A 144179-nucleotide genomic window follows, 5' to 3' on the forward strand; every position below is an offset into this window, starting at 1 on the left:
CAATAAAATCCAAAGCTATCAGACTGGAAATGGCTACAGTGTCTCAGGTTACATTTTTTAAACTTTTTTCTTCACAGGAACTCACATTATAAAAGGGATCTGGTGTTCAGGTAAAGACCTAGTGCTAAACTAAAGATTTAGGATTTGGAGATTTGGAGACCTCCGATTTTTAGCATTTTCCAGAAAACAGGTGCTCAGCACTTTAAAGTTGAGCTCCTTGGGGTATCTCAAGCTGCCCACTCAGAATCAACTTTAGAAAGTGTTTCCTTAAGTCATTTGGTTCTGTTAGGACTTCATTTTATACCTTGTCAGGGACACCTACTCATTTAGATGTTTGGTAGGATTTCCCTGTGAATGAATCAGCAATTTAAAATAATCAGATTAATGTATTTCTGATGTCCTGGGTTTGACACTCAGCATGGATGTCTCTTCCAGTAACACTTTTGTTTAATTAAGACCAGTGCAGTTTTTTATCTGGAAAGTCTAATTTAGTAAGTGACTCTGAAAGAGAGACAACAAAAATCTTGTGAGCTAGAACTGCATTTCCTCTGATAGCTTCATATCATTGAGTTTGTGTTCTTTATGACCTTACTTATCTACAGACTCCAGAAATTCCTGCCATTTCATGCATTAAACTTTTACACTGGAATGTTCTCCATTCTTCTGTAAAGAATGCACATAGGGCTTGGAGTTCTAAGATGGCACAAAGAAGGAACCTCAGAAACTATGTCTGCAGTCAGACAGTACAGCAGAATGCACTTCAAACACTGCACCTCCACTACTGTGGAAATGCCCAGTAACTCCTGTGATTCTGTGTGGGTTTTATGTCAAATTTGTGTAAAAATACTAGGTAAGATTTGAATATTGTAGCATCTATTAGGCTATCTGTTCAAACATAATTAATAGTTTGCTTCTGTTTACTGCTACATATTATATTTTACTGTAAACTCCCAAATTACTCACGTAGTTAATTAGTAAAATTGAAGTATTTTTATAATTTGTTTTGAAACTACTGAAGGGCATAGGGGGTAAAGAAATAACATGGAGAAAGATACCTGGTCATATTCCATGGACAATCAGTCTGAAATGTAATGCCAGGGCCTTCTACAGAAATTATTCATAACCAGCTCCCCATGGGGGTGTACCATTACCTCCTGGTCTCTCTCACAGCCACAGGAAATCTGTTTTGTTACCAGCAGTCTGCTTTGGTTGTTATAGAAATGCCTTTAACTGTGTTGTCCAGTTCCTTCTGGTCTCAGGGTTAAACTAATTCAAAAGACTCCCTGCCAGGAGCCAGGTCTGGGCTTGTGTCAACACATCTTTAGAAATGCATTAACAAGTTGCTCCACATGTATAATTAATGGGGATGAAGGAACCTTAGACTTCCACAAAGCCTGTACTGCATCCCAGTACATCTCTGACACTTCTTGGCACTGCCTTTTTGTTGTCATTTCTAGAGCACTGATGTATTTTGCTGTGTGATACATCAATCTGATAAAAGCAATAATGTTGTAAGAAAACTGTTTTGCCTCTCCATGCATCTTTTATACTGTAAGCTCAAAGGGTTTTAACAGAGATTGATTAAAAATTAAGCCTCTGTACAGCTGTGTCAGGCAGGTAAGTAGTGTCACACCCATTTTACAGATGGTTAACTGCCTTGTGCATGGCTGCTCACTAAGTTACCTGCACCATAGGAGTGACAACCCAGACCTGAATAAATCATCAATTGCTTGATTTGGTAGCTTAAGCACAAATCAGACAAAAGGCATTTTCAGTGTCACTCAAAAACTTCTTCTAATAGCTCTTTCAACCAAGTGAGATACAGCCATAAATTTAGTTTCTGTCAACTAAGAAATTTAGTGTAATCTCAAAGGAGAGATAATACTGAGCTCTTTTGCTAAACTTTTTATAAGTTTAGGCCAAAGTCAAGAAGAAATCTGACATTTTAAAGCCATTTTTCAGTTGTTTTCTGAGATGGCTCCACTGGAAAGAATTTGTTTTACCAGTGAAACCAATTTTGACAGGTGAACTGGGCTGGTACCTGGAACTACTTCGAATGATAGTGCTGGCTTAGAAGTCAGCAGTGACAACTTCTTTTTCTTCAGTAAATAAAAGAAATTTATTTGACATAGTTAATATTCAATGCCATACTGAACACAGAAGTTCCTTCTTTCTGAAAAGCAGCACTATGACCAGCAAGCTCAGAAGAGAAAACTTCTGCCACCAGAAAATACTTATAAAACTTATGCCACTAGAATGCATCCCTCTGTTAGACATATACTGTGGTTTTCATGACAGGGCAGAAGGTAGAGAAAAACAAGTGGAGTGCTGTGGAATGTGGGATTTGGCTGAGTGATTAAGTCTACTGTCCAGCTGGTGGATGCAACAGATGTTACTGTTACAGGCCTGATTGCATTTAATTTATTTTAAAACCCAATTTTAAAGCTTTAATAGCCCATCCATTTTAAATCACTTCATCTGAAGGTGGCAGCAGGGAGGATCATCTAGTAAAGAACATGGGAGAAAGACAGACATGTCTTACCTGTCTCTTTATGAGACAAAGCTTCTTATACTTTTCTATTTAATATTGAATGTCCCTGATTTTCTAGTGCTGCAATAGATAGAACAGACCAAAATCCTGGAGACTTGACAAAAGTTCAGTTTTTCAAACAGTAGGCAGGTGGAGAGCAGTTTTATATCCCCAAAGTTATTTCCATTATTGGAGTGAGTGCCCTCACTAGCACTTTCCCTTTCTGAGCTATCTCATTAAATAGACAAATGGACAGTTGCCAAAAAGGGTCAAGAATAAAGTTTCAAGAAACTGTGGTGAAACAGGCAAGGACAGAATTTCATCAGGAGCTGCAAAGGAAGGCTTGGAGGGGTTGAACAAGCCCTGGGTTTGCCTGTAGCCATGGGCAAGGGTCTTCACCTTGCTGCCAAAGGGGTCTGTGACAGAGACTTGTAGGAGTAAGTGTATCTTGGTGCCAGTGAAACCTCAGTTCCTGCATCTAAGAACGGATGGACTTCAGGATGGGCAAATGGGCAACTAAATAGCAAGCCTGCCTTAAATCAACACCTAGACCTTGGAAGAATCCAAAGGCACTTTGCTTGATAAAAGCCTATGCAGCAGGGGGTCAGTGGGGAGTCCTATTCAGTAGCCATGGGATTTAGATCAGTTTCTGTAGGATTCAAAGTGGTAAAACAGCAGGTAAATTAGAAATCAGATCATCAGTCCTTTGTGCAAGAAAATTTCCCCCTTCATAAACAACAGAAGTTAAATATTCCCCTACCTGGCACACCCCTCAAGAGGTTGGTCTTGTTTCTCTGGGATTCAGCTGAGAGGTGATAATGCTGAGGTTTGGTGCCCATGCTCAGTAACACAGAGCTCTGAAGCCTGCAGTAAGAAGGATGCAACAAAATAGGAAACATCTGTCTGATTTCTCTGCATTTTGAGAAGCCTCAATGAAAAACATCTGCCTGCCTCTCCACAGCTGTACCACCAAGGAGTTTCTACAAATGACCCCTCACAAGCCTGGTTCATGGAATCACAACTCCAGCCCCCTTTACAGCCCCTGCTGAGGACATGTGTATGGCTACACCACTTGTTCTGACTGAGCCTTTCTTTTCCTCAGGGAAAAAGTTATTGTATGTGGCTGTGGTGCCCTCTGCAACCTGTCTGTCCTTCTGGGCATTACACAGAGCTAGGCTACAATCCTGCTTTAGTCTGGTGGGAGGAGATGATTCACTGCTTGTTCTGTAAGACTCCAAGGAGACACCTTGAAGCAAAAAATGGCTTTGGAGTGCCAGCTTGCTTCCCAGAGCAGATGGCTGGGCTAGGCTGAGGTTAAAGACATTCATTATAAATCCATCATCAAACTAGGACATAGATGTACAGTGATTATCAGATTGAGGGAATGTGCTCAGAATGACAACTTCTACGTTGCTGCTCAGCTACACAAGACTGCAGTCAAGTTTTGGGAAGCAGGGTCAGATCCTCCTTTTAGAGAGCAGAGAGCAATACCACTGAATCCAGAAAGAGCCTGGAAAACCTGTATGGCCTTTTTACAGAATGTCTGCAACTTCCAAATCATGCCAGCAATCACCCTTCAGTGCAGCAGCCACAAACTCAGGTTATTGACATCCATACAGACCACCACTACAAAAGCCTACACTGAGTTATTTTCTTTCTTTCTGTATGAAAACAGAGAGAATAAGTATACACACACAGACACCTGCAGGGATTCTGCTGCCTAGGCATATTACAATTAAATCAGCATATTACAGTAGCAAAGTTATCTTTTACAAGATAAGGATTGGATCCCAAATAATTCAGTAGTGAAGTCAGAATCAAGGACAACAAATAACTACAGTTTTTTTAATCAAAACATATTCAGGTTAAACAGAAAGCAATTGTTTCCTTTGATGTACTCACAGGGTCTCAAAAAACAATATTACTCAGCAATGAATAATCTGTATTTTATGCACTGATATTGAAGAAGTCAGTCTGCATTAAATACGTCTGAAAACAAAACAAATTTTGTAGCCTAAAGAATTCTCTTCCCTCAAGGAATAATTTAAGTGAGACTACATTAAAACTACAGTCACTTTCCTGCCATATAGTGTAATGTTGTTGAGCTCATGGTTAGAAGACTTTCTGTTTTCATTTAAAATCCTGCATGGCAGGGTTAATTTAATTTGGTTGTTAAAAAAAGCAATTCTAGACTGATTAATCTCTAAAGCAGCTTTTTGTTCCAATTTTTGTTTGAAAGACTTCTTTGAAGCTGTGGACAGTACATTTAACTTTGCACTCACAACATTATACCAGTCTTGGAAACTTGATGTGCCACTGGATTTTGAGATTCCCACTTCACTCTGCTCTATAATAAAGTATTTCTAGAATATATTTATATATCACACCCTCACCACTTTTTACCAAACTCTTATCTGAGGCCAGTACATACAATGACATTTAGGACTTGACCCAGGAAGAAAGCAGTGAATCCACATCCAGAACATTTCCTTTTTCCATCTATTGAAGATGCAAACCAATTTTCAGGCTTGTGGGTTTGTTTTTTTTTAATTAGTACAATCAGAGGGCAATTCTGAATAAAGCAAGGCAGTGCAATCAGCACTGAAAGGCACTTGTTTCAGGTTATGAGTTAGGACACTGAAGCTCTAAGGACATAACTAGTACTAATTTATAGCCAAGATGCCACAATTCCCTGCCAGTACATAGGCCTGAACATTACTATGTTCAAGTTAAGGTAAGCACTCAGCAAAGTAACTCACTCAGAAATAGTGGTCACCTATGAAAATACTACTCCTTAATCTAATAATGCCTCAGTTTCCTTTATAATGATATTTATATGTTTCATCTCTCTGGTTAGCTTTGTATTTGTAAAGGCATCAAACCTCATATTTCTATATAGTCCTTTGGAGGTCAGAGAAGTAATTTCCCATCAAGTCTACAGCTCATACTGTTAATAAGGGCAACTCAACACACTTGCCCAACTACCCAAGATGTCCCTAAGGGATTTATTCTGGTTATTTCCTCCTGTGACCCAAATTCACACTCAAGCCAGATCTTCAAAGGATAAAGAGTAATACTTTAACCCACTGCAGATTGCAAACCTAATCTACTCTTAAGAGAGTCGTGGTTTCCCAATTTGAGAAAATTTGGTGGGCAAAAATAGACTGGAATTGCTTGTCAAATATTTTCACAGTTACATCATTCCTTGTTAAATACCATAAAGACCAAACATTATTTCTTCTGCAAAGTCTTTCAACACTTGCCCTAATTAAAAGCAACTCCATTAAAAGCAATGTCCTGGGATGTCAGTTAGCTGGATTATATCACATTTAGATTTTTAGAAAGAACCACTGGAAAGCTGGGCTTCCTTCTCTGTTTACTTTTTTGTGGATTCTTCCTTAGCTATTAGAGAATAGCATGACTGGGGATGGGGGAGAGTCAAAATCTGATTGCTTTTATTCCAGTGATGCCAGCACAGAGGAACGACCTCACACATACTGAAACAACTGAAGCATGTTTGCTAGAACCACTGGATAGATGCTTTTGACTTTTCTCAGTTCCAAGCTGACATTTTTGTACAGCCTAATGTGACACATCACATTTCAGATTCAGATGAAAGCTTTTAAATAGGCAAGTGGTGCTATGGTTGGGAGCAGTAAAATTTAGGCATTCAACTGACATAAGTTTCTGCTAGAAATAGACTATATTAATTCATACCTCAGTGTGAACTTGCTAACCTTTAGACCACTGCTAATAGCAATTGGTCAAAAAGCAGCTCTAAGATCAAAACAATGCTTCTTTGAAGCAAACTGGACCCTACTGAACAGCTCTGGCCCAAGCTGTTCCTCTCCTTATTTGCTGCTCACCTCCTTGCAAACTTTTCACTTCCCACAAAACTAACAGTAGAAGCCTGCTCTGAAGTGTTTACTCCTATGTCTTTTGCCAACTCTCCAAAAGGCACATTATGTGCTGCTAACCCAATGTTACAGTTTCACATGGCTTCTGACAGCTCTGGGTGGGGTGTGAGAGCTGAAGGGAACTGGAGACACACATCATAATTCAGGCATTCTGCTGTGCAATCAAAGTCTCCTGTTGCTCTGTCAGCTTAAAATCCAGGATTTTTTTCCTCCTAAGACTTCATAGTTATAGATGGATGGTTGGTCAGCACAAGCAAAACTGTGTTTTTCCTAATCTGCTGGTTGGTTATTGCTGCTGGGGATTTGTCTTGCTGTACCAGGCAGAGACAGCACCAAACTGGGATTCTGTGCTAGACAGACTCAAGATAGGACAATGCAGACACCAAGACAAAACGAGGAAGGGGATAAGGGGATAAGGGGAATCTGATTAGAAAGCCCAAGTATTATAAAGCATCAGCTACCATTTGATAATGTATCTGAAGTTGTTCCACAGCTATTTTTGGCAAATCTATCACAAAGTTTTATTGCTCCAACATTAACAGAGGATATGAAATGTTTCTGGTGGCTGAGGCATTTTACAGGCTGCTTGGCACTCAAGATTCCATGTCAGATCTTACTCTTCAAGAAACTGATCTCCCAGTGTGTATTTCTGGTTTCTTTTTGGAAAAAGTAGACATAGACTCAGTATCTCAATATCCCCTTCACCACCAGGAATCACAACGACTTACCTCTACCCAGAAGAATCTCAGTTGTTCAGGTTTATGCCATAAACAAGAATATAATTCCCCAAGAGGCATGGTCAGATTTGGAAGCTATCAAAAACTCTGCTCCCTTCTCTGGGGGAATTTAGAAATGTGCCAGCTAGCAGGCCTGGAAACTAAAGTCATTTACTCACGTGGCAGGTAGGCAGCAAGTGCACAATCATTAAAAGGTCCTGCACAGGGTTGTTCCCGTAGGTTTGAAGCCAGAAGAGAGGAATTTCTGCTAGGGGAGAAGGAGTGACTCAGGCTCAGCTGCCCCACTGGGGCTGTCTGAAGGGGTGATAGTTACAGCAAGCTCTGGTACTGATAATACACACACCTTCTCCCTAACCACACCAGTCTGTACACTATTGGCATATAGAGGTGGTTGCAGACAGATCTTCCCTTAACCAAAAGACCATTTTTGGTCACTTCTAAGTATGCCAGGCTAAAATTTAGCTGTCAGTGTACTGTGGTTCATTCTCTACTAAATATCTGAGGTAGGTGAGCAGTATGCTCAGCTGTAAGCTTCCAGCCCATTCCTTCAAGGTACTTTCCCAATGCATTTTGATGCTGCTCTAAAAAATGAGTCATTAATATTCACATCTGAGTAAGTCACAGCAGGATTGAAGCTGCCTCAGGAAGTCACTGAGTGACTGAGGATGAACTGCTAGGTTTGGGCAGTTGCTCCAGGTGTTCTTTATTTTAATATTCTGTGGATTAGGTTTTTATACCAATACACACGCTTATAAAAAGTCAGACTATCTCAATCACACCGTGCAGATTTGCTTTCCCACACATTTTTTGGATCCTCACGCACCAGCATTTCATCAAGGAGACATATCTGCAGGCAATGTGACAGCTGCTTCCTGGCTCTTTGAGCCTGCAACGTTTTATTTGGGTCATGCATGGTATCTTTCCTTCCCCTTGAAGCAGGTAAAATGTCTGCTCCTTTCTGACAGTGAGAGATACCACCACTGAAGCAAGCCCATTTTAGAAGGGAAAACTAAATGAGGACAAACTTGCTACTGCACATTTATAATCACCTACGGGCAGTGCTTCTGGAACCACTGATGTATTGCACGGGGAGCTAAATTCAGCTCTTACACTTGGCACCACTGTAACTTCACTGATTTTGACAGGGTTACAGCAGTCTGAGAAGGGAGTGCAGACTCAGGAGATCCCACCCACAGCAACATCCTCACAGGGGAGGACTTCCCATGTCCACACAGCTAGAGCTGGCATTACCTCCATCTGACTTCTTCTGTGGAGGCAAAACTGCAATAGTGATGAAGTCTTCAGGCTGCTCTCCCTCCCTGGCAAAATTTGCTTTCAGAGTTTTGCAGGGGCTCATTATGGTGGGCACTAGCTCTGGCAATGCTCCATCACTTTGCTCTGAAGATTACATAAAATCAGAAACATCCCAGTAAGCACTAAATCCATACTATGTCTCATTTAAGAGTGATCAGAATTACACAAAATCAATATTAATAATAGGTAACTGCTGGTGCTAACCATGAATAAATGTTACTAACTGGGTGAGTTCAATACTTTTGAATTCTGCATTACTTAATAGGGAAAAAGATCATTAAAGTTTCTGATCCATAAAAAAAACAGACTTTGCAAAATCACTTTGCTGTGATGGGGTATCCAGAATGGCAGCTTCATAAATAAAGTCTTACTAAGCCTTGCTCTCCAGCTTGCACTCGATTATGTGGGTGTCAGCTAGGACTGTTCCTTGCTGTTCTGGGGGGTGCTAAGTTCCAAATACAATCAGGGCTTTATGTTGGACTGAATAAAAAGCTAGAACCTATAAACAAATCTACATCTTTTTTAGGAGGCACCACTGTAGGATGAAGCTGCAAGGAAGAGCAGAACCCAGTCACAATAGTTGAGTTTGTGATGTGACCTCTGAGCCTCACGGGACAATGAAATAAAACCCTTACCAAAGGAAGGGCAGGCATTTGCTTTAACATTCACTGATGTCTCACTGAAAAGTTTGGTAGGACAAATCATTTTGTTAACAGGTTGTAAGTTTTGAATCTGTAATAAAACTTGCAGACAAAAAAGTGTGACCCAGTTTCTTGTTCCACGAGTGAACCATTTGCCCAGCTCTAAATATAAAACTGCTGGTAACTTATCCGTATTTGTTGCCCAGGGATTGTACCTCATGAGCTGCACCAGTCAACAAGTTGTACGTTTCCAAATGATGAGAGAATCAGGCACAGTTTTTCTCTTTTCATACCCACATACAAATAAACATGAAAACCCAAGCTGAAATAATAAATATATTTGTGTTATTTATAATCATGGCACTACACAGTGAAAATCATGTCATTTCATTTTTCTTGAAGCCACCAGAATAGAATAAGACAGTATTGATACAGAATATCCTCCCACTGTCCTACTTAATGCTGTTTCAGTGTGTTTCCAAAAATCAGAATCTTAACAATGGGAGCCTTACGTCGCATTGAATAAGCTGTAGAGCTAACAGAAATAAACACTCTTGTCCTGGTTTTGACCTCACCATGGTAGAAACTACTGCAAACTCTGCTAGTCAATGGAATAACTCCACTGATGTCAGTGAATTCATACTGACATCAGATCAGATTAGACCCACTGCATGACATCTGCTTCAGCCTAACACTGTGGTCACCATACAGAACCCCAGGATAGTGTCCCCCCTTACATATCTCAGAGCACTTGAAAGAGATAAAGTTATCATGGTCTTCATCTTATATGGAGTGAAACTGAGGCACAGACAGGTAATGATTTCCTGAAGGTCTTCCAGCTGACCGCTGTTAGATGGGGACAACACCCAGGAGTGCTGAGCCCTGATCTTGTACCCTGTCTACTGGTCCATATTACCCCATAACACACACCCCATGCCTCACTCCTGTCTGCCTGAACAATTAGCACAACAGACACAAAGATTTGCAACTAACTGTCCATAAAAGACCATTCCTATTAACTGAGCAAGGCAATATTTTAACCAGAGTATTTTTAAAGAAATTATAGCATTTACAGTAGTTAAATTGATGCTGCTTTTTATCAGCTCTAATTCTTTTATAATAGCATACAGTCAGATGGTTTATCACTATGTTATCCCTTACTTTAAGCCCTCACAGCTACTCTAGATAATACTTTAAATACAGAGCTTTAAAAAAATATTTCCATTACAAATATTTTAAAAATATACTTATCCTAAAAAGCTGTCCAGCACTATTCAAAAAATCTCTTGTAATAAATGTCTTTAATTTTAACAAAAATATCTACTGTTATATCGAAGAGCTCAAGTTTTGACAAATCTATAGTACAGTCAGAAATATCTTGGGCCAGATTCCACTCTTGTTTATACAGTTGCCAGTTTGGATCGTGGTATTAATTTCAGTTGTGTTACTCTGGTATAATCAGGAGCAGAATATAGCCCTTAGTGTTTTAAAATAACTACATGGACTGGATACTGCAACAGTTACTTGTGCCTAGCATTACAGGGAAGGGAAATCCTTTACTTCATTGCATCTAAAAATGCAAAAAAATGTTATATTTAGGATTTGTGCCATGACCAAAAAGGTGCCAGGCAACTGCAGCAGGGATGACTCAGATCTAGAAGCATATTTGCTTTTAGAAAAAAAAAAAAACTTTTTTGGCTGAATGATGCCTGCAACTGCTGTCATTAAGTGGAGGATGAATGTTTATAGAGAACATTGGTAGAGAGAAAATGCCAACCTTCCTATAATGCTTTCTACAGGTCTAGGAATAATTTAAATGGTATTTTGTTACTTAGAAAGTTGTGTGAGATTAATTGAATCTCTTACTACTTAGATCTAGGAAGGACACCATGTTAAATAGAGTATTTTCCAGCAGAAATGTCTCCAATCCAGTCCTTTTTGAAGTGCATTTAGAACAAGCCATTAAGCCTTTACAGGAATCTGCATTTCATCCGAAAGCCAATTTGTGAGTTAGTCTTTTAAAACACTCTAACTTCTTTTTTGCTTTTCCCCCTTTTTCCTCCAATCTTCAAATTTCAATTTAGTGTTTAATGATCAGAGAAATTAACCTGGTCTCATTGCATCAGGTTACATATGTAAGCAAAGCTAACAGCCTCAGATGTAAACTGCAAGCCCTACATGTGACCATCATGAGATTAAAATGGATCCTTACACATTGTGATTTCATTTAATTCATTTTTTAAAACTTTTACTCTACTCGATTTCTTTCTAGACTTTGGCTGATGATCTAGTAACTTATAAAGCAAGGAAACTGAAGCACAGGGACTAAGTTCAGTCCTCACTGTCGTCTTCATCATCATCGTCATCTTTACTGGGAGCACATCTTTGGAAGCAGTGCACAAGAGTTGCTAGGAAGAAGCTTGACAGAATAGCAGCAATGGAGACTGCAACTCCAGAGAAGATGATGATAAAAAGGTCCGTCAGTGACAAACTAAATTTGCATTCACTAAAGCTGACCTCAGATAATTCATTCAGAAAGATTCTTCTATTTTCTACAGGCAGGGAACACTGGATTTCATGGAGACCTGCAAAGAAGAGGAAAGGGAAACAAATCAGCAGAATAATGGTGAAATCTTCTGTTGCTGCAGTCAAAAAATTGAATGGCCGGAGAAAAGTTCTGCAGTCAATTTTAGGTTTACAAATTTGTGTAAAATTCAGAAAAAAATTGAACAAATCCATCACTATCCAAAACCCATTACATCATCCCCTTGAATGGCTCCTGGTAATTAAGCTCCTTCACCTTCAGTCTTCCAGGAGGTGGGGTATGAACTGGGACCACGACTTGGATGATTTAAAATAGTGCATGTTGAACACTGGATGCGTCTAGATCTGGAGTTTTTAGCCACCTAGCTTGTTTCTACTTGTGTACCACCTACTTGTTTCTAGCTTGTATACAAGCTGACAGACTGGAGCACTCGAGAGCACATCTGAGATGTGGATGACTAGAGGAAGTACATGCAATTGCAACTCCAGAGCTTGGGATAGAGCTCTTGGTACAAACCTTTCTCCTGAAAAAAGTGAGAATTGTTCACCCAGTTCGTATTTGCTTTTCATCAAGGCTTAGAAATAGCAACTTGAGGGGTTAGTGGGAGCAACAAGCAAAAAGGGACACAAATGGACAACCTTCCCTATTCAAAACATGAGAAATAAGGGAGGAGGGAAAAGCCATAGGCTAGAATTTCAAGACTTGTGTCTCTTTAGGCAGATCTTAAAAAGAAAAGAGTTTTCAGAGAATCAACATTTTTGTTGTGTAAAAACAGCGAGCAAAGGAATGTAAGATACCACAAATTCATTTGAAGAGGAAGTTCTTTGCTAACAGGGAAAGATCACTGCCATATTTTGGTAGAAAAGCCTGGTCCAAGCACACATGGCATCTAAACAAAACCCATTTTTCTTGTAGCAAGAACAAGAAAAGATAAGTTTCTATACAACTGTGTTTCTGCAAAACAAACCACTTCTAAGAGCTGTGAGACTTCATGGGAAGTGCTGTTTTCATTGCAGCTGAGCCATGCTCACTGTATCTACAGAAAGAATGCACAGGTGACCACAAATAACTTGACTTTTTCTATTTCTGACCTTCTGAAAAAGAAGTTGTCCAGTCCTCACCTGCCAGCTTTTAAAATCACCTCTGTGCTGGAGTGGCTGTGATGAGCTGGCAGGATCAGACCTGAGCTTCCACAAGGAAGGAAGCAGAAAAGGAATACATCAAAAAGAAAGAGATAGTGAAAAAAAAAGACTCCAAAACAAAACTAATGTTTCTTAGCAGTTCTACATAGTGCAGCTCTTGCCTCCAGCAATAACTTAGTATGGTAGCATTTGCACAGGATCCTAGAGATGAAAAAATAAGAGCCCACCTACTCTTGACCATTATCCACAGCAGTTTTGCCATGGATCAAAGCTCTGTTCCTATTTCTCAAATGCTTTCACCTAACACTACAACACACAGAACACAAACAGAAAAGAATCTGCAATGTACCAAGTTACTTAGAGGGTATTTCTTATGAGAATCAGTGTACTGTAAAGATTCTGAGTATGATTATGCAATAATGAGAAATAAAAAGGCTCCTCTCCATGTAGCCATGGGTACTGGAATCTAGGTCATGTTCTCAAACCAAATAGATTATATGGGAATTTTACACTTCCTTTATTCTGTGACACTCCAATGTGCTAGTTTTGCCTCAAGTTTTTACAGAATTCTTAGTCACTGAGAACAGAATGCCAGTAAGGAAACCAGAGCATCATAAACCAGGGGCTAGTACAGGAGGCCTTGCAAGCTCCCAGATAGAGTTTCAGCCATGCTGTGTATACACCAACTTTTCAACAAGACAGGAGTGAACTGATCTCTCCTCTCCACAGATAAGACAGTCTGTTAAAAACATGCTGGAAGCAACTTAGGAGGACTGCTGAGCTCAGTGGAAGCACATGCCAGTGACTGAGGGGGAGAGGAACATTTATTAGTCCATTCTGTTCAGTGAATATTTTTCCTTTGCTGTGTCGTGACACTATTGCAAAAACCCCAGAAGCTTTCCTTTCAACCCCAAAGAGGATTTGGAACAGACTGTTCATTTATACCAGACTTACAGCTAGATTTCTGGTGCCACAAGGAATTTCTCCTCCCAAAGCTAATGCAGTGGTTGTTGCACCAAAGCTTCTGCTTACCTCAAAACATCATAATCTGAAGGTCACATGAATATCTGCTTAAGATGACACATAAATGATACCATTTTGTCTGCTTCCACAGCAGATTGTTACTTCCTTTACATTAGATAAATGCAGGTTGTCCTTATGACATGAGAATCCAGCAGGTGTGGAGAACCAATGCTCTGTACTCCACCTCTCTTACTACGTTCATGTCCAGCAATAGATCCAATTCTGTTCTTTGCTTAGGCAGAAAGTAATCCCAGGTCATGCACCCTCTGCATGAACAATAAACAAAAGAACAGTTTATATAAAGTGATCAGTATTAATTATAAAGTATGGGATTATTTTCCTCTGGGTGATTCTGTTGCATATAGACTGACTCAATGAAATTACCTGTCCCCACATACAGGACTCCCAAGGGACAGGAGTGCCACTTAACCTTTACAAGAAGCTTGACTGATTTATTTTATCAAACCTGTTTAATTTATTCTTTAGAAACAAATAATAAACTATAAAAAAATAACATTGAAGTGGTTAAAGGGTGTGAGAGTAGAGCACAAAGGTTATCTCAAAACAATATGAATATTTAGTGCTTTGGCTGCAGCAAGAAAACCTTTGATGATGGTTATATATATCTCTCATTGCTCCCACGGCATGTTCAAAGAGTTGCTTCTTCATACCAAACAAATCTCTAAATGAAATAACAAGTGTGAGTGTGTTATAAATACATAGCTTATGTTATTTTGGTCGGGGCCATCACATTATCTGCAACAACTCCAGCTGCTCCAAGGACAATGTCACACACTGAGTCTTTCTGCTAAGTCATCTGAAGAAACAGATGTATTACACTGGCAAACTGTAATGTCTTGTTTTCTTTTAAAAAGGGAATGTTTGAAGTCCCAATCAAGGGGCAGGTACTTGATGCCTTAGAGCCTTGTCTCAACACTGAAAAAATAAGATGAAACTATGGGTCTGCACCCCAAGGAACAGATCTTCTAAGTAACATGTGAAGTGTGAAAGTGCTGGAATTTAGGCATTAAAAGGAGAGGCATATTTTTGAGAAGAAAAAAGATACATGTACTTATAAAGAAGTGATGCAGAAGAGTTTCAGGCAGAGTTTATTTCAATGAAATCTCCTAAGAGGCTTTCAAATAATTATTTTGAAGGATGAATTTAAAAAAGAAAAAACAGCAGAAGAAAAAGAAGGCCTCGATTCTGTTTTGGTCATTGTAGAGTTCACAAAAAACAGGTTGTAAGAGGAACAATTTCCTAATATCCAGCAATGTACAATAATATAGAAGAAAGAAAATAGCCCAGTATGCATAAAAAATACATGCAGAAAAAACAAAGTGAGCTTAATGCATGTGTTCATGACTACCTATGCAATACATGTAAGAGCACTGTAATATGCTATTTCAATATCATTTGTTTTTGAAGTAAAATTGCTATTTGTTCTTTTGGGGGAAATTAAGCTGTTCTTTCACGTTGCTGAGTGTAGTTAACACAGACTTGAAAAATGTATATGTGGCATTTTCTTTCTTGTATGGTATTTTGCCTCCAGCTGTAGTTCTCCTCAGTCTACTTAACCACTGCCACTAATGTATGAGATGTTTTAAGAAGCAGTGAGAGAGGCATTGCCTCCAAAGAGACACAAAATTCCATTGGTAATAGCCTCAAGCAATCAGAACAGCAGGACTTAAAAAACCTGAAACCTAGATTTAGATCCCTAAATAAAGCTTTTTATGGCCAAGTTCCCCAGAGTCTCACAGATCAACATTAGAGAGTACTTAACAATTTGTCTTGATGCCTACATAGAAGGTTTAGCATTAGGTGTTCACATCTGCAAATGCTTTCTTCACATCTTCAAATCCATGAAAAGTGTAAGTACTCCAAAAAGCCTAGAGATGGAAGAAACAGTGTGAAAAGCCAGTGGCAGTCAGATCATTTTACTGAAAGTGACTGGGATATCAAATTATGTATTTATATATGTGTATATATATAGAAACAGATTTGATGTATTTGTCTGGGGAATCTAATTTCTGTTAGGAGTTTCTGCTTGAACACAATAAAAGCTGCTGAACATGTGAAATGTCTTAGGGCTTTTCTTCCCTTTCCCCAAAACCAGATATTATGTTCTGTACTACTGATGTGCATGATACTCAGGGAAGAACTGAATGGCTGCAATGGACAGAACACTCTGTCCTTTTTAGCTGAAGCTTGCTCTGCTTCTATATTAGTACATGAAATTAAAGAAGTCTTCTCTCCAGCAGATGAATAAACATGTACTGATAAAGAATGAGAAGTCAAGAGGACTTAGCAAATGCTCAGTTGCTTCACTGGCCTCTAGTTAGCTTAGAAGGTCAAATGAAGCCCATATTCTCATGGAATTATGATGCTGTGTTTTGAAGACAATGTTTAACATTTTCAGTGAGCTTGGGGCTACTATAAAGGCTTGGATCTCTGCAGACAGGTGTTCTTTTATTTACAGAGTAAGTTTAGTAATAGATCTTAGATTGGAACTGTGTAATTGGAAGAGTCGACGTAGCAAGAGACGATCACCTCTTGATCATGCTTTCTTTAGTAATGAATTAAGGCTGAGTTCCCTGTTCCAGAAGGCTGCTTACAGTCTCTGCCACCTGCTCTTGTTTTTTTCCTACCTCCTCTCACTGCCAACCTTTCCTTTGGCATACAGTCTTTATCTGGGAACACACAACTTCACCAGAATTTACCTATCCATGCCTGCTGAGGAGGTATGAGCTACAGAAGTCTTCAGAGCAGCTGGACAGCATCTGTATCACTACTGGCATTAAAATCCCTTTGAGTATCTTAAAAATTCATACTCTTGAGCACACAACTTTCCAAAGTGAGAACGTCTGACCAAGCGAGGAAGAAAACACAGTCCTAGTCCTAGAAGAAAAGACACCTAGCCCTGGTGCTGTGACATGGGATTTGCTGCCAGTCATGACCTTTCTTCCAGTCAAGTTCAGAGGATACCTTAGTGTAAGAAACAATTCTGCCCAGTTCTGTCTTCTTCAGGCTTCTTTTACCAGTTCTGCTTCTAGTGCCGTGAAAGTAAACGTTGGCATTCAGGAGGATGCTGCAGGGACACTGCACCAGCTAATCCTGTCTCTAACAGGAGCAGCAAATCCTGAGCACCAGTCCTCACTTAAACTTGTGCTACTTTAATTTCAACAATTCAGAACATCTGTTTCCTTTATTTATTGCACAGGCAGCACAAATCTATTTGGAATTCTGTTGCTGCCCTGTTCTGAATTGAAGTCTTTCCCTACATAGCAGTGCATCCAGACTATCCATGAAAACCTCAGCCTAAACCTTCCCAGCAAATATCCCAAAGTCTAATACTGTTATAACAGAGAGCAGCAAAATTTTTCTTGCAACGGATAGTGAGGAACATTAAACAGAGTATGTACTAAACAAAAAAGGTTGATAAAACACCAGTGCATCTAGCAGGTAAAGCACAGATACTCCCTACAGCAATCCCAGAAACACTACACAGCTTCCTTAAGAGGATTCTCCAAAGATACTGAGAATAAAAAAAGCAAAATGAGGGCAAGATGATGGAAAGGAGACACTGCAGTCACACACCAAGGAATACTGAAACTCTAATTAAAAGTAATGTAAAAAATGCATTAGTCATTAGCAAACAAGGTCAGAGCACAGCTGCCCAAAGCATGTTCACAGAAAATAAAAATCAGCAGCAGAGACCTCTACAAAGCACTTGAACGTGGCCAGTACAGACTACTTGTATTTCTCTCAGATGCATTTCAGCTGAGTCCAATTCTTTCATTGAGATGAGAAGCTCAGAGAGGTTCAGGAAATGTCTTTTGCAGAGCTACAACTCATTTTTAAGCAGCACGCTTAAAAAAAAAAATTCCAAAACCATTTGTACAGAAATTCAAATGCAAGTGTTCACAAACCTCAGTTCTGTAGGCCATGGGCAACAGTGACAATATTTTGCTGCATAGCCCTGAGTTTCAAACAGTGTGACTAAAAAAAAGTAGGTTAAAAGTTGAGGTAACAATGGAAAAGTGCATTTTTAGCCAAGATAGAATGTGATACAAAAGATGCTCTGAAAGCAGAAGAAAGAAATGACAAATTCAGGTGTATTCAGTAGGATTTCCAGCTCCCACTGAAGCAGAAAATGCAGAAGTCTCCAAGGTGACTCTTCAGCTTAAAAAAAAAAAAAAAAAAAAAAGAAAAAGAAAAAGAAAAAAAAAAGAAAAGAAAAGAAAAAAAAGCAAATTTTCCTTAGACTTGACCGAATTAAACATTTTGAAGCCCTATGCCCCAAAATTATTTAACTCAACCTGTCTTTCCTTTTATTCAGTAACTGTCTTATATTTTCCCTAACTTCTATCATGTTAGAGAATTTCAGTCTTGTCAATCATCCTTTGTAAAATTCAAGATGTTCAAATATAGGCAAGCAGAGGATGGGAAAGAACAGCACATACCTCAGATATAATATTTCCATGAATTATTTGAACAGTGCATTAAAGACCAGCTTAGACCTTTGTCCTCTCAATATATTTTTTGTTCTGAGAGCTGTCATGTCCCTCATGGAGTAAAACCTTCCATGAAGGATTTTACACTGCTCTTTGAATGGACTGAAATTTTACATCAACTTTTCTGTTTTTCAAAAACCAACCCAATATTCTTATTCTCTATGCTCCTCCTAATGGGAAGCCTTTAATATGAATCATTGGCCACAACGCTGCCAATCAGGCTTAACAGATGTCTATAAAATCAGATATCCTTCTACAGAAAATCTTCATGAGCTTAATATAACTTGACCTTTTTGACCCATAGTGAACACAATCTTCTCTAGGAAGAACTGATGAAGAATTTATACATATTCTCCATTTATTACTGCTCTTCAAAGTTCCTTTGTCTGCTTTGCACTACACACATTTGGTTTAATCAGTTAATAACCAAATGAGAGGGGGAAAAAAGTGGTTTGGGATATGATGGAAATGCTGGCTTTAATATCTTTTTAGAAATATAAAAATATTTCCTGTTTTAAAGGGCTGTGTTTAACTAGAAAACTTGTAGTGCAGTTTCTTTAATAATTCTGCCTGCAAATCTGACATGTGAGAGTATTCACTTAGTGCCAATTAAGCCTTTAGTTAGAAATTCAGGTTAGATGAATAAATGCTGGGATCTGTAAAATGATTCACATCCCAGCTGGTCATGTGAAGTGACAAGTTGGATGTACAAAGGCAGCTCAGCTGGGAAGAGGCTTTACAGTCAGCTAGTCAGACAGGTCAGCATAAGTTATAACTTCACAAGCTATTTCTGGTAGCATGCCAGAAAGAAATGGACCTGGCTTTTGCAAAACTAATGAGTTAAAGTAAGGCTTTTGCTCAGATCACCAAATCCTCCAGAGGCCTTTACTAGAGTGAGGGCTTTAAAATCAATTATTGATATTTCAAATCATATTTACAAGACTCCATTTTTTCAATCAACTTGGTATTCCTTTTGTAATAAACAAGGGTGACTTTTTCTGACATCTTACTGCAGTGCTAAAATTAAAAGGTGGAGAAGTGGCTGGGCTTAGTAAACAGTTAACAGCCAGAGTGATTCCTCTCAGACATGCAGACAGCACAGATTAAACTGTTTCCAGTGTCATTCAAAGCAAGGAATCAAAATGAATGCCCAGGATGTCAGTGTTATTTCTCCCAGCCATTTACCTCCTGTTTCTTGTTACCTGTTCCAAATCTCCAGGGACTGCCATGCTACTTGACACTGGCAAACAGCTGCCCTGGATCCTAGTTCATCCACAGACTCCAGCTTTGGTTTGTCCTGCCTTGTTTTACTATCACAAACAACAATGTACAAAGCCTTTGGTTTCTCTGAAGGGCTTTATCCTTTTCACTAAAGGTCTGGGGACCACTGATGTAAGTTTGTTGCCATTCCCCTTCTGCACTTTCCCTTCTCAGTAAACCCAGGCTACAGTTTGCCACTTAAAGGCTGGGGAACTTCAGCCTGTCGTGGAGCTCTTCTGTACTGCTAATCAAGAGTTTATTCTTAAAGAAAACCAAGAGCATAAAAGCACCAGCCAAATATTTTCCTTTCTGTCCTTTCCCATTTGTACAGGGCATGCATGCAAATGCTTGGGCTGCTGCAGAATTACAAAGGAAAATGTTGCAGCCAGAATAACAAAGATCTTTTCTTCAGCCCTGCAAATGCATTCCTGTCTTTTTCTTTTGCAGAAATGTCCAGACATCACGTCTGCTGCCCTACTTAGCCTGATGTCTTTGCTGCAGCAATACCTCTGTCTCCAGCCTCACAGAAGTATCAGGAGGAAGCCAGGGAGTCCAAATGCTGAATCTTTCAGTGAGTTGCTCTTCCCACCCGTGCAAGGAAAGGCCAGGAAAATGTAGCCTTGGACAAGTATCACCAGACAAGTAACACTAATCTGATTAGTTCCTAATGGGTATAATGTTGTGACATGAAAAACTGAGAACTGGAAATAAAATGCAACCAAATCATAAGTCTAAGAAATCGTTTTACCCTGACTGTTCAAAAGTTGTTTTGGAAGGCACTCAAGTAATGGCCACTTGGTTTTAAAAAGTCATTGAAAATCTTTCCTTTTAGGGTTTAGTTTTACCCTCACCTTGGTGAATAATGTTTTGCCACTTTATTAAAGGGGACAGCCAGGATTTGTGTGGCAGCAGCTCAGAGGCAGTGAGAGCAGGGGACTTGCTCCTGGGAACAATTGCAAATCATTTGCTTAGGCCATGCAGGGGCACAGCTCTAATAAAAGCAACATTTGAATATTTGCTCCTTCCCTTCCTCTCTTCCCACATCAAATCTAATGGAACTTTTGGAAGATCTGGGCGAGTAATTTTCCAGCTATTTGGCTAAAACACAACAGTGGATAATAGAGAACTTCGTGAGAAAGCATCTCTAAGCTCACAAAACACTGGGAACACTGGCAACACGGTATCAAACTTTCGCTAAAGCAGCAGGGAAAGGAGGAGAACTGTCCCCAAAAGAATCAAGATGTCACTGAGGCAGACAGGAAAAAACCCAATGCTTTTTCCTTAAATGACTTCTTCCTTAAAACTGCTGTCTGGCAGAGTATTTAGGGCAACCTAGATGAGTATATTAAAAAATGCTAGCCAAGGTCATGAGCATGAGAAAACTGGCACAAGTGAGCACAGACTGATGAGTGAGAAAGGAGAGAAGAGACCTCTGAAATCTGGTCTGTGTGTTTCTTTTTGGCCGAATTCCAGGTAACAGTTACTTGGCCTCAACCTGTTCCCCTGAGCAGTTCTCCCCCAGCCTTTCAGCTCTCACCATCTTCTGCACAGACCTCCCCACTCAGACAGCTGGAATTTTCTGGTGGGTAGCACCTCCATTCCCTCTGTAGACCTCCCAAAGTTTTTATGCTCCGAGCAGTTTCCCTTCTGCAAGCAGCCAGGCAGCTCAATGACAGGAGTTGATGCTCTGCTGTTGTTGGGAAGCATGAGCTGTGAGATGATCTCTTGCTAAAGCTGGATTAAGAGAGGCTTTGAGGTCGTGTAGGAAACAGAGCAGGAGCCTGGATTCCCCATACACGGCAGTCCTAATTCGTATTTTTCCCCTCCATGCTTTTCTGAAAATTATTAGCCCAAATACCAGAATTATATGTCCTGTGTTTTGAGGTATTCTACAGCCTGTTCTGATTTCTGCCTACTAGTGGAAGCAGTACTATTTTAATGAAAAGAGACAAAATAAAGAGTTTCAAACACAGGGTATCACAACAAAATACTTCCAGGAAAGGACTGACAACTACAGTTGCATAAAATGGTGATTTAACTCTACTGTAGCAGCTTTATAGTTGATCAGTAAAATGAGAGAAAAAAAATCCATTTCCCTAAGGGGCTGGCACAGAGTGTTTAGCTGCTCAAAGGGCTTATTGTAGACAGAAAACGAAGTCTGGAACAGAACCAGCTCTGGGCTGAATGAATTCAAAAAGGCTCTTTTACTGCCCATGTAAGTTCAGTGTATAAATCAAAATTATTAGAGCTAAATTTTTAAATTTTATGTCTTAACTGGAAGGAGGACCTGCTGCTGGGAAGCACCCAGGATCATTTTAATGGACTCATTTGTTCAGAGCATGCAATGATCTTTTGACCAAAATGCAGTTTGGGTCACTGCAGGCAGCAGACAGACAATTTGACCAAGAACCCTCCCTTCCCTCCAAGATACACAAACAGAGAAATGTACACACTGCACTGTAAGTCACCAAGCTTTACCTTTCTGGAGCTTAGATGCATTGTCCTGTATCCAGCTGAAAAGATTGGCAAAGTCACAGTCACAGACCCAGGGGTTGCCCTCTAAGCGTATCGCCCGCAGGGAGGGAAGAGCTTCCAGGGCTGCCACGTTGAGGCTTTGTAAGTTATTGTCATTCAGTTCTAACACTTGGAGCTGTTCCAGGTTCTCAAAAGCAGCCTCGTCCACATCCACCAGGTTATTGTTTCCAAGGCTCAGTTTGATCAGTTTTTCTGCTGATCTGAACGTCCCAGCATCAAGCTGTGTTAAATTATTGTAGCTTAAGTCTAAATACACCAGTTTGGTAGAACTGCTGAAAGTGCCCTCTTCTAAAGAGGTAAGGGAGTTATTCCTGAAGTCCAAATAGACTAGATCTCCATAAAATATAAAGAAATCAGGTGGTATTGCCTGGATGTTGTTATCAGCTATAAGAAGTTTCCGTACATCCAATGGAAATGGATTAGGAACACTTGGGAGTCCTTGATCCCGGCAATCTATGGTGTGATAGTCCATACAGCTACAGACAGCAGGGCAAAAATCACCCCCAGGTAAGAAAAGCAGGCAGGCAAGGACAGCAAAAGGCAGAAGGCAGAAAGGGAAGCATGGCAACATCGTCAAGGATTCGAATGCTGTGATGAGCACCACTCCTAAGAGAAAGACATTTTGCTCAGCTGAGCAGCAGTGCCTGGTGCTGGTGTGTGTGGTTGTATCCAGGAGATCACATATCATCACAGATCCGATAGCAGCAGGCTTGGGAGGGGGAGGGAGAGTGACTGGAGGAGAGGGAGGGAGACAAATGTGAGGATTTACACTGTCAGAATATTACAACGCTGTACAGTGTGATTGGGTGAACCGTGGAGCTTTCAAAGGGCTCCTTGGCTTTTGTCAGCTAAAAAAAGCCTGTTTGCATATCTGCTGTGTATTCCAGCAAACGGGAAAACACACACACACCTGATCCTGTGATTCCGACAGCAACAGCTTATGTGTTAAAAAGCCTCTGGGCAATAAACCCTGATGAAATCTATTGTTTGGTTTCTTCCCATATGCTTACATCAAAGTGACCAATACCCTCTAGAAATGGCAGTGAGGGTCAGGGAAGTGTCCTGGTTAACTGCTAAGGACCTTTTCTCTTTCGTTTGTAAAACAGGGATCAGAAGAACAGCAAGGGGCAGCCCAAAAACACTGGGCTGTTTCTGGATGCCCACTCAGCTTTCAGAGCAACCACGTTCACAGTATATAAATATGATGCAGTACCTCTTAACCAAGAAGTACAACCTACTACAGCAACAAGCAGCAGAGTCACAAAACTGGGATTTTCTTTTTTTTCCCATCTTGTTTTAATGGCCAGCTGCTTTCTAATCTGGCACAGGTAGTATCTGTTGGGCCACACAGAAGTACAAGTTGTGGATCAAATCTTCAGGTAGTGAAAACTGAACAGATTTTCTTCAGTTTCAGAAGGCTGGGATATTTGACAATCAATCTGCCTGACTCCCATGGGACAGCAAAGCAGATTTTGCAACAAGGCATCTATCTCTGTTTTTCTGACATCCCCAAATCCACACTCAGAAAGGCAACTCCTCTGCCAGGTGCAAGCTTATCTTTTAACTCCATCCTTCCCTCTTCATGCACATTGTGTAAGCAGACAGAAATGGGATTCTACTGCTTGGGCCAGGACTATGTGCAATGAGACAAGATTCCATCTGGGTGCCTCTGTCCTGAAGATGGGAGCACAAACACCTCTGGAAAGCTCACTCCTAGGTCAACGAGAGGCTGATGATCTTCATTTAAGTGTTTCGTAACTGAATTCAGAGTGTCTTTGGACAGAATTTCCTTCCAAGATAGCCTGTCCTCCCAAGATACACTTGAACACAGAAAGCAGCAACAATCTCTACTTCATTAAGTGTATAGAGGATGGGGGGAAAGGAAGAGGGAGCCCAGACTGCTCCCAGTAGCACCCACTGACAGAAAAAGAGGCTGTGGGCACAGATTAAAAACCATCTGAAAACAAAACACTTATTTTTTACCGTGAGGGTTGTCAGACACTGGAACAGGTTGCCCAGAAAAAGGCTGTGGAGTCTCCATCTGTGGAGATATTAAAAATCTAACTGACTGGACTAGATGACTTTCAGAGGTCCTTCCCAATCTCAATTCTGTCAATTCCTGCTAGCAAATTAATGTCAGGAATTATATACCTTTGACCACCTCTCATTTAGCAACACAGTTGTTTCTAATTCATAGGTCTTTTGGCTGAGCTACTGTGAGCCAGCCCCTGGATCCGTCCCATAAACACACATCCTGCTTCAGGTGTCTTTCATGTGTTGAATTACTTCTAAAACATCACCCAGAAAGAAACAGGCATAGCTGCCTCTGTGAATCAGCAAGACAAAGCCCAGCTAAATTGTTGATATGATGATTTAAAACATTTACCTTTAAAGTACAGAGGAAGTGGAAGTTTAATAGGCTACCTCTCAGTAAAAACCAAACAACCATGTGGTCAGGATTCAAGAAATCAGCATCAACAAATAGCTGCAGCTTTTTGCAGTATTTTTCATGCAGAACTGATGCTTTTTAGATTTGCAAGTCCATGTCTTGCAAACACTTGCTTGTGCTGTAATTGACTGTTTTTTCTTCCCCTAATTCAATTAAGGCTTTAGGTCAGAGATAACACTGTTCCTAAACAGGGAAGCAGAACTGACTCAGTATCCTGTAGTAATGATAACTTTCTATAGGAAGATGCAGCTGTCTGGCAAGGTCACCAATACACAGGACTTAGGGTCCCCATGGCTCCTCCCATGCAGACCTACCCTTTTTCTATCAAATGTACCAAACCAGACTCTGACATTTTCTTTTCGAAGATGCCTCAGCATTATTATGCCTGGTTCACAGATGGCAGACTAGAAACAATAAGGCACAGCCTGTGAAAGATCCAAGAACATGTTAGTGGCAGGGGTAGGAACAGGACTCAGCTTCCCTAAAAATTCCACCAGCCCTTGCTCAAACTACCACTGCTTGCTTTCTGAAAGGCTCAGACCTTCCTTTTGCACAGCTACTCACATCTATTCTTTACATATTACCTCCTGCAAGGGAAGCACTGTAAGCAACATGATCTTCACAGCTTATTCTGCACACTCATATGCAGTTTGCAATTTCTTCACAGAATCCGTGGAGCTTTCCTGTTTGAGATGTTTGTGAAGGGGCTGGCAGGCAAGTTGGGATTACTGTCAGGCTCTGGATATTTTGGGATAGGTATCCTGTGGTTTGTCAAACATCGGCCCTGCTCCCACAGCATCCAGGCAAACAGTTTCAGTGCTGCCAGAATGTCACAGCACTGATCTGCAGCTACACCAGAGCAGCCCCAGTGCCATCCCAGGCTGCCTGCCATGGTCTCACACCTTTCTCTTGCTGTCTCTGATTTCACAGAGTTGCTTCCTGACTTCTCATTCTCTCTAGAACATTTCCTTTTGTCTGATCAGCTTTATTCATTCCTCAGCTGCTGCTACACCCCTCAGCATAGGAATTCTCTTCAATCTTTTTCAAGCTTAATTCACTTGCCAGGCAGTTTTGGATAGGAGAAAGGAGGATCCTGCAGAGCCTTCCATCTCATCAGATATTAAAACTTTACTTCTTTAATCTTTTATATGCACACTAAACTGCACTAGTAAATGATGGGCTTTTGCTTGCTATCTAGGTGCACAGCACCCTCTTGTGCCCTGCAGGACAGTGATCCCACAACCACTGGGCTCTGCCCATCAGCTATTACCAAGTTTCACTGTGCTCTGAGCATCACTTCTTCCAGTGCTCTGTTCAAGAGACCCCAATCACTTCATGCAAGACACCAAAAGACACAGCCCAGGTGGTGCTCTTGGGTGCTATTTTCAGAGAGGCACCCAGTAATTCAGCAGAGGTGTCACAGCATGACACAGAGACCTGACAAGGGAAGCAAACACAAGGATTAAAGCAAGCTTCTAATTCCCTGATTGCACTAATTTAGAGGAGCCAAATTACAAACCATTTGCATTTAATTCTACCAGCACAGCCTATTGTGTGTATCCATTGGCTGTTTGGTACAGTAGTAGGGGCAACTGTAGATTGCCAATCCCCTATTAGATCTGGATTTTTTGTGTTTGTTTGGAGTAAATTTTATCTGCATCACAACAGATAATGCATGCCAGGACTCTGGCTTCAACTACTGTGGTAAAATACAAAAATACTCCAGTGAGCAGGCTTAGAAATTCAGATCTGTTTATAATAACCAATAGCAAAGCCCTCAGTTTTCTCACATGCTACCCAAAACCACTTAAGAGTACCAAATTTTATTTCACATATTTTTGAAAAAGCACAAACTTCCCTTTCAGAAACTGATACCAAACAAAATCCAAATCTCCATTCAGATGGGGTTCTATATAGATCAGATCTCAGCTATCATCTCATTTATCTACAACCCTGGCTTCCAAAGTCCCCAAAGGCAAAAGGGACAGAAAGGGACTGAAAGACATGTTTTTTTCATAAACAAAGAACTAAGAATCGAGGAGTTTGTGTCAAATCCTTTTATGGAAAATGTGGAAGCAAAACCCCTTTACCTCCAAATCTCCCACACACAGTTGCACAACAATAGGCAAGATTTGGACTAAAACAACAAAGATCTAGCTTTGCTGTCTTTTAATTTTCTATACAGGATACTACAAAAAGAAACCTCTAAAATAAAACAGGGAGAGAAGCCACACAGGCATGCATCTTTAGGGTACTCACAGTACTATAACAAGAGTACTATATACATGGCAAACAGTAGGAAACTAACAGAAAAGCCATTCAGTTCCTTGCCCAGTGATGTAAGAAATAGTTCTGTGGAAAAATGACAGACCTTTCAACTTTCCCTTAGAAATTTCCAGCTCTCCCCTTAAAAGTGCTCAAAACTTCCCAAAATAATTTGAGTAATGGAAGCAAAAGGAAAGAAAAATCATAGTACAAACGCATATGAAGGATTCAGATCTCAGCCAATAAATCCTTCCTTACAGACTGAAACTGAAAACTGCCCATCCTCATACTTCTCTGCAGATAATGGAGCATATTTTTCCATGAAGCAAGTTATTATTCCAGGCTTATGCTTCATTGAGTCAAGGTACATGTCATGGCCAAAGCTGCTGTACCAGGTGCACATAATGAGCACAAAAAGTTTTGCTCTTCATTATCATACATTAGCAATGTGTCACAGGAACCAATGTTCAAACCTGAGTGACTCACAGAATGTTAACCAATTCATCAAACTCTGAAATCAAGTGCTAAAGAAGCTGCTGAACAGAAGTCTCATTTTTATTGCAATATTTATCATCTTGGCTTTTGTGTTTTTTCCTTTTGACAAGAATCTTCCCCTGCTATGATCAGGCATGTGTTTATGAACACAGATAAGGAATACTTCAGGACAGTTTTCCCTCTGATCTTACAGCTAAGATAAATGGAAAAAGCAAGAGAAAAAAAAGTATATTCCTTTGTACAATTTCTCAAATGATAGGAACTGTGAAGTGAACTGAAGCTTATATTACACCTGCCAAGTCCTTTGCTGCTGCTGCCATGCCACGGGGAGGCAGATTACATCAAAGTTAATCAACATGGCAGCAGCAATGATTGAATTTGAAAACTTGAGACACTGCAGTTCAGCAGCCAAATGAGACCAGCCTAAACCCATCAAAATATTTCCATCATCTGCTCTAGAAAACATGGCTTAGACACATGGTCACTATCTTACAGTAGACCATTTACAATTAAAAGCATTAAGGAGAGATGGAACAGTGTAAAGTATATTTAAATTTTCCCCCTGGAAGGAGTTTGTATCCAGCCACTCCACTGCAGTCAACTGCTAGGCCTCTAGATCTTCATATACTGGTCCAGTTTTTACATTATATTATTATTATACCTGTTACATTTTATCATAGAAACACTTCATGAAAGAAGTTAATTCTGAACAACTGCCTTTCTGCAAAATAACTATGAAACTGCACCATCTCTGCCCTAGGACCATATAGCCCTAAGTAATACAAAGGGACAAACAATAGATGAGGACTTGAGGCAAGACAAGGAACACTCTCATCTTGCACTTCATTCAAAGTAACTAAACTGACAGAATAGGGGTGTGCAAAAGTATTTTTGTGTGTATGGGTATTCAAATGAATACTTTATCTGTAGAGCTCTTTCTATGGACAGATCTGACACCCTTTTCAATCCTAGGTTAAATTAATCAAAATCTCTATTAAGTCAAGAAATAGCTAGTTCTTTTGTACACCAAAAACAAAACCAAAGAATATGGTGACAAAGATCCTTAAACCAACGGGTGAAATTCCTTGATGCAAAGGACTTGGTTTTACCTTTGAAGTATAAAGGCTGAAGAGGCCCATACACTTCACCATGCAAAAAATGTTTGCAAGATTGCAAAAACCTCATTGCAGCTCCCAGTCTCTCAGTGTAACTGAAGTATCTGCAGTCCTGTTCATGGTAGGTGATCCTGGTCTTCACTTGTCTTCACTCCAAAGCAATCTTTATCTTCTTACAAGTTTCCCTGGCTATACAGCACTATGGTGCCCCTTAGGGAACACAGTATATTGATTTAATGCCTTCTGACATTTCACTCGCCTTGTTAATAAGATGAGTGAAATGTCAGGTGAAATTACATCAACCAGTGCAACAATCCTCAAAATGGAGATGTTTGGAACCTTGTGCTACTGCCTCTGGATTTGCTTTTAAGCCACCTTGATAACCAATGCTAATTCTTACAATAAGTGTAGCTTCCAGAGTTCCACCAGAACTTACTTACCTCCCTGACAACAAACTGGGGGCACTTCTCTGGTACCAGGTGATACTGGACATAAACTGCAGTATTTTATTGCAGTCAGACTTTGAGTGGTGCATTAGTAATCACTGGCACAGCTGCTCTCTTTAACACAACTTCCATCAGCCTCCATGCTGATACTTGAGTGTTATGTAGTAGTTTTAAATACTAGAACATGAGCAGGACACTTAGTTTTGGGAGGTGGGGTATCCAAATACTTGCTTGAACATTTCCAGCATCCAGTTCCTACATCTGCTTAAACAGCCTTCTATAATTTGGGAGAGCTGCCTCGTTACAGAGATATTAAAGCAAAGAACCATCACCAAAAGAAGGTAAAATGCAGCATTTCCTCCCGGGGGAAATGTTAATGAAGTTAATGGACATTAGTGCTGGCAGGGTGCAGAGTGTAGTTCTCAGTTATCACAATCACTGGGATGGTTCTGCATTTTTTTCTCCAGCAACTTAAAAACTTAAATCAATCTCACAAAAATGAAGACTCTTAAATCTCACACTTGAAGATCCAGAAGAAAAAGTAACACTTGCTTCAGGCTCTTATAAGTTTTTCAGGAAGTTAATGGGACAAAAGATGAAGACAGTAAAAATATCATTCATGTGGTAATACATGGAATGTACAATTCTGTACAGTTTCTCAGGCTGTGCTATAAGCAAAAAGATATTTTTACAGATCATGGAATGTCTGCATGCTAAAAACAGAGAAGCCAAAAATGTCTAAACACTTTCAACAAAAAACTAAAATTGAAAACTTAATTTTAACAGCTAATTTCAGTGTTCTTTTTACAAAATATTTTCAGTCTTCAATTAGTGACTTGGTTTGTTAATTCTTACATTTTCCCTATGGTATTCCTCAGTAGGATATACTCTTCTGAACTTTCCAAGAAGTCATCTCCTATAACTTATGGTCAGAAATGTCTTACCTAAGAATATGACGAAAGCCTTTGATTTATTTCTTGACATAGACACTTACACAAACTACTTAGTTCCTTCTACTGAAGCAAAATCTACCAGGCAAATACATGCTAAAATTATACATGTTTTCTTCCAATTATACATGTTTTCTTCCAATACAGATTTTACATTACAAGCACTTTATTTGCTTTTCCTGCAAATACAAGGGTAGCTTCCTGCTTTTCCTTTGCCAAGGTTTTACTTGTTTTAAGAAAGATGGTTTGAACTTCTTCACCGGTGCATGAGCTGTGCAATTATTCAAAGCTGGTATAGTCCTGTTTGAGGCTGAGCATTTTTGTGGCTATTCTGGACACAGGGATGGAATAGCTGTTAAGGCACTGATATGGAATCTGTGCAGTCCACCTTAAAAGTTACCCACCAAGAAACAAGTTTGGGGTGTTTGGAGACACTAACAATGAAAAATTTTGATGGTGGTGAGAGGATCAATGAGGCTTCAATTCCTTTGCTATATTGCTGTTGCTGGGTCCCTAAAACTAGGACCAGCATGACATTAGTCACATGTTATCCAGAAAAGCATCTCCTCTGGTTATTATTTCCCAGCCAGGTACTGCATGCTGTTCAGCTGGATGGCCAAAGGACAACAGTTACAAGTTGTACCACTGGGAAGTGTTTTAATGACTAGTTTGAGTGAGACGAATCATTCCATGTGCATTTTTGATGTGAAGAAATGTCATCCAATAAAGGATTAGTTAATGCAAGTGTTCAAAAAGCCCTAATGATTTTGTTTGCTTTTAAAGTTGTGACTTTTCAGAAAATACAGTATACTGAAATACTGTAATTGATGGCATAGCTACTGGCATCACTCAGTGCAGCAGATACCTTATCATTACTTCCAGGTACTGCCTGCTGCTTTGTGGCATTATCATAATGACAGAGGGCAAAAGGAGGATGCTGGCTCTTAAATGCTGAGCCAAAAATAAAGTTCCATAATTCCTGAGTGTGCTTTCTGGAAGATTTATGTGCACAGAGCATAAATATTCTACAGGTTAATAAAGTAGAAGTCAAACACCCTGGATAAAGAAAAAATCCATCTAAAACCCAGCAGTTTGTTTTTACTCACACTTGGTGTAATACCTCTGGGCCTCTGTTTCCCCATTTCAAACAGAGGAAGGGATAAATCTGCTGTAAGACAGGATATGAAGTGTATAAGATATCTGGATCTAAATCCCTTCTTTTAGGATTTATCTTCTTTGCTATGAAAGATGCTGCATTATCAGTAGTGCCTGCAGGCAATTAAAGTAGTTAATATTCTTTGTATTGTACTTGGTGTACAGCTGCCTACGCCTACAAATACATGAATCATTATCCCCTAATTAAGTTTCTTGCAGTGCAACCAAGATATTAACATTCCAATAAAGAAAGAAACCTCTGAACTCACTTCTTATATTTAATGAATTTATAGAGACAGTGTTGGCCCTGGGGGGAGACTCTGCTATACTTATTTCCACCCTCAAATGCTCACTGCCTCAGTTTCCCCACTAGTTCATAGGGAAATAACAACAGAATGGAGCTTTAAAGTTGGATGATATTCACCTCAAAAGCCTTCAGCATTTCCATTTTAAAAGGCATGGGCTTTTTAAATATTTATATTTTAACAATACAATAGTGTCTTGATCTACAGACATGTGTAGATGGCTTGGGGTTTCTAAAGTGGTGAGCAGGCCTCCAAGAAAGCAACTCTCATTCTCCTTTGTGTCCTGGAATTAGTTTATGCACGACAGGTCTTGCAAATACAGAGCAAAGCATAAAACATTAATTTCCTAATCTAAAGCAGGAATTCATTTACCTCTTAGGAAAATCCTGCATCTGAACTGCTTTGCCTTCTTTCCCTCTGGTTGTTACTGACATCACAAAGTGATCTCATGTGATGGTTTGAGTAATGCAAAGGTTTGTATTGTCAATTCCCCTTTAATCTTATTCATCCAAATCCACTTTCTACACTCAGACTAGGACTTCACCCCCTACACATTCTTAAGGCATCATTTCATTCCATCCAGACATAAATGATTTATAGGGTAGTTCAGAGGATAATCAAGCCCTTGCTCTAATAATTGTTTTAAGTAAGATGAACATTTTTGTGTCCTGTGTTTGTTTCCCTTGCAATGAGACTTTATTTTTCAGGAAAACAATTCAATAGTGTAAACATTTGGCAAAACTATTTGTAAGGCCATGCTACTAGTCTAGTATTTCTCCTAGACAAAGCATTAGCAGTTGGAGCTAAAACCCTTTATTAAATTTACTAGTGTATTATTTAATTTTAAGGGATTACAGTACATGATTCAACTACTAGTCAATGGGATAATATATGGATTAATCCAGATTTTGCAAACTAGCTGAAACATCCATGATCCCTCATTGATTTCAGAACATGGTTTCATTTTCATTTGATGTATATTTTGCCCCTTAATAAAATTCTTCAAATTGCTGCCATATGTTAAATCTGGTTCCCAGTGAGATGGGATCACCACAACAGCTTAAGTCATTTTAAGAAAACCCATGGCTTCCACTGTTGAAAGATCACTTTTTTCTCTCACCAAACTCGTTACTGAGGTATGTATTTTCACACTCGTTTGGATATGTAGCCAGAGTGGAGGAATATGCTGCTGCTTGAAGATGGGTCAAAAAAAAATTTGCAGCCCAAGCCTCCCTTGTCTGGATCAGGGATTAGGGAAGTGGTGGAATTCAGCCCTGCAGTGAGTGCATTTTAAAGACAACAGTACCTGTGAACAAGTCACTCCCTCTAGTGGCTACAGAATACCACGGAGATGGTCTCCTTTTTATTCACTTTATCTCCAGATAAATCCCATCTATAAGAAATGTGCCAAAGTCAGGAAAGGCAGCAGCAGAACATCACTCTGCTCATTCCTTCCCCATATTCACAGGAAATCCCTCTCCACAATTAGCCTACTTCTCCACCCCACCTGCCCACCTCCCATTTGAAACACAACTATTTTTTCCATCAGCACTTGTTCATCTTTGCACCTCCTTCATGAAGCCACTTATTCTTGGGAACATGCTTTCTATACAGAAAGGAAAAGAAACCACATTCTTTTGCGTGCAATTCTTTCCTAAAATCAGAGTTGAGATGCTATTTTGTCACAGAATTTAATGGGGGTAGTGGCTCTCATTTATTCCTTCCTCCATGTTCATTTTAATTTATTCTAAAAAACAAAGAATTTACAGAAAAACTGGCTGCACCCCTGTCCTGCTCCCATCCACACCCTCACTCTGTCCATCTCCTCATTGACCCAGGAAATCCTGCCCAGGCAGCTGACAGCCTGGCTGCCAGGACACAAAGTGGCTTCACACAGTGCAGGGACTGTGCTGGGTTCTGCTCAGATTCCAAGAAGGTGGAATCTCAGGCACATTGTCAGGATTACAACATTTCTGGGTTTATTTTTCACACACTAATACAAAATGTACTTAAAACTAGGACATATTGCTAATGACAGGCATTAGCTTAATCTGTAGAAACTCACTATAAAACCAGGGAAAGTCTTTTAGAGTATTAAGAAAAAACTACAACCTTTCTGTAATAAATGAGACTGAGTACACAGCCTGTGTGTTTTCCCCTTCTTTGGGCTCCATTGCTGCATTGCTTTCCTTATATAACTGTTCCAGTTAAAAGAACACTCCTGACCTAAGAAAACCTACGTCAACCTTATAATTTTTTGTTAAATACACTGTGGTCATCCACAGGTTTAAAAGTAGTAAAGAGTGGGCATTCCATATTTAACTGTGAGTCACTCTCCTGTAGGTCACGTAGAGACAACTGATGGCAGACTCTGGAAAGGCTTTTTCTGGAGTTTTCCATATTAACTAACAGAAAACCCAGCTCCAGTGTGTCCTCAGGAGCATGCCCACCCCCTGCACTCTGCTCAGGAACCTTCGTGTAACCTGATGCATTCAGTGAAATCTGTTTTCAGGACTGTGCCCCAAGAAAACTTCACTCTCTCAGGGGTCCGTAAAACAGCCAACCTACCCATCCCTCTTGAGAAAGGCCACCAGTGTGGACTGTCTACCAAATAAATATGTCCTACCCCCTCCAGACCAGTGTTTTGCTTCAGGTAGGTAACAGTGTTACTCTTCATTTAAAAGGATTAAAATTCATTCTTCTGTGTTAAATGGCTCAAATTCAGCTGCTTCTAATTAAAAGCCTTACAGTATGAACAAAAGCAATTTCAATTTTGATATGATAAAACCAGGTAATAAAGTCTCTTCAGCATCAAACCACAGACTTTGAAACAGAGAAATCTTGACATTTCACACAGATAATTCTCTCTTACATAAAACTAAAGTCAAGCCCTCTACCTTTTCCCTCTTCCAGTCCATCCTGATCAAGTCTTCTCCAGACTGACTGAAATGGCATCATGGAGAAAAGCATTGTACAAATGGCTTGTACAAAGAACAATTGCCCATAAATCTAAAATGAACTACTGGAAGTCTAGATCCTTACTTTTCCCTTAAATACCAATTTCTTTTGAGAGTCAACTCAGTAAGTCTGGATTTCCTGGCTATGATGGCCCCTAGCTGCTTCTGAACTGCTCTCACCAGCCTGCTGTACAGCCCAGAGGCACTGGCTCAGTGGGTGCCCATTTATCACAAAATATTTTAGGTTGCCTCTACACCCTATGGATTGTGAACACTGGTATAGATTGATTTTGGTGAAACTAAGTTATACCAGCTGAAAATCTAACCCCATCTTTAAAACTGACCAATAAATCAGTTCTATTCCAGCTTAAGATCAAATTCAAAAATTATTGCAGTTTTCCGATTTAATAATCTTATTTCCTTTTCTTCTATTTCACTAAAAATACACTCAAAAACTGTGAATCAAGCATTCAGTGTGATGACATCCTTTGTAACTAAAGGGATACTGTCTCTGTTGCCATATTTCCTGTTTCTGGACCCCTAGGGCAGCTGTGGGCCCTGCAATATTTGGTCAGAAGCATAAAAACTGATTACTGCAAGCTTTATTAATTTTCAAGCCATTTCCTGTTTTCCCTTTGCAGCCAAACCCACCCCCTTTGGCAGGTACTGAGATATAAAAACACCCAATTCAGTCTGAGGAAGTGTTCTAGTACTTGAAAGAGGAGTCTCAGAAAGTTAACTACAATTTTTCAATTACCTGTTTTCAACAAGGTAACTTTGCTTTCCTGTGAAGTTATCTCTCAGCAAATCCCATGTAGAGAATTGCCCATCTGAATTTTTCAATCTTTTACATAACAGATTCAGTCTTATAAAACATTGTGAAAGTCACGAGAACGTTTGCCAAACAAATCCTGGAAGTGGAAATAGAAAGCAAATTCAATTCATGAGTTGCTTTTCTCATACCTAATGTTTGGCTTCTTTTGATATGTAACTCAAAACTGCAGAAACTATCTTCTCTCCAGTCTGAGAGATGAGAGCCTCAGTTTGCAGAAGGGACAAATGTACACAGGCTCATATGATTTAGAGGAGCTCTGCATCCTTGGCAATCCTGAACATCAGTCCTACAAGGCACAGGTGTCTTCAAAGAGTTTCTTAAATAATGAAAGATTTAAAAAATCAAATATCAATTTCATTAATGTGCCCCTTGCACCTTGAGATACATATATATAAAATTTTGTAATTTTTCTTCTCTCTAAAACAGAGATAGTGGAAACAGAAAAATGTTTGAGATACTTCAGGAAAATGGTAATTTTGTTGTCATCTGAGATTAAGTACAATTAACTTGCATATAGACTCCAATTGACTTCAGCCCCCCTGGGTTCACATTGCAACACTGACTGATCCAGGGGGAAACACATCATCCCACACCACCTCTGCCACTGGTGCATAACACTTTGCAGGATACAGTCACTATTTTTCTACTCCTCAGCTACGTTTCATTCTTAGCACTTATTGAACTAGAGACAGCTGAAGCCTCTCACCAGGCTGAATGACTGCAATGGTCAGGTGGAAAGAACAGATTATGAAATAAAAACATAAGGGCTGCTTGTACTCTAGACCCTTTCCACCTCCTCCCTTAAAACAGTGTAATTAAAAAAACAGAGCTGCCTGACAAAAAAAAGTGACCCATGCACTCATATCCTGGCAATTTGTGGGAATTGTCATAACACATCCAGAAAAAAAAACAAAACCAAAAACAAAACCCAAATGACAACACCCCTGTGGGGACTTAAATTTAATTTCATTAGATCATTTGAGCACATCCATGAATCCACTGCCAGTCAGCAGACACACATATAGTTATGTCCTTACTTTGTTTTGAAACAGACCACGTAATTAAGTGCTGCTTTAAAGGCAGATAGTTAAATCAGAACTTCAGGATAACTCCCTTATTTTCACAAAACCTATTGGCTCAACACAATTATAATACAGTGAACTACAGTTTCATTAAAAACAACTTAGTAGTGGTCAGAAGAAAGCTGCTCCCTTATCTCTTTCTGGCTCTCTACACTCTTCCAATAGTATATTGAGAATTCTGAAAGAATTTTGTTGATATTTTAAATCAGGGGGCTCAGCAATGCTTCCCAGCCTTAATCTACTTACTCAGCAAAATGCTTTCTCACTAGAAGGCAAGTTCCTGTCATGGTTGTCTTTAAGGATCAATTTCATCCCGTGATGACAAGTAGAAAGATGTTCCTAGCTTTTTCACTAACTTGTTTTTTATCTCTAGGCAAATTTCATTTCCTTTGCTACACTTTGATTCTGTGATAGAAGCTGATTACATCAAATTCTTTATAGTTTGATAAATTTAGCAAATGTTTTTAAAGAAGAGGCCAGAGCAGGAGAAAAAGTATGGTATAGGAGAACCTATTCATTATTTGTAAGAATAATAAAAATGTCCAAGTGTTGAAGTAGCCACTGGAACCCTCACATCTCCAACTCCTGGAAGCTCAAGAGCTCCAGTTCTACACCCAGAACACAGTACAGTTTAAAGGAAGAAATTCAGCAAATAGCTTATCTTCCTTTAGAAAGGCTTATTTCTAAACACAAGTTTGTTTATATGAATAAACACAAAAATGAAAGGCCTTCAGAGTAACTTTACAGAAAATTAATTCTAGAAATACCTTCTTTTTGTTCCTGGTGAGAGTTTGTTAACATTATAAAGTCCTTGTTTGCTCCAGTTTGTCTTTCATAGTGTACTACAGTAATTTTTCTCTGCTGAAAATCGAGAACTCATTCCAATAAGGTAAGGAATTGTTTCACTTTTTCAAAGTTTCATTAAAGCAGACACACTCCCCAAGCAAATGTCAGTTTCACAAGTGGCATTTCCCAATAAGAAAACACTGGTTTAAAATAAGTTTGACATAGCATTATTGAGGAATAACTAATAACAGATTTTTAGATTCCAGACATGCTGAAAGTCAGTGTCTGGAATATCTATTTTACTGGTTTTCTAAAGACAATAAGCCAATGCTGTCTGTCGTTTCTTTGCACTAGCATTAACTGTTTTCATCCTACTCTCCTACTGGTCTTTAATACAAAATCCACAAATACAGCAGCATAATTTGTATCTAGAGCTTTTAAATTCCTTTGGCATCTATCACTTTCAAAAGCAAAGCCCTCTGGCAGGTGTTGCATTCCTTATCTGCAGCCTTCTTCCCATCAGAGTATGTCTGCTTCCATATAGACTCACTTTGCTTCTTTATAAGAGTGTTGTGGGGTCTTAATGAGGGCTCTGACTCATTCACTGAGCAAAATACTCGAGTCACACTGGCCTTTTTTTAAAAAAAAAAAAAAAAAAAAGATAAAACCAGAGGGTATCTGTTACAGATGCTGGTAGATGGTAAGCTGGTCTTGCAAACAGATAGAAAAGAAACTAGTCTTGTGCAGTGTTGTACAGCTGTACTACTAATAGTTGCTTATGAAAAATCCTGTCTCTGTAGGGCAGTATTAGCACTCTGATGCCAGCAAGCCTGTGGGCAGAGATAAATGTTAAAAGCTAGGGTGTCACTTGAGGACACAAGCTGAGGGACTTGGACATGCAGAAAAATTCAGACACTATTTACAGCAGAATTAAATAACCTATCCTAAAACTATTTCAGTATCCTTAAATGCACACTGACTACCACACTTGCTCAGATAAACATGGGGGCTCACTTAGAAATTAAAAAAACATCAGTTCACTGCTAGAAATAACAAGAAAAATGTCCTTTGTGTTGTTCCTTAAATATTTTTAAGGGCAGTTTGCAGAAGGGAGGGAACTCCCTGAACACCTCACCTAATACCCATTCCCCCTTTGCTAAATAAAAGTCTTCTGGAAGCCACAACAGCTCCTGTAACTTTAAACCTGGGCTGAGATCATAATTTTACCACTGACCAAACAGAGTGCAGAGGGCGGGCCTGCCTCTTCTTTGAGGACCACCTAAGGCATGCTCCCACCCCTTGGCTAAAGAAAATAATTCCAATCAGTCTTCTTTAGCTGTACAGTTATCTGTGAAAACCTTCCCCCTTCAGACTGCAGCAGTTAAAGGAATATTTGGAATACCACAGTATTTTTTGCAGGGATTTCTTCTTGTGATCTCAATTCTCCCCTGCCTCTAAAAAGAATTGATCTATCTCGTCTCAGGACTGGGAAGCTGTTCTCTAAGCAGAACGAAGATGTTTATTAAAGTTCAATTCTTCATCTTCATTCTAGGGAGCATGCCTTTCATAACACTTGCTGAAGAAGGTAAGAAACTTTAGTTAGAGTTATTTCCAGTTATTTCCTGTAGTTTAAGAGTTTGTGTGTTTAATAATGGGCAACAGAGCTGCTCTGTCCTGCTTATAAAACTCCGTTGAATTCCTAAGCTACTACTCAGCCTTTACTATGGCTTTAATCAGGAAAGAGACAAAATTTTCAGGTGGGTTGAGCTCTGCTCTATTAGAAAAGACTTTTCACTGTGTCTGTGTAAGAGAAGAACAGTACAAGCAGTCAGGGAAGACATTTCTTCAGCAGCCCTTGGAAATGTTTCACACATAGATGCAAAGGAGACTGCAAGCAATAATTTAGCTGTAACTGACATTTAGGTGGTAAAACTATGAAAGTAACTTTTAAATCTTAGCATTCAGCAGTTTAGCTTCTGTTCTTACAGTCATTGCAACAGGTTAGAATTTGAGCTTTATTTTTTGTTAATACTAACTTAGCCCTAAGCAATGCAGGCAAGTGAGGGAAGTTAAGCAGGAAGAGCTATTACCCAAGTCAAATTTGAAAACCTTTCTGTATCTACTCAGGAAAAGTTTATTTGGCAATTTATTTCTTCTTAATTTTATAATAAAAACCCCACAAAATTAACTTTTAAGTAAAACAAGTATAAATTTTTTTACCACTAAAGAAGAGTGATAAATTAACACCCAGTCCCTGAGCAGAAATTTTCAGAAACTTCATAATCAAATTCAGACTTTGTGTACTATTTCACTCGTTATGAATGACTTGGCCACCAGGCAGTGTGTCTGAAGCATAAGGTATGCACAAAGCATGCCTGTGATGGTGAAATACAGCTACTGTTACTACAAAACAAGCTCCAAGCACAAAGCTCTGAAAAAAAACCTAAAATTCAACCCACTGGTCTTCCAGAACATAAATCTGCTTGTCTGATTGGATCTTGGGACTGTAACTGGAGGGTCTGACCTGGTTTTTTTGCCTGGTGACAACCAGTATCGTTCAGCTGGCTGTAACAGAGCTGCCATACACAGTATGTGCAGATGTTGGCTTGAAATTTCTTACTGGAATTCCTGAGGTTCTGAATGTCAGAATATGAGACTGCAAGTTTGAAGTTATGCTTCAAACTAACAAAGTCTAACCTCAGCAGACAATAGGCAAATGCTAAATTTTGCTTTCTAAGCTTTCTGTTGGACAAGCCTTTATGGCTCATCCAGATAGCTTATCCTTAAAAAGCATCAATATTAAAAGTACCAAAGTTTAAAGACATTAAAAATGGGGTAAACCCACCACAGTTCTATAGAATTACCTACAGCAGTTTCTGGGATATTAGAATGGCAGGAAAAAGCACCTTTCATCTTAAGGTTTTTGGGTGAATTGAAGCAAATCTCTTGAAAAGAGTCCAGCAACAATCAGGTTGAAACCCTATGGGCCAGAAAAATGCCAACTATTTCCTGCTTGCAAGATTCTACCTGTTTTATTATTATAGTCTGCACTGAACTCCACAGCTGGATCTAGAACATAGTTTACAGTATTTAAGGCTTTTTGTTCTGATCATTTAGGACATCTTCCAAAGGATATACCAGGAAATAAACTCCATATACAAGATAAGAAAGTCCCAAATATTTAGCATGTGTATCACTGCTATTTGCTGATAACAGTCAGCAATTGCAACTTAGAACAGACTTAAAATGATAATGCTACCTTCAGCAATCTGTGACTGCACTGAGTGAAGATGGAGAATTAACTTCATTCACTTCACTATTCATATGTGAGCTTCCAAATAAAAAAGTGCAGAAATTAGCAAAAATACAGGAAGGAAGCCTAGTAACAAATCTTGCATCACTGTACTTAAAACACATTCACTCATGCTCTGTGTTATCCAAATCCTGACAGAAACAACCAAATATTTTGTCTTGCAACCAAGGACAGTCCTGAGCACTACAAAAGCTGATGAATTTTTAGACTAAAGAATTTCCTACTGAATGATTAGCAGCTACATTTTTGTCCTTTTGTAATGCTGTTCAGCATATAAAAACTCAGGCAAACCTTTGCACCAAGGATCAGACCAAATGAGTCCAAATGGAAGTTAGTCTAAATTTTTGGGGGGCACAGCATTAAACAACTAAAAGCACAAGCATTCAAATGAGTGCCTTGAAGAAGCAACACAGCTCCTAATTTGAAAGCTTTCTCATGGTACAAGTACCATTGCAGAGAAGGATTTTACTCTGTGGGCTGTCACATAACATGAACAAAAATTAACATGACTGTTAAACAAGTTACCACACCTCACTTGAGCTGTATCACCAAGAGGCAAATGCTAGATTATAACTCCTTATGCAAGTCTCCAAATTAAACAGGTTTTTATTAGGTCATATTACCTCACAGTTGTTTCGAGCTGAAACTAAACACACGGACAACATAATTCAGATGAAAATTGCTGATATGTAGTAGAGGAAATTGAAGTTTACAGTCAATCACAAAGAAAAAGTCTCCAGTATTTTTCAAAAACACAAAACCCAAAATTGACAAAATGACAATAAAATACTTCTTCAGATGTCTCATGGTTTACCCAACCTCTGCTGCCAGTTCAGTGGCAAAAGTAAAAATTAAAATCAGGCACCTCTAAACTCATCTGAAAATCAAATTCTGTAACTGCTGGTAGCAAATAAAAAGAGTCACATGGCACTCCAAAAGGGAGCCAGTTTTCTGAAAATAAGCATGACAAAACCTTTTACTCTGCATCTGGCTTCATCATGAGTGCACTTGCACATATATATGCCTCTTTTGTAAACTCTATTAACATGATATGCATCTAGCTCTACCTGTCCAATACCTGAGACTTAATTATCACAAAAATGGAGAAGAATAACTTACTGGATCTCAGTTAGTGGGTCTGAAATTAGCAGTCTTTATTTTGTAGTGTCTTAGTAAAAGACCAGCAGAGAACAGATAGTATTTGCTTTCTCCTCTTCATAGAGAAAGCAGGATTTGCCCGTATGTATCCCAAAAGTTAGTTATCAAATCTGAGTAAGCAAAGGAAATAGTTGTGTTTAAAAGCTCTCAGGTGGACCTTTCTTTACCTTGGGCTGCATGCTGAAAACTGCGAACCGGGAGGGCAGGGGCTCCTGTAACTCAACAGTTTCCACTGAGCCCAGGAATTTACCCTTGACCTAGTATCTGTAAATCATCTGCAAAAATAAGCAGCTGAGAACCTAGAGAAATCAAAGAGCACCTTAATAGATCTTAAGAAAAACCAGTAAAAGAAGGCTAGCCCACAGCTGTTGGGCTCTGACAGAAGCATGCAGTGTTTCCTCCTTGTCATTTGAGGCAAGCCATGCATACATGTGTACCACAGAAATGACTACTGTTTGCCCAGCTCTGACATATGCTCTCTCTCAATTGCATGTTTGTTTTGTTGGTTTGTTTGCTTTTTTCTGGATGCAGCCAGGGACTGGAGGATGGAACCCAAATGGTGCCCAGGTCCTCCTATTCCCTGCATCCCAGATCCATGCTGCAGACAGAGAGCCTCTGCAAGGGCCTCCTCTGATTTGTGCCTGCACACACCATACTCTCACTTTGAAATAATGCAGCAGCAAAGCTCGTAAAGCTGTGTGCTGCACAAATTGCTACAGAAAAATATAAAGAATTGGGAGTATAGGTATTTTGGGATGTTTTAAAGAGAAGCAAATGAAAAAAATAAGATAAATTTCCCATTTATTTCCAACACAGTCTCAGAAGCCCGGCCAGAGTCTCTTGAAAGATAAAAACTGATGCTGTGCATATTCTCATGTGCTTTATGACTTCCTCATGTTTTTCCATCTGTGTTGATTACAAACACTACAACATCTAGCATAAATTGCAACAGAATAAACCCTTATGAGTGTACAGTTTCTGTGTGCACACCATTTCAGGCAGACACATGCTCTTAGGATGGCTTAAATATGAGCTGCTGCTAAATCTTTGGAAGGGACAAACTTAACTCCAAATGTATATTGAAATGATTTTATGAGCATGAAACCCACCCGAATATTAGCTAGTATGTTATTAGCATGAAATTCAGACTAAACATACTTGAATGGATCTTGCTTGCTGTGTAGCAATATAAGGCAGCAAGCCAAAAGCTATTGTGTGAACAAAACTGAAGCCTAACCAGTTTCCTGGTGGTGTTTAGCATGCATTATTTTAAAGGCATGAGTTAAAAAATGATCATGCACACAGTTCTGCTGGCAGATACAAGGGGTCAGTAACCTCCATCAAAGCAGCTGTGAAAGGGCACATTGCTACAGCCACAGAGTGTTGGGGAGGAAGTGATTCAGGGAAAAGATTCGTTTATTACTGAATTAGAGGTCATTTGTTAATTCCTTTTGTCTGCATTTACATATCCCAGTTATACACAGATTGTCTGCTTTCTACTGCACATCCCATAAAATCTTCTAATTCGGTTCATTAGATTTTGTACTGTTCTCCTTGTCTGAGCTCCAGTGCTCATTCCTTGTCAGCCATGGAGTGATAAACACTGTCATGCTGCACTTTTAGGTGCCACTTACAGAATGATGGAAAAGACACTTATACCTTCATCACAACTCCAATCCTGTTGCCCCAGTCAAATAAGTTTCTCAGAGCAAGCAAGGAATTTCTAGGAAGATTGCAAAGAGCTGCCACAGTGCCATGGGGCAGGAAACATCATCAATAAGAAAATGGATTTATCCCACACTCATGGGAGAACAACTCTGAGGAGAGTGTACTTACCAGACATGAAATCAGACATTGGCACAGCAACATTATTAAAAGCATAAACCTCAGAAGACTGATCTCTAGCTCTGCAAGGAATATCCCATAATGGAGTGAAATGCTTCCTTCCTAATGTCCACAGCTCTGTGGCTGATTTTATTATGCAGAAAAAAAAAGCTTAGTGAAGTTACTACCTTTTTCCTCTTGTGGCTTTGTTTCATAAAGTTGGTTCTGGGTCATATGCACATAGCAAGGACTTGAAGAAGTTAGTTTTCTGCCTAGTGAAAATATACTTTGTTTTGCTATTCTGTGGGAATCCTATATATGGGCAATGTAGAATATCATAACACTTGGAAGACATGTGATTTACTTTAGAAACAGCCAAGTGATTCTTTGCCACTTGGCACTGTAGATTTAAACCCTGGCTTTGTTCCTTTAGCGAAGCCAGCAGCAGCAATAGAAACCATCTGTAGTAGGGTGTGGTGACCAGAGGAAGTGTTTCTGACAATTCAGTGAAACATTCTCATCAGGAGCTACATGGAATACCTGGACGAAGCCACTCAAACTCTAAAATATGTCTGAGCTAAATCCTTCCTTGTGCATCACAACCATTTTTTAAACAGGCAGATGCTTTCCAAAGTTCAGTGTTTTGTCATCCAGCTTCCTTCATTATATAAAGCAAAGCCATATAATAAAACTGGACTAAGCACTGATGAGTAAAATGCAGACAAAGCAGGATGGCAAACACAGACACACACAGTCCTTCAAACACCCCACTTGGTTTGTAACAGCCCAGGAAGCAGATTCTGCAGTCAACCCCCAGACTGGTAGCTCAGTAATATCTTATGCAGAAGAGTGGTATCTCCTAAATGATCTCTCACCCTGAATTCTCTCCCTTGTTTTTCAAGGAGAGCATCTCACAAAGCATCGAGCACAGCTGGATAGGATAAAATATGATTTTGAACAATACAGAAAAATCAACGTGCATTTTAAAAGAAAAACTTTGCTCAACAGTTAACCAGCTAGTTAAATTTTTTTAGCTGTTACAAATAACTGAAGCTCTTTTTTCAAATAGTAGAGGGGCAATGAGCAATAAAGATTATTTTAGCTCTTGCTAAAAGGAATAATTTAGGGTTAGCAATTTACACCTACTGGTCTCTTATCAGAGATGGAAACTCATTCCATTTTGAGTGCTTCCTGTTTCAAGGACTAAGCTACAATATAGGCTTGCCATTGCTTTTGCCCACTCATGTCTGGGTTTATTCAGGTTGCTGGGAAGGAAACAAGACCCTACTGCATTTTTCATCTTCAGAAGTATCTTTGTTTGGTTTCGAGATACCTGAAAGAAATGCTAACAGACAACAGTTTTACAACTGGCTCTCCTTTCCAACAGAACCACTGTGCTTTGAAAGCAGGGCTGAGAGGCTTCTCTAGTAAACTGTCACTCCATGCATGAGAATGAGTTGTGAGTTATCTTCCCCTGAGTGGGGCACGGGATGCTTAACCATGGGATGTTTCCACAGCAGTATTAAATTTTTAAAGACATCATATTTTCTCCTGGTGTGAGAAGCTGCAGCCTGATAGCAGCTGGGGACTTTGAACTTGAAGCACACCCAGCTGGAACTTTGGCAGAAAGAGATGCAATGATTAATTCACATCTGCAGCAACCTATAGCTGCAAGCAGAAGAGGCCACAGTGCTACTTGGAGACAATCACAGCACTGTGAGGCACTGTTTTTATTTACAGTCTCCTCTAAGATAATATTAAGAACATATGCAGAAACACTGCTTAACCTGATGGCTTTTGCAACATTTGGCCCAGATCAGATGAAACCAACAAATGACTAAAGCACATACCCCTGACATCCCAGCTACATTCTCTTTGATGTCAGTGGTCTGTATGCCTTGTATTGGGCACAGGGAAAGAAGTTTCAAGTCCTGCAGTTTCTCTCAATTTAAATCAAAATTTTTTTAAAACTTTATTATAACTTTCTCTGAAAAAGGTTCTCTAGCACCAAATAATCCTTCCCACCAAAGCAATGCCTCCCAGTCTCCTGGTGACAGCTCAGTAGTGTCTGTTTAACTACTGCTCAGCCCAGTTCCAGTGACTGTCCAAAAAAACAAACCATGAAGCACAGCACAGGGACTATTCCCCAGCAAATCCAGGAGCTCAGCTGGAATGCAGTGTTATGCAGACTGGGCAGGGCTGGAACAAGACCTTTACATTTACAGAAATCAGTTCAATCCTTGAGCTTTAGAAGCTATTAGGAGAGCCAATAGTTTTCCTTTACAGGCAAGGAAAGGCAGCACTACCAGGATGACCCAAATCTCAGGTGAGTTGAATTACCTTCTAGAGCTATTAAGTCAGATGATAAAAGAAGATAAGGGCAAGCAGACACCTTATTTAGGCATCTTTATTTAGAACCTAAAATTAGTCAAGATTAATCTGGGCCACCTTCTTTTGTCAATCAGTGTACACAGAGGGCAAATGCACTGAAATAGATTTTCCGTAAGTTACTCGTTGCCAAGAATCTGCAATAAGTTTATCATACAAAGAATAATTATTTCATGTTCCTTTGTGTTATTCACTCACTCTACATTTTTGTTCTATGACACTCTTTCCTGCCTTCACTCTCAGGTAATTCTTCAGGGCTGAAAGCTACTGCCATGCCAAGAGTATAATAAGCAGCTTTTCTGAATAAGCTGCTTGTTGTTAAGATACAACACTTATTTCACTTTCTACTTGGGGTTTTTCCTCTGGTTAACTGGCTTTCTTCACCTCTGCTTATTTTGCAAATACTGAATAAAGGATGTTCTTTCAGTTCTGAGTGGGGTTACAAGGTAAACCAATCCATACACAACAATCTCTGAAGAGATTTGTGTAGGAATATCTTCTAAACTATAGCTACACCCATAAACAGGAATGATCATTCTAAAAATAAAGGTTGAAGCTGGGACTGAGCTGAAAAATGGGAGAAAGCTTTCACTATTTTAGAAAACAGAAGATGCTTGAAGTAATTTAACCAAATAAGTTAATGTTTAGCTTGAAATCTTGAGTAGACATATCCTCCCAGGACAGGGTCAGGGTGGGCACAGAATCTTTTCTTAAAAAATTTTTTATTGGACAAAGCATTTGGTAACCAATACATTTCAAGATTTTACCAGAGTTAAGTCATGTGTGCTTAAGCTCTTTGTCCTACAGCTTTGTACAGAAGTATAGCAGAATTAAACCAAAGACTTTTGCAAACATAAGTGTGCATAAGGGGGAAGGAAGATTTAACACTACAATATCTACATTTTGTTAAACATGGTATCTAAGTTGCACAAGCATATGGCTATGAAATAAAAGCAAAAGCCTAACTAATTTTCTAATATTGTATTCAGCGAGCTCAGTTCTAGAAGGAGAAGAAAGTGCAACGATTGATTTCAGAGAAAGAAACGACACAGAATTTGAAGAATCACCAACCCTGGTGAGTATCATCCTAAATAAAGGTTCCTTTAGGTTACCCTGATTTCATATTCCTGGTATTGTGGCATAGGTTTTGAATAATCATTATAAATTATACAAAATAACCTTGAGATCCAACAAAAACAATCTAATCACAACGCTCTTGCTTTGCAAGCAATCAGACTGAAGGTGACAAAGTTGAAAATATATTTTGCAGTTTTTCTGTGCTGCAAAGAGTGTTCATAACCTGCTTAATCACTGCCATTTGCCTCTTGTAAGTCAGTATCTCCCCATCAGCCTCAGTGAAACCAAACTGACAAGGCAGTGTAAAAACAGAGAAAAGCAGGTGTGACTATTCTGCACTCCCCTCCTACACCTTTTGTAGTCCTACTGAGAAGTCATCCAATCTAGAAAGCTTCTAGCCAGGAAGACAAATCAGCTTACTTTGGTTATTTTGGTCCTTGTACACAGGACAGGTCAAAGATGACAGGTGATACCTCAAAAACCATCCACAGGGCACCTGATAGAACAGAAAGTTTAAATGCTTATTTCATACACACAGATGGAATGTACTGAGGTTCTCTTTTCCCTCTTTTCCCACTCAATTCCTGTAGTTGCCTACAAGACTACACAATGTAACAAATCTCTTGCAGTTTGGACAACTGATGACCACAGAAAGTGCATTTGATCCACTTGAAGACAGTGCAAATTCTACTGGTTACGAAGCTAACACAGAAAATGCTGATGGTAAAAAAAAAATGTTCTGCTTTATATATGTAGTGTAGTTCCTATCCTCTTTTGTCTGTCTGAGTACAGAAAAATACATGAGCTCCAATAAATGGACACATGATTTATAAGGCTTTTGGATCAGGATTGTTCTTGGTTCACTCTTGTGCATGCCAGCAAGCACCATACTTTTGCTCTGATATTCCAGTTCTGTCAGTATAGATGACTGGTTGTAACTTTAATGAGTAACACTGTAAAGATGATGAGCCATTATGAGAAAAGAGGACTTTTTGTTTCCAGACCAGCTTTTCAATACCCAAATGAAGATTTAGCACTGTGTCTAAATAAATGAAGAACCTCAACAATCAGTATTCCATTCACAAAACTACTTAAGGAACTTTTAAACTGACAGAAAGCCTTAAAAAAAAAAAAAATTCAGCAAATAAACTGACAGGCAAAAGTTTATCAGCATTAATCAGTTTCAAGCAATTAAAATGTCTGCCTTAAATATTTTTACCAGGTGTATCCTTATGGATCTTTATGGCATCACACCTAACTTTCACTAATAGGTATCATCACAATTAGTTCCTTAAGCTTTTAGTTTCTATTATTTCAGAGAACTCTGCATTAATTCTCTTAAGCTTTTCATTTGCTCTTTTCATATCAAAAAAGCAAACTATTACACAATCTTCAAACCATTATGATATACCTGGTAAGTTTTCCTTGGATATAGCATTATAAATTGGAATGCAAAGCTACACAACGCAGAGTAATCAAGTAATTCTTCTCTTTCTGGATTTACAGGTGGACTGAATGGGGAACCAGAGAAAACAGAAAAAGGTATTGAATGTAAAAATTTCCTGGGGAGAACTTAACTGCCAGGTGATGTCCCTTCTAGAAGCCACTAGCCAGGCCCATGATATTCTTAAATAAAAGGTTTGGGAGGAGCCATGACCTGGTTCCTGATCTTGTTCCTATTTCACCTGATTTCTCTCTCCAAAGCCACCTCTGTATGGAGCCCTCCAGCCCTCAGGGTTGCAGGGTACCAACAAGCCTGCTGAACTTACCAAACCTAGGTCCCAAGATAAGGACATTTTCCCCAAGGAGTGGGATGCAGCAGCACAACATCAGTTCTATCAGTAATCTCTCATTAGTGGTCTCCATGAGGAACAGGCTAACATTGCTGATTTCCTCTTTCAGGTGGTCTGGAAACAGTTGCACTGGTTGGAATAATTATTGGAATCATAGTTGCAGTTGGAATCCTTGTAGGAATAATCATTGCTGTTGTAAGGAAGATGTCAGGCAGGTACTCGTAAGTAAATTGCTAATTAGGTTTTTCAAATCAGCATCATCCTTACAGCAGGGTCACAAGATTCACTTTGGAAATTGCTAATGCATCTGTTTTGGCAAAATAACCTATTTTTATGTTATATAGTGCTTACTGATTCAAAAAGAGCTGCCAGTGTGATCTGGGTTAACAGTAATTTGTCTGTGTGCTTTTACAGGCCCTGAAAGCAGCTGAAACAAGCAACCATGCCATTCTATACCAGAAAAAACAAGTGCTTCTTATTTTATAAACTAAAGACTATTCCTATATTGGTGTGAGAAGATGATCCATGGAAATTAAGGTTGAAGAATTCCAGATCTGTGGGGATCCCACACAACTTTAAGGACTCCTCTCTCTTTCCCCTCCCTTCTCTTACAGAATATGGAGTTTTTCATAACATTTTTTACTAACCAGGAGTTTACTAGAAGAAAGGAAAAGATTATGCAGTAAGAAAAAAAAAACCAAACAGCAGCAATGACATTTGAAGGTAATATATGATAGCTTAATTTTTAAATGCTACCATAGGTTATTTCACATTACATTTTATGCATTTCTTTAAAAAACATATCCAAAATCATTCAAGTGGTTTGGGCTGGTTAAGTGCTTGTGGGGTATTTATCTACCAAATGATGTCTCAAAAAGGAGGAATTAGCTTCTGAGAGAAGGAGTTATTTACAGTTTTAAAAATTACTAGATACTGGAAGCTCAAGTATTTCACTATTGACACAGATTTTCTGCTCTTGATATTTAACATTATTATGTGGCAAAATTTGGTAGGACCAGCTGGACCTGACCTACCAACTGAAAGCTTGCTCCTCTAACTATTGCAGCAGGAATGTCCTGTCTTCTTGCAGAAACATGCAGGGATTGAAATACACATCCTGAATCAAAGGGTGCTTGGAAAATACCCAGTTTTGGTGGGTCACTTTAACCAGTTACTCAGCACACTTTAGGGCTGACATGTAGAAGCCTTTGAATTAGCAAATACAATTTTTTTTTATGTGTCTAATTTTCTACCTGTATAGTTGGGTTTTTTGATGACATGAGCAAAATTAGATCAGAATATGTTAATGATATGTAAAACATGCCTGGAGTCTGGGGCTTTTCTGTGGTGTATTTAGTGCAGCAATACCTGAATGCATAGAGTGCAGGGCAAAGGCTCTGTATGTGAAGAGGCTGCAATGCATCACATTTTCTAGGTTTTAAGACACTTATGTGTTTTGTGTAAAATGGTCAGTAATTGCTAAACATCTCAACTTCTGGATTTGCTTTCCTGTTTTTCATGTGCCATGAACTGTCATATCAATACAAGCTTTGGAAATAAAAAATATACTGCAAAATGTCTTATTTTACTAAAACTCCTTAAAACTTCAAGTGCCTAAACTTCCCTCAGTTTTTAAAAATTATTTTGCTGCTTTGTATTGCCAGTGCTGAGTCTACAACCACCTAGGATGGGTCTGGTTGACATATAGGGCCCTCAGTTCCCCTCAGAAGGGAGCCACAACTACAACTACTCTTCTTTTCTTCTTTGTAGCTGGAGTTGTAACCCGTCTGGTGGACGGGGGGTGAACAGGAGACCTTCCAGACAGATCTTCCTCTTGTCTGTCCTCTGCCTGATTCTCTGAGTCCAAGGCCTCATCTCTGTTCTCGAAGGGCATGCAGGGGGATTGTGGGGTTGGCAGGGGATTCTTTTGCCTCTCCAATGAGGGACCTGTTTCCATTCCCTCCCATCCACCTGGTTTGCTCAAACTGCCTGATGGCAGGACGGGCAGGGCTTCACCGTCTCCTTCAGGACTTCTTTTGGGTTAGAAAGGGTGTGACTCCACCAGTCAATTTCCCTTTCACTGTCCCTAATACTTCTTAGACTCTCTACCTCCTCCCTGAGCTCTGCCACAAGCACAGCAAGTCCTTCACCTGCTGGCATCACACACACACCCCACTCACACTGTCCTCAGGTGCTCACACCAGGCTCAGACACTCTACACACCCAGAGGCCTGAACAGCTACGTCCCTCTTTACTGTCCCTCTTCAGGGGTTCCATCTCTGTGGACACACCCTGCACCTTAACAGCAACAGGTTTAATTTTTGGAGACCATTGCTCCTTCAAGGGAGCTGGCTGTGCCCCTCCTGCCTACCCTGCCTCACTACCTGCCGTGACACCTTCCTGTTACTGCCCTGCCCCTTTGCTGCTCCTGTTCTCCACACTCCAGGTCACTGGCACTCCTCACAGCCTCTTATCTCCCCCTGGGCAGGGCTGGGTGTTGCCCCCTTATCAATCAGCTGATTGATTGGCCTCACCTGAGGCCACCAGCAGAAGGTGGGGCAGCTCTTCACACCCCTTTATCTCCCTCTGGGCAGGGCTGGGTGCCACTCCCTTATCTGCTGATTGGCCTCACCTGAGAGCACCAGGAGAGGTGTCAGTTCTGGGTATTGGTTAAGCCCGAAGTAACAAGACCCCATTTGAAAGATTCATAGCAACCTTTCAGCTGGAAACCTTTTTGGGAAGCTTGGAGTTTCCTTGGATTGTGTACAGAACACTCGGTGCAGCAGCCTGCTCAAGCAAACTGTGACTCCAAAAGCTCACATTAAGAGCCATTTTAACTTCATATACCAAGTGTTCTAGTCTTAAATGTGTCTTTATATTGTGCTTTCTAGTTTAAGGAAAGTTTCATTAGAGGTGAAATCAACCCCTGAATGGCCCACGCTCCACTGAAATTTGGGTGAGGGGCTTCCAGCACTGGAGTATTAAATATTGTCCTGTACTAAATCTGAACCTGCAAAAAATGAAGACAGTAATCTCCTTCTAATTATCAGCTGGAGTGCAGATACTCAGTAAACAGTAAAAAAACAAGCAGCAAGGGCTCTAAAGGATCAGAGGACCTCCACTATTCTGTCAACATGAAAAAACAGCAACTGCTGCTACCCTGATACATTTAATATTCTGATGATTCATACCACCCTGCTGCCTGGGAATATCAAGTGCAGAACATTCCATTCAGCTGCAAAAAACCTCAAGAAAAAAACGGATTCATGAAAAAATTTGTCATAATGGTTCTGTATTTACACATTACTGAAGAATTCTTAACTTAATTTGTAACTTCATGACAAATGTTCTAAAAGTGCAGACTGAAAATGCATGCAGGGCTCTATATTCTATAGACAAGCCATTGCACTATTCTGTGACTGAGCTGTCATTGTCCTGTATTACCTATCTTCCCATTGCTAGTTCAGGACTTGAAAGTCAGATTGAACATAAGCTACATGTTTTTCAGTAGAATTTATGCAGAAGATGGGATCTCTTTGCAAAAAGTCAAACAGCACATTGTCCTAGGGCAAATACTTCTGTAAGCTGAAATAAATGATCAGTAGACACCATTGCAGAATCAAAGCCCAAGGTCAGGAGACTTCCTATGCATGAGAACACATCAGGAAACAACAGCTCCATACTTTCACCAGCTGGCCAGGTTTGATTTTTATTCACAGGGAACAGCATTAAATACATCAACACTTGCTTTTATGTTAAAGTCCTTACTCCTGATCACATTCATTCCTTTATAGTTACTAACAGTAACGTTCCCTTTTACAGCTTGGCTTTGAGTCATGAATGTGGCTCTCCCTAACAGACAAGCAGGCACCAGGCTTCCTGTGTGAATGCCAGATGTCACTAAAAAGTATCATAAACATAGTTGTCCCCTTGTATTAGTGTCTGTAAGGAAGATATACTGCAGCAGTATACTATGAAAGCAATGCCTTGATGCACCAATATTTATAATACTTCCAGGCTTGAGTACAGTAATTCTTCCAAGAGTTCATCTAAGTCATATTTTCACTATAAGAACAGAAAATGTCAGAAAAATTACTTTAATAAAAATAGCAATAATTAATGATGAACCAGAAGAATTATGGAGATCTCCAGTCACTCTTATAAACTTAAAAAGTGTTCATTTCTAGTTAAATACCAATTTAAAAGCAGCTGCTGCATGTTTTAACGTAATTACTCAATTTAAGAGCATCTGCACTATGCTGTTGCCAAGTATCTTAACCACGTATTACCTTAAAAACACATTAACACTTTCTGTGAAGTTCTCAAACTCAAAAGCACTGGTATAACATTCACATAAAGGATGGCCAGTACTCCCTCCAGATCTGCAGTATGATACACAGATTAAGTGACTTGCCAAGGATTATAACCACAGGTAAGGGAAGAGCCACCAACCCAGGAATCTTTCAACACTTCCAACACAAAGTCACAGCTTTCTGTTGGTTCAAACAAACTGATGTTCCACTGGGTTTCATTATAATGGGCTCCTTAATATTGTTCAATGCATGACAGCAACAAAGAACACGGGTGAAAAAACCCACACAGAATCTACCAAGAAGCCTCAGGTCTAAAGTATGTTCTGATTGCTTCTGATGACAAACCATGCCATCTAAAAATAATTTCTCCTTCACCATCAAGTTTTGTAGTACAGATACTACTGAACCACTTGCAGTCTAAACCTTAAGTCATAACAGGTCTACACTGTGGCTAAAGACATTGCTACAGCTATTTATACTCATCATTTAACTAGATGAAACACCAGGTTAACCATAGGCATTCCTTGCAGATTATTAACAAAGTATTAATGAAACTGAAGATCTTCAGCATCATAGTTTTGTTTAAAAACTACTGATACAGAAGGTAGGAGTGGATATGTAACTTGACACTAGGTGCCATAACATGAAGCTTGAATTAGTGCTTTGTACTTTTTCACAGCTGCAGCATGGAGGCATTTATGCCTAAATAAACCAAACATCACACTACCCATGTGTCTTTGTCCAGGCCTTGTGGATTTAGGCAGTGAACCAAACCCACAGCTCCCCCTGCTCTGCAACAAACAGTTGGACTTCAACACAAAGATCCCCATTCAATCATGTAGCTTGTTAGACTCTTCCAGGCTCAGGAAGTCAGATTTTGAGACTCTGGTAAATGCTAAATTGGCAAGTGTCTTAGCAAGCAAGGAGTACTGCACATTCCATGCATTTTCAAGGTTGTGTTCCATTTCCAGAAAGCAGTCAGGCAAAGATGATTGATTTTTGAGAGTTCAAAACCAAAACCAAAGTGTCATCTACAGAACAGTGGAAAATGAAAGGAGTAGGGAAAGCAAAGAACAGCCAAACACTGTCTTCACTAAAATTTAACTTTCATTCACATTTTCAGATTGAGCTGAAACAGAACAACAGACCAGCCCACCTGTGGGGACTATTTCAGATGCTAAGCCACATCAGAATTCTAACCTATACCAGGGGGAAAAAATTTTCTTAAAAATGTTATGACAGATTAGAAGTTTGTCTCAAAAAAAAAAAAAAAAAAAAAAAAAAAAATAAAAAAAAAAAATTTTCCAAGGTCAGACATACAGGGGCTCCACATCATTAATCTGATCTCTTCCTCACAGAATCACAGTTGTAAAGTGTCCTCTGGCATGTCACAGCACAAACACAAGGATAAGGAACCATTTAATTCATCCTGGGCTGGTCTTTCAGTGTTAAGGAGGAAAGGGAGAAGTGTTTTAACAAAGATGTAGGTTCATCCACTTCTAGTCTATGATTTAAGCCTGTTTTTATCAGTATAGCCTCTAAGTTGTTACCAGATGGCAGTATTATTCTAGGAAAAATGAGTTAAAGGGCTGATGTAGTCTGAGAAATCTATTTTCTTAAAGCCCCACTAGCTTCCTATTCTGCAAGGAGAAAAATGACAGTTTGTAATAAAACTAGGACAGATTCTTTCTACAATTTTCCCCCTCAAAATCTAGAGAGCTTCTATTCTTATTCAGGTTTTATTGGAATCGTTGCTGCATTTCATCAGTACCCCTCTCACTTTGCTCCCTTTCCTATTGGAAGATAAGGTTGCAATTACTTTCTACAACTCTGGAACGACTTAACATTTTCTAACAAGATAATTTTAAATGTATTGATGTTTGTCTTAGGAAATTAGTACTGTATGGCTCATCTGAACTGGGAAGCAACTCCATTCCCTGCTTTTAGCCACTTTAGCCACACATTCCAATAAAGTCCTGTGGATGTTTTGCCTCGTGACTTTTTTGATTCATCCTGTGCAGGAAACAGGGAAGGAATTAGCAGGTTCAGCAGGTCTGCTCAAGGAAAAAGATGGGAATGCCAGCTCTTCCTCATTTCCTATCTACCATTTTACAAAAGAAACCCAGAGGAGTTGAATAAGCAGCAATAACTGAGCACAGCATACACACACTAGATTCCTTCTTGAAGGTATTTCCTCTCCTGTGCACTTGGCATTGATGCAGTTTGCTGAGAAATAGGGGACAGCTGTTTGCAGAACTGTCAGTGTTTTCCTGTCTACATCCATACAAAGAGAAGAAAAGTCTGCTCCTCACAACCTGAACATAGCTTTTAAACACAGTGGTACAGGAGATTGTGGCCCCCAAAACAGCCCCTAGAGGTAAGCTGTATAATAAAACATTTCATTTTTCACAGACAGCCTTTGCTTTATTGGTAGTGAAAGAATTTACATACCATGAGTTGCTGCATACAGTTATCTTTGTGGACTCAGCCTAAGCAAACTACCCCTGACACTAATGTCTGCATGTAAGAAAAAAATATTAATCAGGTTATGGAAACAAATTGCTATTAATCATAATTCACAAGGAGGCAAACCCTGCTACCTGTTCTCTTAAACCTAAAAGTGCTGAACTTGAGAAATGTTTAACTCCTAATTATGAAGTTACTCTTTGAAAACAGTATTCCTGATGGATCCTTCTAGATTTGTCATGTTTATTAGCTTATCTCCACAATAAGCATGCTTGATTGACCGAGTGGAAAGCAACAGAAATATCTAAAAAGGTGAAGCATGCTTCCATTTCATGCAGAAAAATGAACAAGGACCACAAGAATGACTTAAGTTTTGACACACCTGACAAGAAGCAATGTATAACAAAATCAAGCAGAATATCAAAAGGATAGACACCTCTGCAGGCTAATAATGCAGATACACCATTATTGCACACTCAGTAAACTGTATCCTAGCACCAGCTAGTGGTAAAAATTACTGAAGACATTTTTACAAGAAAAATTAACATGTTCATAATAGAAAAGACACAGATTATTATATATTGCCTCCTAGCCATCAAGCCTCATTTTTAAAATGCTTCCAACAGGAGCAAAGTTACACACTGGTTTCAGAGCGTGCCTGCACCATCTACACAGCACCCCAAGTGCCTCTGATTGATCCAGTTCCTTGAGCTAGAAGCAGTACAGATGTCATCCTCAGAACCAGCTTGTCACTATACAAGCAGTGGATAGGCAAAACCAAGAGTTAAACATTATTCTTACCATGCTTCCCCTTTCACAGGTTACTGCAAACATCTCTCATCATACATGTTTATTGTGTTTAAGTGATTAATTCAGCTAAGAATATCATTGCCTACAGGACCCAGCCCCATAGGGTATTTGAATTGGTTTTCAGAGGCAGTCCCAAAGCATCTACTCAGTTTTACAGTGGATACCACCCAATGTTGGTTGACAAATTTAAATGGACCTTATCTTTATTCCTGTGTCACTCTTGGCATTATTGACAACAGATTGATTATAACCAGTCACTAGCCATCAGTTGAATACTACTCCTATTAGGTCCTATATAACTTACCTAATGGACTGAATACCTCCACAGCTGTCAAGTTCTGGACAGTGCTTCAGTGAATCACATCTATTCAGTGTTGGCCAAAAGACATCTGTGCTGTAAAATGGAGAAAATAAAGTCTTAGGTTCTACAGCCTGGGATCAAGGGGCAGTGAATTGACTTGACACCATTACTCTGCTCCATCAGATATCCTGGTTACCCTTTTTGCTGGAGTCAGGCATAAGGCAATTGTGGAAAGATCATTTGGAGCACGCATATGAAAGCCAAATATTTAAGAATAACTACCTATGACCTTATGACCACTTCCACAAAGTGATCCTGAAAGGGAAGCTCCTCATAGCTATAGGCAAAGAAGCACTTGCTGGCCAGAAGATGAGGAAAGGATGTTCAGTCAACAGACAAGCAACAAACTCAGACAAGATTGACAAGCAAAGCATGAGACAGTTGTGAGTATTGTCAAACTCCTCTGATAAGCTTGGATACTGCTTTAACTTGTAAAAAACCTGCTACTGGTGCAAAGATGATTGGCTCTCTAGAAAGCAGAAATAAAAAGGACCGTGAAAGACCCCTAGGCTAAGTTAAAAAGGTTCATCTAGACCAGAAGGAAGTGAAAAAAGCAGGAATACTTAAGTACTTGAGTCTCATTTCCCCGGGGCATTTCAAGCAAAAGTTACTTAAATGTCTTAGCAGCTTTTCATCTATCAAAAATGCTCTTTTTTTGCTCTTTTCATTTAACATAAAAATGTTAACATAAAAAAATGTTAATATTAAATTCAGAGCTATTAATTAACCAGTAACTCTAGTGGTTAAAACTCAATCTTTCATAGAGAAATTATTAGTTTAAGCCATAACATACAGAACACAGTCTCCTATGTATATGAGGACAAACTAGAATAGCACAATGTTTTGATAATAGAGACCTTGTTCCAATTAAAAATAAAACACTTGGCCATACTTGTATCACTTGTTTCTAGTGTCACGAGCTAGTTTCAAGGCTCTATCAGACCCTCTTGATTAAAAAAACCTTTTCTAATTTTTTCCCCTGCTACATCTCAGTAGGACCTATATACACAAGATGTTACTTGTCTCTAACCACATAAGAGTCACTTTTCAATATACTCAATTAGACATCCAGACTGACAAAAAAGTTTGTGCTAGTATTTGTGTCTACTGTGCAGATATTATGTGCTTCTGTGTGCTCAAGCACACCCAGAAAACCTGAAAGGCTAACTCATAATTTTAGAGAGCACAACAGCAGCAATATTGCTATATTCAATATATCAAAAAAATTAAGTGTTCAACTGTTCAGAGATTTAAATAGCTGAAGTTTTGTAGGCTTCTCTGACCACCAGAGCTAGAGTAAATTGAAGTGCAAATCCAATGAAACACCACCAGGTGGTATATATTCTCAGTGTAAATCACAATAAAATAAAGGTGTTTTGTACCCACAAGTAAAAGCTTTTGTTATTGTAAGCTATAGCCTTGTATTAGTAGCTATTACATACACAAAAGCAAACAGTTGGAATGAGCTACCTGAGAACCAGCTACCTGAGCTAGTTCAGAGCCCCAGCTTTTTAAGGGTCTCCTCAGCAACAAGAGTACAACAAAAACTAGTGAAGAGAGTAAGTGTTAAAAGCAAGTTTGGTCATTAGTGATTAGGCAGCTATAAAGAATTACATATTGGTTTAGCATTCTCTTGGTACACAACAAAAAAGAAAGGTGTGTTTTTGATCAAGTACAAACAATATAGGGTTTAAACCCCACCCATTTAAAAGCTTTTTAAGAAAAAGCATTTAATACTAAACAAATATAAACAAAAATCTTAAATTAAGCTAAGAAAATAGCCTCAGTCACACAACATTTCTACTCTATTGCTACAAAAAGTCAAAGCTAAGAAAAAACTGTAATAAAAAAACCCAAAAACAACAGAAAGAGAGCCAGCCTCCTTGGGAATAACCTCATCTTCAGATTCTAGCCCTCAGAACAAGAGGGGTGGGATGTTCTGCCACTATTTTTTAAAGGGACTTCTTCCAATCAGCAACAGGGTGAGTCTTGAAATTAAGCCTCTGAAGAGCTTGGGACAGGAAGGAATAGAGAAGGAGCACTAGTACTTGATTAAAAACCTTTGCACCTTTCAGTGTTAAATGAGTGAGTAAACATTAATGTGATTATAATCAGGTTGTAAATCCAAACAATAAATTCAGTGAAAGTGCTAAAAGTATCACTGTTGTGTAGTTAAGGAGATAAGTTTTTCACTTATCTTCTCAATACCCACCCTGCCTCATTTACAGTAATGCTACCTTTAGAATATAGGAAAAAGTTAAACTAAGGATGCAGTAGTTCAATTAATTTTATTTAAAAGAGGTGTGTTTTGGGCTCTTGATGGAAGTCTGTGAAGTACGGGAAAGTTATAATTCATATTATTTGTGATACTTTTGTAAAACTTTAGTCTTGAAGGTGGAAAGGTCTGTACTCTAGCTGATATAGCAGTTTGTTCTACATTTCTCATTTTTCTAATATAAGGCTCTAACATGCCAAATGGAAGCTTTGTTTTTCTTTAAAAATATTTAAAACTTACACAGGTACAGTTTCTTACAAAATTAACCTTTAATACTGCTAAATTAGAATGAATTTGGCCTTGTCCCTTTAAGGTCCCTTAAATGTATTTATACAAGGATTTGTCAGTATTAAAATTACAGGTTTCAAAACAGATCTTAGTATACCTAAGAAACACTTTGAGATATAAATGTATCATGTATATTCCAAGTGGGAAGACCCCAGTGTCCTGTTCTTTTTTGTAGGTTGTTGCTTGTCAACGTTGAGCATTACCACAGAGATACTGAAATTCCCCAGCTTCGGTCTGGGCTTTCTTTATGCTTGAAAGGTTATCTTTGTAAATTTGTTTGTTGGAAATATTGGGGATTGATTTTAAAAACTTCAGCATGACAAGAGCAGGAGGACAGGCAGTTTAATTGGCTGGTTGCTAAGGAAATTTCCAGCTAAATGGGATGGGACTCCTCTATCCTGATGCCATATGAGTACATTTCTGAACTTTAGACTATCATCTAGAGCAGTATTAATGGCTCTCAACTCCTGCATGTTTAAGTCTGTGGGGGTTTCTCTGGAAAAATGGAAAATTATTATCATTTTTATGTAAAATATAGTCAATAAATAATTTCTAAATTCTATAAAACAGTCCCTCATAATTATTTGACAGAATTATGAATACAAAATCTGAGTGAGAGATAAAATTACTTCAAATTAGTCAGGGGAGACACTCTTATGCCCTATAATATGAACATCTTCCAGAAGGGGATTGTTTTGGGTTTTTTCCCCTCTCAGGTACCTGCTCAGAAATTATCGAGAGAAATTTGATGTCCAGGGGACAGCACAACATGTGCAGCAGAAATGGGTCTGTAAGGCCTGGAGAAATCACCTCAGGCCTCCTCAGGGAGCAGGGGGGAAACTTTCCCTGCATCACCTCCAGTTCCTCAAAGAATTCCCCCTCAGACACCGCTTTGATGTTTTCCGTTTCCAGTCAGAGGCCAGAACACCACCTCCCTTACGGAAAAGAATTAAAACAGACTGAAGAACAACAAAAACAAATAGGGAAACAGAGAACCTGCTCTTCTCCACAGCTCATTGTCTGGGATGAGGGTGGTGGTGGTGGCAGGAGGCCGCGGTGCAGAGAGCGGCTCCGGGTTAAGCTGAGGCGATCTCAGGGGAACACTGGGGGTGCCCGGGGGTGCGGGGGGTCTGGGGGCGGCCCCGCTCGCAGGGGTCCCGCTCAGGGGGGGTCCTGCCCGCTGGCCTCCCCCCGAACGTCACTTCCGAGGCGGGAGACAAAATGGCGCCCGGATGGTGCCGGAGCTGAGGCCGCTCCGCGCCGCTCCCACCCGGGCCGGAGGCGGCGGCAGCGGCGGCGCAGGTGAGGAGGAGGAGACGGGGGCTCCGCCGAGCGGCCCGCGGGCTCTGGAGAGCGGGACGGGGCCTTAGGGCGCCGCGCAGAGCTCAGAGGCCCCGGGGCCGGAGGAGCGGCTGGATGGGGGCTCGGAGCAGGAGGAGGGAAGGACGGCGGCGGCCCGGCCCGTGGAGGAGCCTCCTTCGGGGGGGTGGAGCCGCCCCGGGGGGGCCCCGGAGGGAGGTGGCAGCCGGGGGTGAGGCAGCCGTGAGCACGGGGTGGGCGGGAAGCAGGTGCGAGGAGGGAGTGCGGGAATTGGGGTGTGCGGGAGAGCCTGAGGGGGAAGAGGGGGTGCAGAGGGTGAGGGAGAATGGCGGCAGAGGCCGCTCGGAAGAAGATGCTCGATCCCCTGGGCTGCTCTCTCAGGTTTTTTTATCTCGAAAATGCTGCTTGGGAGGTGTGGAAGAGCTCTACCCGCTGCTTAGAGGTTGTGAGAGAGCTGTGGGCTTCCAAACTAGTTTGTAATACGCAGTTTTCTAAAGTTTTGGCAATTCACGTGCCCCAAAGCTCGGTGAAGATCAAGGGCTTGCCAAAGCGGGGTGTGAAAGGGCTTAGAGAAACTGATTTCAGTATTAGTTTCCTCATGTGTCACCTACATCTGGGGTCACTTCATGAAGGTGCAGGGGCTGCTTTGGGAAGAAATGTTTGGAGTGAGAGAGAGGATTTGCATGTGAGGCAGTTAGGACAGATCTAGAGCAGTACCTTAAAATTCTTTTGTATTTGAGGCCAGAGCAGCGTGTGGAGCATTGCTGGTAACCACCTCCTCATGAGCACAGGTCTTCAGTCAAGTTTCTGGTGGTTTCAGATTCACATGAAGCTGCAGAATGCCCTTTTAGAATTAGTAAAGAAAGGTTCAATGTTGATGAATAAAGAAGGGAAGCTGATGTGGTTGCTGCTGCCATCTGGTCATTCTTATTTTACATTTGAGTAGTCAGCAGTGTGGACAGCTCTGGAAGCACAGGATGGAGAATCGGTGATAGCACTGGCACTGCAGATGGAGAAGGGCATTGGAGGGAGTGACTGAAGAAACAATAGAACTGTTGGGCTTCTAGAGGTGGCAACAAGGAACACATGGTAGTGTTAATATATGGATATGGGCAATGTAGCCCCCCCCCCAAATAATATATACAGGCCAAAATATATTCCAAAGTAGCACAGAAGATGGGGAAAGGATGTTGAAGTACTTGTATACATTTGTATAACCCTTCTCATTGTTTTACTTGAGTAACTGCTTGAAAATGGAAGGGGAGTAAAGCAGAAAGTCAAAGCCAACTACTGTTTTTCTGTGAAAGCTAAAATAGCTCTTGAAGTCCATCCTCTTGATGTCCCTGTTCCAGTGTATTACATAAAGGCCTTGATCCTTAGGGGTAAACAAACAATAGTATATGAAAAGGAGTTCTGAATATTGTTGCTTGCTAGATGGCTGGGTATTGTTGTAGGCTGTGTTGAATGTCAGCATTGGCATACCTTTTTCAAGTACTGCAGTATATTTCCTGTTGAATTTGTTAGCATGTGAAAGGGCAGGTATGATTCTGGTACTTAATTCCTCCCCCCATATAAAATATATTTTATTACCAACGTGTCTCCTCTGTTTGTATTTTGATCTGAAAAATATTTCTCTGCCTCTGCATAAAACATGCCTGTAGACAAAAGTGGGAGGCTGAGTCCTGTATTGTAAAAAGAAATGACTGAAGTAGACTTCTTCATGTAGTACATCAGGAATGTACTTTTCTGAGAAAATTTTCATATTAATTTGCTGTCTTTTTGCAAGTAGAATTAAGGGTGTACTTATGTCTGGAGGTTGGAATTCTGTATTTCTGTACATCAGCAGCAATTAGAGACTTGTTATTTCCTGTCGCTTATCTTAATGAGCTGCTATTTAATTAATAAACTCAAGTTTAGTGATTTCTTGGCTTATTTTCTTGGTTATCTGAAACTTTTCTAAGGTATTACAGAGTTTGGCTAAGTGGCCAAAGGCTTTTTTCTAGATAGAATAGGTAATAGATTTTTAATGTTCAGAAAGTCGTTTACCCATTTTTTTTTCCATTCTCATTCTGGCATTCTTGAGTAACTGAAACTGTCTGCAGTTAAGGGCCAATAAGTAGTGCTTCTTGTTTCTATCAAACATATTTTAATCTTTCAAGTGTTTACATGAACTTTTTTTTTTTCTTGCAAGCTTTGTTTCACCTAACACATTGAAAATTTGTGGATTTGAGTGTTTCATTATATAACTGAAAAAATGGAAGCGATGATGTTAGAAAAAACGAAAGTCATGTCCTGCAACTAAAAATGAAAACAAAGAAAAAGAGCCCTGAAGTATCCTAGCCTGAGCCCTCGGTCATTAGGAAAGCACTGTTGAGACTTCCAAGTTTTGTTCCTGGTTCTGTTCTGAACATGTTTTTACCCAAGCAGTGGCATAATGCATGTCCCATTTTCAGCTTCCAAAATAGGACTGAGATTCTTGGGCCTGGTTTCCCCTTTCTCTGAATTGGTAGCAACATTCACTTTCAAACTCTTTTTTGATTCTGAGATTTAAAAAAAAACCTCTCACACAGAAATGAGAAATATTCTGTTGTAAAACAGAAGACTGTTCTGTAAAACCTTTGAGTGCTTACTGGAAGTTCCATCTGATTTAGTTTGAAAAAGATTATCTGTAATGTTTATTTTATAATAAAATTGCTCTTGTTTGCAAACTTTTTTTTTCCTAGCAAGTTATATTTTGCTAAGGGAATATTTAAAATTCATAAGTGTGGAATTCAAAAATTAGGTCCAAATATTTTGTGTTTCAAGTGTTTTCTTTTAGAGTGACCACAGCATTTCCTCAAGTACAATGCCTTCTATCTTTCTATCAAAGTACAATTTGTTGCCTAACAATGAGCCTTTCTAAATACACTTTTTTGGAACTCTTGGATTATATGATGCAGCAGATCTTCTTCCTCTTGTGTTTGTTTCCCAGATGCTTGAATGTCTTGAGAAGCTGCATATTATTTTTGTACCCATGAGATACAGTAGTAGGTAGTGGTTTGAAATAAGTGCAGCTTGGCAATTTATTCTGGAAATTACTTATAAGCATTCAGATTACTGTACTGGTGTGTATGCTTCATTTTTGGGATAGAACTTTTACGTTTTCTTGGGGATATGAGTGGATGTAGCAGATGTTATGAACAAGATTCAGGTCTTTGGTAGATGCAGGTGTCTGTTGCTGTTGTGTTTGGAGGAAAGGTTGAAACAAATAGTTGTTAACCTTTATTTGATGGACCTGCTGACATGGCCTTTTCAAAGTACTATCAGTTGTAGACTATTGCTAACTTTAAATCTGATTTAATGTGGTAATCACTGCTTTAAACTTAATGTATCACAATGGATGACAGTGATCAGTGTAATTTTCTTTGGGGCTTTCCTGGAAAATCTTGCTTTGAACTTGACTGTATGTGTATCTAAAAAGTAATTAACACATGAATTGAAAGCTTGATTCTGCTTGCAGTGACAAAAATAAATAATTGTTGGTAGTCACTGATCATATAAAGAACTGTATTTGTGCAGCAGTTGGAGAATTTGTTTCATGTTTTCTTGTTTCTGTTGAACTTTGTGTACTAAATGTTAAAATCCAAATTCAGTGTTAGAGATATTATCTTCTGTTCTTATATAATTTTCATTTGAATAGAAGAAAACTAGTGACTATAGATCAGTCTACATAAATACTTAATTTTTTTTTCAGTGTATGTAATCTTGCTTTCCATGTAGGAGTTCATTGTTAACAAAGCACAGAGGAACAAAAAAGTGGGGATATATTTGCAGGCATTTTTTCAGTTACTGAGCTCATCCATGTAACCTGTCAGAACTGCAGGTATAAAATTGTAAGATGAAGTGTGTGTTTAATAGCTTTGCAAATACATGTTGAAGCTTTTGGTTTACTCTAGCTTAAAGTATCATCTGACTGTAATGATCTACTGGTTCCTCTGGTAACTTCTAAATTTTGTAAGTTTAGTAAACCTAGTAAACTTCAGTAAATTTAGTAGCCATGGTGTTGAATGTTTGTTTCTTTAAGAGCGTTTTAAACCACTGTCACATATCTCAAGTTCTGGGTTAGATGCCTTCTCCTTTACTCTGTGTTGGAAATCACAGAAACACCTCGAGTGGCTGTCACCTACTGCAGTGTAACAGATGTGCACTTCTTACAGGGGGTTTTATAAATCACTTTCCAGAACCATGACTGAAAATGGTTATGTGACCAGTTAAAGCCTTGGCATTGAGGGATTGATAGTCTTCAGTGAGAGGGAGGACAAAAGGTAGAAGTAGTCAGCTGGAGACAATAATCCCTTAAAGTCATATGCTACAGCCAGAGTACCTCATCAGGCTGTGCTCTAAAATCCTGTGCAGAAAGACTTCTTGCTTTTGTTGTCTTTATTTGAGTAATGGATTTTTGTTTTGTAGCCAAGTGCAGAAAACCAAGATACTTGTTACTAAAAATGAATTGGTTTTCACCCTAGGAAATGTTTTGATGCCTCTCTTGCTATCCAAAATATTTCATTTATAAATTGATATTGTGTAGGTATTGTCCCCATGAACAATGAACAAGAGCACTGGGTTCTCCTCTGTTATTCATGCCTCGTCTCAAGTACAGAAGTTTATTATGATTCCAGCTTCTTTTTCTTAAATCAGAGATTCCATGTGCTGAGGCAAGATTCATCAGATGGCAGGCAGTTTATGGATCACATTTCAGAAACCATTTGCCTAAAGCATTTGTGTAAAAATGTCTGAAGTAGAAATCATTTTTGTCAGGTGGGAAAACGAGTGAAGTTATCAAGGCTGAGGGAAGTGAAGGGTATGTGGAAGATATGTGAGAATTTACTGCATGTTGATGCATGAGAAACTCAGAGCTGAAGGAACATGACTGTCATGGCCATATTTAGTGATCTCAGGAGCAATTAGTAAGTAGGAATGAGGGCTGGGGAGGGTTCCCTACTGGTTTGGTAGTTTCTTGCTGTTGGCTCTGTTCTCTGTTGGTGTTAGAGACAATTTAAACCAAAAAATTCAAATGCTTGGGATGTATTGTTCCTAGGAATTGATTAGTATTTGATAGATGTACTAAAATAAGTTGGGAAGTTGTAACAGTACTTTCCAAGAGGAATGCTTTTCTTCAGATTCAAAAGCTGTGCAGATGGAGCTCCTTATCCTGTAGCTGGTCTTTGCTGGCACACTGTATATCCCACAGAATGCAAAACTGGAACTGAAATACAGATGTTTCAGCTCTTTGTCTAAATTCTAATGTAGTATGGAAATATTAGGACAAAAGGAGTTAATCCTGGAAGGGCTGGATACAATAGAACAATTATTTTCATTGAAGTTTTTACTTTTCTTGTGAATTTCTTAAGCAATGCAACATTTATATGAAGCTTGGCAGTATTTCACTGTTGTTATGGAGCATTAAGAATTTTTACAGTGCAAAAATATGAAGGATTACATGGAATTCATTTGGAGTATACTTTGTTTGAATGTATTTTAAATATTAGTGTTTAGACAAAGTACTTAGAAAAAAATCTGATAATTGTTATAACCAAAAAAACTGAAAAGAAGGAAGAAATAGCAGTCTTGATAGAGTGCTTTAAATGACTAGGTACCAGCTAACCTCCAAAAAATGATGCTGTTCATTTCTTGAAAATTCTGTGTAACACCAGGGAAAATAATGTTTCCAGCATAGCTTGCAATAATATTTTCATTTGTATTAAAAAAACCCAAACAAATGGCCTAAGATGTGAGTTGATGTACTGGACTCTTAGATACAGAATCATTCTGATTAGTTTTGTCTTGAGTCATGAGTTTCCCCATCTGCTGCCTACTTGAGCTGGGAATTTTTGTTTGAAACCTCTTGAAAGCTCAGGCTTCTTGTTAAGCAAGAATGCCAAATGCTTTAGGGTAATAAAATACCTTAATAAAGGGCTCAATTTTAAGGAAGAATTTCCTTTTTCGAATTTGGGAGAGTGGAGACTCAAATGCATTTTGTTAATCTGAAAACCTCTTAATGTCTTTCGTAATGCTTTGATATTAAATTCTAATGAGATCTGACTCCTGAAGTTCTTAAGTGCTCAATCTTGAACAAGCTAACTTATTTTTGAAACACACAAACCAATCCTACTTGAGCAGGTTTCTGTTGCTTCATCATTTAAAACTGTAAGAAAGATTAATGGTAGATATCTGTCTTGAGGTTATTTGTATACATTTGGGCTATAATAACAGAACTACCACTTGGAGCAGATTTTTTAATATAAAGCAATATATCCCTTTGACAAATGCTTTAGTAAGATAAATTCTAGGTCTGTGTGCTTTCAGTTCAATGTAAATCTCTAGGTAGGTACGTGTTACAATTGTCTGTTTTTCTTTTTAGGGCTCATGTAATCACAGGAGTTTCTTTGTTGTGTGTATGTTTTCAGAACACAACAGGAATTCAGAATGAGCCAGGTGAGTATAAATGTAAGACTTTATCAAAATACTTAGATATTAGAACAGTTAATTATTAATAAGAGAAGTAAACAATCCATGAAAAAACAATGTTCTTTAAAATTGTGAGGGTAATTAAATTTTATAATTCTTTCCACAATGTATATGCTTGTGAGATTTATTTTGTTTCATGGATTTAAGGGTTATTTTGTCTGTGAATTCCCTTTAGCAGTATGTAAATTATTACTGCTGGCACCTCCTGTAAAAATGCTTCAGAAAAATCTGTTTCATCCTGAGGTTTTTGCTTATAATCCAGCTCCCTGTAAAAGTGGCTTGAAAATCAAAACTGCTTTTTATTTTTAATTTTCCTTAACCTTTTGTAGCCACTTTACCATTTCAGAGGGGCAATGAACAATCTGTCACAGAAAGGGATTGATCAGGAAGTTTCATCCTTTTCAGTAACCCTCAAATTGAGTGAAAAGACTGGGAAAGCACATTTCTTTTGTGATGCAATGCTCTGCTGTGTGGATGCAAGAATATCCTGACTGGAGGGTGTTGTTTTGTTCACTGTCCAGTGTACATTTTTTTTATTTTTATTTGTCTACTTAAGTAGGAATTACAGATCTGTTTGTCTATCCTGCACGGTTGTGTTGCTGAAATACACTTGCAGAAAACAGACGTTGCCTTGATTTTTGTCAGAAGTGTTTCTTTCTTTGAATGTTCTCACAAAGTCCCTTTGCCATGGGAACATGAACATAGGCTCTTACTTTGCAGGAATGCTTTTCTAATTTTTTTCAAAAAGTCAGCTATAAAGAGGAGCTTTCTTAGTCAGAAACAGCCATGGTAGAGTCATGTAAATCAGTATACTTCTTTAATTACAGTGCCTGTATGTAATGAGCACTTTTATTGCCCTTTATGTCCTTATTTGATTATCAGAAGCATTGAATACAGTTAGCACTTTGCTGAAATATGTTCTTGAGAAAGTATTTTCTGAGGTTATGCAACTATATGCATAATATATTGTGAAATGGGTTCATGGGATGTTACCTGGTTTTTTTTTCCCTTCTGATTTCAAGTAAATATCTTCAATATATATGAGTGTATCTAAAAAGTAAAAAAGCAAAATATAATCTCTATTAGAGCCTTGAAGTATGTACTATAAAAAATACATATTTGTATTATTTCTATACACAAATATAAATCATCATATATATAACACAAATAACTTGTGCATTAGCACTGTTTGGAGCATTAGTAGTCTAATTTGGGGTAACTAGGATAACGTGCTACACAATTAATTTCTAATGAGACTAAAAATTTTTTCACCTGTACGGTTTGTTTTGAATGCAGTCAGTAACATAAAGCAAACAGCCTTCTTCTTGAGTAGTAATCCTGCTTTATTAGTCATTCTTATAAGCTTTAGATTCTCCTAAAATTCTTAAAGCTGTAGATCCTGATCTTTAATTATTATCATCAGCTGTTTTCTTCCCATTTGTGTCCGTGTCTCCTCATGTCCTGTCTGCCATCATGTCTCATCCTTCCCAATCTGTTCCTAGTATTAAATAATATTTCTGTGCTGTATGAAAGCAGTGTCCAGCTTTCTTACTGGGACTGCTAATATTGCTCATGCAATGCTGGGAAGTTTGTCATCTTAGAATTAAATAATGAGATGACCCTGCCTCTGAGAAGAGTTGCATTAGCCTAGGGTCCTTCTTGGTGGTTCTGACTTTCACATTTAGTTTCCAGAGTGTGCAGAGCTCATGTGGCTTTTGATTGTGCAATTATTAAGTGTGTATTGAGCATCAACCCTCTGGTGTTTTTTCTTGCAGTGCCTTTGTCATTTCATTCACTGTTGACAAGTTGTAGTGCCAGGTCTGTATAAGAAATGTTTTTGCCTGATGCTAAACATCTTTCACATGTTCTGTTCTTGTATTTCTTTCATTCTTCTTATCTCTGCTTTTTGTGCAAGATTTTAGTACCGGTGACCCTGGAATGAATTGGGCTATTGTTAATTGGGTTTGTCTGAAAAGACTGCTAGTTTTGTTTTTTATCCCTTAGAAATCTTAAAGCAATGAAGGAAAACCTTTACATAAGTACTTTAATGTGTCCCTCTTGGAGAAAGGAGAAGGATTAAAAAAAAAAAAAGTTGTTTAATTAAGCAGGGTTGAATATTGTTGGGTTCCTTGGAAGATTGTTGTCACAGGATAGAGTATGCACTCCATTTTAAAAAGATCTTTAATGTGTAAACTACATCAGAATATGCTGCATAATTGTTTTGGAAGAAGTGAAGCAGACATGAGGTTTGATTGGTAGCATTTACTGCATCTCAGACTGCATTAAGTTAGAGTTGGAAGAAGATTTTCTGCTACCTGGAAAACTGCTTCTGCAGTTACTTGGAGTGGTGAGGGATACATTAACAAATCTTACCAGCACTTGTACTGAAACTCCTGCCCCTCATGCCTCCTGAATTTTTAATCATTATTTCAAATTTTTCTGATTCATCTTTAATTTTCAAGCACACACAAGTGAAATTGTGGCAAAGAGGGGTAGCCAGATGAGGCTCTTGAACAGAGACTGTTCTGCTTCTGACCTGCTTTTCTTGTGCTAGCTGCCTGCTTGGGCCAAGCAGTCTTTCTTGGTCACTTCACCTCCTTTTCACAGTTACCTCTTACAACTTCTCTGCTATGTCCCTCTCTCTTTAGTGGCATCCTTTATCTTTTCATTTATCTTAATCCTATTTCCACCCAAACATCACACTAACTGAATGCCACTCATTATGTTACTCAAAATGGGTTTTTTTCCTTTTTTGCTGTAATCTCTGATAATTTCTAATCATCTCATTGCATTTACTGTTGCATTTACTCTTTTTAAATACTACTCGTAGCATTATAGTCTTAATTTGGAATTGGTCTATTGGTACAATTATATCAAAAGGAGTGTGAAAAATTGCTTAATCAACGTGTAGATTAATTAAAGTACCCCTTCAGCCCTCAGATGAGTGGGGTTTTTTTACATTGCTTTTAAGTCATTTCATCCTGGATAATTTGAATGCTAGCAGTGTTTCTGATGAACTTCAGAGCAAGAAGCTTAAAAGTGAAATAAGCTTCAAGTGCTTTTGTATTAAAAATTGCTGTACTGGAATGAGTGAAAAATATTGTATTAGGACTTAAGTGAAATAAGGAAGTTGGCTGCAGGACATGCACCAGTACACTAACTTTATATCCTTATCAAGAGGTGAATATTTGAAACAGAAAATTTAAATATGATTCTTAATTGTTGTGGAAAAGTGATTGAAATATGGCATTTCTTTGTTTGGTAGACAGACATTCCTTGGGGACAAGTTGTGATCTGGAAAATGTTTTAAGTAGCTGCATTTAAATTGCAAATAAAATGAGATTGCACTCATTTGACTGAAATAAATTGTTTATATTACTGTAAAGCATTTGTTTTCTTATTAACATTTGTTTGAGGTGTGAAATATATTGTTATGTACTAGGCCATATACAGCCTTCTGGTACTTGTGAAATCCATTAATATGACAGGTGGTGAGTGAGTCTGAGTGCTGTCTTCTCTGCATGTAGTTGCTAATCTTTGACTTATGTAGGTAGATGTAAAATAAAGTTCCAATTGTATATTACTCCATGAAAATAAACTTCTTAGATGACAGAAAAGTTTTGAAATATGTAAGTCTAAAAGGAGTTGTAACTATGTGAGGAACTTGCTGGACACATCAGAGGATATGACACAGTGCTGTACACTTCTGTCTACATCAGTTGAGTTTGATTTTTCAAGTTTTGGTAGTTAAAAATCTATTTGCAGGCTTGAAATTTTTAACTGCTCATCCAGCTGTAGCTGTAAAGCAAAAAACACCAACAAAAAAAAAATCCCCAGCAAACCAAAATAAAAGTAAAATATTTGCCAAATAAATAAAACCCCAAAACAAAACCCAACCAAAAAACCACACTCCCCTTTTTTAACATGAACTTTGAAATGCATCACTCTGATCCCTGTCTTTTTCACTCCCTGTAGTGCCCATATCTATGCCCATAGAAAATACTACAAAAAGCAAGCTTAGCTCTCCCCCAGTGAAATCATGGGATAGTCTCCTGAAAAGATATTTGGGTTTCTTTGCTTGATATGCTGAGAAGAGAATGTTTCTTTTGTATCAGCTCAAGGCCAACAGTCTGAAAATCAGACTTATTTCATTGCTATTTTTGGGTTGCTGGAAGAGCAAAATAAAGGGGGAACTTTGCTTTCAGTAGACTTCAAAAATTATAACTAAAGAATAAGGAGGTTTTTTGCATCTTTACTCTCTTGGATGGGAAGGGATTGCTGACATTCTATTCCTTCCATGGTTTCCAACTTGAGGGTCCTTGTCTCACAAATAACTCTCTGGGATGTATCTGTGCAGCTGTTAGGACTTTACAAGGACAGCAGTGGAATAACCTTTCTGATTCTAGTTTTGTAATTTTTCTCCTTGATACTGTTAAAGCTGATAGAGGATATGTTCTTGTAACTCAGCAAATCACCAGAAATGTAGAGAATTGCCATACTTGGCACCTTCACAAAGAATGGGTGGTAAGTAGAAAAGATTGGGAAGCTTTATCTGTTTTGCTTTAGAGGCAAAAATCTTAAATTTTATAGCCTTTAGAGATAAGTTTTAAAATACTTTTCCAGTAAACTTTCAGCATAACATATTCCAGAAGTGCTCAATGGAAAATGCTGAGTGTTACTCAGAAACTATGAAAACAGCTCTGTGGTTATATGTAAAAGCAGAGATCTTTGCCAGAAAGTTGGGGTTTACTTGGACACATGTAGTGTAGCCCAAGTTGTTGTTAATTTAACACCTTCTAAAGCTTGTCCAGAGCTTAAGTATAACATTCTTCATATTAGAGTAGTTTATTGCCATTGCCACTAGTATTTGTCTCTGACCAGAATGACCAAAATTCCCTGTCAGAGGACAGGTACTTTTTTAAAGTTAAACATATGCCTGGTTCTCAGCAAGCACAATTCTTTCATAAAGGGGAAAGATTTTATGGGAAACTGTGCATGCTTGTAACAAGAATTCTGGTAATTTTAATCAGAAATAGTGCTTTTTTGATTAGGAATAGGTAATATCAAGCTAGTTGTTTATTGACAAGTGTGAGTAATGGTTACTTTTCTATGCATACTACTATACAAATAGTAGTATGAATAACACTGCAAGCAGCCTATAGAACCTCATAGGCTCCTTAAAAAAACTACTGGACTTCCATAAATCATTTATTACCTTCCTGTTGCCTTTCAAACTTCACTATAAATACCTCAAAACCTTTTATATTCATTATAACCCGCTGGCTAAGGGTTCTGAGCTCTTGATTTATTTAGGAATTATGATTAACATTTTGGATACTGAAATAATAACTTAATGACATGGTTTAAACCCCTTTATTCTCTCTAAAACCTGCTTTTAGCTTATTCTAATTTGACATGCAGATACTTTGGAGTGGAATGGCATGTTTGTAGGTTGTAAATAGAGCAGTAGAAAAGCAACAGTAGAGCCAGCAGAAGCTTTGTGAAGCTCCATCCTCTATCTCAGGGGTGTTCTGCACACTCTTTGTCTCCAATATTTGCAAGGTAGGTTGTTTCTGACCACCTGCCATTCGCTACTGGGCAGTACAGGATACACCTGTGTTTACAGCAGAGTAGGGCAAGTTCTGGTGTATACATTGGAGCAGTTAGTTTGCTGCAACATCCTCCATTCAATAAGTAAAACAAATAACTTTTCATTTTTGTGAACTGTGTGTATGAATGTGGCTTTCTCCATAAGCTTCTGTTTAGTTTTTCTCCAAAGTGATTCTACCTTTTGACATAAAGCAATACCAGAAATTATTTTAGATTTTTTGTTTTTCTTTTCTTTTGGAACTGATTAGATCTAGTATGTCTGGAGTTCAAAAGGGAGAGTAAAGAATTGCTAATATGTGTGAAGTTATCCTCAGTGTGGTGGGTAGCTGATGATCTGGCTTTGTGCTGGATTTCCAAAGTCATTAGTTGTGTGTTTCCATGAAAGTTATTCCTATTACTGAAGCTTGACCTCAGTCTTTCCTTTAGGCATAGAGGCAGACACAGTTATTTTGTTTGGAACTTCTGTGTGCAGGGTTAGGAAATGATTGACAGGATTACAATGGAAGTCTGCACAACCAGGTCCGCACCCTTAGACCATAAGTGCTTTGGAGCAGGAATTGCCCTTTGCTTTGAAACTTTGAGATGCCTTTATACTCTGATATACCTGTTAGCTTTCATTAGGAACACAAATAGTACAAAACTAGAGAATACTCATGAAAATTGCAGTTAATCTCAGCTTACAATGAAAAAATTTGAAGAATTCTCTAAAATGTACAGGAAATGGAAAAATTTAGAATTGTGTGTTGAGTACACCTTTCAAACTGGTCAGCTTTTAGTATCTAATTACCCTCTCTATTCAAAGACATGGCTTTAATAGTTAAATTTCTAGTACATGCATCATGTATTGCACCTAAATATATGAGTTTTTCAGGAGCAGTCACACACATTCTCTAGCTGAAGAGGTTGTATTTAAGATGTAGCATACAGCTGAAACCTCAAATAATAGACATGTTTTGTTCCTTATTAGGCATAATATAGTAGTGCTGTCAGGTAAGTCATATTTAGCCAGGAAAAAGAAAATGCCTTTAGCTCTCTTCCCCAAGTAACTCAAGGGGGTGAATTTTGAATTTGTTTTTAAGGAGAGGCCAGCATGCTGATGGAGGGGACCCTTGTTGAAATGGCAATTTGGAAATTTTACTTGTTTTAAGTCAGGATTCTTTGTTGTGTGTGCATGGGTTGATCATCTGTTGTGCTATTGTTTTTATCTGTTAATGTTTGGGGCCCTTTTGGTTTTTTGAATTGTAGAACACAACTGAACCTGCTGTGGCTGTGGAGACCTTGGATGATGTACCTGAGCACGTGCTCAGGGGGCTTCCTGAGGATGTGAGGCTCTTCCCATCAGCTGTTGACAAGACACGGCTTGGTGAGTGCTACTGCTATAAAAAGAGGATGAATTTTTTTAGCTCACATTATTTACAGTTGCTGTCCAAGTTTGGTGCCCACCTGTGCTGTGTAGAGATGATGTCTGAAGCATTTATCTGAAAAGATTTCTGTTGGAAGGAGAGGGCAGATTCCAAGTTTCTCCAGCATCCCAAGATGATGTTCCAAGAACATCAGAACTGGGGTCAAAGATGGACCAAAATGCCAATAGATTAGGTTATGTAAATAACAATATGTTATTTTACTGGTTTGTGTTCACTTTGAGAACTTCAACACTTCTGTGTTTTGCAGTTATCTTACTGCTGCATTTTTAGAATGTGGCACCTTAAAGTCCAGTCAATATAAGTTGAATTTAAAAGAACAAATTCAGTGCACACAGGAAGGCTGCTCTGTGAAGCCAAGTGTTACTTCTGTAATATATACAAAACGCTTGGCTTCTTTATTAGCAAAGTTTAGCATGAGAGAGCTTTGGGAGTCAGAATTGCAGAACTGCTGTTAGAAGCTGATAGTTTGAGGAATGAGCCTGACAATAGATGCATTGCTGTTACTAAGAGGTTATAAGCTCCTTAAAGCTCCTTAAATATTGAAAAATGCTCCCCAATCTGAGATAGACACATATATAATGATCTTAAGAAATATGAATAGCAAGTAGAAGATTTGCTGGAGGTAAGTTCTGTTAGTTTTACCTACTGATATCTGTGTTTTCAGGTGTCTGGGCAACAAAATCAATTTTAAAAGGCAAGAAGTTTGGACCATTTGTTGGTGACAAGAAAAAAAGATCTCAAGTTAAGAGCAATGTATACATGTGGGAGGTAAGAAACAGCTTGTGAATAGAAAAGGTATATTTCACTAGCTCAATATTGCATTGCAAAATCATTTTTGCAATATTTAGCCTTTAATTTTTCCAGAGGTTTCAGAAACAGACATGGGGTGAAATAATTGCCACCTATCTATGTCTGCCATTGTAAACACTTGTTTATGGACACATGGCTTCAGCAGCCATCTGAATTACAAAGCTTTAAACTATTTGCTTTGTTTGAAGCTACTGTATTAATTTTCTTATTTACTGCCTCTGGATCACACCTGGCCTGCAAGAATTGTACTGTAAAACACTGGGCACACATATGGAATTTAATGTTAACCCCCATTAATGGGAACTGATCTGGAACAATTTCCCATAAATGCAAATACACATTTAGGAAATTAATAAAGTGTTCAAATAATGGTAGTTGCATCAAGCTAATAGTATCTCAAACTCTGCTCCATAAGGTATCTCCAGTTTTGATGTGGTACAAGCACACTTCAGATTGAATCAGTCAAGTAAATTCTTGACCTTGCAATTGTTTTTCTAACTGCTGGAATTTTGAATTTTCTCAGTGGATCTGTCTTGGTATGTTTAAAATGTGTTGAGAAATGATAGTTGCAAACAAGCTGATATAAGGTTTCATAGTTTGCAATGCAAGCAATAATGGGAACCCTGACTTGTTTTTGAAGTAATTGTGTGTGACTTTAATACTGATTTTGGAATTTAAAAAAGCAGCTAAGATGAGACTGCAGCAGTTGGCTCCATATGCTGATACCTGAAACCATGCCAGAATCTTAACTGTTAGAAAATATGGTTTGTAAAAGGGTGGTGGTGTGTAGGAGTAGTTAGGGATATGGACTTTCAGCTAGGAGAACAACCTTTTCCACAAGATTCCTCTTTGTTTCTTTAGTGAAGCTAATCTGGAGGAAAAATAAGGCTTCAAGAAGCTGGCATCTCCAGTCAGTTTATCAATTTTGAACTGCCAGGCTAGAATATATTTCTGAATAAGATGACACTTCATGTCAGTGGATGCTTGCTGTGTCTGAGGAGAGAACATATTTTCATATTCTGTCAGAGAGGAAAATAAATCAGAACTGAGGGAAATGCTGTTTGCCAGTTCAGGATGATTGGCACAACTGCACTGAATGATCTTGATCCTGGTTCACAGGGATCACTTGAAGTCACAGTGTTATACAGAGGAACTGGAGCCATTTCCTTTTTCACAGTGCACAAGGCTTCTAAATAAAATCCTGTAAATGAGAAGCTTCAACTGGAAAGTAATAAAGTGAGGGAGTTCTGTGCAAAAAGCTATAAGTAATATAAAACCTTAATGAAGTAATATAAAAAAATAATAAAGTATTATGCTTTGCCATATATTCCGTATCTGCCAACTCTTGCAGCATTGTTTGGCTGTTTTCATCCATTTTAACAAGGATTGCTTTTACAGTCTTGGTCTGTGAAGCTGTTTTCATGTTGCAAGGGCTGGGTGTGCTGATGAACATTCTTTCAGAAGATGAAAGAAGATGATTTCAGAGATGAAATGCATGCTGTAAGGGAGGTGTTTCCTCTTTGCTTGGAGAGAAACTGAGATAATATTGGTGTATTTATTGAAATGTATTGATAAAATTTCATTCTATCAAATCAGTATATCAGCACAAAAGAAATCAGTTAATTAAATGCTTCTTGGTTTAGACTGCTGTAGAAGTGTACTTGAAATTGTAAAACAGCTGGAAAAGACATAGACTTGCTTGTGAAATAAGTATCAGAGGCAATAAAAGCTACATCATGTAACAGAATGAGGGACTTTACAGTGAAATTTGCATTCTTGTTTATTCCTTATCCACAGTGATGCTAAGTGAATGTTGCAGCAGGTGATGAGCTGGGGAGGCTGGGTTTGGAAAAGAGCTCTTCCAGGTAGAGGCTGATATTTAGAGACTTGACCAAAACAGCAAAAAACCAAACACTAGTTCTAGTTGCCAAACAGTGCTGTGTTCTTCAGTTTGTCAAAAAATGTACAGCAGCCACTGGTAGCTCCATTTAGAGGCATCCTGCTTGGATTATAATAGGGAAAGTGGGAGATGATATAACAAGTCTTGAAAGAGAAGCAGATCTGCCTGTCATCATAAAATACTGAAGATGTCAGTAACCTTGCTTTATGCAAGCTGTCTTGAAACGTAGAGCAGGAGTAGGTGTTAATAATTTATCTCCAAGAATGGAAAAAAAAAGAATTTACAGAGCATCTTGGAACAACCAGGAGTTTATTGACATGGTCAGGTGTTAATGGATCACAAGATTTCTGAAAGGTTAAGATTTTCTTCAGTACCCTGGAAAAAGATGAAATCTAAATTACACTTTCCCTTACCTTTCTAAATGAAGCAAATGTTTCTAACTTTATCTATGTGGTTACTTTTCCCAATTAATCAGATAGCAAAAAAAAGCTCTGTTGCCTTTTTGTGTTAAAATCAGTCCTTTGACTAAATACAAAGTCTAGAGAATCATTTCAGGGTTGCCAGACTGAAAAGACAGCATAAAATATTTTGAGTATTTTGACTTTTGAGCCCAAAACCTGCTGAGAAGGGCTTGCAGGTCAAAATTTCTTTTTTTGCCAGACACACTAAAAAATTGCAGTAGACCAGCAGCACTCCCCCTCCAGTCCAGCCCCTGCCTCTGCTGGTATCTGTGGTGTTATCTCTCTCCTTAGATGATTGCTTACTACTTTGTGTAGCTTCAGAAGGGGCAGTGTGTTAGTGCATGTACAGGTCAGTGTTTTCTCTGTGTTTAATGCCATTTTTGTCTCCAGGTGTATTACCCAAACCTGGGGTGGATGTGTGTTGATGCCACTGATCCAGAGAAGGGGAACTGGCTGCGGTATATAAACTGGGCACGTTCAGGGAAGGAGCAAAACCTGTTTCCTCTGGAGATCAACAGGACCATATACTACAAAAGTTTGAAGGTACTGGTGTGTGTAGAATCAGTTACAGCTCTGCTACCTTTTTTTAGTTGTCCTTTATTCCCCTTTATTCAAGTCCAGTTATTTTACTCCGTGTATTAAATCAATCTTTAAATATTTTATGCAGTAGAATTAAAATACTGCAAATGCTACATTTAATTGGTCTGAATTCTTCTGTGCCAATAGAGTTGACATTAGGGTCTACTGTAGGATATGTATTAACATAAAGTCTATCTTGTTGGTTAATGATTTGCTGTAGCACCAAATTTGATTTGAACTAGAATGCAAAAGCATAGCACATATATAAATCAAATGTTTTTCTGTTCTGTAGGTAGAGATTTTTTTCAGGAATCAGTTATTTTGATGGTCTTTGCATTGTACAACAAAGATTGATTGTCCAGACACTTTTATAGGTAGCTTCCTGAAACAAGTTTTCCTGGTTTGATACCATTCCAGTTTTATTCAGGCAATAGGGGGCTGATAAAAGAGTGTAATTCCTGGGGCACTGTACCTCCCAAACCAAGATAAAAAGGGTTTATATAAGTAATGTTAGGGTATTGCTAGTATTCTAAGTATTGTGGCTAAATAGTATTACTTGAATCTCTGATCAAGAACGTACTAGCAGTGAGTATATATAGCTTGACTTTGTTTTTATTTAGAATATTTTTGTGGTTTTGGGGTATATGCAGCCTTGCTGTCACACTGTTGCTGTTTCCTACATTTCCTACTAAGGCCAACACCATCTGTGGGTTCTGGCCTTCACTTACTAAAAGAAAGAGTTAATACCAGGCAGTTTTAAAGTTTATAGGGCATTATAGCAATATGTAAAACTTACATTTTAGGTCACTCAGCCTAGATTGGGAAAAACCAAACAAACAAAAAAAGAAATCACCCATATTCTAAACATTTTCTTGGTTTTTCTAATAGCTTTTTTCTAATAGCATTCAAGTAGAGGTTGGCTACTGCCAGCCAGATGCTGACTTCTCTTCAGTGTTTATTCACTGAGAGCAGGCTCCCATTGTGACTTTCTAGTCAGCTTAGTTTTCTCTAGACACTTTATCTTGTTTGCCTCTGCCTTTGCCCATAGTCACACTAATTCATTAAAGTAAGTGTGCTTTTGGAGTCACTCTGACATTTTAAATTCCTCTCTCATTGAATCCTTTCTGCAAAGGTTTTATTGCTAATAAAGGTAGACATTCACATGTTTCAAATTTGTTTTCTGATGGATAATGTTGCACTTTGGAAAATAATTGTACCACTAAAAGAGGCTGAGAACTCCTGACAGAATAACAAACACCCTGCCTCAGCATCTGAAATCTCCTTTTGTTCCTGTGACTGTCTGCTCTTGTGACCTGATGAATTTTATCCTAGCAGGTCTTGCCAACGAGATTATGCTGCCAAGCAGCTCTTTCTGAGGACAGTTAGAGTGGGCTGTGAGGATCAGTTTTCTTGGTTTTAAAATCTGTCTGGGATTTGTTGCAGTGTGAGATGCTGAGTTGGGGACACAAAAGGTTTCTTCAAAGAGCCACCTTCAGCAGGGTTTATTTGCCCCTGCAGCAACTGCTGAGATACCTGTGAGCTGCATAGCTCTTTATTTGCTTCAGCTGAGTGTTAGTAATCCCATTCCCAGGCAAGTTTCTGGAATTTCATGTTGGTGTCTGGGCTGTGTACTTGTTGGAGACAGCATTCCATCAGCAATGGTGTCACCTCCAGGCTGCCTCTGCAAAAACACTGCTTTACCTCTTGGAGGCCACTGTAGAAGCAGCAGCTCAGGGTCATTCTGTGCTGGGGTGTCACACCAAGTGGGACCTGAGCTGGCACAGAGCCACGGGGTTGTTTCTGCCCCGTGGACTTGGTTCCTGGAATGCAGTGTGGACATGCTGACTGGTTCTGCACGAGCCAGGTTGGAGTGGCTTGTTTTAGTAATCCCAGCTTCATGCTGCTCAGAAGGAAGCAAACAATTTCCAGGATCAAATTAGCTTCACTGTGTCAAACCAGGTTACTGTAAAGCTTAACTGAAGCTCCATATTGGAGGAGAAGCAGCTCACAAATCAGTAAGAATGCTTACTGTTTAATACGAATATATTAAATCCAATGTTCTGCCTAATCTCTTGTCCTTCCCAAGAGTATAAAAATGCACTGCCATTTCGAAACTGTTGTAACTTTTCCAGCCCAGGTATGTGCATGTATTTCCTTCCTGATCTTTATCATAAGTCATGAATTTTAGGGTATTTCCATGTGATCATAAAGAAACAACACCTTCTTTATTTATGCCCCAAAGAGAGTTAGAGTGGCGTGTATGTCATTCTGTTCTGCTTTACCTTGAAGCATTTAAAATGTTTCTGTAGGTATTTGTCTTTTTCCCAAGCTTTTCTTCAGTTTTTTGTGGTTTTCTAACTTGTAAATTTAACAGGCTGATTCCCAAGCCTCATTGCTGAGATAAGCAATGTCTAAATTTGCTTGGTGTAAATGAACCTCAAGCTGCATGGAGCTTTAACTTCCCTGTTCTTGGCTGTTAATGAATAGTAACAGGGTAGAATTTTTAAGTGAGCACAAGCAGATATTTTTCTCTTCTATCTTCTCTTCATCTTTACTGAAAGACTGAAGATGTTTCAGGCTGCTTTGCATATGCTTTCCCCAGGATGCATAAATGAGAATCACCATATTTCATTGAATCAGCTTAAACTCACTGCAGGGTTTCAGACGTTCCTCCTGCCTCTTGATGAAATGAGCCAGTTGGATTGTGTTGTTCTGCACATAGTGCAGGACCTGGTAATTTCTGAAGAGGTAAAATTGCAGTGAAAACTCAGTTTCAGAAAGCTTGGCTGTGAAGCTGTCCTTGATTCAGGTGAAATTAATTTGTTTGTAGAAAAATGTTTTGTCAAACAGGTTTGTAGTAACTCAAGAGCCTCCCTGTTAGGTAGGAACACAGTGTAACAGGGTTACAGACTGCACACTGTGGTTACATTTGGGGAGATAAGGCTACATCCAGGTGCAAAAGCACAGCATCACACTAAAATGCAGTGTTTGCAGTGGAAAATCAGAGGTCAGGCAGGCAAATGCCCACATCAGACTGTACTAGACACAGTGCAGTGCTCATACATTAACTCTGCTTTAGACAGTCCAAACTTTTTAGGATATACTTGTTAGGATATTACTTTTGAAAGTAACACATTTTAAAATTACCTTAAACTTCTCGAAGAGAAAATATTCAGCTTAAGGAATGCTAAATGTTGCATTAAAAACATAAAGCACCAAAAAGCAGGTGGAAGCTACTCACCTAGGGAGCCTTTCTAAGTTTCATCCCTTTTTTAACCAAGCTGTGCCAACCTGACACTGCTGGTACCCAAACAGTCTGTAAGTAATTGTTTGGAGGGGGTTGGTTTTGAGAGTTGTTGCTAGAAGGTGTCATCATGAAGAGATGTCTGCGTGTTTCCTGGTGTCAGAGTAGCAGTGGAAGTGGCACTTGGTCAGTGGGATCTTTTTCTCTTACTGCTTGTGAGGGAACTGTTCTAGTTGCCTGCTTTTGAAGCTACTTCTCCATCTCATTTTAGAAGCACAAGGCTAGAGGGCTTCATTTTAATTCTAGAGGAGTTACATCAAAACTAAATTCATCGAGCTGAGTGCTAGTTCCAGCCACACAGCTAACAAATTACATGCTTGTTACCATCCTGTGTTTGCATTGCCTAAAACTGCTGCCAGCTCTTTCCTCTGACTTTGTATCTTGTTTAGCTGATTAAGTAGTTTGCATCAGACAAGTCTTCTTCATTCCTTGCTGCTCAACAGCTGCAAAATGGAACCCTGCAAGGAGGTTTACCACTATTTATCCTGTCAAGCCTCAGAAGTCTTCAGGCAGCCAAACTGTAGGCATTGCTTATACCTTAAACACTTAACATAGTCGTTGGGATCTTGTATCTCTTGTTGTTCCAGTGTCTGGGGGTATAAAGATAACTATCACCTTTATCAAGTGCTGTGAGACTTTAAAAAAAAAAAAAAAAAAAGTGCTTTAGAAGAAACAAATATTTCTATTGTTCTTGATACAAAAATTCCCTTTGGCTTCAGACTTGGAAATAACAGTGTAAGGATACCCTTTAGTCTAATGTAATGACTCCAAAAATAGTATCTTATCTCCACAACCCAATGTTCATTAAGTCCTGGGAAAAGGAGCAGGGGGGGAGGATTGTAGTTAAGGGAAAGGAAGGCTTAAATAATCAAATAAGTTGATTTTTCTTGGTTTTGGATAGAACGCTTGAGGAAATGGAGAGATAATTAGGAAGATTTTAAAAGAATAGGTACAGATACATCTTGAGTCATCCAGCTTGGGGACTTGATAGTTTGAGTCTGATAGTGCATTCAGGACCATGTGAAATAATCAGAGAAATGGGGATTGATGAGTTTGGTGGCAGTGCTGGGAGTGGGAGCAGTCACTGCAGTGGTGCCTGTTGGGCTCGTTTGGTCTTCCCTGTGCCTGTTAAAAATTGGATGAAAAAAATCAGTAGTAAAACTGGGGTGGCAAACAGATTTTTCATTATTATGATTAAGTGGATCTGTGAAACCTGTAGTAATTAACTGTGCAGCTGTATTCCCTTTAGCTCACTGCCACAGTCTTCCCTTGTATCTCTGGATTTTGTTCTAAATTCCCACTCTAGTGGAAGATGGAGCAGTTTTACTCATTGTTTAATGCCTTGGGTAAGGTGTATTAAGCTGAAGCAATGCCAGTAGCTCCCCACTAAGAAATGAAACACTAAACATTAAGAAATTAAACACTAAATAAAACATTAAATCGTTAAATAACAATAGTAATCACCGAGGGGGGGGGGGGGCGTTCCCCTGGGCTGAATCCAGCCTGCAGGGACTCAACTCAGTGTCACAGTTCTGAGACAAATCCGATTTTTCGGGGGTGTTCCAGCTTGAACTTCCACATCTTTAATAAACGGTGTCATTAATTAATAACACTGACGTTCTAGGGTGGGGGGCGACCACAAGGCATCCTCATTATAGATGGAAAACGGGAGGGGGTGGTGGGGTGTGGGGGTCTTACCCGGGTGGGGTCTTTCTTACCCGGGTGGGGTCTTTCTTACCCAGGCGGGATCTTTTTTACCCGGGCGGGTGTCTTTTTACCCGGGTGGGGGTTTTCTCACCCGGTGCAGCGGGCTCCCCGCGTTACGCTGCGGGGGTTGGGGGGGGTGCGGTGCTCCCGGCGCTGCGCGCCCTCCGTCCACCAGAGGGCGCGGGCGGCGGTGCCGCAGCACACGGGGCTGTGCGGGGACAGTCGGGCCGCTTCCCGCCCCCCCTTCCCACCCCCGTTCCCTTCCCCGTTCACCCCCCCCCCATCTCCTCCCCTCAGCCCGGGGCCCGCCGCCAACAAGCCGCCTCCTGATTGGCTCCGCGCCTCTCTCTTCTCTCCCGGCAGCCAATCGCGCCCGGCGAGGAGCTGTTGGTGTGGTACAATGGGGAGGACGACCCGGAGATAGCCGCCGCTATTGAGGAAGAGCGAGCCAGCGCCCGGAGCCGGCGGCACTCCCCGAAAGCCAAGAAAGGTAGAGCCCTCCCCGCCGCCCCCCCTCAGCTCTGGGCGGCGGAGGAGAGAGCGGGAAGAGCCGCCAAGTTGGGTCGGGTGGGGCGGAGGCGGAGGCGGCCGCCGTGACCTTCCCCCGAGCTGCCGGGAGGGGGGCGGCCGTGAGGCGGAACGGGCGAGTTGCGGTGTCTGCTGAAAAGTTGGTGCGGGCGGTGTGAGGAGAGCGGAGCTGAGGGGAAAACGTCCCCGTGCGGAGCCGGGGAAAGGTGCGGGGGCTCGGCGGGGCCGGAGTGTCCTTCGGCTGCGGAGCGGAGGTTGTGGCAGGCGCCGAAAACTCCGAAGTGTGTGGGTGGGGTGGGTGCTGGGAGGGTGTGTGGGCAGCGGCAAGGGGTGAAGGGTGGCTGAGGAGCGGGGCTGTGTGTGTGTGTCTGTGTCTGTGTGTGTGTGTGCGGCTGCTGCAGCTTCGGTGCTCGTGAAAAACGAAGGCTTTGTTATTTATTTTCTATGTTTTTAAATGTCCGGGTGTTTTTAGAGGGGTGGTGAGCTTGTCGCTATGGGATATCGCAGCCTGAACGACTGCTTCTGGCTGAGTTTGGCGGAGGAGGAAAGGTGGGAGAAGAATTTCCAGGGGGGTGCGTTAATCTCGGTGTAAATACGTGTGTGGAAGCAGACAGATACCGCTTTTTTCCGTGATTAAATCAGTAGCAATCTTTTCTAGAGTGCATGTGCCTCCACACATGGCCTTATATAACTGACATTTTGGCCACCGTTTTAGGCCAAAATCTCAGCAGAACCTCTTGCTTCCAGGGAGTAAAAAAAAAAAAAGTATTTACAGTTGTACCACAAGGGTATCGACTCCTCTCCTGTGTGAATATCTCTATTTTGGGCTTCCCTGAAGGTTGCCAATGAGCCAGAGAGGGAAGGGAGACAATATTTTAAATGGCATTGTTGTAAATTTTTTTAAAGCTTGAAATTTAGAGCCTGGTCTCACTTGTTAGGGCAGCACACTGCTGAGCTCATGCTGGGAATGGACTCAGATATTTAGGGGAACAGTTATTATTTTATTTTAGAGACTGAGGAGGGGGCTGGGAGAAAGAAGTGGTGAACTTGGTTATTCTCTTGAACAGTAATTTGTAAGTTAATACAAACTGAAAATCAAACACTGATTTTTCTTCTGCTGCCTGTAATGAAAAACATACTTAGCACAAATGTGAGTAACACTTGGTAAATTAGAGGCTGTATTATGCTTTTTCCTAAATGTGCATTATCTTAGCAAATAGAATTTGTGTGCCTATGATTTACCTGAAAGGCTAGAAAAACAACCTGAGATAATTTTATTATATTGCAAATCAGAAAAGCCAGACAAGACACTTCTGAAGGTAATTTTTTCTGGCATAGAAGTTTTATTTGCATTCATGAAGTTACAGATAAAAATATCAGTAAACTGATTTGCTGCTTCCTCAGTTTTGGTTTTGTGCTATTTTATAGGTTTTTAAAGTTTTAATTGTTCTGGATTTTACAGATTTCAGGCTGTCGTAAGTAGAAAAAATAGGTCTTTCCACCCATTTTATAAATATAAGCTCCTTACAAAAGCTCACAAATATTTAAAAAAAAAAAAAAAGCCAAAAAACCCAGAACCAGAAACAACCCCAAAGAATAAACATTTGAGAGTAACCAAGAATAATTTATTGATGGAATTATACTTATTTATCATGAACAGAAAGACCAAATAAAGACCAAATTCATAGTATTTAGTTTCTTTGAGTTCTTATGGTTGAAGTTTCAGTGTTCATGCTGTGAAAGAGAAAGCAACTCATAGCTTTATTCTTCTCTCATACATGAATATTTTGAAGTGGTATAGTTTTGTTTTTAGCAGTTTTCATTGGAATTATTTTTACTCTCACAGTTCTGTTAGTATTTGCACTAGTCTGCTAGTATTTGCAATTCACAGCACTTTTCTTATAAGAAACATAATATTTTTCTGCTGATTTGACAGCAATAGCAGCAGTTAGGCTTCCAGAATGGTTTCTACTGGTAACCCCTGTGTCGCAGATTCAGTGATATATCCTGGATATGGCAGTTTTTTGTCCTAGAATTGAGGTCATATGGAAAAATAAGGGAAATTGTTGTGAGCAAGGTTAAACAGTTTTTGGGTTTTTTTAATATAAAAAGAATTCTAACTATATGTTAAAATGAGGAAGAGAGGAGAAGGATGTTGTGAAATTACTTCATGTGACAAATATGTACAAGGTACATAAAAGGTACATACAATGTACAAGGTAATATTTTAAATGAAATAACAATTTAAAAAACTTGCTAGGGAGCAGCTCCCAAAAAAGGGTTGTGAAATTCAAGTTTAGTAGCTGCCTAAACAGATCAGTGATTTCTTTTTTTTATAAACTTTCTTTTGGCCTGTGTTGCAGGTTGTCACCTTACACAGTGAGAAGAAAATGGAACTAAACAAAAACTGCCAAGTTTAAACAACTGTGAATGAGTGTGTCCTCCAGAAACAAATGTTCCAGACAAGGGGACTGACAGTTTAATACCTTAGAAATGACTAGACAAAACCTTATTTAAGAAGTTTATTATCATTTAATTCGTCAAAAGGTGCAGTTATTAAGTACCTCGTAGTTATTCTGTAGTTGGTGAAACAAATACCCTTCTGAATTTTTAATGCAACTTAGGCCTTGTCCTTGGGCAGTTAAGATATATAACATTTGACAGATAGTCTTGTTCCTGCAATTTATTTAATGAATTCTGATTATATCAGACAAGGTGACCATTTCACAAAATGTGATGTGTTTTGCCCAATCAATCAAGAATTCATTCTTGTAAAATTTTTCATATTGCAGCAGGAACACCATTTCTGAATAAATCCTTGCATGCTGTCAGTTCAAGGAGTAGCACTTGACTGGATTTGTGGAGTGGAGATGGCATTTCAGAACCAGCAGCTGACCAAGTTTTGGGAAGATAACATAAAGCACAGATTAAATTGTTTTCCTTGACCTTGGCCTGGCCTCTGTTTGCAAGTGATTACTGACACAAGGTTCATAATCTCCTTTAGAGCATATTTAAGATGGCACCTGGCATTCTCCCCTATGGACCAGTCTTGGACATGTTTGAAAAAACTGGGATCTTGTTATTCCTCAGCTGTGTTTCCCAAAACTTGTTTTTTCCTTGCATAAGGAAGTTGTGGCTTCCCCCTTTCTGGGAGTGTTCTGTAACTTCTTCAGCCCTTTTAGAGTCTTGCTTTTTTTTTTTTTTTTTTTTTTTCTTCTTGTCTGCATTGCAAATACTTTACATTTCCCAGGCCTTAGTGTTCAGAAGGTGCTGCCTGACTCAGTGATGGGTTTTCATTGCTGGAATACACACATCTTCCTGCTGCAGTTTAGGACAACAGTTCAGGAGTCCCTGAGGAAAAGAGGCAGCTCTTAGTAATTTATTTTTATGCATTGAAACGTTGCTTGTTGCTGCTAAGGTGAGGGGTGCATTTGAAATTTAGAATGAAAATCAGTAGGATAAAAGGGTATGGAGGAGTACAACCCCTAAAAAAGAAAACAGCATGCTGAACTTGGGTGGAATAAAAGATTTTGATCAGAGCCAACCCCTGTTATCTTTGACATGATTGCTACAGGGTTAAGAGCCAGCAGCTGCTGGTTCATCATCAACAACTAGCAGAAAAATGATCTAATAGATTTTTTTTGTTCCTTTTGCATTTTCTGAAATGTCATTTATGAAGCATTTATCATCTGCTTCTCCCAAGTTGTATTTAAAATGATTCTGTGGTGCCTGCCAAACTTATGGAAAAATTTGTTCAAATCAAATGCATTAGGACAAGATTTTTCATTAATTCCCTTTCTAAGGAAAAAAGATAACAGCTTGGCTTTTACTTCACAGTTGAATTGATGTGTCCATTAGAGGAGTAGTGTGGACACCTTTTTTTCCTTTTTTTTCTCATAAGTTCTTCCTGACAGTAGTAATATGTACTAGTATGCAACAGTATTGAAGATGAGGGGTTTTTTCAACAAGAAGACTTACGGAGTCTCTGGATTCAATCTCAGTCTTCCTTTGGATCACTCACTAAATAAAGTTATTAAAAAAAAAAAAAAGGCCATACATGAAAATATCCAGTAGTTTTATCAGGCTGTAATCTGCTTTAAGGTACTAAGTAGGCTCCAAAGTGTAATTGAACAATGCTAAAATAATCCAGGCTGTTTCAGTCCTGTGTTATGTGGCAGATCAAAAGTCTCTTTGCAAAGGAAGAAAGATGCTGATGTTAAATAGGATAAAAGTTTGCTCTGCTACATACTTGTGAATAATAGCTTTTAAAAAATCCCTTTTTAAGGGGGGGAAGAGGGCCATGTTTTACTCGTGTGCTTATTTGTATCTCAGTAGTGGTGGTTCTGTGCTGTTCAGCTGTATTTGTGTTTTAACTGTGTTCCACTTAGCACTTTATCTAGGCAACAAACCCCAGTGGCATAATTCATTCTGTGGCCTGGAATGAATCTTTCCTATCTTCTGTCTGTGCAAAGTCAGCCTGTCAAGAGGGAGGGGAAAAAAGTCTGTAATTTCATTTTACCAGAAGCACATAGTGCATAAGGCAACTGGAGTGGGTGTCTGTCATGAAACCAAATAACCTCTTAAAAAACTCAGTTGTGTCACTTAAAATTGAGCCAGGCAAAACACCTGAATCAGCCTTGCCTGTGTCTTGGACAGCCCCTGGTGATTATTTATTGTAGTACAGTGTGAAAGTCTGAAACCATTGCTAGTAAACCCTTTAAAACTTCACTACCTTAAATGGCTCTACTACTATCACAGTGTTGGTGTTTCCCCATAGTTCTTTCTAGATTTCAGGCAGAGCATGAGCTCTGGGGTAACTCTCAGTAATGCTGTCCCAGAAACAGTCTGAGATTAAGGTGAGTGAATTAAGAATCTACTTTCATATGTTATAATTATTATTCCTCGGTGTGTATCAGTCTGGATGCAAAGTGCAACCTTAGGCTTCTACTTCACAGATTCTAAATAAATGCTGTCATAATAAAGTTACACTGGGTTTTCTTTCATTTATAAGTGTGGCTTTTACTTGAACCCAGATGAAATTGCTGTTGCAGAAAAGGGAAACATAAAGATGAAATAAGCAGGTCAAGATTTTTGACAGTAGAAATCCTTGCAGGTTTTTCAGTTAATACTCTCATAGCATTCTCCATTAGTTCCAAATAATTAGCTGTACTTGAGAGCCACATGAATATGCATCCTGTTTACAAAAGGTAGGCCTTGGATTGCCATCTGGATGTCATCACAAATGGAAATCGCGGCCAAAGGATGCCCCAATTCTCTGTTTAAGTTAAATGAATTTATTAGACTTGTGCTTGGAATAACTTTAAAAGTTTATTTCCAAACACAAAACAGCTTGTGAGAAAAATGAATGCATGTTGGAATGTAGCTTATAGGCAGATGTTAAAGTTCTGTAGGTTGTACATTGTAGCAGGGATAACCTGAAAAGATATTCTTACCTAAACTGTCGTCCCAGTAGATTTAATGAAAAACTTACATAGGAGCTCAGAGCTTCAAATCTTCCTAGGGAATAACTGAGAGAAGACCAGAGGAAAGAGAAGGTCAACAAGATCAACAAAACCTTAAAGTGAAATTTACTTTGATTCCCCCAAATCTCTCTGACTTAGAAGAAGAATTACATTCCTCCAGTTAAAAAGCTGCATTTGAGATGTCAAAGTAACTGTATCTCTGGTGGCAGCTTCTATCTGGTGGATATCTAACACACTTGAGGGCTTCCAACCATCAGAAATTTTCCTTTAATCCCTCATGAATGAAACTCTTTAAATGAGACTTATTACTTTAAATTTCCATCTTCACTTCTACAGCAACACCCCCAGTTCCTATGATAGCTGCAGCTCTGAGCTCTCCCCAGCAGCGGAGCAAAACTGGTGTGATTCATTCCAGCCTTGCTCCTGCCTACGGGTTTAAGAATAGGAGAAGATAAGCCTTCATTGCAGAGGTAAAAAAGAAAATAAATTCTGTTTTTAAAAAGAGAAAATATGTATTTTGGCACTGGATTGCACATATTGACCCTTTAAATGGTGCATTTCTAAGGATAAACTTTGGGAAATAAGGGGCCTCAGCATGTTCCTGAGTTATTAAAAAAAATCAGTGCTTGTACTTTAGCCAGGTTGTATCATATTTATGTGAACATGGGGAAACTTATTTACTTATGTGCTGTAATTATAAGGTCAGGGAGTGCTGTAAGGTTTGTTTCTCCTTCAGAAGCCTCAGATGTGCTATTGTGTATACACTCCCTTTAAAAGTTTCCACATGTGCAGCTGGTAATGGAAACCCACAGGTGCTCTGAGCCTGCTGGCTGGTAGCGTGTGGCTGACACAGTTTGTACTACCAGGGACACAGGGACACAGACATCTTGATGTGGTGCTGCAGGGTCTTCAGCCTCAGATATACCCAGAAAAATGAGTGGTGATGCCACTCAAAAGCAGAGCTGCTTACAGGAATGCAGCAAGGGGCCTGGAGGTGGTGGTGACTGCAGCACTTGGTGCTGATAACCAAACAAGTACCCCAGCACCTTGCATGCACTTTCTGTTTCTCTGTTCTGTCTGTGGTTTTTTGCCCTTAACTTAAAATAACATGATTGTAACAAGTTGGCATGCTTCTAGCTAATAACTTATTTCTGGTTAGAGCAAACGTGTGTATTTATCTTAATGTAACAAAAGTATTTTGCTTGGACAGTTTTGCTATTTGAATTCTAAAGGCTTCCATATTTCTCTTTTTACTTTTTCAGCCACATTTCCTTATGCTGTTTTCCAAGTTTAAAATAAATAAATAAAAAAAGATATGTGGACCACGTTTACAGTATCTCATAGCAAACTGGCTAATACTGTCTTGAGTTACATAGCTTGAGTTACATAAAGTGGGCAGTGAATTAAATTAATAGACAGCTTTCTAGTTTTAATCAATTTTTTTCTATTGATCAGGGCTAGCTTTGATACAGAGTGACCTGGGAGAACATTTCACTCCTATTTCTTCTTTTAATTAACCTATTTTGTTTTAAAATTGTTTTTTTCTTTCTTAGGAAAATGTTCTTTAAAAATTTTCCTGAAAATAAAAGTTACTAAGTTTCAATAGAAGTATTAACTTTCTTTGCAGAAGTATTTTATTACATTAAGATTTTCCAGAACATTCCTTAGAACGTTCTCTTTTGGATCACAGAACTGTGTAAATACTTACATGTAGAAAATGTGGAGAAAATTTAATGATTGCTGTTTTAGGGGAGAGCTGTGAGATGCTTAGATTTGGAGGTTATGTTCAAAAATAGGAGGAAATTAATGTCTGCAGAGCAGGAGAACAGGCAAGTGTTTTCCAGAGCAAAGCAAGTGCTTTTCTTTTTATTTTATTGTCTTAAGTGACCTATTTTGTGGTTAGAATTGTTCTGTTGCTTAGAAGAGAGCAAATTTAATGGACTGCTTTACCTAAATTAAAGTATTTGCTGTCTCACTTAAATCTGGGATACTGCTATTCACATGAGTAACTCTTCCTTTGCATTGTCTCCAGACACTGTTGCTCTTTCCGTGGTTTCCTGATCCTCCTGTGCTATCTCCTATTACTTTTTGTTTTGTACTTGGAAACTCTTGGAAACTTCAGTGTATTTGTATTTTATTTAGTAGTGGCTTGAATCATGTCACAATTTACAGAAGTCTCTGAGTTCTCCTTGTAATGAGAATATTCCCTGTCTCTTAATCATTTTTACTGCTTTTCTCTAGATGTTTTCTTTTTATGCTTTTGTCTTTTCAAGGCCATTTGAACAATATTGCTCATACTGATTCTGTATCACTAATGGTGGTAGAATTTTTAGTGCTGATTTTTATTACATAATTATTGTTACCATAATTTAGCATCAACCATTTAGTTTACTTCAGTTGTTTACAGGGAGCATCTTACACTGAGGGCCTGTCTACAGCTTGCACATGCAATATATTATGCACTGATACACAGACACTTTTGACTTCATGTATAAGCTGATTTATATATAGGAAGAGATTTTTGGTAGCTGATTCATATATTGGAAGAGATGCAGACTCCATTTGTGCTTGAGTATGGCTGAGAGCATTTTTCTTGTGACATCTCTTTAATTTGTGTTTGTAAAGTCTCCCTGGAGAATCTCAAGTCAGTGTATTAGGAAACTGCAAAATACCAAAGTTAATTTTGTGTTCCACTTATTAACTATTTAGTACATTTTCCAAATGAGCAAAAAGGAAAACGGTTGTCACACCAAAGTGTATTTAATTTTTTGAATCTGTCAGACCTTTATTTTGTCAGAAATTTATTTTGTTATTCCTGCCAAGAGCCTAACACAGATTGACAGGAATGACTTTCTTCTGAAGCATACTCACTGACCTATGCCCAAGGAAAGTTCCTCAAGGAAATATTATAGCTGTATAATTTTACTTAGGTTTAACAGTTATTTCAGTAGGACTCACCAGTATTTCAACATTTTTAGCTAAGAAATTAGATAACGTCTGACTTTCAGATACTCATTAGCAAATATTTACTTACCTTTTATAAGCTTTTTCCTCTGGACTAAGCAGGCACAATATTTGGATCACTAGTGCATGTAAGTAATTTAGACTGAAACCTTCAGAAGCACTTAGGGGCTTACCAGGGTTGCTGTTAAGAGTTAATTTTGTTGTCACACTTACTTAGTTCTACAAAAGTGTTTGATAGACTATGATTAATGCTTTAGAACTTCAAAGAGGCAGTATTATTAATGTGATGATTGACATAAAGTTACTCTAGTGAGAGTATTATAATAGCTGAAAATCTATCATCTTGATTATTATTACTGCAAAATGCCATGGAAATGAGTAATCAGCTATACATCTATTCTAACGTGCACTGGGAGCCAGATGCCTTGTTTGTATCTAGGCAGAGATGAATCTTGATTTATTTAGCAGTCCATAAGAGACAACTCGATCACTGAATGGGAGAAACCTAGTGGCTCCACAAGTCACTTGATTCCTGTAAATTTTGGTAAAGTTTCTCATGTATTCATTACTTGAACTCTAGGTTTTCTGCCTGTGAAACTGGAAACTCAAGTGTCTGGGTAGTAGGCTCTGGTGTAAAGCAGCTCAATTGCAAGGGTGGCTGACCTCTCTTTAGCAGTAGGTTTGTATCAGAAGGTTAAAATAAACACCTCTGCCATGGAGTCATACTCTTAAAAAGAAACCTGTGCAATAGTGCTGCCAAATATTAGAGTTGTCTTGGGCTTTTACCACAGACTAGGTCATACTAAGTTTCAGCTGCTTGAGTGAAAAATGGACTTTGCTGCAAAGTGTTCTATTCTAAGTTGCAGGTAAAGAGCAGAGAGTCCAGTGTTTCAGATCTTAGGGACCCTTGTCAGGGATTGCAAAAGCAAAGTGGACTTTGTGCTGAAACTTCACTCACACTACCAAATCTTAACTGTTAAGTGTCAGTCTCCAGTCTTTCCACTCTCATATACCAGAGCTATGTTTTTTATGGCTCCTTGCCTGCAAATGAGAATGTCCCAGTTATTTTTCAGTGACAATTTTCTTTTTGTTCCATTTTAGTTACCATTTTATGCCATAAAAGGATGTGTGCAAAAAACTTCTACGACTTAATTTAATCTAAACAGGTTGATCTGGAATGTAGCAGTTAACTGAGCAGAAGACAAATAATACATCTATGTCTGGGATTGGTTTTCACTTTATTTGAAAAATGGAGGAAGTTGCTGTTCCCTCTAGTGAGCCTATTGACCTTTCTTGATTTCATAAATAAAGCAGAAACCACTTTGCTGTTTCTGGTTTGGGGCAAATTACACATTTAGTAACGTCTGTTGTCAGTCATCTTAATATTAGTCCCAACTGTTGCTGTTGTCTGGGAGAACTCTTCTACATCTTGAAATGCACTGCTTGGGCAACTGGAGCATTGCAGTTCCTGTGTTCCTGAGTTCCTGTGGATGTGTTTATATATATATTTAACTAGCTTCTGTTACTAGAAAATAGCTGATTTTACTGAGAATACTTCACTGTTGGAGCAATATTTCTCACCAATGACATGCTGCAGGTATGATACCAAAAGGATTTAGTTCAATAAAAATGAATCAGAGAGGACAAATTTGAGTGAATGTAAATTAAAATATTGAGTGTGACCTTGTCACAGTTCTAAGGGTTTTAATTTTATCCATGGGAAATTTAATCTGGTGGTAGCAGCACTGTCTGGATCCTACATCTGTGAGAAGCTTTGCTCTTGTTTCCTCAAAGTTGGAGACTCCTATTACAGTAATCCCAGTGCCCTGCCTCGATACAAAGGCAGTCCTGTTTCCTGGGAATTGTAGCCCTTGTACAGCTGCATTCTCCAAGTAAAGCCACAGCTCATGTCTGGACAAATGTTTGAATAAACTGTGCAGTTTTGATCTTCCACGCAGTTGCAGCTTTCCACAAACTTTTTGAGTATCCTGCTTGCTATGGTGGTATTGCTCTTGGTAGCAGAGCCCCACCTCTCCCAGCAGTGTATGAAGAGCATTAGCTTTTGGATCTGCAATCTTAAAAAAAAAAAAAAAAGTCACTGATATGAAACAGTATTGAATTTAAGCATATAATTTGTCAAACAGCAGAATAAAATGTCAGGTAAAGCCTTAAGTAGTAACCTTCAAAGACACCTTAGCTAAACAAACCCAGGTATTTTTGATCCAACCCTCCCAAATGATTAGTGATGCAAATAGGCTGTGACAAATGTTTGTTACAGATGAAGGCAGACTGGTCTAGTAGTGATAATTGTAAATTTTGTGGTACAAGTAGCCATGTGAGGTCTTTAATTGGCATTATCTTGCAGATGGTGCTGTCAAAATGCATGTTATTTCTTAATTATCTGAGTAGCTTCATTTCGGGGTTAAAAACATTTCAGGGAGAGCTATAGTGGATGTAAAAGCAACATTTTCTGGTTTCTATTTTCTATTTGTTTAGGTGGAGATTGAAGTTTTGAGTAATTCTTTTGTAGCTAAATACAAAATTTGGATGCCCTGTTTCTAACTGGATTGTACATAAAAACTGGTTAAATACAGCTAGCACTATTTATTTGTGGAAAATCAGCATGCCACCTGCTCAAAATAAAAAGTAATGAAGTATAACTGCAGAGAAGAATGTTTTTCATTTTCTGTCATGGGCTGTGTCAGTGGTAGCTGTGGTTTGTTATCAAGTCACTTGCTAGGAATTTGTTGTGGATGGTGGGAGGCTGTCTAATGAGGGGAGGGTAGGAGGTAGAAAGACTACATGGAGTGAGAAACTGGCAAGTCTGCCTTTCTGTCCTCTGTTTTGCTGTTTTGGAACTATTGGCATGGGGCAGAAAAAACAGTAATCTTTGGAAGATAAACACTTTGTGTTTCATTATATTTCATTGTTTTGTCACAGCTCTTGTGTGGGTTAAAGTGGCAGAGAATTAAATGCTGCAGATGTTTGTTTGTTGTATTTTGTAATTGTTGGGTGCCATTCAGTGTCACTTAAGTCATTTTGGATGAATAAGTCTTTTAGGCTATAAACTTCAGACTTCTTCCTGTGATTTATACTCAGGTTAGTCAGAAAGTCTAACATGGTAAGGATTGGAACGAGATGATGCAGGTGTGGATGGCATGCTACTGCAGACAGATAACACAAAGAACATTTTGCCTCTCTCTGTTACAGAGGATGATGGTTCATAATTTAATTTGCAAGACATGAAGTGTATGAAGAAGACCAGAGACAATTCCTATTTCAATTTTTGTGTAGTGGTGTAATACCACACATTTTAAACAGACCTCCTGCTCATAGGATTTTTCAGCATAAATGTTTTTTCTTAACCTGTTTGTTTTAATTTTGTGGATAGTTTCATCTATGCTTTTCTGGACCCATGAAGAACCATAGCAATACCTTCCCTTTTGCTTCTTGCAAACTGTTGCATCATTTCTTTATATTGGCATGGCCTGCCCTGTGACTCCTTGCTAACATTTCTTGTTCTGAGTATTATATAATTTAAGAAGTTTGTGATGAGGTACAGTACCATGATCTTGAGTGCTATCACTAAAGGCTTTGCCAAACATTTGCAGAAATTAATGTTTTAAATAGCCCAGCATAGCATTTTCTTACTCTTTCCATGGCAACAAGTTCATCTGTTATGCAAATGTCATTTTAACAGTCTCTGTAAATGCATTGCTCTATTTCTTTTCTGCAAAATGCATACTTAGTGCTGGTACAAACATGTTTTAATACACTTATGCTGCTAGGTGTAGCTGCATCTGTTTTCAGGTGTATTGAAGTATCTTCCCGAGGTGACACTTTATTGCAGTGTTTATAATCTTGTTGAAAAATGCAGTGATTAAAATGACATTATTTGTCTGTTAAGTGGTGGTTAATGTGTAGCAATAAGGCAGGTATTTTGATATAGTACATGATTTTTTTCTTCTGTACTTCTTTTCTTCTTTCTTCTGCTTCTACCATGTAAGCTTGAAAATGTCTTTTTAAGGAAGAGGAGATGCAAGTTCTGCTGGAAAAAATTACCCAACAACCTTAGCTCACTGAATTTGCTTTTATTCTTGATGCCAAGTAGCCTTTTATCTCTGCTGCTTCTGTTTGTGGTCTTCAAACAACAGCAGTAATACTGCTCATTGAGATTCCAATTGCAGTGAGGGAAAATATATAATCTAGAATAAGGGGGCGTGCAGCTTCTCTTCAGAGACCACGGTTCTGTAACTTCTGCTTTTGAAAGTTCCCTCCTGGAGACCTCCAGGATCACTTGGCTGTGTGCTTGCACTGCCTTTGCCTCTCCAACCAGCGGGTAATGAGAAGGTGCAGAGAGCTGAGCAGAGAGAGGGGTGTGCAGCCCCTGGCATTGCAATCCCCTGGGGATCACTGGCAGTTCCAGTGCCCTGCCCTGAGTCTTTGTCCCAAGAACAGTGGTGGGGTTGTGCTTAGCACAAGGCCTGGCAGATAACAGAAACCTTCAGCTGTGGGAGGGAGCAAACCCAGCAGAGAATGGTGAGGCCAACGTAGGCTGAACATCAAGTCTTGTAGTACAGGGATGGGACTTTGGCTGTAGATCATTTCCAAGGTGTATCTGGTTTTTTCCAGAGTACCTGTACACATTATGCCTCTCCATCTTTGGACTTACTGCATGTATTAGGTTTGGGCAGATTGACAAGACAGACCTAAGATCTTCTGGAGGTCTAAATTATTCTCCTCGCTCTCAGAAGTTTTTATGTTGTTATAGATTTTGTGTGCTGCAGACCAGCTCGTGCCACGTTCAGTCTTCCATTTGCTCAGCAGTACCTCAAATTGTATCTGCCTAAACTAGTATCTGATAACTTTGTAATGGCATTGCAGGAAAATGCCCCACTGCTTATTTATAATAATGATGGGTTGAGGAAAACGGTAAAAAAAGCAATTCTTTTTTGCCACGTTTTCATACATACTTGACAGCATTGTGGAAGTGTGAGCCTCTTAATGATATTGTGTATAGAGCTGTTAAGAGTTAATTGACATCCCCTTTAATTAGAGGATTGTTTCTAAAATTGAGCTGTGCCTCATCTGTCCTAAATTTCACCCTTAGAATTGCTGGAATATGAGTAACAATGTGCTGCTTTTGTATCCTTTTTACATCTTTTTTTTAATTGTTATTTTTTAAATGTTTGGTTTTAGAAAAATTTAGTCTTGAAAATTGGAAAAGGCAATTAATGCTATGTTACTGAAGTCTGGATGTTTGAATCAGGGAGATGGGTACCTTCCTGCCTGAGGGAGGAATTTTGTCAGAGGGTGTTAAAGGGTTTTATGTATGCGTGCATGCCAACAAGTGGGATGAGCACCTCCACAGGCAAACTGGAAAATGCTTCTATTATGGCATATCTTACACTAACAAGTAAACAAAAATCAAAGCTTTTTCTGGCTTGATTCATACCAGTTCAGTCTGTGGAAAAATATTAAAGCAATTTACCACAAAAACTGTTCTGTTGCAGTTGAATGTCTGAGCCTTGGAGTCCTGGGAGGCAGCTCCTTGGGTTCTGCAGTAATTTTTTCTTGCCAGTACAAGAGCAGATTTCCCCAAAGCATTTGGTAGGCAGTGGTTTCATGGTTTGTTTTAGTTTTAAGTTGGAAGCTTTTGAGTTCAAAAGATGCTCCCTCCCCAGGTTGTAACTTGTGTGTGTGTGTGTGTGTGTGTGTGTGTGTTCAGAAGTGCACTTCAGAGTTTTTCTTCTAAGTTGGCTCTAATCAAGTTTCAAAGCAATATTTAAATGCAAGTAGTTAAAGGGAACTTCAGTAGGTTTTTGTATTAACAGTAATAATGTGTAAGAAATACTGGAAGTTGATGTTATAATACTTTGTTTTACTAAGGCAGAATTGTTGATATTTTTCTTTCAAAGTTTTGCTGTTTTCACTCGTTTCCTTTTTCTCCTCTAATTTTCAGTATGTCATTTTGAACAATACAGTGAAAAAACCTCACTTATTCCCAGATCACTTAAAAACTTTGGACAGCAATTTAAAAACACCTTAATTACTGTTGGCCACGAGGTGGTTGGTGCTCTGAGTCAAATATTCCTTGACTCAGGAGAATGCTGGAGATGTAAGTCTGCACTGATAATGCTTAACATGCAGCTGTTGGCTTTAGAGCTTTCAATAAAATATTTGCCTAACTTTGTGGGCTTGGGATCATGTTTTCAACAAATTTCTGTAGTCCTCATGGTAACAAGAATAATCCCCCTACATACAGATCTACATGTATCAGTCAGGTTACAGCTGCCAGCTTTCCCCAGGTGAGTTCTTAGCTGTGCTTGGTGTCTGTGAGCAGCTCTTTAAGACACAGGTATATTGCCATTTATTTAGCCAAGTTGTTTGCTTTGGCTTTGCTGTCTGAGCAGGTGTTGGTAGATAATAATGAGAGGTTTTGTTAACAAGATTTCACTACATAGAAACTATGGCTAATAGTAGAATATACACAAAATAAATCAAAAAGCAAAATGAAGGCACTCTAAATGCTAACAGAAGGAAATGTGTTAAAAGAACAGCCTTAGTATTCTGATCTTTGTAGTGGGCACTTGGAATTCAATGCTTTTTTTTTTTTTTTTTGGTCTTTAGTTACTTTACTGCTTAATCAATTCCATTTATTAAATATGTATTGTCTTTAATATTTATATGCTGTGACATTCTTAGTTGGACAAGATTCAAGGAAGTCACTGCAACATGTTTCTCCACTTGTTTCATGCTCCTCCAGCCAGCACAACTTGGATTTAATTTTTTTGGAGCAATTTATGCTGTTATTTTGGATATAGCTTTTTTGTGAGTAAAAGGCATTCATTTTTTTCTAGCCTATCTTCCAGAACAAACAACTAGTCAGATTTTTATAGATGCCTGAAGGTTTAAGGAATTTGCTTTGAAAAGCATGACATCTGCCAGTATTCTGGATACAGGAACAGAGGTTTTCTGGCACATAGCAAACTGTTTCTCAAATTAAAAATCAAGTTGCATCAGTATTTTAGAGTTCATTAACCAAAAGAGTGTGGAAATGGTCATGCCGCTGTCTTCTGCTGGATTTTCTGCAAGGATTGTTTTAGCTTGTGTATACACTTTTTTTCCCTTTCATTCTTTCCAATGCCAAAATACTGAGAGGAGAAGAAAAATAATCAAAAGTTGATTTATAGAACAGTAGCAACTACTGCCTGGGATTGATGCAAACTTTGGCTACTCTGAACCAATCCCAAAGGGATTTGACAAGTGAATTGATATTACTGCACTGTAATTTGCATCCCAAAACTGTTTGGTGGTGACTGTCAGATTATAATGTACAGTTTTATGCATTTCCCCTTAGTCATCCTCTTTCAAGGTGGCTGCACTCCTGTGTGCTCTAGCAACACTTTCCAGGGGACTCTGAGATTCTCCACTGTTTTCCAGGAGACTTGAGACTGGATCAGGTATCTGTGGTAGTTGTTGGCAGTAACAAGGATGGGGTTTGGGCAGATCCCTTACTGGGCTGCAGTTAGTTGTTGACTGCAAATTTTAAAGGAATTCCTGAAATCATGCCAGTAATTCTTTTTACTTACCCAAGATTTTGGGGGATGCAAATGTCTCTCATATTTCTTGTCAGTGATCAAACAGTGTTTGAGATCAGACTTGTGTGTCCTTCTTACTTTATGATCTTTAGTGTGAATGTGTTTGCTGCTGCACTTAAAGGTTATTAAAGATAATAGCATCTTGTACAATTTAGCAATATTTAATTACAGAATTCAGCTCTAAGTGTATGGGGAGACTGTGTATAACTTCTTCCCTCCTGGCATCAGAGTATGCCATCCCATCCCACCAGAAATAACTCAGTGGTTTTACAGTTCCATTGGTATTTAGGTTAATAGCAAAAATACGAGCACAGGTAACTGTAAGCTGTTGTGAGATTCCTTGGTTTGACCAATAAAATGAAGTATGGGAAAATAAAGATTATTTCTTGTAAATTCTTACTTTGTTTGAAATACTCTGAAGTAAGTGGGACTACACCATAAGTATTCATCTGGACATTGGCAGTAGCATAAAGCCTTCTGTGCAATGTTTGTGCTAAATGTGATACAGGTGCTGTAAAGGTGTAAAGGCAGATAATGCTTGTGTTGAGCTATCTGCAACAGAAGCAGAGAGAAGAAAAAGGAACTGTATTTAAAAATTAGGTTGCAAGACAAACCAATGCTTTCCTCTTTTGATCTTTGTCACTACAGACAAGGAGCAACTTTCCATCTGTTTCTGTCATTCATTTTCCTTTGCATCTTTCTTTTGCATTTCCTCTAATGTACTCACACGTATATTAAGTTCTGCCCTTCATTTATTCTTTTGTCATTGTTTCCATTTCACTTTCTCTGTGTTTCATTCCTGTATCTTTCTTGTTTAGACCAAGTGGAGTATCCAGCTGGCAGTAGCAGCCATGTAGGACCCTTCAGGAACCTGATGGTAAGTGCACGTGTGTACTTATACTCAGGCTTCCACCAGGTCTGTATTCTGAGGCATTTCCTCCCTCCTGCAGACCTCTGTTAGTTCTTGACATCTTAAACTGTAAGAAAAGCAAGGGACAGACCTTGGACTAATCATTGACATCCTTTATATCAGAATAGTAAGTTGTGCTTTTCATTGAAAATACGTAGAAAGAAAATTATGCAAAATGTTGAGGTGTACATAGGTTAAGAAAGCACTTTGAGAGCTCATGTAGGATAGTTAGAAAGGATGTTAAATATCATGAAAAGTTCCTCAACTCTGCATGCATGAAAGCTGGGAGGGCATGCCATCACTTCACTATTAATCTATTCTTAAATTCTCTTCTGGGTATCTCCTGTTTAACATTCAGGGCCATGAAGTGGATGCATCTGGGATAGCCATAGCCATGCTTCAGTACAGTAGGGATTTTTTTTATAACCTTTACAAAGAAAGTTGCAATTTGGAAAGCGAATAAAATAAAGCTGGTGAAAGGAAAGTGTGAAATAAGTGTTGATGTCTGTAGTTGGTAGGCATCAGAAGTTGATCTGATACATGTGTGGGAGCAGTTTTGCTTCCTATTCTGAGTTAAGGGCAAGTAGGTGCTAGATGAATCTTCTCTTCAAATGTGTTTGTGCTTAAAGGCCAGAACTCCAAACATCTCCAGGGGTACCAGTGAGCAGGTTGCATCTTTGTTTAAGGAGTCTGGCAGGAGAACTTGAACTTGCAAATGATCTCTTTACAGTAACAGCATAAGGAGGACATAAGTGACTTAAGTGACTCAGTTTTGCATATAAATCCTGATATTCTAGTGATTTCCCAGATTGTTTTTTGAGGTACTATAAATGTTATATTCTATAACTGTGTGACAGTTTGGAAAACCTTTCCAGGTTTAGCACTTCTGAATGATTTTTTTTTTTCTTCAGCTTTTACATACTTCACCTCATGTTTTAGCATTAAATTTCTAATCTTGTTCTAAGAAAGAACTAGTTGAGTCTTGTGAAAAGTCTTTCACAATAACTTTTATCATTATGCTGCAATTCAGTGCTGCTGTAGAATTAGATGTGGAATTGCCCAGCAACCTCCTCTGCAATACCATCATATGCTGCACCATCTAGTAAAATATCCTCTAACCCTGGCCAAGCTTGGCACAGGTGAGAAGGCTCCAGGGAGTGAGTGATATTTTCATTCTTGTTTCCACTCTTACCTGTAGAGATAGAAAAAGAATTTTGTCATTTAAGTCAAGATACTGATGTTGGTCTTCAGATAAGTGGTCTACAAAAAAGTTGGTGGCTCTTAACAAAAACTCTCTCTAACTGTAAGAATCCTTCACATTGCTCCCAAGGTGTGAAGAGATGCACAGACTGTATTGGAATTTTACATTGAGAACTTGTACCTAGAAAGGGAAACTCTGACTGTTTTACTGTACATTTCACCAGGGATTCCAGGTGGCTTGGCAGATATTTCTGGAAACTTGTTTGAAATCCTGCATACTCAGATGTTGGTACTACCAGTTGTATTTACAAACATTAGGAGTGATCATTTTCCAAAGGTAACAAGAATTCATTGTGAGTCACTGTTGTCAGTGTCTCAGACTGAAGACTGTAAAGTTGGAATAAGAAAAAAAAAAGAGGGTAATTACATAAATGAAACAGAAACACACTGGAATTTGGGGGCCAAGGAAACCTGAGCTCCTTGAGGGCAAATTATTCTATTGTTTAGGTAGAATAGAATGTTCAAGTAAAAACAAGCATTTCCTTTTAAAGCTGACCTGCCTCTGATCTGTTGTGCTGGAGAGGATGCATACTTGGAAATTTTCAGTTTGAGTAGAGGAACAGTTTTTAAAAGACTTTTCAGTTTTTGGCTGAAGATGTGAAAAAATGTTTTCAGGGAAGAACAGGAGGAACTGCTTGACAGGACTGAGTTGGAGAAAGGTGCTTCCAAATAAGAAATGGACTTAGGCTTGTGGTGCACACTTGTGTTTAGAGGGAAGGGTCAATGCATGAAAAAGTGTCATTTTTTGCATTAGAGGGAGTGAAGGAAGAATTTGGATTGCTGCTTCTGGACAATTCTGATTCCTAAAAGGTGATGGTGTAGAAGTGCCAAGTTCCAGAGTAGATTGGTGCTGAATCTAAAATAACATTTCTGTATGGAGAGTATGGCCTTCAAAACCTTGAAGCTTCATATATTACACTGTCTTATCATAATTTCTACATATTACAGAACCAAATCTTTAATGAAAATAATTAGCAGTGTGCCTCTGTAATGTGCTGGTAAATGAAGTTTTCATTGTCTTGATGTCTTGCGTCACTGATTGGGTCTTTGCTTAATGCATTTTGCCCTGCTCTTCATTGTGCTCATCATCCTGTGCAGCTAATACATGCTTCTTACCTTTGCTAACAGGTAGCAAGTTTGTGTCAGTGGACATGATGAAATCCCTTTTTATTTTACTGTTACCAGTTCTACCTAATTCTGTTTTACTCTCTTTTCCTTGCTGGTCAGGATCATGCTGCTTTTAAGTCCTTCCATAATGCTATTACTTCATTGTTTTTATTGTAACTTTCTTCAAGTCATTATTCAGAATGTTCATACAAGTAGAGAAGCCTCTTCGGGTTTCTCCTTCATAAGGTCTTCCAATTAACGTTAAGGATTAATAGTATAAAGGATATATATGTGGTAATTTAATAGCCAGGTGAAGGTATTGGGTAAGTGTGTTGTGAACTCAGTAATTCTGGACATTTCTGTTGTAGTCAATTCTTGCTTTGAAAGTGAGTGAAGAATTTTGGAGTCTTAGGTTTTTAGCAACTTACTGTAATCTTTACTTAACATTTCCTATGGGCTCTAGAGTCTGCTTTATCTGAGTGCTGTCATTTTTACTGATCTCTCCTCTATTCCTCAGGAAAACAGGGCTTCTACAGAAGTGTCTTAAATGCTAAAGCTGGGTGTTTTAATTCTGCCACTCAAATATGAAAAATACAATTATTGGGCAGGAATAATAAATGTTGGGTTTTTTCCTCCAGGAAAGAAAAAGTCTCAAGAAAGTAAAAGCAAGGGGAAGAAGGCAGTGGATACAAAACAGAAAAAGAGTGATTTGGATTCTACTTCTGCAGATATGAGGGATTCCAAAGAGGGTGAGTTCTCAAGTATCTGATTTTTTTTTTATTTTTTTTTTTCTCCTGACTCTCCCAGAATCAAAGGATGCTTTTTGCCATGTTAATATGTTGGCATGTTGTGTTAGTGTAACAAAGCAAACATGTTTATATTGTGTGCCAAACCCTTTGATTAGCAATCAGGTTGGATATCAGAACTATGTAATTAAGCATAATTCAACAACACAAAATAGTAATGTGCTCTACAATTCAGACATAAATCCAAACTCCTTAGGACAGAAGAGCAGGTAGAAGTCCTTTCTCTGAAGTAATGTTTTTGGAGCCTTGTTATACAGTCCTTATTTACTGCTTTTTAATGGAAGTCAGTGTCTAGGAGAAAAGATGTAGTATTGCACTGACCAGCTGAGCACAGAAGTTACCTGCAAACATTGCTTGTGTGTTGACCTGGCTTTTTTCACATAGTACACATGTAAAAACTGTAGAAGTTGTGGTACTGTGTTGGGTCATAAATCTTGGAAAACGTGTTAGAGGAAAAGATAGAAGAAAGCTGAACCATACTGTGAACTGTTTGATAAAACATGTCTCATGTTTTTTCTTTTATTCATTGTGTATCAGGTCATAAAGAAGAAGATGAAACACCTTCTGTTTCTGCTGTCCTCTCCCTGGAACAAACAGCTGTGATTCAGGAAATGGTAAATCAAGATGCACTTCCAAAGCTGATGATCCCCAGTCCTTCCAGTGAACCACAAATGGTGACTGAAGACAAACAAGGAGAAGCAATAAACTGTGCATCAGATGACTTAGATGATGATGAAGAGGAGGACGATGATGAAGAGGAAGATGAAGAGGAGATAGAAGATACCAGTATGCCTAAAGAAAATGCTGAAATGCCTTTGATATGTGAAGAAAAGTTAGATTCTATGGAAGAGCAAAAGAGCACGTCAGAAGACTCTCCAGAAAGTTCTCCAAAGAAAAAACTCATCGTGAAAATCCCGAAAGCGAGAGGCGAATCCAACGGTGAGGTTCAGGAAACGTTCATGTTTCCCTGCCAGCACTGTGAGAGGAAGTTCACCACCAAGCAGGGGCTGGAACGCCACATGCACATCCACATCTCCACGGTTAACCACGCCTTCAAGTGCCGGTACTGCGGGAAGGCCTTCGGCACTCAGATCAACAGGCGGAGACACGAGCGCCGGCATGAGGCGGGGCCAAAGAGGAAACCATTCCTAACACTGACATCATCCCAGCACCTGGATAATGTTGCTGAGAACCAAGTAATTGTGGATGAGGGGCTAAAGGATGACCTAAACGTTTCCAGCCTTGTGCAGGACTCTGTCGTCTTGGATTCTGAGAAAGTCTCTCAAGAAATATCCCACTCTGCTTTCGCTGAGGAAAATAAGGAGCCCAAAGAATTGCATCCCTGCAAATACTGCAAAAAGGTTTTTGGAACTCACACCAACATGAGGAGGCATCAGCGTAGGGTTCACGAGCGTCATCTTATTCCCAAAGGTGTCAGAAGAAAAGGGTTCTTCACTGAAGAGCCACCTCTGCAGACAGAGCAGGCCCCACCAGTCCAGAGTGTATATATAGCAAGTACAGAAATAGAAGAGGAAGGTGAAGTAGATGATGTCTATATTATGGATATTTCCAGCAATATCTCTGAAAATTTAAATTATTATATTGATGGTAAAATTCAGTCCAACAGCAGTACTAGCAATTGTGATGTGATTCAGATGGAGTCCAACTCTGCAGACTTGTATGGACTGAACTGTATCATCAGTCCAGTCACGGTGGAAATCTCCTCAAATGTAAAGGTTACACAGACACATGTGAATGAACCTCCCAAGGAACCCTCCAACAGTGGGAGCAATGAATCTAAAAAGAGGAGAACTGCCAGCCCTCCTCTAGTACCAAAAATAAAAACTGAAGTAGACCCAGAACCTATAGCTCCAGCTAGTTCTTTAAGTCTTCCTCTTAGCATTTCAACAGAGAGCTTACCTTTTCATAAAGAAAAAGGTGTTTATTTGTCATCAAAATTAAAACAGCTTCTTCAGACACAGGACAGTAAGAAAACTCCCTCCAGTGAAATCCCTAAACTAGGACCTTCTGTTACATCATCATCAATTTTGCCTCCAGTATCCAGTAGATTTAAGAGGAGGACCAGCTCTCCACCCAGTTCTCCACAGCACAGTCCAGTGCTTCGAGACTTTGTCAAATCAGGTGAGGGGAAAACTGTGTGGAATGATAATGTTCGGAGTTCAAAAATGCCAAAGTTAGAGAGCCACAGCAGCTCACCTGCTTGGAGCTTGACTGGAAGGGAGGAAAAAGAGACACTGAGCCCTCTTTGCTTTGAAGACTATAAAATATCAAAAGAATGGAAGGCAGCTCCAACTTTTGGCAGTGTGTGCAACCAGCAGCCACTGGATTTATCTAGTGGTGTGAAACAAAGGTCTGATGTCAAAAATAAGAACCAGGTTCCTTGGGAATCTGTTTTAGATTTAAGTGTGCAGAAGAAGCCTTGCAGCGATGCTGAAATGAGGGAATATAAAGAAAATGCCATACAGCCAACCTGTAGTGGTGTTAAAAAGAAGAAGCCAACAACTTGCATGTTGCAGAAGGTTCTGCTGAACGAGTACAACGGCACGGATGCAGGCACAGACAGCACCCCCAGTGTAAACAGCAGCACGAGCCCCAGCAAATCCCTGGAGCCTCAGGCAGAACCTGACGTGGATCCCAGCCTATCCACATCATCTTCTGTTGACACTCAGCCCCTCAGTTCCTCTGCTTCCCCTGTGCCACAGGCATCTGCTGCACCTCCCATGTGCCAGCTGCCTCCTTTGTTAACACCCACCAACCCTCCCTCCCCACCACCCTGTCCTCCTGTGTTAACAGTTGCTACATCACCTCCTCCCCTGCTTCCAACCATGCCCTTACCAACTCCAGATGTCTCTGCCAGTGCCACCAACACTTCTTCTTGTCCATCCCCCCTTTCTAACACTACTACACAGTCCCCACTACCAGTTCTTTCACCTACAGTGTCTCCCTCTCCATCTCCTGCTCCTTCTGTTGAACCTCTCATTTCTGCTGCTTCACCTGGTCCTCCTACACTGTCTTCGTCATCTTCCTCCTCCTCTTCCTCCTCCTTCTCCTCCTCTTCATCTTCATCATCTCCATCTCCACCTCCCCTTTCTGTAGTCTCCTCTGTTGTTTCCTCTGCTGATAATCTTGAAAATCCTCTCCCAGTAATAAAACAGGAAGAAACTGAAAATGAACAACAGAAAGCAAGAGAAGATCCTCATACTTCAAGTGAATCAGGAGTCGTGCAGGAAACATTCAATAAAAGCTTTGTGTGCAATGTCTGTGAATCACCTTTTCTTTCTATTAAAGACCTAACAAAGCATTTATCCATTCATGCTGAAGAATGGCCCTTCAAATGTGAATTCTGTGTACAGCTTTTTCGGGATAAAACAGACTTGTCGGAACATCGCTTTCTGCTTCATGGAGTAGGAAATATCTTCGTTTGCTCGGTCTGTAAAAAGGAATTTGCTTTTTTGTGTAATTTGCAACAGCATCAGCGGGATCTCCATCCAGACAAAGAGTGCACACATCATGAGTTTGAAAGTGGGACGTTGAGACCCCAGAATTTTACTGACCCCACTAAGGCAAACGTGGAGCACATGCAGAGCCTGCCAGAAGATTCTCTGGAACCTTCTAAAGAGGAGGAAGATGAAGATCTCAATGATTCCTCTGAAGAGCTTTATACTACGATAAAAATAATGGCTTCAGGAGTAAAATCAAAAGATCCAGATGTTCGTATGGGCCTCAACCAACACTACCCAAGCTTTAAACCACCTCCCTTCCAGTATCACCATCGTAATCCCATGGGTATTGGAGTTACGGCAACAAACTTCACTACCCACAATATTCCACAGACTTTTACTACTGCCATTCGATGCACAAAATGTGGGAAAAGTGTTGATAACATGCCAGAGTTACACAAACACATACTGGCCTGTGCATCTGCCAGTGACAAAAAGAGGTACACACCTAAAAAAAATCCAGTCCCACTGAAACAGACAGTGCAGCCTAAGAACGGCATGGTGGTTATAGCTGGCCCTGGGAAGAACGCCTTCAGACGGATGGGTCAGCCCAAAAGACTTAATTTCAATGTTGAAATTAGCAAAATGTCCTCAAATAAACTAAAAATAAGTGCATTGAAAAAGAAAAACCAGCTCGTCCAGAAAGCTATCTTGCAAAAAAAGAAATCTGCCCAGCAGAAGGCAGAATTGAAAAATAATCCATCTGAGACAGACTCTCACATCTGCCCCTACTGTAACAGAGAGTTTACCTATATTGGGAGTTTGAATAAGCATGCGTCATACAGCTGTCCCAAAAAACCCATCTCTCCCTCCTCTAAAAAGAATTCTTCGAAAAAAAGTGCAAGTTCTTCATCTGCAGGCAGTGAGAAAGGCAACAACCAGCGCAGGCGAACAGCAGATGCAGAAATCAAGATGCAAAGCATGCAGCCTCACCTGGGCAAGACCAGAGCAAGAACCTCAGGACCTGCACAACTCCAGCTTCCCTCTGCTTCCTTCAAATCTAAACAGAACGTTAAGTTTGTACCTCCCATCCGCTCCAAAAAGCCAAGTTCATCTTCATCCTTGCGGAACTCAAGTCCTCTGAGGGTCTCCAGGATGGCCCACGTGGATGGGAAAAAAACTAAGGTGGTCTCCAAGAGCAGTTCCTCTGGAATCTCGAGCAAAGCGTCCCGGAAATTGCATGTCAGAATACAAAGGAATAATAAAGCTGTTTTGCCAAGTAAATCTGCTGTGGCAAGTAAGAAAAAGGCAGACAGATTCACTGTAAAATCTAGAGAGAGGATTGGAGGACCCATCACACGAAGCCTACAGCAGGCAGCAAACGCAGAGGCAGCAGAAAACAAAAGAGATGAAAGCAGTACAAAGCAAGAGCTAAAAGATTTCAGGTAAGCGTTTAATTTGAAGTTGAAACAACCCAGGGACATGTAGCTTGCTGTTTTCCCAATTTTCTTGGTCTCTTTTGAGTTTCTTAAATAAATAAAAAAGATTGTGTTTCCTAAACCCATGGATAAGTAGCTCAGTCATGCTGAGGTCTGATGTACATACTTGATGCATTTTGTCATGTCCTGAAATAATAACGTTGTACAGAGAATGTATTTAATTATAAAATGAACTGAGAACTCTGGAAAAAATGTCCATACCTGAGTGCAAATAAACTTACCATCGTTAAGCCTATTGTTACTGGAGATGGTGACCTTGTATTTGGTACCTAACGTACATGGGGGTGCAAAATAATTCTAGATTTAGTTTATAGCAGTTTACTAAGCTAAAAATCATGACTGCATTGTTTTACTAGTTAAAATAACTTGCATTGTTGGGTTTTAATAAAAAGCATTCTCTGCATATCATATTAAAAAAAAACCCAACCCAAACAACCCGTGACCAAATACTTCAAAAGTGTATGTGCATACTGAGTCAGATCATTAAATACTTAAGGGAAATAAACATGTAAGAAAAGTTATATGAACATGTAGATTTGTTGGAAGCATCATGCTCTTATGTTTCAGTATAAACATTTTCTAGTTAAAGTTCTATTTCTTTTTGAGAAGAAACATTTTAATCACAAGAAAGGCTAATATTAAAAAAAAAAAAAGTCAATAAAATCTCAACCTACGTGCCTGAATCCAACTTATGTCTCCATGTAGTCTCTCCAGTCAGTAAGTTACATAGCAAACTGTTGATAACTTTTATTAGCCTGCTCCTGCTGCCCTGATTCCTTGATTCAGCTTTCTGATTCACTGAGTAACTTACACAAAGCTCTCGGGTAATCAAGAGTTCTTTTCGTTTTGCTAATTGCAGTGCATGGCTGTGATGAACACCAGATCTGTGTCTGAAGGTAGCTTTTTGTTTAATCCAAGTAGTTGATAATGGGAGAGAGGGAGGAGCTGGCTGCCTCCTGCAGCACCAAGTTTTCCCTGGTAGGATTTGTCAGGAGGTGTCAGACTCCAGAGTTTGCAGCTTTTGTCTGACTTATGATGAGGAGGAGCTCCTGGGTGAACGTTCTGAGGAAACACTTTGTGAAGTGAAGGTTCAGGATAAAGGAATAATTTCAAAGAGACAGATGGGAATTGGACTTCGAATGGTCAATACCCAAATTAGGATGTGTTGAAGGAGAAAAACATGAGTGGAATTTGGAGACTAATGATGTAAGAAATGTGGTTAAAGGAGCCAGGACTGTCTACCAGGCCTGTTCTCCTGGGACAGAAACATCTCCATGTTGCTTAATTCTTATCAGCTGCTCGCTTGCTCTTATGTGTGAGACTATTTTACATGCTGCCAGAAGAGATCAGTAGGATTTGAAGCCAGAATGACACATCTCTCCATCTAAATTAATCATTTCACCTGAAGCAAAGTAACAGAGTATTTGGAAACGTGTGTGTATGGAGACTGTTCATAGAATTTGGGGTGAATAACAGTTTACCTGGGGGTAAGATCTCTCTGACTGTCCCAGATACTGTTAGTTTCCTTCAGCATCTTGCAGCCTTTTCTGGTGTATCAAATAGCTATGCTAGAAGAATTCTCTTTTTGTTTCTGAAATGATGATGATAAATAGATTGTCTAGTCAGCTTTTTTAATGTCAAATATATAGTATGAAGAAAATTTTTTGCCTTCATACACTCAGATCAGCACAGGCCATGTTTAGTTCTACTCTGTGTAGGAACTGTTGTTTGTTTGTGGTTTTTTTTTCCAGGGAATCTTAATATTTTTTCCAAGACTTGCTTCATGTAATATTTGTCTCCAGATTTGTTTCTCACCTTTCAGTTTTTCTGTCCGTTCACAAGTAGTTTGTTTTGTCATTTATCTTTAGTTTTTTGTTTTTTATTTTCTAGGAATCTCCTGTAAAAACATAAACACAAAAATCCCTTAATGACATGGTAGAGCTGTTGCATGCTCAACTTAGGATAAGCACTACGACAAGGGATGTGAAATCCACCAAGCTTGGGAAACCAGCTGAAGCTGACTCTCAGTCAGAAAATTGCCTGCAGGCTCCTTGCTAATACTCAGTGTCAGGCATAAATCTTCCTCTTTGTGCCTGCCACGCATGCTGGGCTACAGGATGATTCAGATAAACGAGAAGGGTGCTTGCTGAAACCCACACAAAACCATCAAAAAAAAATTAACAGTGAGATTAAACCAAATCTTCTGCTCTCGTGTTTGCTTCTATCCTGGTTTTGTCTCTGCCTTCACGAAGGGCTTAGGGGCAGTTCAGATGTAGACTTTCAGCTGCTTCCTTGGCAAAGCAGGTTCCTTAATTTTGTCAGTAATTCAGTGTAGATTCAGGGACAAAAATGTTGCTGCACTCAAAGTGTTTCTGTCATGTTTTTATGTCTCTCTGAGCCTCCTGTCTGAACGAATCAGGAGAGGCCAGCCTGGTAAGGCAGAATTTCCTTTTCTTCCCACCTTCTCTTTGCTTTCTGAGTCTTTTAGATGTCCAGCATACAATGGGAAAAAGCCTGATTTGGATGTTTTATGGATTTTCCAAATTCCTATTTATACCTGTAAATGAAACTTTATATAGCAATGAGATATCCATATCGGTTTCTAAATACCATATATATAATGAATGCAGTGTATCTTTTTATTGCTAAGAAGGCTAGACCAGGACTACAGACCTGTATATTTTGAAAGTTAAATATATAATTACGCTAAAAGTTCCTACACCTCTATCTAATAACTTAAGGCAACAAATTGATCTGTTGTTCAGAACAGTTTTTTATGAAAATACCATTTGTCACGTGTTGATACAGCTTTCAAGATTAATGACAGAATTGATGGAAAGTGACTAGTTTCTTCATACAGCCACCCCTTTTATTTTTTGTTCTTGACTTAAAAAGTAATCTACCTCTATAAAATTTGTAGTTTAATACTTGTTTGGTGAATTTGTGCCACTTTAACTCTCACTTTCACTATCATTCCCATTTTGTTACATTTCTGTTATGGGGACTTTATGTTGAAATATTGTACAAAGCATTTGTAGCAAGTTTAAAAAAAAATAAAATATTTAAAATTATTTAAATTGTTTTGGACACTTGAATTGTATTATATGTGATTTACATTTTACATTAATTTCATTTTGTTTTCATTTTGGGTTGTTAATCTTGGAGCATGTTCCTGTATTAAAGTTTGCTGTTAGTTATATTGTTTCTTCTATTGGAGAGTGATATAAAGACTATTCTAATGCAAACATTAAAAAACACAATTTGACATAAAAGTGGGGTTGTCATTGCTTTTGAACCTTGTAGCCTTGCTGAAGACACTGGCAGTGCAGGTAAGCAACTGAAGAGGGGTTTTTCTTCTCCTGTACCTTGCAGATGTATTAAAGGGTCTCTGGTGTTGCAAGCACTTAATGACCAACTAGATGGAACCATCGGATGACACATTTTATATAACTGTAACCAATAAAGTAAACTTTTTTAAAGCTTGTGGGAAACTTGCCTTTTGTATGGAAACCAGATGTATGGGGAAAAATGAAACAATGTACATCTAGAAGGAATTAAGTGTCCTTGCATCCTTTGGTTGTCTACACCCAGTTCACTGAAATGAATTTCTACCAGTTTCACTCTTCAGAGCTACTCTTGGGGTTTTTTGTTTTTAATTGTGGACACAGTTAATAAATGTAAATTGTTTAATTAAAATTACATGCACAGTTTCAACTTTTCCTGATATAATGTTCTATTTTTACATGCTTTACACTGGTGAAGTAGTTAAAAAAATGTATGTAGAGAGTTTTGGCTGTGCTGAGAAGTTGCTCGTGGTGCATTCCACCCCCGTGATGTTTGTTCTGCCTCCTGCAGTGGTGCTGGGAGCATCTGTGTCCATGTGGTGTGGCAGTTGGATAATGTAACATCATTAAGACTCAGTATTACAGCACCCCATTTCTCAACATACTGTTGATCCAGGAGAAAGTTAATATATAGAATTCAAATTAATACTTCTCTCCGGGTTAAGATTCTTCAGCAAGAATTCCTGGTTTATTTTCTCCTGGGCTGTGTCATTCCCTGAGTTGTTATCCTCTGGGATGAAGTTCCCCCTTGATTTGAGCTGATGGATGAAACCTGGCAGAGCAGTGCCCGAGTTCTGACGTTGTTCCTTGTGTGTTTTGCAGGCACATCTGCTGTGTGGTAACAGAGCTGCAGCTTGGGAGTTGCACCACAGTTAAAGAGGTGAACTCTCAGTCTAGCTTACAGCAGCAATTACACCCAGAGGTGGTAGCACACCCCAGTGAAGGTTTGTTATTTGTTATAGGTGTATCTGGGCATCTTGTAAGACTTTAGGAAACACGAAAAAAAGTGCAAAGTCCCCTGTATTCTTGAAGTTACTGAGGCTGGGAAGTAAACTTGCTGTTTATGAGCCATTTCACATATTGCTTTTCTTCCTGACAACTGAAACAGCAGGTGGTGTTTGGTCTTACTGCAGCCTCAGTCTTCTGATGGCCTTGTAAGGGTTTATTAGAGATTTCTAGCAGTAAATAAACCAGCTTCTTTCCCTCATTCCTGAATATTACAACTGAAATCCTGCTGCCATTGTCTTGATTGTTTCCCTGCTGTGATGTTCAGTCCTGTTGTGTCCCCAGGATGTTGCCACCCGAGATGGTTCACAAACAGTTGTACACACCACTTCTCAAGTGAAGTGAGGTGGAGATCTGTATTCCAAAGTGAGAGCTGATCAGCTCATTCCTAAATATTCAGCTCATCACAAATAGGGGATGTACAACTTCTATAGTTACTGTTGCAGCTCATCTGCATAATTGAATTTCTGTGGCTTTTATAACTGCCTCTTCATGGGCTGGATACAACAATAAAGCTGTAATGATGCCCACAAAGTGCTGACATTTCTTGAAATCCATCCAAACAGGCAATGAAAACAATTAAACTTGTCCTTTTTACAGAGATTACCTGACATGCTGGTGTTTATTAAAACCAATAATGCCGAAGTGTGTATGGAGATGGGAGATCTCACACTTTTTTTAACCTTCCCAACCCCCTTCACCCATCTTGCTAGCAGGAGTTAAAACCATCAGAGAGTATCTGAGCTGTGTTCAAGCCCAGGCAGGTCAGTCCAGGGGGTGCAGCCAAGCCCCTGTACTTGGTGTTTGCTGCCAGACTGCACCTTCCCTACGTGTGGTGAAGTTTTCCTGTTCTTCTGTCATGAGTGGGGTTCAGGAGATACAAAGTTTTTATCAAATTATGGTTAGATTGCTTGACGGTGTAAGAGATGTATTTGAGAATTGCTATTTTTAACCCAACATTCTTCACCTTTTGGCTCACACAATGCTCTGAGCTTTGCTAAAAGGGCAAGATGATGAATTGCTGATGTGATCCTGTTCATTAAATTTATAGCCCTGGACCAGGATTTCTAAAAGTGATGAATGATTTCTTTGAGGTCAAGTTGAACAGGCTGATTTTCAAAAAATGCTCAGTAGCCATCCTCAGTGCTAAATCCTTTTAAAGAGGCTGCTTTAGGTTGCTTTTGAAACTGTGGTTATGTTTAAGTTGTATTGATGCATGGATTTTAGATCATTCCCCAGGTGAGTTGTAGCCATGGTGTGAGACTGGTGTTCAGCACTGAAGGTAGCACTGGTGTGAAGCAGAGTTTTACTGGGAGTGGAACCAAGTCAACAGTGAAAGAATTTGAACTCAGGAGCACACGTGTGAAACAAAACAATTTTTGAGTTATTGTGGGGGTGCAATGTGACTCTAAAGGCATTAGTCCTTTGAACCACTGTGATTAGAGTACTGCCGTGCATCTTGCAAGCTGAGAATGCAAGTAACAGGTTTTTCCAGTTTGGATTCATGAAAGGTCTGACCATAAAATCATAATATTCACGTTGTGTCCTTTAGCGCCACGTGATTGCAAGATAAAATCCTGACTATTCCAGCTTTTTTACTGCTTTCATAAATAAATGCACGTCAGTCTCTGAGTAGCTGCAGTACAGCATTGCCAGAGACTTTCTGCCTCTGCTGCTCCCTGGTTTTTGTACACAGAGGCAGGACTCTTCTTCAGAAGAGAGAAACATCTTCCTTCAGAAAATCCTATCCGCAAACCTTTCATCCTGCTGCTTTGTTTCACTTAAAAAAAAGTTCATGTAATTGAGGCTTGATGTTTTTCCAAGTTCTTGTGTGTATTTACTTTCCTATTAAGCAATATGCTAGTGCAAGAGAGCACATGCCAGTTGGGCTAACAACATGATGTTTTGATTCTCACTGAGAGCAGAAAGCCCAGAAATCTCATTTATCCGTGCCTCAAACCCCCTCACTTGCCTTCTGGCCTCTAAAAGTAGCTTTCCTAATTCTAATTCTGCAAAGCCAGGAATTTAGGCCTAACATCTACATCCCTTTATTTTATTATTTTGTCCCAGGCTGTCGATGATGTTAGAGGGCAGTCTGTGTCAGCTTACACAGCTTTAATTAACAGTAGTGAACGCTCTTTGACAGTCCCTGGCCTGTCTGTTGTTGGGAGAAATGTTGGAATGTGTGTGTGTCTGAAATTGTGGACAAGATGAGGGGGTTTTTAGATCAGGAGTACAGGAGTGTAAGCCCTGCAAGAGGAACTCACTCTGAGATAGACCTGTGAGCCTGAATTACCTGACTGCTTTGTGACATGCTGTGATGCCTTTGCTGCTGGGGTGCCCAGCAGCCCCATCCCATCACTCCAGCCTTCATTCCCACGAATAACATGGCTTCTTTTTTCTGGGACATTTCTAGCAAACTCAACTAGCAACTGGGAAGAATTTTAATTGCACAAGTGTGGTAGAAGACAAAGTAATTTGCATTAAAAATACATTTTGAGAATGTCTGAGGGAAGGGTGTGTGCAGGGAGCTGGCTTTTTTATTTTTACCAGACTTCTTGGTGTGTGCTGCTTGTTTCAAAGCTCGGTGGCCTAGAAAGGTTTAGGAAAGTTGGAATTTAGTTTGGACAATTAAGGTGAAACTTGTGAAGCATTCGGGAGACAATTTGACTTGAGGCATAGGGATGAATGCAGTGTGATTGAGGAATCTGCCTTTGTTCCTGCCTCTGCTTTTAGACTGTGGATTTCCTGGGTGACCTTGGCAAATCCCTTCCCTTCTGACTTGGTTCTGCATCTGAAAAATGGGGATTATGGAACTGACTCACCCTGCAAAACACTTGAGCCAAGGATAGAAGACTCTTAAGACCTGGGATTTGGTGTATTTTTATTGTAGCAAGTCTCACCGAATGCTGTGATTTGTCTCTCTGTTAGGGTGTGCTTTTGGTTAAGAGACAGAGCTTTAGGCTGTCTGCATGGAAAAAAAGGGCATCATTTTAACTTTGGGTTTAGCTTTAATTTATGGTATAGCTCACAGATCTACCAAAGCCATTTATCCTGATTTAAAAGTCCTCGTTGACAAAGAAAGCCCTTCTGCTGCCTCACGTTTGCTTTCTGTGTTCCTTGCACGCATGATGCGTTTGCTGATACTATTCCTTTTTATTTTTCCTTTTTGTTTTGTGTTATTTTGTTGGGGTTTTTGTTTGGTGTGTTGTGTTTTGGTTTTGGTTTTTTTTGTTTTTTTTTTTTGGTTGTGGGTTTTTTGTGTGGTTGTTTTTTTGTCTTTTGTTTTTTTTCTGGCCAGGGGATTAACCCTAGGGGATAACCAGGGGATTTTAGGGTGCTGGATGCAGCCTGGGGTGTTCTCTCTGCTCGCTGGCGTCCAGCACCCTCAGCCCCTTCCCCCTGAAGTTCTCACTGCTCAGCTGCATCTCCACAGACTCCCTGGGAATCCTCTTTCTTTTCCCTGGCTCGGGTTACCCCGGCACGGGTGATGGTGACAGCAGGTGCAAAGTGACACTGCTGGAAATAGCAACCCCAAGAACTCCTCCTGCACACCAGGGGGAATTTTCTCCCTGCCCCCTCGGAGATGAGCTCACCTTGCAGCCCCCAGGAGCTGCTGCTGACACATCCAGGCAGCCTGGGAGTTCTTTCAGCAGGCCCATCAAAAATAGAGTTATCAATCCACTCCAGTTTCACACCAGCACAGGAGGACACCCGTTTCCTGGCTGCCTGCACGTGGAGAGCAGAATGGGAAAACGAGAGGAAGAACTTCAGTAAGAATTCCATTCCAGTTTCTGTCTGGAGAAAATGTCCCTTTTTACCTTGATCCTTTAATCCATGGCTTCCGAATAAGAAGCTGTAAAGGGAGTTGATGTTAGGGAGTGAAAGATCCCTGCAGCACGTTGGGTTTTTTGGGGAAGGGCGAGGGGTGTTCATTTGAAAATGCAGATCAGATTTTCTTAGCTGCTTTTGTCTTTTGGATTGGAGGCTTTTTGTTTTTTTTTAATAAAAAGTGTCCCATGGGATCTAGGCATTGGCTCATTCCATGCAGTAACACACACGTTATTGATTATCAGAGAACTGTTGCAAGAAATAATTAATGTTTTAACATTACATATTACCAAAATGGAAATGTTCTCAATAAAAAGAAACTAAAATTTCTCTCTTCTAGTTATAGTAAAAAATTGAAGGCAAACAAACTTATTTTGGATATTCTGTTTCCCTTGGCAACAGTCCTTATATGGACCAACAAAATCTGGCTTTTGTTAACTTCTTCATTACCACTTTCTGACTCCTGCACACTAGATGGATGTGACAGTATTGCAGTCACAAAGGCTTGGGGAGTTTGGCTTACACAAAACAATAACAGAACTTTGGCAGATTATTTAACCACATATTTTAATTTGGAAATAATTGAGCTGCTCACTTTTTAAGATTTCTGTGGTTTTGCTTTTGTGTTGTAATGGAAACTTTTTGCACTTCTTTATGTCTGACTCGTAGTTCTGACTCGTAGTAGACACTGCACTGCAGAATCTGGATGGAAGGACAGATGATAGCAAATCTCCTTTAAAGGGTGTATAGAGAACTCATAATAACCTAACAGAAAAACCTAACTCCACTTTTAGACCCTGTTGTTATGTAATAAATTTGTATTTCAAAAGTTGTTCCTTTGGAAGAACATAAATAGTTGGTTTTGGTTAAACTTGTGAAGAAAATTCGCCTGTACAAGGTAGGTGCATCCTTAAGGCAAATCTGGGGATACAAGGGGGGCAGACCTCAGTATGCATGGGCCCAGGAGGTGCAAGTCTGTGCATGGTGGCAAAGGATGCTGAATTTAAAAACAAAAGGGGAAATTTTCCCATCTTTTAATGTAGGGAAGTTTAGCTTGGGTGGTATGTTTAGAATAGGGCACAAGCCTATGACTCCCTTGTTTGACTCGTGTTTTCAGGCTTTCTTCTTGAAATCACAACTGCCAGGTCATTTTATCAGTTAAAATCTCTGGTTTTCATTTTCCCTTTGGGATTCTTGGCATCAGTTTAACATGTGAAGTGGAATCATGTCTGATCTGCAGTGCTGCCCTGCAGCAGTGTCAATCTGGTGTCCCCCTGCCCAGTCTGCCCCGAATACAGGGGCAAAAGTGTCCTGGGGAGAAATGTGGGCACGTGGGGTTGTTCTTACCTATTTCTTTTCCATAAAAATTTATTTTAAAGCCTGATAAAGACTTTCCTGATGAAACAGACCGTGGCTCTTAGTTGTTCTGTACATAACTCTGGATTTGTCTGGCCCAGCTGGAGGGTCAAGGGGGACATAGGGTGGGAGGCTGGGCTCTGCTTCCAGTTGACGTTGTCTGTTTCCTACTTAAACTAACAGGGTCAGTTCAGACCATGGCAAAAAACCCTTCTCTTGCCCTCAGAAGTGGCCCTCAGTACTTGCAGGGTGTGAGAAGACGTAGAGGTTTGTTTATTTTCTCCTCAGTACCCGAAGCACTTCTCTGCTGTTCTCCCCCCGTCCCCTCGGGCACGTCTGTGAGTTGTTTCTGCCTCTCTGCAGTTACAGGCTCCGCATGGCCTCTAGATGTCATTCCTCCTCTGCGCAGAGCCCCAGCACCAGGCAAGGCAGGAAACCCAACGTGTCCCCCTTCTCCAAGGAGTAGAGTCTTCTGCACGTCCCACCAAACCAGGTAATTTATTCTGTGTTAAATAACATTAAAAAACAACATTTGGGGGGAAGCTGTTAAAATTCTGAAGTTTGCTACCTCCCAACCCATGGCAGTGGCTGCTAGTGAAATGTTCACATCCCTCACTGCAGCACAGCCCGTTCAGCTGTGGGAAACCCAAGCAGAAGTTAAATCTTGGGCACTTCTCCCACAAGGCAGTGGCTGAATGATTTACCCTGCTCCCAGCTCAGCACAAAGGGGCAGTTATCTGACTGCTTCATCTCGTTGCTGTCTCTGATTAAATGCAACTCTCTGTGTGTTTGCAGGTACTGGGAACTCTTGACTGGAAAGGGGGAGGTGAAGTAACCCTCAAGCATTACCCTCTCCTGCTTTTTCTCAGATGAGGTGAGGCTGGTTCCTCCGTAGCTAACAGGGACAGAGGTTTCTTCTGCTGGAAGCCATGGCTGTCATGTTGTCCTTCCTTCCAGAGGAAGAGGGAGAGAGCACAGAGCAGGGCTGCTGCCTTCTCCAGAGAGTGGTGAGAGGGTGCTGGCAGGGTCCCCTCCTGCATGAAGCCCACGATCCAACAGCCAGTGGAATAGCACGGAGAAATGTTCAGACACTTGCAGGCAGATTAACCATGTTCAGAGGGTTGATGGCTCTGGGTGTGTCTCTTCTTTCTGGTAGAACACAGAGGGGTTTAACACACTATGCAATTAACTTCTGAAAAGACTGTTGTATCATTTTAGTTTCTACTTCCCATCCTAATGGGTAAAGAACTGGGCATCCACCCCAGATCCAGTGAAGGGGGTGGTCAGTTCTGTGAGGTTTCCACATCTGAAGTCTGTGGGTGCCCCAGTTTCTTGACTTTGTACCAGTAGCTCTAAGGGGCAAGATGCTTGCCAAGTGTGTCTGGGTCCAGTTGTTTTGGAAGATCACCTCCAAGTGATCTCTCTGAAAGGCACTGGCAGTCCCATTTCATAAAGGCACAAACATCCATTTATTTCTCATAAGCTGCCATTACATTTGTTGCCAGTCTGGTACTCTTGTTAGAGCCAGGATTTCTTTCTTTAGTGAGAGACAAACCCTCTCATTGCTGTGCAGTAACAAGCAACAATTTCCCTTAAATATTGAGCTTGTGTTTGTCTCAATACAACCACGTTTGGTTTCAATAGTCCTGCAGAGGAGGTGTCCATGAAGGCAGCAGGCAGGCAGTAAAAACAAGCTGCAGAAACACAGAGGTCAGGTCAGTGCAGTACAGAAAGGTCTCACCTCTTGCTCCAAAATGGTGACCATTTGGTCACCCCCAGGTGCATCATCTGACAGCAGTGCCTCTCCAGGCCCCTGCAGATTTCACCTCTGACATCAAGGGTTCCTTCTGTCAGGACAGGTTTTTGCAGGATTCCTGTCCAGGTTTAGGATTTTTCAAGGAGGCCAAAGGGATTGACTGCCCCATTTCCCCCTTATTTCAGTCAGTTTATTCCTCTCCTTGTCTTTGCACTCAACACAGATAAGCAAATGTCTGTGTATGCACATGATAGTTGAGAAAAAACAAGTGCCCAGTTGACTCTCTTTCCTACCACCACCCTGAAAAAGTGAAAAAAGGATCAATTTTATATGTATCTATACACATATATGATATATAAATCAATACATATGTATGAAATTGTTGAAAACATTTTATTTTTTAATTATTTTGATGGAAATCAAATTGTTCAAAATGAATAGAAAAGCTTCAAATAAAAGCATTGGTCTTGTTCACCATAAAAATGTTTTAGCTACGTGTTGTTTGAGTTGGAAAGAAAAGTTCACAGGATCTTGTGTGATCTAGCTACAGATTTTTTGGATGATCCCCTGTTGGAGGCTTTCTAAGTGCAATTGTGGTCAGGGGGAAGGCTGAGAGGCAGAAACAGATGAGCCATAAAAAGCTGCATCCCCTCCCCTGCTTCCAGGTTGAGACTGGGACCAACGAGATGCAGCTTGGGGTGGGGAGAGCTTGTGCCATCGCTGGCTGCTTGGTCTCTTTCCTGGGTTTGTCCTCTCTTGAGCTTTTTGATAGCAATAATTTCCTCTTGTAGTAAACCCAAACAAAGCCAGAAATCTTTCTTTGGAAGATTGAGATTCTGAGATTAAAAGTAGTTGGAAGTGAGTATCTGAATCTGCTTGGTTCAGCTTGGTCAAACAGCAGAGAAATTCCTGGCCTGAGGTGCATCTCACAGAGCCTGGTCTGCATCTACAGCTCCTTAGTTATCCATGTTCTCTCTCTCTCTCTTTTCACTCCACATTTTCTCCTTTTTATCATCATGTAGTATCAGTATGGTAAACCCTGTTCTTCCAAACAGGAAGGATCTTCCCATGTGTCTGGGCAGCATCCAGATGGTTGGCAAGATGACCCTAACAGTGGTGATGAGCACCAGCTCCAGGGGACTCTGTCTCACAGCACCAGCAGGATGTGCCCTCGCTTTTCCCAGCCCAGCTTCCTTGGGCCTTTTGTCCAAGCTCCCTCTTAGTGGATAAATCTTCCCTGGTCACATCAGGATTGCTGCTGAGAAAGAGCTTTCTTGCCTTGCAGCCCAAATCCTGCTTGAAACAATCCCTTCTTCTGAGACCCACTCCACTTCCAGCAACAACAAATTAAATTAAGTACAGAGTTTCTGGCAGGGATGCTGCTGAGTTTCAGAGTTTCAGTGCCTTTAAGGCAGACCAATGAGGTTATTGGAGGTCACTTTTGGGCAGATTATTTTTTCTGCTTTTTTTTTTTTAGGGTGGCATTAACTATAATAATGGACAAACTCAAGGAGAGAAGCATGTCAGTTGTTGTGATAAATAAACATTTTTCCCAGAGAAATTGTGGTTTATCAGGCAAGCCTGTAAATATGTTCTTACAATTTGAAAAGCACCTCCTTATGGCCCTGGTTGTAAATGCTCCATTTTTAAAGTTTTATAATGTGTTACTCAACCAAGAGACCACAGCCCACAGCTTTATATTGTACTGGTCTACTTGAAGGATCCATTCTGGTCTAAGCTGTGGCAGACAAATATCCATGCTATTGACAAGAAATACCCCTGCCTGCACCAGGCTTTTCATCATTTTCCCTTAGATAACAAAAGCAGGGGTTTTGGAGGGTTGGGGAGAAGATTTTACTTGCAGGATAAAAGAATCCATTCAAAATGGTGTCATTTCTCTGGAATGATGAGGATATTTCATTCACAGTAAATTCAGGACAGTATGCCACTTTTTTCTTTTCCTAAGGCAGAATTTCACAGTTTTACAGCAAATTTTTAACCTCCCCCGTGCCTGCTGATGAAATGTGAAATTTTGCCATAGATTAATATCACAAGTTCTTGTGAAAATTCTAGGAGAGGGTGGGGAAAAAGCTCAGGTTTTGCATGTAGGATTTTGCAAGGCTGACACAGGCAGCTCTGCAGTGCTCTCAAGACAATGCTGAGACTGAGAATTTTATTACAAATAAACCATGTGAAGATGTGGTGGTATTACCTGGTTGGTGCTTGGGTTCTGAACATTGCTCTGGAAGACTGAAAGCTCTGTTGTCTGTCTGCCATGTAAAGAAAAAGAACAACAATAAATTAATGTGACAAACTGCATGGTTGAGATATTTTACTATTATTTCAGCAAAAGAAATCTTCAGAATGGAGATTCAGTGTATTCTAGCTCTGAAACAGCTGAAGGGTGAGAGGTTTTCTGGTGCATGACAGGAGTGGAGGAAGGAGACAGGAATGTCACCTTGGTCCATCAGGCTCCACAGATGCCAACAGGGATTACTGCAGACCCGACAGCCTCAGCCTCTGAGTCTACACCCTTGAGTAAGCAGCACACAAACCTGTTGTAGTTTGGACTCTCCACTCCAAGCCAAACCTCTTCTTGGAACTTTGAGTGGCTTGGTTGCTGCCCTCCCTAGGAAGGGGAAAGTTTGAGCAGGGCATGAAGTGGGAAGGTTTTGGTTCCTGTTTCATTCATTTTAAGGGATGTGCTCCCTCACAGCACCTTGAGGAGAAAGTTTCTACCTTGTCCAGGGCAGTGGGACCTCTGTAAGGGCAGCAGTGAGGGTGGGTGGACAGCCAACCATCACTGCTGCATTCATTCAGCCACAGGCTTTAAGAACAAGAGCAGACACAACAAAAAGGTTTGGTAATAGCTGAAGTATAGGTATTAATATTCATTTTACAGAGGCTAAAAATGGCTCTTTTGCCTCAGAACACCTGAAGATTTGTTATGCATTATAAATCTGACCTGTTAGTAAAAAAATCACTTGTCACCATTGCATGGCGTTGCCTCACCTGCAGCAGCCTAACAAATCAATGTTGCTGGATTTTGATTAAATGGCATTCAGTTGCAGGCACGTTTTGAGTGATCAGATTTTGCTGAACTGTAATTCTCTCCCTGCACGAGAACCTTCTGAAACACTCACCTAGACAGCTATGTAGTTCTTTCATCTGTCTGTGCTGTCACATGAAGCAGCACTAATTACTTTGAGCTGTGGCTTTTTTTTGGGGGGGAGAGAATTACCTTCAAAAACAGGTAAGGAGAAAAAACATTCTCAAAATGAAACTCCTGCTTTAATATTGTTCATTGTATCACTGCAGGTATGATGCTGCTGGCAGCTGCCAGGAGGCAGAAGGATGCAGACAACAGTGTTAGCTGAATCCCCTCAAAAAATCCCAGTTAGGAAAACCAGTGAGACTGTTTCAGTTTACAATTGTAAAGATTCCTGTCAGCTATCAGATGCAGAGAGTGTTCTGCGAGCTCAAGAAATAAAACCCAAAACCCTTACTACAGATGGAGGACACAAGTCCATCCCACCTGAGGCCCCCAGCAGCTTGGCATCTCCTGTGTGAGGGGGCAGCTGTGGGATCAGCAGGAATAGGAACGTGGGTCAGGCATTGCTGGGGAACATCTTCCTGGAGTGTGAGCAATGGAGCTGCTCTCCTCGGGGCTGTTCCTGCATGGAGCCAAGGTCACTGCTCAGCAGTGCTGGGTTCAGTGGTGCTGCCCCAGCAGGGCAGACAGAAATAGTGCTGTGCCTCTGGGGCAGGAGAGGCTTCTTTCTGTGTTGGGATGAGCTGGCCTGGGAAGCACGTTCTGGCCTATTGATCCTGAACAATCATCATTTATTCTCCAGTGAAAAAGAGGAGGGGGACAGACAGGTGCTGTGGGGAGGGGAGAATTTCAAGCTGTGCTGCGTTTGTTTTATGGCTTGCTTTGCAGCTGCCTTGGAAGCAGAAGTGGCAGTTGTTAAAGATTAGACTGCTCTGGAAATATTATCTTAGATATGAGATGCTAATGCAAATAACACCCCCAACCCCTTTACTTCTCTGCTAAGTTTTGGCTCACCTTGACTCCAGCAGGGCTTAGCAGGCTTGGTTTTCTTTTTATTCTTTTTTTGCCCTTGCTTTCCCAGTGTCCATGGCTGTGCAAAGGAGGTGAGAGGGTGTTATCTCCAGGCTCATCCCCTCCTCACTCCTCCAGCTGAAGCTCTGTGGAACAGACCAGCATTACATCAGGAAACTTGTACTATAAAATTGCTCATTACATCTTCCCATCTACCAGTTTTATTTACTGCTACAGCTGTGGAGCTTACCTGGCAGAGTCCCTGAACTTCACTCCTGGTGACATGAGGTGCAGTGGGCAGGGCTTACCCAGGATGGATGGATTTAGGAATGCCTCCTACTGTAACCTTCAGAAGTGCAATATCCAGGCTATTCCCTTCAGTCCTCTTTCATAGTAAATAACATCTGTGTCTGAATTCAGCTTCTCTTTGTGCTCAGCACTGGCTGATTAGAGTCCTTTCATCCTTGGTATTTCTTTTCCACAAGGATATTTATATGTTAATGAAACCATAATTCAGTCTTACTTTTGATAAACCACCCATAGAATCCTCTGAAGTCTTTTAGAGTAGGACTTCTCTCTGCATCACATCATTTTCTTCTGTAGCATTCCAGTTTTTATTTTTTGGAAAGAACAAAACCCTACCAAACAGCATTCAGCCAAGAACTGATGGAGATGTAATCTGAAGTAAGGGAGAAATATGCTTAATTGCTGTCTGTGATGCCAAAACTTAAGTGCATTGCTTTGAATTCTCTGCGAGTTATACAAAACAATCAATTTTCCTTGCATGACACAGGCATCAGAATTGTAAGAATGTTCCAGAACTGACCTCAGTAGTGTTGTCTGCAGAGCAGTAACTACATCCCTAAGTTCTCCATGCAGCCAGCCAGGGATCTGGCCAGCTCTCCCTGTGACACTGCTGTGCTGGAAGCAAATGCAAAACCCCCTTATCTGAGAATATTTTTCAGCGTCTGCGCCTTCTAACCGTGACAGAGTGGCCTCTGCCACACAAGAAATGAGTTGTTACTTGTTGCCTTTCGTTGCTGATGACATCGTTAAGGAGTGTCCGAATTTTCCTATGTCCTCTCCTGAGTCCTCCTCCCTTCCAGAATCCTTTGTTGTGATTCACCTCCCTTTTTTGTACTTGGTGTTTCTGTAGATGTTAAATATCACTGGTAGCAGATGATATCAGGAGTTACTTCTGTCTGGTGCAGCTATGGAGTTATCAGTGACACCTGCACAATGGGCAGGACCTTGAGGAGCCTTCTGGGTGTCAATCCATGCTCAGCTTGTGCTGGTGAGCCCAGAGGAGATGGGGCACTGGATTCTGCTTGGCACTGGGTACAGTTGTCAGCTGGGTGAGTAAAATCCAGGTGAGCTGCAGTAAATACAGGAGAATTTCTGTACCCAGTACCCTTGGGATCAAAATGTCAGGAACTGAACCGGAGCATCCCTTGGCCAGCTCCTGCACTGATGAGCTGTTCCCAGCCGGTGAGCAGGGAACCGATGCTGCTCAGGTTGACAAATCCCACCCCAGCCCAGACCTGAGAGCTTCTTTGCTTGCTCTCTGCTTTTTAGGGACACGCACTGACTCGATCCAATGGCCGCAAGCTGTGAGCAGTGGTGTGAAACGAGAAGTGGCAGCGCAGCGCGTTGTGTAAGCGCTGCTGTGCTGCAGACACAGCCCCAGAAAAACACCGAACCTGGTGCCGAGCCCGCCGCCTCCCCCAGAGCCACAACGCGTGCTCTGGAAATCAAACAGCAAACAAGCTTCAGCACTTCCCCACTCCCTCTATTCCCTCCTTAGGAAGGTCTCTGACACCCAGGTACCCCCCCTACTAGTGGCACTCCTCAGCAGCTGCACAATACAGGTTTTTCAAAGACTTTTGGGAGGGATTTTGTGTGGGTTTTTTTTTTTCTTTCTTTCTTTTTTTTTTCCCAGTCTCGTAATGCATAATGGTATTGCTGAGGAGGAAAGGAAATATCTGTGAATTGCTCTGCAACACTAAAAGCCCTGAAGTCCTGAAGAGCTGGAGGAGTTTTATCAAGGAATAGGGGAAAGGGACTTTCAGGTAGCCTCTTGTGTCATTTTTATTATTATTTTTTAAAATGATTCAATATTTCAGAGCTGGATGCAGCTATGCAGTGGATTTTGCAGAGGAGTTGCCAGGCAGCTCTGGGAGAATTTTCAGTATGTGTTGCACAAGGTGATGCTGGAGGTTGAACTGACTGTAGCTCTTCATTTACGCCTTCCACCCTAGTAAAAGCCACCCTTTTTACATCAGCTTTTTTGCCTAACATTTTGCAGTTTTAGAGCAGGCTTGTGTAGGCATTAAACATCAGCAGGCTTTGCCTTGATTGCAGCTTGCTCTGGGCAGCTGAGCATGGGCAAGGAGAGCAAAAGCCAACAGTGCCAGGAAAATAGCCCAGGAATACCTGAATATTGAAGACTTGTGGCCCAGATGGCCCAATGTTTGCTTTCCCCCATGCAATATATGAGAGGATCAAGTTAAATTTTTGCCTCCCTGTAAGGGCAGGAATTGTTTCTGAGTCTTCAGTGAAATGAAGATGCAAAGTGTCTCTGGTTTGTTTGTTTGGGCTGTACTGTGACTTAGGGGATCTGAGACTTTGAAATCATTCTAGGCAGGAACAATCTCACAGGAGGTGATAGCTCTCAGTACACAACCAGTTTAGCAGCTGTTAAAGTGCTAAATCCATCAGTTTCTTTAGTCTAGCAGGGAGAGGGAGCAGACACAACAGGAAGATTGAAGCTGGGGTTTTCTGGGCACTGCTGGTTCCTGTGCAGTGACATTGCCGGAGGAGCTGTGCTGCCTGCAGCACACACCAGAGACGTGACCTGTTCCTTGATGCTCACATTTCTCCAGGTGGCCCTGGGCAAGTCACTTTGCCTCCCCCTGCCCCGGCTGAGTTGCAGAAAGGGGCTCAGACCCCCCCTTCAGCCTCCAGCGGGGTGTTTGCTGCCTGCAGGAGCCTCGGATGCTCTACCCAGGTCTTCCCCTTGCTGCAAATCGCCAGTTTTGTATTTCCACCGAGGTCGGGAGATGTTTTCCCATCCTTTTTTTTTTTTTTTTTCCAGAGGAAGCTCAGCTGGCTCACGGAGCACAACACGATGGCGAGCTCCTGCAGTCAGCATCCTTTGCACTAACAAGAGGGAGTTCTTAAAATTCAGGTGAATCAGCTGTGTCAGGCTTGCCGGGGAGTTAACTCTTGGCCCCTCATCCCTGCACACAGCCCTGGCTGGCGCTGCCACCCCCAGTGTCACACTTGTCACCCCGAGGAGACACCGCGGGGCGAGGGGCAGTGCCCGGGGGGGGTCGGGCACCCCCTTCCCCTTTTCCCCCCCTTTTCCTCGGAGCATCCCAGCCCGCAGGCGGGAGGGGGTTAAGGGAAGGGCTCTGTGCCTCCGGGAAAGCTCCGGGCAGGGGCAGAGGGAGGGACACTGCAGCAGGGCAGAGGAAATATTATTTAACGGTGGCTTCAGTCTCCTCCCCCTCGCCTGTTTTGCTGGGGGAAGGGGAGAGAGGGCTGGGAGGAAGGACTAAACCACGGGGTGGGGGGGCTCATGCCGAGGGCTGGCAGGGCCCCGGGGAGCAGAGGCTGCAGGCAGCTGGCAGGGCAGGAGCGGGGCTGGGGGGTTCCGCGCAGCCCCGCAGCGGCAGGTACAGCCCCGGGCAGGTCTGGGGGCTCCTCTGCCATCGGCTTCAGGCGCTGGAAGCCTCCTCCGTCCTCCTGACGGGAAGCCTGGGCTCCAAATCCCGGAGAGAGGCGGAGATCTTCCTGGTGCTCCAGCATCTTCCAGAAGGACGGAGGGTCAGCAGCCCCCGGGAGGACATGTGCCCACCCTGATGAACAAGGTTGATGCTGGGTTTAGTCAGCAGAGTTCCAGGAGGAGAAGAAAAGAGACTTGTATATTTGCTGTACCTATGGCAGCTACCCCAGGAGGGGTCAGTCCTTGTTGCTGATTAGTGCCCGAGGCCCCCAGACCTGCCCAGGACACAGCAGAAAACTCCTGGAAGAGGCAGAGCCAGGTTTTGATCAAAATGTCAATGACACTCAAGTGACACGGGGGCTGCTGCTCTGCTTGGACAAGATCCCAAGGAGCATCCTCTGGCTCGGGAAGAGGCACGGCTGCCCCGGGGGGGTCTCCTCCTGCCCGCTGGGTATCCCTGGGGGTCTGGAGCCTTTCGAAGCTGCTGGGCTCTGCCCCATGACAAACACAAAGGACCCGAAGAGCACTATGGACTCCTCTCCGGTGACCTCCAGCTCTGCTGCAGGCCCTGTCACCTTCTCCCAAGTTTTTGGGCAGCAGTGCCAGCTGATGGAAGCAGGTAAGAGAGGACTGTGTGCTGTGTACAACCTCAGCACCCCACATCTCCCCTCCTGGGCGCAAGGTGTTTAACCCCTTCTTTCCTCTGTCCTGTTTACCAAGCTCTTCCCCAAATCTGGTGTTCTCCAGAGGGCAAGTTGAAGTCACCCCTGCTGCATTTGCAGGCCTGCCTCAATTCCTCCTAAAACCACTGAAAAACTTATTGTCCCAGTAGTTACATATAGGAGGCAAGGGTTGGGATGACTGTGCTCTTTGTGTTAATATCAACTGGATCAAGCTGCTTTTTGCCTGATAGTGGAACCCACCATCATACTTAGATTTGCACACAACATGTAGAGCAAACTTCCCAACTTCAAAACAGTGGTGTTCAGACTGGAGGGTGATTTGCTGTTTTGAAGGGTGACTGCTGCAATACAGAGCACCTCTAGGTGTTGTAGTCTCTGCTTAGTTCTATGGAAATTTAGGTATTTGGTTTTCGTCCTTTGCTTTTCATGCCTGTTTGTGTACCTAGAAGTTCTGTTCCTTTTTCCAGTTGTTTTCATATATTCATAACATCTCCATAGATGGGCCTGGTTGTCTGTGCCTTCTGAGTACTGGGGAAGGAGTGTGCAACGTAATTACACCCAGTTTTTCTGGGTTTGCCTCTTGATTTTTCTTATTTGCTTTGCACAGGTGCTGGGAAGCATTTAATGTTTTGCACTAGGATGCTCTTCCCAACCTGAGCTCTCAAGACTAATAATTGGCATAATGAATTTTACACAGCTGACTCATTATCCCTGCTTGCAGGTCTGTCTGAGAATGGATGGATTTATTTACTTGTGTCTGTGGAGAAAGCCTGGTTTGGGTTTTGCTGTTGTTGTTGTTTGGGTTTTTTTGATGTTGTTGTTTTTTGCTTTTTTTATTTATTTACTTTTTGTGGGGTTTTGGGGTTTGTTTGGGTTTGTTTTTTTGCAATTATACCCTACCAGCACTTGCTGTAAATTTCCAGGGCTCATTTTAGTCAAAGGTACTGGTACTTTCTTATTACTGTCTCTGGTGGAGAACATACTTGCTAAGACAGGTGCACCAAAGTGTCCTATCCCTCTCTCTCTTTTCTCCCCAGCCAGTGCTGTAGGTAACAATGTTTGGATTGCAGTGTTTCTATTTATGTGGTGAGATCCTAAATACTGTATGTCACAGTTTTGTTGTAGAACTTCCTGTTACTTCTGTTGAGCCTCTTGTAGTACATTCACTGGTTGGGTTAGGAGGATGCCTTGTTAGCTGGTAATTATTCAGTTAATGAAGCCCATGACTGTGCTGCTGCCCCCAAGGAAATGTCAGGCAGTTTTTCCAGAAACTTTGGTATTAATCTTTTGTGCTATATGGCCTGCTGTGGATTTATGTTGCCAGATGTTACACATAGAAGAGAGGTGTGAGCAAGCCCTGGTCCTGAGTGAGCAGGCTGGTTTACAAATAAGTAAGACCAACCAGGTGGGAGGATACAGGTGGTAATTCTTGTTTTCTTTGTTTTTCCTTTCTCTTTCCTACAAGGAACTGCCAGAGAGGAAGCCTGTGAATCTGGGCCTTTGGAATGCCACTTCAGTAACTTAGCCATAAGATTTTCTTCCTTCTGATGGACCATTTTTATAGGATTTTCCAGGTGTCTCCTCAGGCAGGTGCAGCCTTTGGGTAGAGGGTGTAATGCAGTGCAAGGATGGCTGCCAGGGGCAGCACCAACTCACAGAGTTACATTTATATGAGCTTTCTGTTCCTATTGGCCATAACACTATATATTCAGCATATCTGAGAGTAGAACCTCAGTTCATGTGTTGGTGGATGTGTCTGTGTTTATAGGGCCCAAACTGCCAATGTTCTCTGTCATTTTAACAGGGGCATGACAGACGTCCTAAGGAAACAGGAGTGGATGCAGGTTGGGTTAATTAGCTGTGTCCTGTGACACTGAACAAATGACATCTGGGATAGAGCCATCTGAGGGACTGTGGAGGTGCCTTTATAAACCATAAAAGCAGCTCTTGCCCCTGGTGGTTCTTTTGCAACAACAATTTCTTAGGAGCTCTGTGGGGTCAAGGTCTCACCTGTACAGAGAAGGCTTATAGACACGCAGAACCACATCACTGTCACTGGTGACATTTGGACTTTTCTAATAACACCATGATGTTCTCCAATGATAAAGGTCTTGGCCTTAATTAAATGTCAAACTATGAGCCTGGAGAAATGCTGAACTCTAAATAAATCACAGATTTGACAGCACAGCTTTCATGTACCACCTGGAAAGAACTTATGTTTTCTATAGCTCCTACCTTGGATAGAAGGATTCTTTTGCTCCAAAGCAGCTGCAGGAAGAGCTGAGGTCTGCTTTCAGAACATGCCTTAGGTTTTATGTAGCAGCATCTGCCCTCAGGGGAGGGAGCATGGTGCCTTGCTCTGTCCCTGACGCTCCTTTCTAACTTGCTCTGAAAAACAAACAGTGCATATCTTAAGTTACTTTTTCTCTTGCAAGCTGCATGTCTTCCTGTTTGATGGAGGACTTGAAAAGTTTTCTATGCAGCTGATTCTGCATAATTGGCATAATTCATATGCATAATTTATGCATAGTTTTTGTAAATTTGCATAATACCCTAGGATGAACTATGGTGATTGCAGTATTAGTCTAAAGAGGATGTTGTCATGTGGGAGCCCTGCTCCAAACCTGTTTTGCCCTTTGTGCCAGTACTTGATCTTTATTTGACCTCTGAAGCCCTGGTTACTTGTACATTATGTAGGATGCTCTTTTGAAAATTAGTTTCCTATCTTCCCACTCTACCCTGCTGCTGCCTTCCTCCCCAGGTTCCCTATTCCTCAGGGACTCTTGTTTGCTGGGATGTGCTCCTTGCAGTTACCTGGAATTTTTGTCTTTAGCCTCAGCACAGGAATAGTGCAGATCAGAGCCTGCAGCTGGTTTAACTCCCTGGCTGGGGAGTCCCCTGGCCCAACTCCAGCTTCCCAAGGCACTAAATCCTTGCTGTTGCAGGCATTAAATTTACCTGATGCACGAAAGATCTGTCGGTGTCATCTGGGGGCACAGTGACCTTTCAAGAGAGTGCAGTTTGAAAGAGGGGTTGGAATTCCTGTCCAAGATTGCTCAGTGAATAAGGTTTTCATTTCGTGGACCATGCAGGTTGGTTGGTTTTTTCATCTAGTCCAACCCAGCTACAAGGCTGATGATTTCCAGTAGGAGTAACTAAAAAGAAAACAACTGGCTTTTCCTAGTCCTAAATCTTCCTGATCTCAGCTGGAAATCCTGCTTGTCAGGCAGTGCTGGAGGATCTTTCTTGTTTGAAACATGGATTTGAAGCTGGCACAGGTCCTTGCTGTAAGTTTTGCTAAGACCAAATTGCAAGGCTTTAGTTTTGTTCCATTTGACAGTTCCTGGATTTAAAAAAAAAAAAAAAGTGTTAAGAGTTATGATTGGCTCTACCAAACTAAAAAATGAATGAGACTGAGAATTTGAAGGTTATTCCTTCCCCTGCCCTCCCATGAAGCACTGAATATATGGAGTGATGTCTGATTTCAGCTGAGGGCTCTGTTGAAGAATTAGGTTTAGCCCAGAAACCACTTTCTTTACTTACGGGCAAATTCCAAGCAACTTGTTTGGCATGATGCAGTTTTCTGGACTTACTGCTGTGTATAATTCTCTGACTCACTGCTCCATTAGATTAATTGTAATTTTCCATTAATTCTTTGGCTCACAGGTGCTGCTGATTTGTTTGCCTCTCAATTTACACCTTCCCAATGAATTTTGCTTTGCTTATGATGCTTATTTGCTCCTTGATGCTGTATTGGTTAATTTTTATTTATTTATTTATATCTGGCAAAGGCAGCAAATCCTTGAACTGATTTGACCATTGAACAATTCCTTGAACATTTCCTCCTTGCTGATCTAAAGCATTTATCTGACAACTGAGAAACAATTTATGGGGAAAATCTCACCCCTTTGTTAGATGTTGTAGGAAATCTGACCTTTCAGTTTGAGGCTGAGGAGATGACCATTTACCATCTGTGCTCTCATATTTTTTATCCTTTAGTCCCTTGTGCATTTGTTTGTTATTTAATTAAACACCAACCAAATGGGATCTGGTTTCAAACCTTTTACATGGAGATGTGAAGGAACAGAGGAGGGAAGAGTTTCACCTTTTTCCCAAAAGCCGGGGTTACCAGTGCCCAGCTCTTGGGGAATGTGATGGTTTGAGTGGACCAAGTCAACTTCATGGTACCTTAGGGAGGATCTAGAGGGGAGAGGGTCTTTAGGACCCTGAGGGATCCAGGAGGGGCAGGACAGAGAAGGATCATGTTCCTGCCCATCTCCTCTCATCCTCCATGAAAGCCAGGAGGACCAGAAACCCAACCCCTTCCTCCTGCCTTCTTCCTTGCTGCTTCCCAGTGCTCAGAGGCTTTAGGGAGAGGCTCTGGCTTATCCATTAATTCACCATGTGCTTGGCAGGATTCAGCTCTTCTTCCCACCTATGGACCATGCAAGAAAACAGTCGGTGTAAAATTTGTTTGTATTGGTTGATTTGAGACCACCCAGAATCTGGGCTGGAAACATGTTCTGTGGTACTTGTTGGTGCATTAGGTTCCAGTGATGAATTTTTCATGGTAACAGGTTGTTTTATTTGCTTTCCTAAGAGAAGACAGTGTGTGTGTTTGTGTGTGTGTGTGTGTGTGTGTGTGTGTACAGGAAAAACGTTATTTCCAAAGATGATTAGAACAGTCTTGGTCAATCAGTGTGCTACAGGTTTTATAGTTTTGGGGAAATACAAATTGGGTGTCAGGTGAGATGAAATCAGGGGTCCCCAAGAGCCTGGCCCCTGGTGTTAGACTTGGGATACTCAGATGCTTCATCCAGAAACTGTTGGTGTGCTGGCCAGCCCTGCAGGCACCCAAAATAGGAAATTTACTGCAGCATTATGGAATTAGGGCCTGAGTGTTATTTCATGGAAATGCAATGGCAAGGGAGTGAATGTTGCTTTTTTCCTTTCACTAAATCTGCCTGCCCTTGAAAATTTCTGTTCCTGCAGGGTAGAGCTACTGTCTGGGTCTGCATCCTGGTGTCACGGGAGGCTCCTGCACCTTGGGAGCAAGCAGCAGGAATCCCAGTGAGGTTTAGGAACGTGTCACAAGATCAGGCACCCATGCACCACAGAACTTTGTATGTGTTGGTGTAGAAAAGAGGTGACTTTTTTTATCAAAACTGAAATCCTATTTTTCTGAGATGACAAGTACTGTATCAGAAACAAACTACTCCAAAAGCCCTTTGAATTTGCTGTTTTGGGGAGGAAGGGGGTAATCGGATTCTCTCCAGGGCCAGCTCCAGCACTTGGAGGAAAGTCATTTACCTCTCCCTAGAAAAGCAATAAGCAGAAATCCTCCTTGGCAGATGATGTGCTCCTGCCTGAGCTGAATAGATTAAGGGGCCACAGAAATTAAATGGGAAGATCACTAATATTTTTCTTTGCCATCCAGTGGAGTGAGCTGTTAGTAGGGAAAAGAAAAAGTGACATTTCTCTCTTTTCACTTGGTTAGCTAGCTCTGTGCTCCCCAGGAGGAAAACAGCAATCCACAGCCTTGTGGATGGAGTTGCCCCTGCTGGTTTTACCTCATCACTTTACAGTGTTCTTTTAATCACACTAATACTGTGCTGATGCTCTTTACTCAGGAAGCAGCTAGTGACCCATGGGGCTGCCCAGGGATCTGAAGGGCAGGGGTACAAAAGGCAGTGTCTACCTAATACTCTAGAAATATTAGTGTGAAGTGCATGAGAAATCAATGGAGATGACATTCCAGGGAGCAAAACAGGGTATAACAGATTGCAGGGTTTGTAACTGGTTTGGAGTGGTTTTCCTGGTTTGGAGTTTTTCAGACTTGAAAAGCTCATGGGAATTGGGCTATCGGTCAAGGGTCTCTTACAGCAGAGCCTGGAGGTTTCTGATGGCCAAATATGTCATGTCCTATGGGTGATGGATTGTATCTGCTCAGAATAGAGGAGAAAAACAGTATTTTAAAAAAAATTGTATGTAGGGTGTCTGAGTTTTAAAGAAGTGGAGAAAGCTGGACTCAGATGGCAGCTCAATCCACATTTCCAGTGCTGTACCTGGTGTTACACTCCCCAGAGCAGGACTCTGGGCTCATGGGGTCTGATGGAAAAGGCAGTGGAAGTTGGAGGCAGAGCAGGATGCCCAGTGCCAGAGCTCTGCTTCCCACCCTCTCCATAGACAGGGACCTCCTTGGGCATGTCTGTCTCACAGTGGAGTCCCTTGTGCTGAGCAGATCCAGGTGGATGTGGTTAATCTTCTTAAAACCAGCCCAGCAAGGCCAGCTGTGGGAGGCAGGAGGGGGCAGGGACTGTGGGCAAGCCAGCAAGTATTAAACTGTGCCTAGGTACCCCCACCTGTATAGATGATAAGCAGCAGGAGGGGTTTAACTCTTCAAACTGGGAGGAAAAGTTTCTCCAAAATGCCATCTGCCATTAAGTATCTGAAAAAAAACCCCAAATCCAGCAACAGAAAGCAGAAGGAAAATACTGAAAATATTTTTTTCGTTGCATAAATTAAATATAAATTGTTCCCTGTCATCTCGATAGAGACTCAATTATTACAGCATCTGTGGGGGAACCACTTGCCAAGTGATTTACTCCTGATTAAATTATGGGTAGTCTTCATCTGCACTCCTGCTGGACAAATTTGGTTTTGTCAATTAATGTTCATGAGTAGCAAAGGATAAGGATATAATAATTTCCTCAAACTGAAAGCAACAGTCATATTTTTATGACACCAAAATAATGAACTGAAAACATGCGTGTGATTAGATTTGTAGCTAGAAACAGGAATTAGTTATCCTTTCTTTCTTTGGAGGTCTTTGAGGCAATTTTAATGGCCACACATTGTTAAAAGTGGAATGAAAGGCATTAAAAAAGGAATTTGCTTTTACTGTGGCTTTATCCTATTTTATGGAAGGTGGGGATTTCTGATATAACTAGTTGTGTAAGTGGAGACCTTTAAGCTGCCTAAATTGTGATATGAAATAATGAAAGTATTTTACTAGAGCATACTCAGGCCATCATCATTTTAACTGGGAAATGAGCTGAACAAGGCTGAGGTGCTGCCTCTGTCCTTTATCATCCTGACTAATCCAGTGGCTGCAACGATGAAGTTAAAAATACTTGAGCTTTTCCAAAACAAAACATTCCTATAGACCCAAAACACAGTCCTCTTGGAATACCCATATGGCTTTGAATGAAATAAAGTGTGTGAAGTTGTATGAGATGGGTAAACTAAGTTTGGATTCTTTTAGTTTTGGGAATGAAAGCATAGTGTCATCAGACCTCTGTGTAAAGAGAAAACAGGACAGAGAAACTGATGGTTTGCTGCAGGAGAGAAAGGAAATACTGCTGTGCCCCAGAAGCACTGGGTTGCAAAGGAGCACTGAGTTATCAGCTGATACATCTGGGCACTTTTATAATATCATTCAAGACTTAATCTAAAAAGCTCTTTTTAGCAGCTCTCAGTGAAGCAGCTAGAGATGGTGACCTTGGACCAAACTGCTGCCAGTCTGCTTAATTATCAAATTAATTCATTTGTTTATGAGCTCTGCATTAGTGCAGCCCTTCCAAGGGGGCTCTGCTGCCTGTTGTGTTGGGACTAAATTCCAGGTAATTACATTTATTTGTATTCCTACTATTCCTTTTCCCCCAGCAATGCTACGTGCTCTCCTGTACACATCTTTAATGTGCACCAGTGGCTTCTGGTGCTGTGATCCACTGCTGGGTCCAGGTTACATGGCCAAAACATTTGGCTGAAACTGCTGCCCTCAACTAAATGGTTAAAAAAAGCAAATAAGTGAGATTACAGGCAGTGTAGAGTGTGTCTGTAAAGGCCTGGCAAAGCAAAAGGCATCTTGCAGCAAAATGAAACTTCCTTCTCCCTGCGGCATCTTTCTGCTTGGATAAAAATAGTTCCTGCCCCTGATCCGAGCTGTTCAGGTTCTCTTAGATGTGCTTATTATTATCCTGAGTTTGCAGACACCGAATCAAAGGTACAGCATGCTTCAGTGGCTGCAAAAAATGAAACGGCCTCAAGATTTGCCCAAAATAACCCTGAGGATTGCTGAGTGATGGCACCAGGACTGGGGCACCTCTGGGAAGGGGGAGAGTGGGCAGTGCAACAGCTTGAGAGGGCTGGGGCCATCCCAGAGCCATGGGATAGAGGGAAGGGGAGACTACAACTGGGAGGGTGTAGTGAGGCAGGTGTTGGTCTCTTCTCCCACATAACTGATGATAGGATGAGAGGAAATGGCCTCAAGTTGTGCCAGAGGAGGTTCTGATCGGATAGTAGAAGTTTTTTGCACTGAAAGAGTGGTCAAACACTGGAACAGGCTGCCCAGGGCAGGGGTGGAGTCTGGAAAGAATCCAGGCATGTGTCCAACAGGATAAATCAATGTGTCATTTTTATGACTGCAAAGGAATTGGGCTTCCTCCTTTTTCTTTGCAGAAAAACATGGCAAAGGATTTTTTTAAAAAAAAATCTCAGTAGATAAGCCAGTCTGTCTCAGACACGTCAGTCAGGAGGTGGCTGTGGCTGGTATCCACAACTCCTACTCGTGGTTTTCTGGAAAAGTTGTGGGTTTTGACTGAAATGTGCTTTCTGCCGTGGTGCTGACCCCCGGTGGCTGCTGGGTTGGTGTCTCCTGCTGCAGTGCATTGATCCTCACTATCTTCAGTTCTTTAGCCTGTTCTTTAGTAAAAGAAGTTTTTGGTGGGTAAAAAATAAGTAAAATCTGTTTCTTGGATTGTATTCTGGGAGTGCAAATGTTCTCAAATACACATAAAGTTTTGGGTTTTGTTTGTTTAATTTTTAAATGTATATATTCAGCTTGAAGAATGTGTTTCCACTGGTCTGCTGCAGAACTGGCAACAGTTTGTTTTCTGAGAGCTTATCTCTCAGTTTGCTTTCTGTGTGTGTGTGTGTGTGTGTCAATATGCTGATAACATCCTATCCTGAAAACCCAACAAGCCATCCTCACAAATCCCTATGGATTCTGGTATGGGCAGCCTCAGCTTGATTTTTTTTCCTTAAAAAAGGGAAAGACTTTTTGGGCTTGGAATTATATTTCTAAATGTCCTCTGTAAATAGGTGTAATTTCTTAATTGAAAGGTGAGATTTTCTTGCTGCCCCCTCAAGAAGCAGGGCTCTTGTAAATAATGTGGTAAGTACAGTAAATACATCAAGGGCTATAAATGTCAGCTGCCAGAATTGATAACCTGGGATTAGTTTTCTGTAAGCAGTGAAATGCTGCTTTTGCAGACAGTGAAAAGTTTTGTCTTCATGGCAAACTGTAAATGAACAAGAGGGGTAATTTACCATCCATGAATGGTTACATTGGATTAACTGCTGTGAAGATTTAGAGACATGCAGGAAGCCCAGAAAAGGCATTTCAGAAGTGAGATGATCCATCAGGTCCTGGATTTTGATTTAAAATTTGATATTCCTTAGAATCAGAGGTGGCTGAAACAAGTGCCAATTAAACATACAGTTAGTTTTATCCTTCCAAACCCATAAATGCTAGAGCTGCTGCCTTGCTTTTTAAATAAAACAGGGCTTTTTAACGTGATTTTTTGGTTTCTTCTCCTTCACTTTTAGCTTTTAGAACCCAGCTGACCCTGGTTATCTGGAAATGCCTGCCTGCTGTTTGCACTCCAGGACAGCTGTGCTTTCCCTGCCCAGAGAGGGATTTTGTTACACTCAACTTTCATTGTGTTTCACTTGAGATTTGCTGCTTTCCTTCTAGTTGGCAGAATTAGGGAATCATGGTTTGAGATTGATGCTCCCCCCTTCCCCTCTGGGGGAGCATTTTGTAAGAAGTTAGAATTGTTAATGAGAGAGCATGATTGGAATCGTTTCTTTGAAAAAAGGCTGAGGAGAAATTGTTTGGCTTTGATTCTGCTGCTTGTGATCTTAAGCAGGGATTATTGGTGTTCCAGCTGTCTGTTATCTTTCCTTTTGTTAGGGCATTTGTTACTCCTGTCAGTCCCAAGCAAAATCTGCTTCTTGCAAGTCTCAGTGCGGGGTTGGTACCTTAATGATGGGAAGGATTTCCTCCACTGTCCTCCTCAGTAGTTTTCGGGCATCTTAAATGGCCAGATATCCTAATCTGGCTAATGCTGTTTCCACTGAACTTTGCACCAAAGTTTTTGATTTATACATCGCCTGGGAACAGGCCAGGAGAGGGAGGCAGAGTACACTGCAAGGCAGAGCTCCCTACAACTTGTGTTCAAATCTGTCTGAACCTCTGGCTGCAGAACTGCACCCAAACCACAGCAGAGAACAAGGCTGGAGCTTTGCTCCCCGGCAGCCCACGGCCATGGCTGGGGAACACACACTGACAGTATGAGCTGCTTGCTGGTGGTTCTCCTTGATTTCTGGCATCAAGGGAAGCTGTTTTGCAGTCCAGGTGACCATTCCTCCATCCCTCCAGACTGGTGTGATACCCCCTGCACAAACTGGACCTCAAAGTGCCCTTTGCTGGGAGCTCAGGATTATCCCAAGGCTGGGGGTGCTCATCGGTGTGCAGAACGAGGCTGGCTGATCTGCCTCAAATCTGTTTCCAGAAGATGACAGCTCTTGAAGGTTAGCTAATCTGTACAGATTTAGGTTCATTTCAGGGTAATTTAGCTAATTAATTGTAATTTGATAATTACAAGCAGGAGCACTTGGTTTGTCAAATAGGCCACATTTGGTGTAAATCAAATGTATCCTGAGAACTTAAGCCCAAGGAATGTTCAGTGGTATGAATCATGGGTTGGTGATCTTATCTGCAGGAATAAAAAAAAAACAAACAAAAAACCTAAAAAGGAACTAAAAATTCGGAACTCAGAGCTTTTGTGTCTACGGTTTTTTTCTCTTTTAAGAGTTTACTTAGTTTCATGAGTTGAAGTCTCCCAAAGTGAATAGCAAAATCCAAAGGGAAAAATCAGTCTTAGGTGTAAGTCTGCTATCTGCCAGTTTGCTGTAAGAAAGGGGTTTCAAAGAAAAAAAAAATATTTGGGCAAACAGTAATTCTTACAAGAATCACATCAAGGGCCCCTCATGTTTTCTGTGTATCAGTACAAATTCATCAATGAGTTTGTATATAATTGTGCTCTGTGTAAAAGTTTTATTTCTGGCCTCAGGCAACCTTGAAAATTCTTCTGGACTGCATCAATTTAATTTTACTGAGTTTTACATTAGAGCAGATGATCTCAAACTGGCCTGGAGCACATGTACTGTGATGATTACAGGATTCTGCCTGGTGCATATTTAGAATGGATGCCAGGACAGCGTGACCAAGGAAATGACAAATTCTTTGTGTGATGGGTAAGTGCAAGGAAAATGCAATTCCTGCTTGGTGTTGCCTGCAGTACCCCAAGGAAACATGGAGTTACCCAGGTCAGAAATAACTCACCCTAAAATAATTATGTGATTGAAACTCAGGGCAAGCTGCACACAGAATTTCTTGCCAGAGGAGAGGTTTTAGCTAAATAAAGTTCTGGTGAACAATTACTCTCATAATTCAGTGGTAATCCTGTTGGGGAATTGCTCTCAGTAAGTCTTGTATCATTAATTAGTTCAGCTAACATGAGGGATTAACAGATACTGCAGCAGTCTTGATGAACTGTTATTTATTCCCATTTTTCACCTTGATTTTTTTTTTTTTGTGGGGGGGTGAAATAAAAATCAGGGAAAATGTAAATTGTGTGTATGGAGGCCTTGGTGTCTTCTGGGTCTGGACCAGCAAGGAGGGGCACTGAGCACCTATACAGAAAGGACTCCTCCAACTAGCTGTTTATTCCCTAAAATCTCGGGAGCCTGACTCCAAACCCAAGTCCTGCTGTGTAGCTGGAGGTGTTGGTACTGGTGCATCCTGGATAGCAGCATGAGAGATGATTGTAGAATGGTTTGGGTTGGAAGGGACCCTAAAGATCCCCTCCCTCACCCAGCTGGTGATGCTGCTGCTGACACAGCACACTGCTTCCTTAACCTGATGATTTTTTGCCTGAGCAAATGCACCTGTGTAGGGAAATGAGGCAACCAGGTGCCACTAATTGTCAGGGAGTGAGCATGAGATTGTGTCAAGACCACCTGTGCCTGATTAGGATTGGCCCCCTGGTCCTGCTCATGTGCAGTGGGGGCCCACCCTAATTAGGCACAGGTGGGCTTGACACAAGCTCATGCTCACTCCCTGGCAATTAGTGGCACCTGGTTGCCTCATTTCACTACACACCTGTGGCCAGGCTGACCTTTCTCCAGCCCTGGAATTAGTGATGAGATTTCTGCTTAGGAAATAAACTCCATGTGCCATATTCTGCTTACCTTACCTGCCTCCCTCCCTCACCCTTTAAAAGTCTAAACCATGAGTGCTCTAATGCATCATCTAGATGAGGATTTGCCTGATGGTCTGCTCATCTCTCTCCTCTTGTCCCCGGGACATGGCAGTGTTTTTATGGCTGTCTTGCTGAGCACAGTTAATCAGAGCACTAAGCAATGGAAAGGTCAGTGTGATAAGGAACAGCACCCAACTGCAGTCCCCCTCAGCACCCATGTTTCTGTGGCAGTCTGGCACAGTGTGAACCTCCCTGAGGGACAGACTGCAGCAAAAAAAAGGGGAGCAATCTGGAAATCACTCTGGCTACCACTTCAAAACCATCATTGCCTGGACTTTCTAGGGTGTTGGAGGGGGCTGACAGGCTGGCACGTGGCTCCTTTCATTCGTTTTACTCCACAGAAATAAGCCTGTCTGCTGTAAGATGCTTCCCTCAGGGTGTATTTTTACATGGATTATGAAATGTGTGTCAGGTATCTGCTGACACTGATTGTTATTTTTATTACTTCTGTTAATGAACAGCAATAATATACAATGAGAAAAGTTGCTAGGCTTGTTGCATTATAGTAGAGAGCAATGTGGGTGAAGAAGAGCACTTGCCACATTTTCTAGGGCTGGTGTGGTTAATAAATGGATGAATAATTAAGTAAACTTATACATAATTTAACTCTGCAGTCTGCAGGCATATGACCAAGCTGGACAGACCTTTTGTCAAGGTGTGTGTATATTAAGCCTTGGAAGAAATGTCAAATATTTATGGAATATTATCTGAACAAGCATTACAGTTTTCCTTGCTGAATTTCCAATTAATTTTTCTAGGTTTTCTTTTGTTTGTATTTGTTTTATACTTATCCTTTACTGTTTTACTGCTTACTTCTCATCTTGTATGATGTGATTTCTGTTTTTCTGTGCTTTAGGCTTTACTGGTTCACTCTATATTGTGTCATTCCACATAGAAAATAATGCAGAGTTGTAAAACCTAGCTGATGGAATTAAATATGTAAAACTCTCTGTGATTCAGGGGAAATTAACTTGAGGTTCTCTTATTTTTTTTCATCCAGACTTTTTTCTTCAACTTTGCACTTATATTTTTTTATTTGCCTTTTACAGGCTTATGTTTTCATATACTAAAAAAAAACAAACCCCACTCTTAATTGTTGGATATTGGATGAATATAAGAGTTATTGCAGATGTTTTTTGCTCTCCATGAGACTGAGTCATTGGTTAAGGATCTGCTCCTTGAAGATCCTGAAAGTATTTCAGCAGCTCTGGTTCCCTTTTGCTGCCTGGGCTGGAACTGAGGCAGTGAGCAGAGCGGATGCTGGCAGAGCCATCTCTGTTGTTATGGGAACAGGGGCAGTGGGGTGCCAGGGGAGACAGCAGAGATGGTATTTGTTGGATGACACAAAAAATCAGAGCTTGGAAGGAATGGCTTTTTCTTCCTTAAAGATGTTCACACTCTTGCTTTTGCAGTGGGGCTCTGAAAACAAGCTGCCTGGAAACAAAGCTGGGTTTGGAGATACAATCCATGCTGGTTGGAAAATCTGCTTTCCATCCATGCAGTGCTGCTCTCTGTGTGCTGTTAGCTGGGATCTGCACCTCCTTCCCTTTCCACACTCTTACAGCACCTTGCTGCTGTGGGGGATCCATGCCCCCAGTTCCCCAGAATGCCTTTTCACGAGTTCTTCTTTACTGAGTTCCTGCCTGCTTCAGGTCCTGAGATTCAAAACCAGGGCTGCAATGCTGAGCCACTGCCATTTCAGACTGTGATAACAGAGGCTGTTACAAGTGTTTCCTATAAAGCCACTCACATTTTGAGCAGCGTGTCCTCTTTGAAGCATGAATAAAAAAGACAACGTGAAGTCTTGAGGGATGTTTCAGGGTGAGACAGTGCAGACAGGCCGGCTCCAGTGCAGCTGTGCTTTGTTGTCATAAATATTCAGGGACCAGCAAGTAAAAATCCTCACTCAGGGGTGGAGAGAAACTCAGCTCTCTTCTGGATCTGCACAAACCACAGCTCTCCCTTCCTCACCTGACAAATTTAGCCTGGCAGATGCTGTCTCCTTCACCGTGGCCGTGCACTCAGTCCATAGGCTGCATGGGAAATGTATATGAGAAAAAATATACGTAGCTGTAAAAGTTCCTGGCAGTGACCATGCAGCTCCAAGTCTTGGAGGCTACTTTGGGTGGAGGATACACAAGCTGGATATTCCAAGAGCTTATTTAAAAAGCTTTTCCCTACTTTAAGACAGGGCGAAGCCCTTTTACATTTTGGACCCCATTCAAGCATGAAGCTCTGAACTGCAGTGAAGTATTTAATTTCATTTATTACCTTTCACTCCATTTTTCTTCTCAAAAGATGTCTAAAACACACATAACATTGGAAATGCTTGAATATGTCAAACTGCAGAAAATTTGGCCTTATACCTGATTGGAAATTCAAATGCAGTTTGCTGGTGTGAATCTCAATCTTCCAATGTACAACACACAGAGCTGAAGGTGGGGATGATGTTGCCAGAAGTCAGCATTTGTGTCATCATCTGCATACATGATTTGCAGCATGGAGGTTTCTCAACAGTATTAGACCTCATGTTTTAAAGAATAGACTCTGGATGCTTTTTTTTCCCTTTGGAAAAGAGTGAGTTGCATCTAATTAATGTGTTTTATTTCCAGAAGCACTGAAAATCCTGATCAGTCTCACTGCTTGGTGAAGTCCATGGAAGGAGTCACCAGGGAGAAGGTGTGGGTGCTTTTTGGGACTCACAGGGTTCCCTTTCCCCCTAGGTCAAAGACACATTCAGCTGCACAAGGGATTTTATGCTATACTTAAAGCATATATTTATTTTTTATGCGTGCTTCTCCCCACAAGACACAGTTTCTGATTGGGCTTTTTTGATCATTTCACTAATCTACTAGTTCTCTTGGAGAGATTTACAAATGTACTCATGCCTTTATTTTAGAAGGGGACAAACAGAATACCAATTAATAGAAACCAGTAATATAATATTTTAGATAATTCAGTTTGTCCTTTGCTGTCAGAGGCAAATGCCTATTACTCTGCTCAAAAGCTTATCAGAAGAAATTGCCTTCATGTCAGGGAGAATTATGCCATATGGTAAAGTAATCACAAATGGGAGACTTCCTCCTATTGATTATGCCCTCCAGATATCCCAGTAAAAGAATCATTATGTAAAAAAAAATAATCAAAACAAACAAACAAAAAAACATAAATCAGAATTTTATGATTCCTGGTTGTAAATCTGATTAACTTTAGTTTCTTTGGGAAGATGCAGTATTCTCATTTCTCCCCTCTCTGTCAAATCACTTTTTTTAGGGGCCGTTGAGTAATTCTGAATTGCAGAGGAGCAGGTGTAAGAAGTCTGAGTAACATCTGCCTCAATGCAGATGAAAAAACATGATGCCCATCATGGTGTAACAGACAGCAATATCTTCAGGTGTGCTGCAGCTGTGGGCATGGCTGTCCCCCTGGATGTGCCAGTGCCTGCATTCTTTCTCCTTTCAACAGCTGCCCTGGAAGTTGAGATGTTGTTTGTTGGCTTCCTGAAGAGGAGCTGTAATGCCCAAAACAGCCATGTAAAAAGGCACCTCTTTATTCCAAGTTCAGTCAGCTTTGACAGAGTTCTCATCTGCTGGCTTTACCAACAAAAGCTGCTTTCTTTCCCCCCCAACCCCACCCCTGTTGGTGCAACACCAGCAGTACAGATGTTGGTGAGCAAGCTGTGGGCTCTTCTTAACTAATGTGATAAAATAGGAAAAAAAA

The 144179-nt window shown here is 40.3% G+C and overlaps 3 protein-coding genes across 5 annotated transcripts; 2 read left to right on the plus strand and 1 right to left on the minus strand.

Moving 5' to 3' along the window:
- Positions 1-9462: 9462 nt before the first annotated feature.
- Positions 9463-60208, minus strand: LRRC38 (leucine rich repeat containing 38). Of its 3 annotated transcripts, none has more exons than XR_003988450.1 (3): positions 60061-60208; positions 56445-56534; positions 11670-11724 (listed from the first exon to the last, which is right to left on the minus strand). XR_003988450.1 is itself a non-coding variant. In XM_008491189.2 (2 exons), the coding sequence occupies exons 1-2, from the start codon at positions 22727-22729 to the stop codon at positions 11471-11473; spliced, it is 882 nt and encodes a 293-aa protein (XP_008489411.1). In that variant the 5' UTR covers positions 22730-22841; the 3' UTR covers positions 9463-11470. The 3 variants fall into 3 exon arrangements, 1 of the variants encoding a protein (XP_008489411.1); XR_003988451.1 differs by having other exon boundaries at positions 56445-56529; positions 60061-60180; XM_008491189.2 differs by lacking the exons at positions 56445-56534; positions 60061-60208 and adding an exon at positions 22102-22841 and having other exon boundaries at positions 9463-11724.
- Positions 38365-48776, plus strand: PDPN (podoplanin). Its single transcript, XM_008491190.2, has 5 exons — positions 38365-38583; positions 46671-46756; positions 47349-47481; positions 48265-48300; positions 48661-48776. The coding sequence occupies exons 1-5, from the start codon at positions 38514-38516 to the stop codon at positions 48774-48776; spliced, it is 441 nt and encodes a 146-aa protein (XP_008489412.1). The 5' UTR covers positions 38365-38513.
- Positions 60209-60269: 61 nt separating the features above from the next.
- PRDM2 (PR/SET domain 2) lies at positions 60270-111784 on the plus strand. Its single transcript, XM_030463484.1, has 9 exons — positions 60270-60366; positions 66785-66858; positions 73747-73864; positions 74590-74693; positions 77487-77639; positions 83050-83176; positions 103178-103288; positions 103883-108251; positions 110196-111784. The coding sequence occupies exons 2-9, from the start codon at positions 66850-66852 to the stop codon at positions 110206-110208; spliced, it is 5004 nt and encodes a 1667-aa protein (XP_030319344.1). The 5' UTR covers positions 60270-60366; positions 66785-66849; the 3' UTR covers positions 110209-111784.
- Positions 111785-144179: the final 32395 nt, after the last annotated feature.

This window comes from Calypte anna, chromosome 21 (genome assembly GCF_003957555.1).
Source record: "Calypte anna isolate BGI_N300 chromosome 21, bCalAnn1_v1.p, whole genome shotgun sequence".
In the NCBI taxonomy this organism is placed as follows: Eukaryota; Metazoa; Chordata; class Aves; order Apodiformes; family Trochilidae; genus Calypte; species Calypte anna.

Bases quoted from the DNA above. Each gene is read 5' to 3' on its own strand.
- LRRC38 (XM_008491189.2), bottom strand. From the start codon at position 22,729: ATGTTGCCATGCTTCCCTTTCTGCCTTCTGCCTTTTGCTGTCCTTGCC. The intron at 11,725-22,101 runs GTAAAGCTTGGT...TCTTCTTTGCAG, and splicing joins TGCATCTAAGCTCCAGAAAG to GTCTCCATGAAATCCAGTGT.
- PDPN (XM_008491190.2), top strand. From the start codon at position 38,514: ATGTTTATTAAAGTTCAATTCTTCATCTTCATTCTAGGGAGCATGCCT. The intron at 38,584-46,670 runs GTAAGAAACTTT...TATTGTATTCAG, and splicing joins CATAACACTTGCTGAAGAAG to CGAGCTCAGTTCTAGAAGGA. The intron at 46,757-47,348 runs GTGAGTATCATC...CAATTCCTGTAG, and splicing joins TTGAAGAATCACCAACCCTG to TTGCCTACAAGACTACACAA.
- PRDM2 (XM_030463484.1), top strand. The intron at 77,640-83,049 runs GTACTGGTGTGT...CTCTCCCGGCAG, and splicing joins TATACTACAAAAGTTTGAAG to CCAATCGCGCCCGGCGAGGA. The intron at 83,177-103,177 runs GTAGAGCCCTCC...TTTTTCCTCCAG, and splicing joins CTCCCCGAAAGCCAAGAAAG to GAAAGAAAAAGTCTCAAGAA.